Source organism: Ursus maritimus, unplaced genomic scaffold (assembly GCF_017311325.1).
Source record: "Ursus maritimus isolate PB19 unplaced genomic scaffold, ASM1731132v1 scaffold_7, whole genome shotgun sequence".
NCBI classification, from domain to species: domain Eukaryota; kingdom Metazoa; phylum Chordata; class Mammalia; order Carnivora; family Ursidae; genus Ursus; species Ursus maritimus.
In genome coordinates, this window is record NW_024426885.1 from 65,384,719 (window position 1) to 65,528,897 (window position 144,179).

Sequence of the window (144,179 nt, forward strand, 5' to 3'; positions counted from 1 at the left end):
AAGCCTGGTGTCGGGCTCTGCACTAGGTGTGGAGCCTGCTTAGAATTCTCTCTCCTTCTCCCCAGGCCCCTCCCCCTCCCTCTAGAAAAAAGGAAAAAAAGAATAAAGGTTCAAAGAAGAATGCCAGAAGAACCAATGAAAGATGCTGTTGTTACATTGCTAGAAGAAATAAAAAGTCACTGTTTGAGTTCCAACCACTGGACACCTATTTTAAAGCAATGGATCAAAAAATGTCAATATTTACTATTATTCATTTATTTTCTCAGATTTTTTTTTCTTTCAACAACACAAATTTATTTCTCACAGTATTCCTGGGTCAGAAGTTCAGGCATGGGTGGGCTTGGTCCTCTGCTCAGAGTTTCGTTAGGATAAAACTAAGGTGATAGGCAGGTCACAATTTCATCTGAAGTTTAGGTCTTCTTTGGAGGTCACTGACTGTTGGCAGACTTCACTTTCTTGATATTGTAGGACCAAGATACTCAGCTCCTAGAGTCTGCCTGCCATTTCTTGTCAGGTGGCCTTCTCTATAACATGGCAGGTGGTTTCTGGGCCAGCAGCAGACTCTCTCTCCCAGATTTTTTTTATAAAATGAAAAACTTTGGAAGTTTTTACTAAATTACAGAAAAAGTAATTTCTGGTAAAGATAATATTTTAATTTCATTGCAGAAACATTTGAAAGCCTCTAGAATCAATCTTGAAGATAAAGACATGAAGAATACTGCAATTTCTGGAATTTTTTGTTAAATCTGATTTTTAAGACTGCCAAATTTATCCTCACATTTAAGACTTTTCCTGACTCATGTCTGTTGCTTTGTGTGAAAGAAACTTTTCCAAGTTAAAATTATTAAAATATGTTGTTTGCTCTGGAGAGGGATCAACAAATCTGGCTATACAATCTATTGAATGTGAAGACACGAAGTCATTGACAAACTTTTCTAAGTTAACACTCAAAACTAGAAAATGTTATTCATTTCTGTCACAGACCAATAGACAGGTATTTCCCCCTCTTTCAAAAAACACACTAATGTAATTAAAAAGCATTGATGCTTTGCTTTTTAAAATTTTACTAAAATATTTAAATTTTTATTTTTACTAACATGCTTGTGTATATGAAGTTAAATATAAGAAAATTTTCTCCATTGGCATTTCTTTTCTGGCCATTAGTGTTATTCATTTCTTTTTATATTACTGAAACAAGTTTGGTCATATAGAACGGGTACATCTGGATGTCAGATATGCAAGACATTTGACTGCTACATTGATTGTCTTTGAAAATTATTTTTATGTTTGGTTCCTTTTTTTTAAACTATCATTAGTACAGATATACCAATGACTTCCTGAAAATTACTCTGTTAGGACCTGAGGAGAAACGTGACTCACATCCGGTACTCACATGTGTCAGATGCTAGGACAAGCAGTTCTCATGTACTGGTTGATTCAGTCATCACAACAACCCCATGTGGTAGGTTTTATTAGTTTCATTTTACAGATGTGGTTAAGAGAGGTTTAGCAAAGTAAACAAGGTTTGGCAACGTGGTTTCTAACTTGTGAATTTGAATCCAGACCTGCCTCCAATGAGTGGTATTTTTCTGCAGGTGTTTAGAGTACAGCTGGGAATTTAGAACACATAAATGAAGATAAAAAGATTAAATAATATAAATAATATATATCAACTACTCTTAAAGACATGACCAAGACCTTTATTGAATCAGGAAAGGGAATCATCACTAGGGACCCTTATAGTTGAAAAGGCCTTGTGGGAAAAGGACAGAGCAGGACCTATAAGGGTGTATTTTAATACAGAACTATAAAAGAAAAGTAATCTGTATGAGCAAATGTGCAAAGTGGGGTCTGCTCCTGGCATGTGAGGACTCTAAGTGCTGAACATAATTGATTTAGAGGGACCTGCTTAGAAAAGAAAGTTCACGTCCATTTGGTCTACCTACATAACTAAGATAAAATTGTACCAACCATTTCCAGTCATCTTCAAGTTTGGGCTTGGATTTCAGAAGCTAATGCCATTATATTCAATGTAACAAATATTTAGAACATAGTAGCTATGGATAAAGCTTTTGATTCTTCTTAAAACTTTATTATTTTTAATTACCATATATATGCATATACACACAAACATATATACACACAAATATATATTTTCATATAAAAGGTAGCAATGAATAGTGTATATACATACTCTTCACTACTTGCTTTTTTATGTAACATGTTGTGGACATACATTATAGAGAGTATTAATGGCTTCATTTTATTTCATTGTAGCCAAATGTTATAATTTATTCAATCTGAACACTATTTTTTAACCTTAAATTGTTTCTTTTGGTTTGCTATTACAAACAGTGCTTCATATAGTAACCTTAAAACTATATCCTTTGATTTTGTATGAATAAATCTATAGGATAAATTCCTAGAAATGGAAGTTCTGGGTCAAATGGTATATTAATTTTTAATTTTTAAAGACAGTGCCAAAATCTCCTTCATAAAGATTGACACTGATGGTTTTCAATGTAACTGGAATGAAATTATTTTCTTGTAGAAACAAAAGAATGATCCATTAATGCTTGTACTGTCTGCTGGTTCTAACAAAACAGCTCATCATAAAAGTATTCGATGCATTTCATCCCATATTGCTGGAGCCTGTGGTATGTACAAAGCATAACTTGAAATAGTGAGCAAGAAAATGGACAGTGAGAGGGAGAATTGGAGATATACTACAAACACTAGGGAAGAAAAAATCCTACTGCACCAAAACACCCACTTTCACACAGGTGGAAAGTGCAGGAAGTCTTGAACGGAGGCCTTTTGTGTCCTTCCCTCTCAAAGCCTTGAGAAGTCTGGGACAGGAAGGTCAGAGTCTTGGCCGTCCTGAGCTTCAGACAAGCAGGAGATTCCAGTAACAGAAGTCAAGCTTGGGTAAGTTCACTGGAAAAATGAACCCAACCAAGGTGATTAGCTAAGAAAAAGTTTGCGTGGCTGGAGAGGGAGAGGAGAGCAAAGCCCTTGGAGGAGAACCAGGAAGTAAGAGGGGTTGGGCTTCTTGGGGAATAGAGGGAAAATATCTGGGGGAAAAGGGCATTTTAGGGGCCAGGAAAAGAGAAGTAGTTTATATAGGAAAAGGTGGCATTTGGCAGGGGGGAACAGAGATGAAGTTTGTTAAAAAGTTTCAATAGTTTCTTTCCTGTCATTATCTCTAAAGTTTTGACTGTTGAAAGCCATTTTAATGGTTCCCTAACACCTAGACTCACATCATCCCTATTTTATTTCCATTGTGACACAGGCCAAAGCATGTGATGTCTGCTCTGTTCTTCTCACCTTTCTTTTTCTCCACAAATGGTTAGTACAAACCTGGGCAGATAGCTAACTCATTTGTGAACCATCATTCTTCTTCCTGCATCCCGTCTCCACCTCAACAGACAGAATGTATTATGTAGGGTGAATCCATCATCTAGATGCAGGCTAAGGTTTGCTGGAAAAAAACACTGAGCTCTTTCTAATTCCAATGCCTTTATCATGTCCCACAAGAAAAAATTCCCCCTATATGTCAAACTCAAGAAGAAAATGTAGATGGGATGCCAGACGGAAGCAAAAATCAGTAGCTTTATAAAGTTTAGAAAAGATATCAGGAATCACTTTGTCTCACACTTTGACAAATGCAGGAGTCCCCAAGCCAGTGACCTGCATAACAAAAAACTCCATTAGAATCTCTATTAGAGGTTGGAAAGAAACGCTATGGGACAGCAGAGGAGGGAGTAATGGAATGTGTGAATGGTTGACCACAAGGTAGCACCCACATTCGCAGTTAAATAAATATTTGGTCTGTGTTTTGAAGGATGATTATGCCAGGGCTGGCATCAGCAGTTCCTAGCTCTTAGTCTTACAAAGGTTATCTTGAGAAAATGGGCTTGGTGGAGATAAGTATGGAGAAAACGTAAGTGCTAGTTAAACATGGGTAGTAGAAAAGAGAAGGAAAAAAAGGGAATTTATCCAGTAGGACAGGGTGTAACAAGCTTTGTGAAAAGACGCAGAAGCTAAAGTAGAAATAGTAGACATTTTTATGGTCATTCCTTTGGACTGTAATATTGGAGCAGGATTGTGGAACTGGGGGGGAGAGCAGAGTTTGGGAGAAGACCCAGGAAAGCTGGGGAAGCACTTGAAGGGGTCATCTCTGGGCAGTGAGCACTCACCAACTGGTTCAGAGAAATTTCAACAATTTAACATCTGGATTGGCCACCCTGAGGTTTCCTGGGCTGAACATCAGCCCTACTAGTGTCCACCCAGGAGCCCCCTCAGATTCTTATTACTGGGATAAGGGGATTCATTGGTCAAATTTCCTTCTTCAGTCTTTTCTCTCTTGAGCTGCCTGGAAAGAGGCACTTAAATGTTATCACTACTTTTCCTTCAAACAACACACACACACACACACACACACACACACACACACACACAGGTTTGAAAGGAAATTGCTATGTGTTGAATTTTGATCAGTCTTTCAGTCTCCCCACCTCATATCAAAATCTCACAAGGACCATCCCAAATTTACAAACTTCAGAAGCGAAGATACACCATATATAACAAAGGAAAACAACCAGTACTCTTTTAGGAGCATAGACTCATCACAGATAAGAGCATGGAAGTCATCCAACTCCAGCTCACAGAATCCCAAGGGCTCCTCTGTAGTCCCCCATTTGAAACCCTCCATTAGTATGTGCACTGTGTGTGTCCCTGACTCCAGTGCTGTCAACGGACTTAGGGCCATGCTGCTGCTGCATTCAATGCCCACAGGAGAGTTACTTCCACAGAGCACTTGTTATGTGCAGTAAGCCCTGCTACTGCTTTCCCCAGACTTCCCAAAAGGAACAACCATTCCTATCCTGGATCTCTATAGCTCGTAAGTGGCACTGTGTTCTATGCAGCCCTGTGTCCTAATGTTACACTGTGCTTGGTGCAAGAGACTGTGGAGTCCCTATCTTTTCCAAACAGCTCAGACATCGTCTTACTTTCCAGATTTAGGGGCATTCTGCATGACCAATCGCTCCGTAATTGCCCCCAAACTTGGCTCACTCTTCTCTTCAGCTTTTCAGTCCTTTTAAATCCCTCATTCCCAAGGCTTAAATTGTTCTTATTGCTGGGGTTACCAAATGGCCAGGGATTTCCAGATTCTGAAGGCAGGACAAACAATGGGGAAGAAGCCCACCCTGTACTCTGGTCTTATGGTGGAGTACCTAAAAGAAAGTTAATATTTTGCACTGTTAAAATTAGCCTCCTGTCAAGTTATATGGTGACAAATAGTAGCTACGTTTGTGGTGAGCATAGCATAAACAGCATAGTATAGAGTTGTGGAATCACTATGTTGTAAACCTGAAAGTAACGTAACATTGTGTATCAACTATACTTCAAAAGAAATTAGCCTCCTGACTATCTCCTTCCTGGCTTTTAATTACGTTACCAGGGCTTCTCTCTGTTTTCCCAGCCCTAGTACATATCAGGATTCAAAAAGGCAACGGGTGAGAAAAGTTTGCCCTACCATCCCTTGCACCACTATGTCTTCTAGATTTTTAAGGAAAATATACTTTCAGTTTACATTTGAAGCATTTCCCTCCCTCTCCCTCTCCTCACCTCCAATTTTCTCAAGCAAACTTTGGGAGTGAGCACATGGGGAGAGTGGAGACTTGGCTCGATGAAGACTATGAGTAGAAAAATCATGTGTTACTTAAAATTATTCCTTCCCAGTGATGACTAAGTCTTTGGTACTAGATTAGACTTGTGTGCTTCTCTTTCTCTCTTTAAATTATGGCATATCTCACACATATACAAAACGTCAAAATTATGTAAAGACCCCCGACTCCTATGCCTACCACCCAGATATAATGAATATTTATATTTTGCAATATTTACTGTTAAAGATAACATTAGACATTTTGTTCCCCTACTTCTTTCTGCAGAGGTAGCTCCTATTTTGAAGTTTTGTGTGACTCTGTTGTATGTTTTTACAACATGGTCACACATTTATGAATACATAGCTATATATAATATTAGATATATAGCATATAGATATTAAAATATTAGTCATATATAATGTTGGTTTGTATATTATATTTGTGTCTTAAAATTGTACATGAATGGTATCACACTTTATCAATCTATAATTTCCTTTCTTTGCTCAAGAAAAATGTTTCTGAGTTTTATTAATTTTGATACATATACAGTTTAAATAATTTAATTACTATATATTATGTATAAATATATCACAATTTATCCATTAGCTCATGTCAGTGGACATTTAAATTGTTTCAATGTTTTGCTATTACTAATAATGTTTCCCTTAATAGCTATTGCTTTTTGGACCTTACAATTAAGCAGTTTCTCTAGGGTATATTCTAGAAGTGAAATTGTTGGATCATAGAGCATACACATCTTTAACTTCACTCAATACAGCCAAATTGCTCTTTAAACTCGCCAACTTTCACTCCCTTATTCTCTCCCAACATTTAGTATTGCCAGTCTTTTTCGATAATCAGATGAATGTCAAGTTATTATTATTTTAAAATCTGGATTTCTCTGACTAGGCCAGAGATTGAGCATCTTCTCCTTGATTACTGATCATTTGGGTGCCCTTGTCTATGAATTGCCTTTTTACATCTTTTGCCAACTTTTCTCTTTTCTTTCTTTATGAGTTTTTAGAAGTTCTTCGTATATTCTGGATACTAGATGGGTTGTTTTTTGTTGAATGGAAGTTTTAAATATCTGTGTACTCAAATATCTATGTGGTCTATATAATCAGATCTTCCCCTTCAGAGTTCATGCTTCGGGGTCTTGTCTAAGAAATCTCCCCATCTCAATGTCATTAAAATGATCTGCTGCATTTTTTTTCTAAACGTTTTGAAATTTACACTTTATATTTAGTTCTTTAATTTACCTGGAACAGAAGGATACAGGAATCTAATTTTATCTTTCTCTGATGGTTAGACAATTGCTTTGCTACTGTTCATATTTAAGTAGATCTGGTATGGGCTTTCTGTTCTTTTTCCCTGGTATTTTCGTTTCATATCAAACCACATTATTTCAGTTACTCTAGCTTTATAATGAATTTTGCTTTCCTGTAGGACAAGTGCCCTTTTCTTATTTGCCTTGAAAACTAAGTTGCCTATTCTTCACCTTTCCATATGAATCTTAGGATCAGCCCATCAAAGTCCATGGAAAACCCTGTAGGGATTTCAATTGTAATTTCATTAAATGTAAAGATTAATTTGGAGGAGAAATTGGTCTCATCGTGATGGCGATTCTTACCATTCTTGATCATGCTATCATCTTCATTTACTTAGGTCTTCTTAAATGTTTCTTTACTGAATTTGGTATACTTTTTTCCATAAATATCTTTGCATATTTTGTTAAATCAATTTCTTGGCATTTTTGTAATTATTTGTTGCTAGTTTATAAGAATATGATTGATTTTGCTATCATGATCTTGTATTCAACAACTCTGTATGATCTTATATGTTCTAATTGTTCCAAGATTTTCATGTTGACAATCTTTAGGGTATCAAAGTCAAAAGTGTACATCAAAGTGTATCCCAAAGTCAAGACTAATTACAAAGTCGTAGTTAAGACTGTGCAAATTACCAAGTAACAAACAGACCACTTAGAATTGTGCTTGTTCTTTTCAATCCCTTTGTCTCTTATTTAAGTATCTTATTCTTCCTCTTTTCCCCATCTTCTCTTAAACTGACTAGGACTTTCAGGGACTCATCTGAACATAGTTTTAATAGCCAAGTAGTACAACAAGGCCCTGAAGAGAAAACAGCTGTCCTTTCCTATCTATCCAGTTTTGATAAAATCAAAACTAATGGTTTAATTATCATAACCAGATAAATATTTTTCACAGCACAGTCACACAAGACTTTTTCCTTTCTTGTATCACATTTACTTGTTTTGGAGTTTATAATGCACTTATTAATTCCCAAATTCTCTGTTGTTTATTTGCTTCTGTTTCTCACAGGCCTGGTGATCATTGCCTATCAGTTCACTTTTAAGAGGAGACACTTAAAAAGCTGGCTTCAATATCTGCATGAATAAGTAGGGTTTGCTGACCAAAGGGTATTACTTTAGGGCTATCTATTTAAGTTACAAATGTCAATATTTTCCCTTGGCTATTCTATTGGGCTGGGGTAGTGCTGTGGACCAAATATTTGTGTCTCCACCTAAATTCCTGTGTTGAAGCCCTAATGTGATGGCCCTTGAAAGTGGGGCCTCTGGGAGGTAATTCATTCATGAAGATGGAAAATGGAGACCACATGATGGGATTAGTGTCCTTATAAGCAGAGGGAGAGAGTTAGCCCTCTGCCATGTAAGGATAGCATGAGAAGTGTCCATCTGCAAACCAGGAAGTGGGCTCTTACAAAACAGGATCTGTTGAGCAACTTGATCTTAGACTTCTCAGCCTCCAGAAGTATGAAAAATAAATGTTTGTTATTTAAGCCACCTAGCTAATGGTTATTTTTGTTACAGCAGCCTGAACTAAATAAGGTGGGGAGGAGATGTAGAGAGAAGTGATAAGCAACCCATTAGGAAAAGGGGCTGCAGGTGTTGCTATACAGATTTTTAACTTAGCTCTCCTGTTTTTAAGTCAGCCCCTTGCCAATTCTAGAGTCTTGAAGTCCAGTGCCACCCATGACAGCCTTTCCCCAGAATAAGGATCAAGTCATCTTTCAGAGAATGGGGCAAAAGGGAAGTTAACTACTATGTGGGTCTGACAGGGAATTTGGGGGGCGGGGTGTTTATAGCCCCTAGTTAGATATTTAATGTATCCTCTTGTTTTCAGTGCCGTACCCCTTTCCCCATGTTCACAGCCCAATTCCTGAACTCTGTAGAATTCCATTTTTCTTCTTAATATTTTTATTATGAGATTTTAAAAACAAAACTTTTTTATTAATACAGAAATTTGACAAATAACAGCATATATGTCTGTGATTCTTGCAAATATAGCTCCCTTCCGTCAGTTTCTTGTTTCTTTTGATTTTATTTATTGGGTGTTTGTCATGCACATTTGTTTTGTTTTGTTTTCAAAAATGAACTCAATGAACTTTTGTGGTTTGTGTTGTACTATAAAAGTTTTTTCTACTTCAAGAGTTAAAAAGTATTGTTCTCCTTTCTTTCAGAGCCTTATAGTCTCTCCAAGTCTTTACATTTGGGGGGGACGATTATCAATTATTGTAATGTATCAGTTAGTAGCAGGTATCTATCGTTATTCTTTCTTCCAGTTGGCTATTAGTTGTTTCAGCACAATCCTTTGAATTATTTATCCCTTTTTTTAATGATTAGAAATGTCATTTTTATTTTAAATCCTAATTTGAATTAAGGTCCTCCTGAACTTCTATTCTTTTTCATAGATTTTTTTTTAGTGTAAATTCATGCTTCATTATCACACCATTTCAGTTATTATCATAGTTTAATAATAGGTTGCACAGTCTAAGGTTGCTAACTTGGGGTTTAATAGTAGGTTTTGCTACCCCCTATAGCACTCTGGAGAACATCTGAGTAACACATAGGTCAAGTCCTCACCATGACCCTTCCTCTTTCGCTCACATTCTATACCCAATCTGTCAATTAATTTGATCCATTCTACCTTCAAAACATATCCTGAATCTGACCCCTTCTCTACCTCTCCATCCTACCCAAAGCTGCCTTCTTTTCTCTCATCCGGATTATTTCAGTAGCCTCCCAAATGCTTTCCTTGCCTCCGGGCCTGGTGTCCCTACAGTTCCTCTCCATACAAAAGTGTGGATTACATGTGAATGGATGTCAGCCTCCTGCTCAAAAACCCTCTAATAGCATTTGAGTTTACTTAGGTAAAAGACAAATATTCACACAGCCCCAGTGACTTCTCTGACTTCCTCACCTTCCACTCTCTCCAGTGCCTGGGGCCTCCCTGCTATTCTTCAAATACATAAACAAAACACTTAGCATAATTTACCCCAGGCCTTTACACTTGCTCATCTGCTACCTGGAACTTCCTTCAGATATCTTTTTCGGTTGGTGGCAAAGAGGGAAGAGAGAAAGAAGTTCAGATATTCTGTTATAATTTCTGAATAGGTAGCAGCTAGGCACTATCTAAACAAACAGAAGGTAAAGTATGTTTCATAATAAAGCTAATGGCAAAGGCAAAATACAAACTTCCCATATTGTCAGGTTACACATACCAACACAAAACAAACACAGAACATATGGTGAAAAATTATATTTAAAAGGCCAAAAATAAGAGAGAAGTCATAAAAAATGGTAGAACTAAAACCCATATATTATATCCATAGATATAAATATGCTAAAACATACCTATTAAAAAAAGACTGGTTGAATTATAAAACAATTCTATATTGCACATTCTGTACATAGAGAAAACACTAAATTAAAATTACTCAGAAAATTTGAAAATAAGAGGATGAACAAAGATATTCTATGAAAATACATATAAAAGAAAGAGAGGTTGCATTATTAATATCAGATGAGATGAAACTCTGGAAAATAATTACAAAGATGACACTTTATAAAGAGTGCAATATACAATGAAGGTTTTATGATGCCCAACTTATATGTACAATTTGATCCAAATTGTTGGACGTTGCAGGTGAGGTTGGGAGTGGGCAGTGGTAGAAAATCTGCGAGGCCCAGATTTCTGTGGCCTTGAACCACCGTTTAACTGCCAACTCAGCTTTTTAGGTGACATTCAAGTATTGCCTGCCTAGTTATTTACCATAATCTTTTCTTTAAAATGGCACATTTCCTTTTTTTTTTTTTTTCAAGTTTTTTATTTAAGTTCCAGTTAGTTAACATACAATGGAATATTAGTTTCAGGTGGAGAATTTAGTGATTTAACACTTCCATACATCACCTGGTGCTCATCACAAGTGCACTTCTTAATACTGATGTGGGAGACAAAGGCAGAAGAAAAATTATTAAATTTCCTTACTACCTACAGCCCATTGACAAGTCCTTGAAACAGGCAGAGTAACATTCCTCTAGGGACTCAACTGCCTTGATGTTAATACTTTGCTAAGGGCAAAAGGCAATCCTAGCCTGACCTCCTCCCCCTCCACCAGGATCCTGTAAGTCTACTTTAACATATAAAAATTCTTTTGGAAACTTCCTTTATCTCTAACCGCCCCTCCCCCCAAGATACATGTTGGCAATCATCCCCCAAGCATATGGCCCACCAATATACATCTGAAGGGTCTCATGACTAAGGTTTTATTAGATGGTAATAAATGACCTTGTCTCAACAATAGCTAGCCCCCTCAAGGTCCTGGAAACCTTGCTTCCAAAATTCCTTAGAGACTTACGCTCTCCCTAACCCCTTCCCAACTTGAGGGTATATAATGGGCCATTCCTCATGACCCTGGTGCAGCTCTTCCTGCCCACGGGTCCTGTCCTCGTGCTTTAATAAACCACCATTTTGCACCGAGGATGTCTTAAGAAATCTTTCTTGGTCGACGGCTCCAGCCTCCACCTCACCTCACCGATATCCCACAACCTCATCAATACCAATCACCTGGGGTGCCCAGGTGGCTCAGTCAGTTAAGCACCTGCCTTCGGCTTAGGTCATGATCCCAGGGTCCTGGGATTGAGCCCTGCATCAGGCTCCCTGCTCAGTGGGGAGCCTTCTTCTCCCTCTTCCTCTTCTTCCCCCTCTTCCTCTCCTTCTCCCTCTCCTTCTCCCTCTGCCTGCCATGCTTGAGCTCACTCTCTGTCAAATAAATAAAATCTTAAAAAAAAGATTTAAAAAAATTTTTTGAAAAATAACAATCACCTATTTCACCCACCCTGTCACCTACCTTCCCTCCACTAACCCTCAATTTGTTCTCTATCATTAAGAGTCTGTTTCCTGGTTTGCCTCTTTTTTCCCTCCTATGTTCATCTGTTTTGTTTCTTAAATTCCACATATGAGTGAAATCATATGGTATTTGTCTTTTTCTGACTGATTTATCTTGCTTAGCATAATACCCTCTACTTCCATCCATGTCATTGCAAATGGCAAGATTTTATTCATTTTATGTATATATCTCTTCTTTATACATTCATCAATGGACATTAGGGCTCCTTCCATAATCTGGCTATTGTTTGTTGATAATACTGCTATGAACACTGGGGTGCACGTATCCCTTCAAATCTGTATTTTTGTATCCTTTAGGTAAATACCAAAATAGTAGTGCAATTGCTGGTTTATAGGGTAGTTCTATTTTTAACTTTTTGAGGAACCTCCATACTGTTTTCCAGAGTGGCTGCACCAGTTTGCATTCCCACCAACAGTGTAAGAGGGTTCCCCTTCCTCCACATACTCACCAACATCTGCTGTTTTCTGTGTTGTTAATTTTAGCCATTCGACAGGTGTGAGGTGATATCTCATTGTGGTTTTGATTTACATTTCCCTGATGATGAGTGATGTTGAGCATCTTTTCATGTGTCTGTTGGCCATCTGGATATCTTCTTTGGAAAAATGTCTATTCATGGCTTCTGCCCATTTCTAAAATAGAATATTTGGTTTTTGGGTGTTGAGTTTGATAGGTTCTTTATAGATTTTGGATACTAGCCCTTTATCAGATATGTCATTTGCAAATATCTTCTCCCATTCTGAAGGTTGTTGCCTTTTAGTTTTGTTATTTCCTTCACTGTGCAGAAGCTGTTTATCTTGATGAAGTTCCAATAGTTTATTTTTGCTTTGTTTCCCTTGCCACAAGAAACAGATCTAGTAAGAAGTTGCTATGGCTGGTGTCAGAGAGGTTCCCGCCTGTATTCTTCTCCAGGATTTTGATGGTTTCCTGTCTCACATTTAGGTCTTTCATCCATTTTGGAGTTATTTTTGTGTATGGTGTAAGAAAGTAGACCAGTTTCATTCTTTTGCCTATTGCTGTCCAGTTTTCCCAGCACCATTTGTTGAAGAGACTTTTTTCCATTGGATCGTCTTTCCTTTTTTGTCAAAGATTATAGTTGTGGGTTCATTTCTGGATTTTCTATTCTGTTCTATTGATCTATGTGTCTGTTTTGTGCCAGTGGCTATTCTGGGTCTTTTGTGGTTTCATACAAATTTTAGGATTGTTTGTTCTAGCTCTGTGAAAAATGCTGTTGGTATTTTGATAGGGATTGCATTAAATGTGAAGATTGTTTTGGGTAGTATAGACATTTTAACTATATTTGTTCTTCCAATCCATGAGCATGGAATGTCTTTCCATTTCTTTGTGTCATTTTCAATTTCTTTCATCAGTGTTTTATAGTTTTCAGAGTACAGGTCTTCTACCTCTTTGGTTAAGTTTATACCTAGGTATCTTATGGTTTTTGACGCAATTGTAAATGGAACCGAGTTCTTGATTTCTCTTTCTGCTGTTTCATTATTGGTGTATAGAAATGCAACAGATTTCTGTGCATTGATTTTATATCCTGCCACTTTGCTGAATTCCTGTATCCGTTCTAGCAATATTTTGGTGGAGTCTTTTGGGTTTTCTATACAGAGTATCATGTCATCTGCAAATAGTGAAACTTTTACCTCTTCCTTACCAGTTTGGATGCCTTTTATTTCTTTTCGTTGTCTGATTGCTGAGGCTAGGACTTCCAGTACTATGTTAATAACAGTGGTAAGAGTAGACATCTCTGTCTTTTTCCTGACCATAGCAGAAGATCTCTTAGTTTTTCCCCATTGAGGCTGATATTAGCTGTGGGCTTCTTGTATATGGCCTCTATTATGTTGAGGTATGTTCCCTCTAAATCTTCTTTGTTAGGGTTTTTTTTTTTTAATCATGAATGAATGTTGTATTTTGTCAAATGCTTTCTCTGCATCTATTGAGAGGATCCTATAGTTCTTATCTTTCTTTTATTCACGTGGTGTATTGTGTTGATCGATTTGTGAATATTGAACCACACTTGCAGCAGTGGAATGAATCCCACTTGGTTGTGGCGAATGATTCTTTTAATGTACTATTGAACTCAATTTGCTAGTATTTTGTTTAGAACTTTTGTATCCGTGTTCCTCAAGAATATTGGCCTGTAGTTCTCTTCTTTAGTGGAGTCTTTGGTTTCAGAATCAGGGTAATGCTGGCCTCGTAGAATGAGTTTGGAAGTTTTCTTTCCATTTCTATTTTTTGAAATAGTTTGAGAAAATAGGTATTAATTCTTCTTTAAATGTTTGGTAGGGGGGTGCCTGGGTGGTACAATGGGCTAAGTGGCCAACTCTTGATTTTGGCTCAGGTGGTGATCTCAGTGTTCTAACATTGAGCCCCTCATTGGGCTCCATGCTCAGTGGAGATTCTGCTTGAAAGATTCTCTCTCCTCCCTCTGTCCCTCCCCCCTGCACTTGCAGGCACGCAAGTGTGCTCTCTCATTTTCTCTCTCTCAAACAAATAAATAAATCTTTAAGAAAAAAAAAATAAATGTTTGGTAGAATTCCCCTGTGAAGCTATCTGGCCCTGGACTTTCATTTGTTGGGAGATTTTTGATTACTGATTCAATGTCTTTGTTGGTTGTCAGTCTGTGCAAGTTTTCTATTTCTTCCTGTTTCAGTTTTGGTAGTTTATATGTTTCTAGGAATTTATCCATTTCTTCTAGATTGTCCAATTTGTAGGCATATAATTTTTCATAGTATTCTCTTATTATTTTTCTGTTTCTGTGGTGTTGTTGTTATTTCTCTTCTCTCATTTGTGTTTTTATTTATTTGGGTCCTTTCTCTTTTCTTTTTGATAAGTCTGGCTAGGCGGTTATCAATTTTATTAATTTTTTCGAAGAACCAGCTCCCGGTCTCATTGATCTGTTCTACTATTTTTTTAGTTTCTGTATCACTTATTTCTGCTCTCATCTTTATTATTTCACTTCTTCTTTTGGCTTTTGGCTTCATTTGTTGTTCTTTTTTGAGCTCCTACAGGTGTAACGTTAGGTTGTATATTTGAGATTTTTCTTGCTTCTTGAGGTAGGACTGTATTGCTATATACTTCCCTCTTATGACTGCTTTTGCTGCATCCCAAAGGTGTTTTCATTTGCATTGGTGTCTATGTATTTTTTAATTTGTTCTTTGAGTTCCTGGTTGACCCATTCATTCTTTAGTAGCATGTTGTTTAACCTCCATGTATTTGTGGACTTTCTAAATTTTTTTCTTGTGGTTGACTTCAAGTTTCATAGTGCTGTGGTCTGAAAATATGCATGGTATGATCTCAACTTTTTTGTACTTGCTGAGGCCTGATTTGTGACCTGGTATGTGATTTATTCTGGAGAATGTCCCATGTGCACATGAAAAGAATGTGTATTCTGTTGCTTTAAGATGAAATGTTCTTAATTTATCTGTTAAGTCCATCTGGTCCAGTGTGTCATTCAAAGCCATTGTTTCCTCATTGATATTCTGCTTAGATTAGCTGTCCATTGATGTATGTGGCATGTTAAAGTCTCCTGTTGTTATTGTACTATTAGCAATGAGTTCATTTATGTTTGTTATTAATTGTTTTATATATGTAGGTTGGGGGCATAAATATTTACAGTTGTTAGATCTTCTTGTTGGATACTCCCCTTTATTATAATACAGGGCTGTTCTTCATCTCTTATTAGAGACTTTGGTTTAAAATCTAGTTTGTCGGATATACGTATTGCTACTCTGGCTTTCTTTTGACGTCCGTTTGCTCGATAAATGATTCCCTATACCTCACTTTCAATCTGCAGGTGTCTTTGGGTCTAAAATGAGTCTCTTGTAGGCAGCATATAATTGGGTTTTGTTTTTAATCCAATCTGACATCTGTGTCCTTTGATTTGAGCATTCAGTCCATTTGCATTCACAGTAATTACTGATAGATATGTAGTTAGTGCCATTTTATTAATTGTTAAGTCATTGTTTCCAGAGATTTTCTCTGTTCCTCTCTAATCTTTGTCACTTTGTCACTTTGTTGCCATCTACATTCAGAGTAATTATTAATAGATATGTAATGAATGTCATTTTATTACTGTTAAATCATTTTTTTCTGGAGATTTCCTTGTTCCTTTCTAGTCTTTGTCTCTTTTGGTCTTTTTTTCCCATTCAAAGAGTCCCCTTTTATTTTCTTTCAAGGTGGTTTAGTGGTCATGAACACTTTTAGCTTTTGTTTGTCTGGGAAATTCTTCATCTCTCCTTGTGTTCTGAGTGATAGCCTCGCTGGATAGAATTTTCTTGGCTGCAGATTTCCCCCATTCAGCACATTGAATATATCATGCTACTTTTTTCCAGCTTGCCTAGTTTCTGTGGAGAGATCTGCAGCTTAGCTTATGGTCTTCCCTTGTAAGTAGGGACTTGTGTCTTGATGCTTTTAGGATTTTTTTTCTTTATCACTATATTTTGCTACAATATGTCCTGGTGTTGGTCTGCTTTATTGATTTTTATGGGAGTTCTCTGTGCCTCCTGGATTTATATGCTTGTTTCCTTCCCCAGATTATAGAAGTTTTCAGCTATTATTTCTCAAATAAGCCTTCTGCTCCCTTCTCTCTCTTCTTCTTCTGGGACTCCTATTACATGAATGTTATGTTATTATGTTTGATGGAGTCACTGAGTAAACTAAGTTTACTCTCATGATCCATAATTATTCTTTCTCTCCTTTGTTCAGCTTCATTATTTTCCATAATTCTATCTTTTGTATCACTTATTTATTCCTCTGCTTCATCCATGCTCGTAGTCATTGCATCCAGTCCGTTTCGAATCTCAGTTATTACATTTTTCATTTCTGCCTGATTGTTTTTTTAACTCTTTTGTCTCCACAGTAAGGGTTTCCCTCATGTCTTCCATGCTTTTCTCAAGCCTGATGAGTATCTTTATGATTGTTACTTTAAATTCTCCATCAGGCATATTACTTTTATCTGTTTTGCCTAATCTCTGGCAGTGAACTTTTCTTGTTCTTTTTGGATGAATTCCTCTGTGTTGGCATTTTGTCTAGGTCTCTGTTTCTTCTGTGTGTTGGAGAAGCTTGTTATGTTTTCTGCTCCAGAAAGTAATGGCTTTATGAAGAAGAGGTCGTATAATGTCCAGGGCCTGGCGCTTCAGGGAGTGTCTCTGGTGTGTGCTGCATGACACTGCTGCTGTGTTTTGGCTGCTATATCTCTCAGATCACCCATCTACAGAGGTTCTCCTTGCCTGCAGAAGGCAGTGTTTGGACCTTGGCTAGAGTGTGGTGAGTTTTAACTAGATGTGCTCTGTTTTGCTTGTTAAATGAGACCTGATGCTACTTCCACTAGAACTGAAGACTTGCAGAACTCTATGGTTGGTGAACATGATGTATATAGGAGTTTGTGGTGGACTCCTGGGGAACGAGCCTGCTCTGCTGGTCCTTAGGCACACTTGCCTGAGAAAAGCAGTATCAGGAGAGCACAGGAGTGGGTGGGACTTGGTGTAAGCAGGTTAGGCAGCCATTGTTGGCACTGTGCTGTTTATTGAAGTTGGTTTATGCTGAGGGGTGTGGGAGGGAAATGGTACGAGCCAGCTCCTTTGTCCCCAGAGAGGGGACCTTGTGCTTGCTTCTTTCAGGGAAGCACTCCCAGAGGAACAAATAATTTCCCCTTGTGTGTCCCAAGCATTTTTTTTTTTTTATCACTGTTTTCATGCTGTCTGTCTCTGTGTTGCTTGTCTGGCTGGAGCAGCACAGTGCACTTTGGGCTCTATCCCAACCAAGCCTGCAGACTTTCAAAACTCCAGGCTTTAGGAATACGGTGTAGTCAGGGTCCTGTGCTGGTCTTCTGGTGGACAGTCTTGTCACGCTGGGACTGATGCAGGTTTGACCAAGAAGGGGAATGGCACCAGGATGTAAGAGTGTGGGATATGGAGCAAAGCAGGCTAAACAGCCAGTGTCCAGGTTAGCCTCCCTTAGCAGGGGTTTTTGTGCCCATGCTGAGGGGCAGGGGAGGGAAATGGTGCCCTCTGGCTCTTTTGTTCCAGGAGTGGGTACTCTGTGACTGGCACATCGCACATATGTGCTCCAAGAAGAGCTAATAGTCTCTCCCCTCATGCCTTAGGCTATTTTCAGATAGTGCCATCTGCCCCAGGGTTGCTTGTATGCCTTCTCTCCAGGAACAGGACAGTACCCTCAGGGTTCTATCCCAGCCAAGCCCCTGACTTCTAAATCTCCAGTCTCTGAGCCTAGTGCATTGCAAAAACTCACAGAAATCAGCCCCTCTTGATTTCCCAGCTAGTGGTTTTGTGGGAGTGTTCTCTTTGTGCATATCCCTGTGCATTCTACTCTCTCACCTTTCTCTGTGACCAGGGCTCCATCCCCTCCACAGCACCTGAGATCTGTTTCTCCCCCAAACCATGTCTTCGCACTTCCTACCTTCTTTGATGTGGCCTTTTTTCTCCCTCTACTTGTGCGATTTGTTTTGTCAGTCCTCAGGTCAATTTTTTGGGTATTCAGAATGATTTGATAGTTAATCTAGTTGTGTTCAAGTGAGGAGGCAAGCCTAGGGTCCTCCTACCATGCCACCATCTTAGCTCCCCCCTGCCAAGCACACATTTCCTAACTGAAATAAGTTTATTTAATATAAAAATGTTAAATGAGTTAATGCCCTACTAAAAAAAAAAAAAAAGGCAGCTGTTCCTCACATTTGAAAATGTGGTTCCATGTTACCAAATTATTCAAATAAAGCAAAAATCCATCTTATTATATAAAATCTTCTGATTTTTTGATGTTAGCTTGAAGAAATAAGCTAAAACTGCCTTTTGTTCTTTTGGCCATGGGTCTACCAGCATTCAGTCTTTGTGTTAGTAGGTACTGGGGACAAACAAAAATATTTCCCTTTTTGTCTTCTTCCCCCAACATCAGCCAATGGTTCCTACAGTTCAGTTCCCCCTACTCTTCTCCCTTTATCCTCAGCCACTGATAATGCCACTTATGACTTACCTGGACTGTGAACTCCTTAAGAGCATCCCTTCTTATTGTATCCCCCCTCCACTTCTGCATCTACCATAATTTCTGGTACTTAATGTTGTCATGCATTTATTTGTTGATTCATGTACTCACTCAACGAATGTTAGATAGCAGAGAAACAGAAAAGACTTTATAGCCTAAATGAAAAGGTTTATAGTAAGTATAAACCTTGGACAAAAAATAAGCATAGTCCTGTGGGCTGCAAAGAAGGGGCACCTAATCCTAAATGAAGGGGTTGAGATGCCCCTCCCTGCCCCCAGAGGCAACATCTGAAATAATTCTTTGATTCTTGAAGAAACTGGGTTTATCCATAAAAAAGAAAAAAAAAATGTGGGGAGGCATTCCAAGAAGAGAAAGCAGTTTAGTATGGGAGCTGAATTAGACTGGAATAGCTGATTCCAGAGCACTGGTTGAGAATGATGAATGATGGTGCCAGAGGGTAGTCAGGGTTGGTCAAGAAGAACTACATTGAGTAAGTTCATATGAGACCAGCACACAATGCAAAGTAATGCCTCTTTTTTTCCAATTGGTTTTTCTCCCCCAGTCTGTAATTTCTTTCTTCTAATTCTCTAACTGGGAAAATCTTACTTATCCTTCATGTACCAGTTCAAATGCCAGCTTTTCTGGAAAGATGGTCTCGACCTCCCTCTAACCCTTATGAACAGAATTCGAATTGATTAAACCACTGTACTTTGTACATACTTATATTTTAGCTCTAATTATTTTGTTTTACATTTGTTACTTTTTCAGCTGGGCTGGAATCATTTTGTTTTTAAAGTTACTGTTTTTAAGTTCATCTTGGTATCCAAAGCGTCTGTAAGATATTTCATATTTGTTCCTTGAATGAATAGATTGTCATCAGCTTCTCAGAGGAAATAGCATTTTAGGTGGATGTTGAGAATAAGTAACATTAAACATACACACACACACACACACACACACACGAGTGAGGGAGGGCATATCGTGCAAATGGAATAGGAATGAAGATATTTCTTTCTTCTTTTTAAAGATTTTATTTGAGAGAGAGAGTGCACGAGTTGGGGGAGGAGCAGAGGGAGAGAGACAAGCAGACTCTGAGCTGAGAGGCGAGCCAAACCCAGGGCTTGATACCATGACCCTGAGATCATGACCTGAGCGGAAATCAAGAGTCAGATGCTCAACAAACCGAGCCACCCAGGTGCCCCAGGAACAAAAATATTTCTTATTAAATTATTTGGGTTGAAATGACTGCCCAAGTGATTAGTGAGGATAAAGAAATTTTGATGGCATTTGCATAAAAGGAAGGCTGTCATGAAATTCCATTTCACACTGAATTCTTCTACTGCTTTGGCCTATGTTCAAGTATTTCTGAAGAGGTGAAGGTATTTATTTATGTTAGTGCAGTTGAACGGACAACTATGACAGGTCTTTCTTTCCTTGCTGTATTTTAATCCCCAGGTCATACTTGACTTTCTCCATGCAGTCTTTTCCAATTATTGAAAGCCTAGGGGCCCCTTTCTCTTTTCCAAATCCCTCTGGACTTTCTGCTGGTACATTTTCCAATACATATTATAACCCTCAAAAGCATGTTTACTTCTTTTGTAACTGCATACTTTATACTTTGATTTATGTCTATAAAATGACTTGACATGTAGTTGATATTGTTAGACATCACATTTACCACATATATGAATATAGATAGATATACACAGGTTGTTGACTCTTCATTTTACCCTCTCACAGAATTATGAATATATGGAATCCTTACCAAGAAGGAAAAAAATCTCAAACTCTTTAGAAAAAAATAGATTAAGGTTAGAGAAATGTTCACTCAAGAAATGTATTATTTTAAGCATTTCCTATTGTTTAAAATATATTTGAAGGCAATGGGAGATTAGAAATTTTATTTGATATTATACATGAAGTTTCTCAGAGCTCTTTCTTCCTGTGCCTACTGTTAAAGAACAGTCTGAGATCGCTTGCTTTGATCTGCTTACTATCCGGTTTGATTCTGCCCTCAGGGTTTACATTCTCTTCTTTTTTCTTAGGACACTAATAAAAATTTAGCTGGTTGGAACGGCTTCTTTGAAATCAAGCGGTACACTCCCTCTAGTCAACAGTACTACAGTTTTCCTAATCTTGATTAAAGGTTAATGAGAAACTTATGAAAGAGACTTTTCTCCACCCTATTATCTTCCAATAGAAAGGCATGCCCAGGACTCCCCCTGGTGGTCATGGTAACCAGGGACGTACATGGAAATCTTAGAATTTTGCATTTCTCTCTAGGCTTTCATTCTATGGAGTGGACACTAATGGAAGAAGCCAAAGGAAGAAAGGGGAAGGATAACATTTAGGAATGTTTGGGTTACTTCTCTAAGTTTCAATTTCCAATCTCATCAACTTTGTGTGGTGTGTTTATTGCTTTTGTTCTTTAGTTTCTTGTTCTTGTTCTTTAGACCATATCCATCAAAGGGTATGTTAATCAAACCAACTTTATACTCAAATAAACTATAGTTTTTGATCAGGAAAAAGGTTTCTTTGAATTAAAATGGTCATGGGAATGTAGTAGTAATGACTCATACAGCATTCTGATATGCTGTTAAAGAGCTGAACAACAATTGACAGTAGTGAACAATTGAGCATATTTACTAGGTGTTGGGCACTATATAAAAGACTTCATATGCATTTTATATGCATTCATCTACTTGCATTTCATATGCATTCATCTTCATGACAGTGCTGTGAGATAGTCCTATTGTCCCTGTTTTACAGGGGCTCAAATAGGTTAATTGATCAAACTAAGGTCACACAGTGGAAAAGGTGGAGTCTTTAGCTCTTGGCTTTGTTAGGAACCTTCCAGGGTACTCATTGATGGTTAGCGAATACAAAGAATGGTTTTAGTATAAATACCCACCTAATTTTCCTCTTCAACATTACATTATGGTATAGCTTAATTTAAAACATCACTATTGGTACTGAGATTATGAACCTTTCTATTCAGATCAGTTATTTCTTCATTAGGCAATGAGAACAATATAGAACACCACTGATTTAACTTCTTGGCCTCTCTGGTGACATGATCAAGGTTGAAAACTTTTAACTTTTGGCTAAAGCAATAAGGGCCAGCCTCTTCTACCTGGGTTTGATGCTGACTTTGTCTGCTTTCATCTGGTTAGTCAGGGATGAAAACTGGATTTTATCTTGCACATTAAAAATTGGGAAAAAAATATCGTTAATATAATCATTCCACAGGAGGTTGCACTGCTGACCTAACAAGTGGTAGAACCAATCAGGGCCATGTTGAATGAGAGGGTAAGGTGGTCTCTGGTCTTCCAGACTTGAAACTTGCTTGCCCTCTTCCCCTTCAAACACTTACTCATTCTTCAGCTCTTCCTGCCCTAACCTGGTTCTGGATTTTTGCCCCTTGTACACTTACAGTGTTTGTACTTACCTCCCTCACCTCATCTCTCTAATCATATTAATAATGGCCTGTTAGTTGTAATATCACCCTTCACCCCTCCTAAGAGTTGGGGGCTGATAAACTCTGTAAGGGCAGGGATTGTTTGAGTCTTGTTACTTCCAGCCTGGAAAACAGTAGGTGCTGATTAATTACTTGTAGAAGTTGCAATAGGAAGACCTTATACTTAAAAACAACAACAACAACAACAACTGCTTTTTCCCTCTAATGCAGAAAAACCAGGGACCATTTTAGAAAAATGTCCTAGGAATGTTAACAGCAGTATGCCAATATTCAATCATTTCTCGGTATTATTTGTGTAGAACACAGCTCTGAATCTTTTTGTATTACCTTTAGCAGGGGACATGATTTTATGGTAAGGCAGCCAAGACAGTTTGTATTATGTGATTAGAAGGAATTGGCCCATCAGATTGTGAAGTCTGATGACAAATCCCAAGATCTGCAGTGTGAGTCAGCAAGCTGGAAATCTCGGAGATCCAATGGTATAGTTTCAGTCCAAAGACTGGCAGGCTTTGGAGACTCAGGAAGAGCAGATGTTTCAGTTCAAAGGCAGTCAGGCAGGAAGAATTCTTCCTCTGGGGAGGAGGGTCAGCTTTTTTGTTCTTCAGCTGCTTGGATGAGACCCACTTACATTAGGGAGAACAATCTGCTTTAGTCTATTGATTTAAATGTTAATCTCATCCAAAAACACCCTCATGGAAACAATTAGAATAACATTTGACCCAATATCTGGGCAGTCTGTAGTCTGGTCAAGTCGACATGTAAAACTAACCATCAGAGATACCCACAGAAAATTTTTTCTTCAAGTGGCAGAGCAGGGATTTAAATATGTCTGATTTAGAAGGCTATAATTGTTGTGCCAGTGCACACATTGCCTCCAAAGAGATAATAAATGCAATTAGAAAGCCTTCCAGGTTGACAAACTCCAAAACTTTTGATGGTCTTTTTCATAGCAGCTTTCTAAAAAAAGCACATTCCCAAAGCAATGTCCACAGATTTTAAATATTCCAAGTACCGTAATTTTCCCCCAATTACAATGTATCATGTGCATACTGGCCTAAAACAAGCTGATTCGGGTAGTAGCATTTGTTTGTTGGTTTTTATACTAGATGTTTAGGCACAGAAGTATTGATTAGACTAAATTATAGTCCATCTTGTCAGGGTAAGATAGCTACTTAGTAAATTTTCCTAATAAGCATGTTCGAAGGTTTATAATACCGGATGTAAAGGAGCAATTTGAAAAAAAGAAAGATAACCAGGACTTTGGAGTAGAAGAAGACAGAAATATTGACTTTTGGGGTATTACCATTGTATCCTTTTAAAATTACATTCAAATCTCTTACTAGTGAAAACAAGTCTTTATCAAGTACCTGTATGTGCTTGTAATTGTTTTGGGTACTGGGTATATTTTAATGATTAAAATTTGAAAATTTTTCTTTCTCAGGGGTTCAAGTAAAGTGAGTCACGTAGCATGACCAAGGACTTTGGTAAACAAGGCGCCAAAAGCATAAAGGAGTAATAAAGCCATCAACTACAAACTACTACAAGTGACCAGACTTTTGGGGGTACAAAGGTACTAGTGGAACAGGGACTTAACTCGAGTGCATACACTGGATGGCAGTGTTAAATTAAGAAATGTGATTTATGGTTTAATATTTTTATTATCAGAGAGTCTACACTAGGTGGCATCCGGGGTCAGAATGGAAGCAGTGACCAGCAATGGAAAGTCAATGTATTTTAGCTTCTGTGCTAGAAGCAGCTTCCCAGTGGATCCCAAGACAAATCGTATTAAAAGAGAATTGTTTACTTTAAGTGATGGTCAAAATGCTCCCCATTGAAGGGGACGCAGAGGTGAAGAGATCAGGAAAAGGTTCATGTGAGGGCTACAGGGCAGACTACAGGTTGGAAAGATGAAGGCTGAGGAATTTTTAAAGAATAAAATAATGGTATTAAAGTGAATACACAGGCTTCTTGTCTAGAATGAAGCCTGTATCAAGAAAGTTTAGGATAAAGAAAAAGGATTTCTGTGCAGATAGCGTACATAAATGGAACTCTACCTTTCATGGTTGGGAGATTTTGAAATAAAACAGATTTAGCTAAGTGTAACGGATGATAGGGCTGTTAAGAGACATAATCTCTCATATCTATCTTGAATATGGAGTTAGATCACTCACTCACTGCCTAACCCAATAATGAAAATATTAGTAGGCAGTATTACCAGCAGAAGAAATAATGTATCCCATAGTAATGAGCATGCAGGCAGGTGGGCAATATCCACAATTATTTTAAACATAAGGCTGGGAATCTATATGACTCTGTGCACTTAAAAGTGAAAACAACTTTTGAACTAGCACTCGGGAGAACCAGGTCTTAACAGAAATTGACTTCTGCTGATCTGTAAGAGAAAGGCCAAAAGAACTAGAAAGAAATAGACTATCCTCACAGATAACAGGTGTGACTGAAAGAGAACATCTAGTTACAAAATGCCTAGCTGACATTCTCAGCTTGGCATTCTACTGTCCACGTTTGAGGTTGTACTGCCTTTTTTGTTATTCAGATTTTAGGCGTAATACCGTATCAATACCCTTAATCTATAATCCTAACTATATTCACCAATTTATTGATTAAAATCTTATTCCCAGTCTTTCCCCTTTGTCATAATTCCTGGCAACTTTCGTTAAGCAATTCTTTTGTTTATGAAATACTTAAGTCCACAAAAATATAGACTTCTCAGGAAAGGCATATACCCAATTAACAATGATCCTTTCTAAATCATGTGTTGTGTATTTTATTTAATGCTTTAAATAAAGGATTAGGATAGATAGCCATTACTCTTAGTTTGGATCCATTCCATGATGGTACATTTGAATGGAAATAAAAATGATTGCTTATACATCAATAACTTTGCATGAAACCTCAACACATTGTAATCATATGTGAAAAATTCCAAATATACAAACTAAATACCAAAATGAAAAAAAATGAAAAAAAAATAATACCTTAATAAAATAGTAAGTCACAGAACTTTAGATAGGACCTTGGCTTAGTGGTTCCCAGGCTTTTAAATTTCATGTAGTTAAAAAAAAAAAAAAAAAGTGGGGACCAATACAGAGCTGTCAACTTTTTATTTTGCCAAGTAAGGATACTTAAAGCAACTAATAATACTATCAACATTTCATAAAAGGATACTTCAATACCACAAAAGTTGGGATAATCTTATAATAAAACTTAAATTCAAGCTGATTACCTATTAGTCCTTTACTTTTTTTCCTTTTTTGGATGCTGAAAATTTAGGGTTGGCCTAGAATTTGCAAATAAATTGCCTAAAATGCCATTTCCTCCAACCATTTTAAATAGAGGCTGAGAGGTGAGTGACTTTGCCTGAAATCAGCTTGTGTTAAACTCAGAGAGAAAGCATAGCTTCTGACAACTAGTAGATAATACACGTGCACAGAAACACAATCACTAAACATGTTGCTAATTAGGAACCCTTAATCAATGTTTATCTTAAAACCAAACCAAGCCCAAATCCTTCATAACTAATGAAAAATCAAATAAATCCACCTACTTTATAGTATAAAGACTTGTTACACACAACTATTATAATTTAAGGAAAACAACCCCAAATCATAAATTACCATAATTGTGTAAGCTACATCACAAATGATATAATCTCTGTGAGCTTTTATTTTATTTTTTTAAAGATTTTATTTATTTATTCGACAGAGATAGAGACAGCCAGCGAGAGAGGGAACACAAGCAGGGAGAGTGGGAGAGGAAGAAGCAGGCTCATAGCAGAGGAGCCTGATGTGGGGCTCAATCCCAGATAGCCGGGATCACACCCAGAGCCGAAGGCAGACGCTTAACCGCTGTGCTACCCAGGCGCCCCTCTCTGTGAGATTTAATTCTCCAAAATGTTTCATTCTGAATTACACGGTCTATGGAAGATGCTTAATAAATGTCTGTTGTACTAATAGAGGAGTATCACTTTCAATCACTGTAAAACAAGTTTCTTCCTAACATCAGAAACTCTCAACCTAGCGCAAAATCCTATTTTGGAACTTACTGGAATGTTAATGTAGAGAGAAAAAAAGATAGTGGTGGTGTGGGGGAACCCGATTTGCCTGACTTCTCAAATGAAAGAGCAATCAGATGCTTCGGGGTGCTTAAATGAGAACAGTATTTGCACACAATGATTTTTTGTGTAAAAACATTACATTAATTTAACTACACCCACTTAACGTTTTTAGGTTAAGTAACATGAAAGTTTTAATATCTTAAAGGAATTCTAGTTCAAGAGCATGTAACAGAATTTTAACATGACCCTGAGGATACATTTATCTAATTATTTTGGACTAACAAAATGCTACGGTAGATCTGCATTTCAATTAGGTGATCACTTCTAATTCCATCATAAACGTACAAGATCTTATTCCTTTGAAAAATAGTTTTGAGAATTGGCACTAATTTCTTCCCCCATCTCCACTAGCTATAAAAATGCATGACTGATAGTGTAATTTCAAATTCAAAATTAAGGATACAGTTTGGTCTGTTAAAAGGATGTCCCTTTATCAGAAACTGGGAGTTCATGGATTCATTAACCTTTAAGAGCATGATGCTTCTTTTGCAGACCCACTCACGCTTACTTAAAACAGGAGGCAAAGACACCGAAAGAAATTCACCTTAAGAAACTGAGAGGTAGAATCAAGGTTTGTAATATTTTAGATTTTGTATTGAACATGTGCCTTAGGCATGCCTGGGTGGCGCAGTCCTTAAGCATCTGCCTTCGGCTCAGGGCATGATCCCGGAGTTCTGGGATTGAGCCCCACATCAGGCTCCTCTGCTGGGAGCCTGCTTCTTCCTCTCCCACTCCCCCTGCTTGTGTTCCCTCTCTCGCTGGCTGTCTCTGGAAAATAAATAAATAAAATCTTTAAAAAAAAAAAAAAAAGAACATGTGCCTTAAAGACACATCCAAGTCACACAGGCTGCTTAAAACCAGTATACACATGGGGTGCTTGGGTGGCACAGTGGTTAAGCGTCTGCCTTCGGCTCAGGGCGTGATCCCGGCGAGCCCTGCATCAGGCTCCTCTGCTATGAGCCTGCTTCTTCCTCTCCCACTCCCCCTGCTTGTGTTCCCTCTCTCGCTGGCTGTCTCTATCTCTGTCAAATAAATAAATAAAATCTTAAAAAAAACCAGTATACACAATTTTGGTATAAATTATACCTACTGTGATACACAAACTTGTACATTTAAAAAATATCGGTGATTGTACATAATATAGGAATGCTGATATTTGGTTTGATTCCTGTGACTTCCATGGTAATTCTGGATTTTCGCACACACAAACTTATTATTGAGAATTCAAGTATACTAAAAGAAATGGTGAGAGTATTTGTTACCTTTGTCAAATTGTATTATGTATATATTCTGTCCCGACTTTTCCTTCTAACCCATAAAACACAAAAAAGTAATCTCTTTAAAAATTCACATATTAACTACTCCTGTCTAAATATTTTTATTGCTCCTAATTATTTTCAGTTTTCATATTTTCTTTTTTTCTGAGTCAGGAATGAATGCAATGTTTCTGGTCTGAGTCTTTGAAGAATATTATATAAACAAAAACTTGTGTTCAAATTTTTGCTTTAAGGTCATACAATTTAAGAGAATGTAATTATTTTCCTCCCCCAAGTAGTTTCTTTACTAGAAATAACCATGTGCCTGATTATCAAGAGTGGGAAATAAAATCTTCCTGCACCTTTGATCTAGCTTTGTGACTACTATTTCTGTCATGGATGTATGGCTTTCTGTTCAAGAGGCTTGACATCATGTGCTCCAAATCCTTCAGTGTTTCCGCTGCAAGTGCTTGTCACTTCTTGGAATAGAATTCTGTCTGGAACATAACATTTTCAGACTTTCTTCATGACTACTTTAAATCTAATATTACTTCGATCTAAATTTCCAGTATTGGTTCTTTTAATGGGTCAATTAAATACCCATGAAAATGAATAAAGAAGCTACTGTGCCCTTTTATTTTAGACCTGGCCCACTTATAATTAAGTAGAATAACATTCCAAGTTCATTTTGATTAAAAACTATAAAAACACAGAAGCTATATTTTCTCAGTGTCATCACCTCTGTCAAGAAGAGAATCAAGGTCATAACAGGTTTTTCCTATATTAAGAGATTAATATAGCTTAATCACACCCAATTTACTTTCTAGGTTAACTAAGTAATATTAAAAGGTGATAATTTTCTTTTGGGGCGCCTGGGTGGCTCAGTCGTTGGGTGTCTGCCTTTGGCTCAGGGCGTGATCCCGGTGTTCTGGGATCGAGCCCCACATCAGGCTCCTCCGCTATGAGCCTGCTTCTTCCTCTCCCACTCCCCCTGCTTGTGTTCCCTCTCTCACTGGCTGTCCCTCTCTCAAATAAATAAATAAAAGGTGATAATTTTCTTTGAAACTTAAAAGTACAACCTGCATATACAGGATTTTGAGAATAATTTAATGTTAACTTCTACATTAATACAACTATATTCCAATATAATTATTTTAAACGTAAAGAAACGGATCCTTACAAGACCAAAACAACCCATAGGCGATGAAGTTGGTTTTTACTTTTTCCATTTTTTGTTTAAACAAATGTGCACCACGATGGTTCAACAAGGAAGGCAAATGCCGTGAATATGAAAGCTGCAGTTTCCAATATACCACATCTAGAACCCAGAGGAGGTGAATTAGACAGAAGTCGTAGTCATTCTAATTAAACAATCAGATAACATCATGACAAGTTGGTTTGCAGTGTCAAAACTGTCTAAGTTTCCTTTCTCTTAATGATCAGAGGTCCCACGTTGTCTCCAGTCTCTTCATTGTGTTTTGTGTGAGATCCATCACAGAATGGGAACTAGGAAAAGAGAGAATGTCAATGTCTAATTGCAAAATCAGTATTAGCTTGGCAGAGTGCGGGTGATGCTTAATTTACATATATAACACACATAACTCTTAATAAAAAGATTTTCTCAGACCACCTTATATAAGTGTTCTTAAAGAACATATTTGAAGTATAAACACCAAGCAGAAGGAAGAAATCAACTTGTGGATAATACACAGATGATTAACTGCATTTCCATTTGGGATACTTGATTGTGGACGCTGAATATCTTTTCCATGTTTATATGCTCGTTAGTTACATTTCCCTTCTAGTGAACTATGTCCATTTAGAGCCTAAGTTCATTTGTTCAAAATCAATTTGCATATTATCCCTTTGTTGATTATCTTTGTAGCAATTTTTCCTAAACCTTTTTATTTGGCTAATTTTTTCATATTAGTTTCATACAAACATGCCAGTATTTCCCCTTTTTAACATTCTTCATGGAGACGTCTTTCTCCTAGAGATGTGGTAAATTTTTATTACTTTCCATGACTTCACATTTTAAATATAACCGACATTTTGGGGTTCAGCGGTAGAAAAAGTGACAGAAGTAAATTTCTAACACTGCTTGTAGGAGTGTGCTCCAAAGAAGTCCTAAAAAAATATTCTGATTTGGTTTCGTTTTGTTTTAAAAACATATCCTGTAATTCTCTTGATTTGTAGCATACATTATTTAAAAGAAGTCCTGCTATTAAAAAATACTATTTTAACTCAAAATTTCCCAGGCTGACTGACGCATGGACACTTATAACTTTGATATCTAATCATAGTGTTCTACAGAGCACTTTACAAAATGCTGTTTTAAGATCCTGTTGCTTCAATACTATTAGAGGCTGCACATTTCCAAATTGTTATACCTTTATTTCTAATTTTACAAAGTAAGTTCTACCTATAAAAACACCTATTTATAGGTTCTACATAATTATATTCATCAACCTACTCTGCTGGGATAAGAACCCTGTTTAAAATATGCTTCAATACTTGGTAGAGCTAGGTTTCCTTCACATTATTCTTGTTAGACTTTTCCTATTTATTCTCTACCTACCTTTATTAAACTTTACCTATTTATTCTTCCAGATAAACTTGAGAATTTTTTCTTTCGCCAAATATTATTTAATTTCTCTTGGAATTCTCATCTTCAGGTCTCATGCATACTCTGATAACATTATTTCTGCCTTATATGTTTTATAGTTATCACAGTTAGGTATATTTTCATACCTAACTACTTATGCTATATATTATCAATTACTAGTATGTTATTTTTTTTCTTTCCTTCTCTATTTATACCTTTTATTTCTATTTCACGTCAAACGATGATAGCTAGCATCTTCGTTTTATTCTTGATGTCTGAAATGTACCTAACACTCTAGAATCTAGAGCCACTGTTTGGTATAAGGTACACTATTGCATTGAAGAGGCCTATTTAGAAGAGTAAAGTGAGAGGAATTTTAGCCTTAAGATTAAAATTGCCTCATTACTCACAGTGAAGGCAGTATAATTTTAGACACTTGAAAATAGACAGTAAGGGTATATAATCTTAAACTTTGATATTAGAAGTGTCTATTCTAAGATTAAAATAATATTTGGTTGATGTTAAAGAAATTCAATTTTAGTTATACTATTTGTATATAATTCTAAGACACAGTAAATTAGATAAAAATTTCAGAGAGTCAAGGTACCAGCATATCTAATATTTCCAAGTAAAAGTTCTATCTTGGGGTAGATGGCAACATCAATGCAATATATATAAAGCTTTCTCTCTTTCTTTCTTTCTGGTCAATAAGATATGGTACACAGTATATATTCATGTTAAAAACAAGTCCTTACAACATGAACATCAACCTAAGCTTTCAGTTTTGTTCTTGGCATGGGTGAAGAAAGAGGCCATAACAATCCACAAAAATCAAACTAAAATGTACCCCACAGCAAAGAACAGCATTTCAAGGTGACATATGTTTAATAAACACAGATTTTACAGTGAGAATACAAATTTACACTGTAAAGACTCCATTTTTTATAAATGGCACACACAAAACATATTACTGTACAGTTTTACATACACAGGTTATAAAATGTATTTCTAAAATATGAAGCATTTATAAATTAAAAAGCCTCAAATAACTTACTATAATAGAATGTTTAACTTTTATTTCTTTTTAAATCTCATTTTGAAAATACTAGAAAAATAATACATTAAAAAAAATTGTTCCCTCTATATATAGAAATCAAGAACAGGAGAGAAATCTATAGAGAAATATACAATGAACATCTCATAAATGATTAAGAAAGTCATACATCTAAAATGAGAATATACTTTTATATGATAATCTAGGTCTGCCTAAAAACAGAAATTTGCCTGTTTCCTATTTTAAAAGAAAAAATATTTCTTTAAAAAGCAGCAAATAGTAGATCCCGGCTATTTGTTTAATAAACTTTCATGCTTTCATAATATATAAAGGTTTTATGACTTTAAAATATAAACTAAGCATTAAAAATCATTTTGCTCAGAGACACAGATACTTTTTAATGCTACTTTATTAATCACAGGAATTACTGACTTAAGACAGAATCCTCTCCCAAACTTCATGTGAAGATTAGGTATTCTCGTATTTATTCATTAGAGTTCTCACTTTAAGTTAATGAAAAAACAAAACTTTTTTTTTTTCAACCAGGACCAAGATGAGCTATTTCAAGATTGGATTAGCAATTTCTTAAGAATATACTGTCCATATTAATGGGATATATTTTTTGAAATTAATTCATGATTCTCAATATAAATGAATAAATGTTAATTACCTGGCATTAAAATTCAAACGGTATATTACATAACAATATTTACATTTTTTAGGCAGTGTCTTGTTCCATTTTTTAACTTTTCTATGCAAGAGAAAGAAAATATGTGTATACTTTCAAACATAATCTAGGAAGTATAGTAGTTTTTGTATTAATAATGCAATTATATGTCGAAACCCTCTTTAAGATTATGAAATTTGTTAAATTGTCAAGTAAAGAGCTGAAATTACGAAAAACCCACAAAGGGTATATTTAATTTAATTCACGTAGTTATCAATACGTAAAAGTAAAACCTAAAGGATCAAATAACGGATGGAAAAAAGTTTAGCTCATAAGTGATTCTAAAATCTGTTCTAACGTGCCAGTGTTTGTTATTAACAAATTCTGGAGGAAAGCTTGCAAATTGAATTGGCTGAATTTCTTATATGTCCAGAAAATAACATACGTTTGTTAACCCAATTAGTAAAACACAAATCCCACATATTTTTAAAATTAGAGAGAGGCTTAATAAACAAATAGGATAAAAAAAAAAAACCCCTAGAGATTCTTGCTTTTCATTTGGAAAGCTAGCAACTTCATTCGTCTTCAAAAAATACACAGGATTTGTTTCTTTTTAATGGCTCAAGTTATGATGTTTCTGTTTTCTCGGTATTTCAAGATAAATATAAATAAATGCTCCTCCTTACCTCTTGTATCTGCAACAATAAAAAAAAAACCACTATCTTCCTTCTCCAAACTTTGTATTTTTAAGGAGTTTGGATTCTATTTCCCAAGGAAGTTGCCTGGGACCATTTTGACTCACTATCATAAACTGCTCTGAGAAATAGTTTTGCTTTGGCTGGGAAAGAAAAGCAGTAAGATCTGACATTACCTGAGAGGATATGACATTTTATTCCATTTTTAGGTGCTTACTTTAGTAAAATGTAAGATAGAAGTAACAGAACTGTCTTTATGTGGATTAAACAAGCTATGTAACCAACATTCAGAATTTTGTTTCTATAAAGAAATGGACTCCATGCGCCCACATCCAAACCATTAATACGATGGAGACTTCTGTAACACACCCTAAAACAAAAACAAGCACACCACTAACAAAAAACCCAATTCAAATCCTGAAGTTGTAAATGAAATGAAGTGATTCTACATAGAATGTTCAGTTGCATTTCAACTTCAGTTGAGCTCCTGACAGTAACTGGCATGCCTTTCCTCTTTTCTTATTTCTTAGTGTGTGTGCATTCTTCTACTGCCCTTGTTCAAACTCTCCCCTGCCTCCTAGATGGCCAAAATACAGCTCAGGGGAGTGGGGGTAGGGTGGCAATCTAGCAAGACTATGTTGCATACTCTTCCCTCTGACATCTAACTTCTCTCACTTTCTTATTTCAAAAACAAGGCTCTCCCTTCCTGAGTTTCACATTTGTGCTCCCATTCTCATTTCCTTCCACCTCTTTCAAGTCGGCACTGTCTCAAATAGTATCTTTCCCTGCAGTCACTTCTCTATTGCCTCCTTGCTTTCTCCTGTCACATATGGATAGCCTTTTTGTGAAATACTATGAAACAGGCCTGTTTCTGAAACAGCAGAGGGCATACCAATCCTGGGGGCAGCGGGAGAGGACGAATGAGGTGTATTTAAAAATGTAATTTCTGCACACTGCTAAGAGATGATTCATTAAGTCTGGGAAAACCACTCAAAAATGTTAGACCCACACAATGGACTACTAGTGATTGTACCTTAAGAATGAACTAGAACAGAATTAAAGTTTCTATCACATGTAACTTTTTTTGAGATAGTAGAAAGGTGTTCTCATTTTGTTGTATTATAAACACAACTGGTTTATATGAGGAAAACAATTACTGATTATGAACTCAATAGATACTCAAAGGTATTAATATCAAGTCTTTTGTACACTGGCAGGTAAATGTGTGAGTTGGCCCCTCTGTAATAACCTTAGGTACCTCAGGAATATGGAGGTTTCCAAAGATATCTGAAGAATAAGAACATCCATTAACAAGAATAATATTCAAAGTGAACTCTTAATTGATTCATGTGGGAATAAAAAGTTCCCAAGATTCAGTGAAAATTCAGAACTGACAAATCCTAGATGCAAAGAGGATCGCTAACAGCATAAAAGACAAGCTTAAAAAAAAGAGAAATGGGAAATAAAACGATTGGTCTGGCATTCTTTTCCTTGAAGTCTACCTATGGGAAATGACCATCTCTAGTTTAATCATCTGGAAACTCTAAACTGTGTGATGAAAAAATAATCCTGGAATGTTTTGTTGAATTATAAAGTCTAATAAACATTTAAACCGTAGCTTGTGTCCATTTGTGATTCTTCCTGAAATACTTAAGATCTTAGTCCTTATGAGTTCCTATTTGCTTTAATGACCCTTTCTTTACCCTCTGGGAAAACCCAACCAAAGCAAACACCCTTTACTTGACCCCAAATCTATGCTTTAGAGTTCACTCAAGCAGTCATCTTTCTTTTCCCTTCCATTCATTGTCATTTACTGCAATTCTGACATATACTCAGACTTCTAGCATTTCTTTATTAGTAATTCACACTTTAACCCACTTTGACACAGCTTCTATTCTAATTATTCTGTTGAAATGACACCAAAAGGTCAATTGCCTAATTGCTTAATGCAACTCATACTATAATATTCACCTAGTTGTCTTTGCCCAAGCCGATGTTCATAGCCAAGTCTTTGAAACTTTCTCCTTTCCACTGTGAAGCCATGATATTCTTAGTTTTCTTCTAACTTTGGCTCATTTCATCTCCTTTTTTGGCTCTTATTCCTCTTTCCAAAGTGCAAAAAATTCCCTAAGTTTTCATACTTAGCCCCTGATTTTTATCTGCATCAAGGATCTGTTGCATTCTTATGTTTGACTCATCAGTTTTGCTGATTTCTATCTCCAGCCCTGATGTCTCAGCCTTAGACCCACATTTCAGATTATCTGCTGAACATTTCCATTCAAATGTCACCTCAAAATTCACTTTGGAATTGAATGCCTTATTACCGTTCTAGAAAATCAGCTTTTCTTCTTGGAAGTCCTATTTCTGTTAGCAGCACCATCTCCTCTAATACTACAGGTTTAGATACTTTAATTAGAGTTTCCGTTTTTTTCCACCAATCTCCCTTATAAATCAGTCAGCACATTTGGCTTATCCTTCCCTCAAAATGTTTCCTGTACCTGTCCATTTTTCTCTATTCCTAGAGCTGTCACTCTGGTATAAGTATCACAACTTTGTCTGGAAATTCCTGACAAGAAGCTCCCCATGTCTGGAGGCAAAAACTCCTCACACAGGTACTCAAGACTGTCCTCAATTTGGACTTATTCCTGGGGGGATGGGAGACCTATGACCAGACTAGACTCTTCATTGATCCCACCACCTTTGCTCACAGGAGCCCTTTCCTCCAGATTTTGAGAAAGAGTCCCCCAAAACTTCCAGTTTATTCAAGTACCACCAAACTTTCCAGGGGCAGTTTAACTCCCATATATATCACTATGCCTTCCCAGAAAATCCTAGTGCACAGTACAAGCTCTTTCTTTTATTTAAAGCACCTGTACTGAGTCTACTGTACACATACATCTATGATACCTGCTGTTTTACTACTTAACTTTTCTCATGCATACGTAGCAGACATTAAATGATCACTGATTAAAGAACCACTATACTGACTTAGAAATTCCTGAATTTCTAAAGATATTGTTTTGTATATTTTGGTGAGCAATGGCAAAATAAAACCTATCATGGGCATAATTCTTAAAAAAACAAACCAGGTCTGCTCTACAGAATACTATTGGGGATTAATTTTCTAGCAACCCCACTAGTGCTTACAAATAATCCCACATACCAAATGAACAGTGTTCTTAATTTAAGATACAACTTGTAATGGGACTATTAATTTCTGGTTCACATTCCATATGTTCATCAAGCAGTTTCAGATACAATGACATTATCTAAGCAATGTAGCATTGGATTATACAACATCATTGTATTGGGGAAGAGAGTTAGAACACACTTTCCAGTACCTAGTATGTGATTTCTTTCTTATTCATGATATATGATTTGTGATAATGGCTTTCCACTGTGGGAAGAGGTGGTCCCTAACATGTGCTTTCAGAAACAGATAAGTCATTTTTAATGTCTATTTTCTTATGTGTTATAATGTCATCTTTAGTGAAATCCATCTTTTTAAACACTCACAATGGCAGTACATTCACCATATTTCTCACAATACATCACATTCAATGTATGAAGCTTTTCCTAAGATGACCTTAGGAAAGGATTTACCATCTTTAGCTCACTAGCTATCATCACTGTCTAAAAGCTGCCTAAAAGTCACAGGTATCACAGATGAGAGTTCCAAATGGAACTTGATGAAATGTAATTATCACAAAAGAAGATTAAAAAAATCCTGTAGGATATTTAACTATAGGAGCTATAGCTTAAAGATTAGATACAGGGTCAATATATTTACCAGATAAGAAATCTTCAAGGGTAGTTTTCCAAGTTTCTCCTGAATTTTCTAAAACTTGTTCTAGAATCCAGGAACTTGAAAGCTCAAGAAAAGAATCTACCCCTTCTGCTTCTCTTTGTGTTTTAGGCTGCATACTCTCTTTCCTGGGATAGTGGAGGCAAAGATCCACTTGGGGAGGAAATCCTAAGAATAAATAAAGGGATTTTTTTTCTCTTCTTGGCCAAGAATACAGTTACATTCACCTGAACTCAATAAGGGAATAATGGAATTTTACTGCATAGTAGTTATACATTTTAGGAAATGTAATCCTGAAGAGTACATGGAAAACAGAGAAGAACAGGATGCATTAAAAAAGAAAAAAGAAAAGGGGAGCCTGGCTGGCTCAGTCAGTGGAGCATGTGGCTCTCGATCTCAGGGTTGTGAGTTCAAGCCCCACACTGGGCACAGAGATAAGAAGGAGAAGGAGAAGGAGAAGGAGAAGAAGAGATCCTAATAATATCTGGTGATGCATGTTTGATAGTTTAAAAAGAAATGTTACATTAAAGACAGCACTAACATAAAAGACTTGTTTTCCTCACCTTTTTGGACCTCCAACAACGGCAGTACACAGCTTTATCTCCCAAATCCTCCATGTCATAAGCATGTACTATCTTGGGGTTGTCTTTCTGGATGTGAAGGTTTACCATAGATTTGTTGCGATGATCTTTAACATAAAATCTTTTGTAAGCTAGATAACCAATTGCAGCTGTCCCAGCAGCAATAGTAACTGCTGCGATCCATTCAACTACAGAAGGGAAGGAAAACAGGAATAATCATCACAACCAAAATATACACTAATAATGCATATTTTTACTAACATGAATGTTCAAGAAATCCAGTTTTTGAATTAAGCATTCCAAGAGTCAAAAGTTTTTACTGTTAACAAAATAATCACAACACAATGATGTAACAATTCTTGTTAAGACTTTCCCATCCTTTACTGAGGCAATTACGTTATTTTCTATTGAATGATGATAGCTAAATTGAGATAGAGGAAAACTTAAAAATTATTTTATAGATGGAGAAGGAAAAACAATGTTTAATAATTTTTAAAGTGTTCATAAATAGATTTAAAATAACACGTAAGCCTGCAGCTACCTATAGCTTAAAAAAGAAAAACAAACCCTGATACATAAAAAAATTCAGACTGTAAAGACTACCCCCACCCAAAAAATCAGGAGGCGATTATGTTAACAAACTGACTCATCAGAGTTCATTTAAATAGTAGGTCCTTTAGTGATTTTAAAGTGCATAACCACAAACAGAATTGGTATCCAAAGGAAAAAACAAAGAAATGACAAATAAAACAAAGCCACCCTTAATACTAAACATTCAAAGAAATATATCCAGCAGGATTCTGGGCTTCAAAGTCATTCAAAAGTTTTTGTTTTTGTTTTTTAAATTTCAAAGTGCTTTCTCATTAGAATAAAAATCAGAATGTATTAAATCAGAATGTATTAATTTCTTATTTCCTAGAAAACATGAATATAATTACAGTTATGTTCTCACTTAATAAATTCTAAATTTCCATTATCCACCAGTGGATGATGATTTGAATTCCCTCCAAACTTCATTTTAAATTTAATGACATTTTTCTACTCATTATTTGCTTGACTAACAGACCATCTATTTATTCTTTTCATGTAGTTTTTCAAGGAGCCCTTGGAAACCCAAGCACTTAACTACCCCAGTTCCACAGAATGTTGGAGAGAAGAAAGTTCTGCATAGTCTGGTTAGCCTCAGCCTCAGAGGAGAGTTGTCTATTCCCAGCATGGAGTGAACTGCAGGAAGAAGTTGAACAGGGGTCAGGATAAACACACTGGACTGCTTCCCAGCACTTCCTTAGTCAGATCTTCACAGTGTTTGAAATAAGTTCCCAGACTATCAAATAAAGCCCTAGAGAGATAAGTACAAAAAACACATTCCAAGGACAAATAAAAACATATAATGAATAATTAACTGTATAGCTTATTTGCACTATTGAATCAAATTTCTTATTGCACTAATGTGATTAATCACCCTTCCTCATAGTGCCCTACATTAAACTGGAGCTCATTCTTACAAAACTGTAATGGGAAGGAACAGCCATTCTCACACTTAGTTCCTTTTATCTTGGGTCTTCTTTTTTAACTCATTCCTTGGATTCTATTTTCAACCACAGTATTTTTCTCTACAAAATATTTTCCTTCCCACAATGTTTCCATTCCTCCTTGCTAAAATCCTCTAAAATAAACATTAACATTATGTCCTTCCCAGGTGCTACATGACTGAGACAAGTTAATAAGTGATTTGACAGCTTCAAACCTTTGGACTCATTGAAGAATGTTTTTAACTACACATTTTGCATAGATTTGTCTTGAATTTTAGTGAAGCTTCATGATATTACCCTGTAGCAATTCCAAGCAGGGCTGAAGCTGCTCTGATTTCTAGCTTGGTTCATGATATTCCTTTTTGATGTATTATTTACTATGGAACTCCCTTGAGAAAGGACTCTCTCTGTCAGGAGCTATAGCAATCTGCTCCTGAGCTAATCGAAAACCACTCTGAATAGCTAATGTACCTATCACAAAATGGGCTAAAATATTGCTTTGCATAGTATATGTTCAATTATGTTTGCTAAACATTATTTTTGGTATAAACTTCAAAGGAGGAAATATCCCAAAAGAATAAATTAACACAATAAAAACTGTTAATCTTAGTTATACCCTACTTTTTAGGTGAATTATGAAGTAATCTCTAGCAGATTTGCTTTAATAGCCTACATATATCAAAAAGGCCTGAAACCCAAAGAACAACTAAAATTGGTTAAGATTAATTTGTCTCACGACATAAAAAGGGAATCCTATAGGAATTTCTACCTGAAACTCATGATAGGCCAAAAGAATCTTTCTTAGCCATCAAAACAGTCTTCTACTCTCTTTTCTCGTATTAGCCACTGAATCCACATGACTTTTTTTTTTTTTAAACCTTTACCTCCCTGGAATTTTTGACAGTGGGATAAGTGACAGAATAACTGACACACAAAAGAGCACTAGCAAATGAAAGAAATGGGAACTGACTCTAGATATTACTGAAAAGTAGCTGCTCCATGGGGAATCAAAACACGCACTGTTACCCTACCCCCTAACAGGGGTCACTTAATGACCCTATATAAGTATCATAGTACCATGTGTGTGCTAGGAAAATGGCTTTGCATTTGCTCCAATGGGTTTTTTTGAATCACAGAGTTAGACAAATTAAGAATTTCCATTATCCCCCCCTTCCCAAAACCTAATTCTCTAATGTCATTAGAGGCAAATGTAAAAGTTCCCAGAATAAGAAATATGTTGCTGTTTTATCACTTCATTATTGCAGCCTGAATCAGTTTTTTTCTGGCAAAAAGCTGTGGATGCCACGGCAACTCTAAGGAAAAGAAGGAAAAGGAAACTGTGTAGAGACAGGCAAAAACGATGATGGATTAAAAAGCCAACAATTAGAATAGAGAAAGAATTGAAAACCCAAGACAATAAACAAATAAAATAATAAAACCTAAGTAACATTTAGTTCTTGATAGTGGATATATTCTATTAAGAATAAACACAATCTCAGAGGCAAAAAGAAACTTTACCAAAACCCCATTTTTAAAGACATTTCACCTGGCACTTTCCAGACCCTCTTTCCTACTTGGGGTACAGAAAAATCCTGAGCACTACTTCTGCCTCTTCTGGTTTTATCCTCACTTCCCTTCTCTATAGACATCCCCAACATACAGTATTCCTACAGATAGATCAAAGCCCACCCTGCCCAATCTTGCTTCACTGTGCTATCCATACAAACACAATAAGCCAATACAAAGAACAAAATACAGAAAATACATTTCTAAACAATCCTTCCCATTCTTACTCTTCCCTTGGTCTACTATTGTATAAGATTGGTTTGTATAACATAATACTGGTTTTCTCTCAGAATTATTCAGAGATTGAAAACAATCTCTTGTTTATAATCCATTCCTCAGCTTTTCTGTACTGTGGAAATTATTTTGTTTTACCTTAGACAGAAATCTCACCCTGTTTCTGTTCCTTTAGTCCCTTTTCTGTCCAAAACGGTCCTCTCCTGCCCAGGGTCAACTGCCACAGAATCAGAATGTTCTTTTCTTCTCAGGAGAGGGGGAGGGGAGGTATGTTTAAATCTTTCCCTCCCTTAGGTCTCTACCCCAGATTGGCAGGCTGTGCCTGGTAATGTTTTTTTATTAAGGCCTGGCATACAGGTGGTGTTCAATGTTAGCTGAGTAAAAAGAACTAACAGATTACTAATTTGAATTTGCAACTCCATCTTTCCATTTTACCATCACATTGCTTTTATACTAAATGATGTATCTTTGGCCTCATCTTAACCTACTGTATCAAGTGTGGGACTTAAAACATTTCTTCAGATTAAAAATAAAACTTCAGAAACGCCTGGGTCATTCAGTCAGTTAAGTATCTGCCTTTGGCTCAGGTCATGATCCCAGGGTCCTGGGATTGAGTCCTGCATTGGGTTCCTTGCTCAGCGAGGAGCCTGCTTCTCCCTCTGCCTGCTGCTCCTCCTGCTTGTGAGCTTGTGCTTTCTCTCTGACAAATAAATAAATAAAATCTTTAAAAATAAATAAATAAAACTTTATTATGGGACACTTCAGATATATACAGGGATTACTATAATGAACTCCCATTTACCCTCACTCAGCTCCCACAAGGATCAACTCACTACCAATCCTGTTTCATCTATAGTCCCTAATGCCCACCAATATTTATTTATTGTTTATAATGTAAAGGAGCAGATTCAATGAGTTTTGGAGGTATCAAGGAGCAAGACATATAGTAAACTTTCTAAAAGTCATACACTGGGTATGAGGAGGAGTCACTAGAGATGGGGGACTCCATAGTAGTGAACAACGCTTAATGTTAGAAACTATAAACTAGTATCTGGTATCAAATAAAAAATTCGGCATAAGTATGCTGATTATACCTCAATAAGGGAAAAACAAAGGTTGGTATAACCATCCAAAGGGTATCAAGAACCATCTCACTGAAAACGATCTCTGGATTTCAATTCCAATCACTTATCCTCTTTGCCTCCCCCAGATTCATGTCCTGGACTGATCCCTATTAATTTTATTTATAACCCACAACCCATTATTTTTCTTCTGAATATAAACAAGAATTCTGCATGCATAGACACACCCTTTCATTTTTTATTTAACATATACTTACAAAGTGCATACTATTTTAAGCCCTTTATAATTATTAATCTACTCAGTTGAGAAGAGACATCTTCTCAATTCACCTTCCCCAAATTCAAAAATCAAAAATTTAGATTTTTCTGGGTGGTTTAAAAATTGAGAACAATTTGAGGGCTAAACATTACAAGGTGGATTCCCAATACATTATCTGTCCCTTCCTTGCCACACTACTATGTTTGAAGAACGTAAGAAGGTGTTGAATGAAGAGATTTACAAAGGTTTTGGACGTCTTCCCATAGTCCTCCTAACAACCTTTACACTTTTAGGTGAAATAAAAAGTAGTTACTTCTCATAACAAAGTTGGGTACTTCAAGTTTAAGCTGAAAACCCTCTTCACCAAGCAATTCCCTATCCCTTAGAAAACAGCAAGCTAATGGGAAAGTCACCTTTGGATTCCCCTATGGTTAGATTTTAAAAACAAAACAAAACAAAACAAAACACAACTTGTTTTGATTATAAGAAAGATTAGTCAGCAGGTAGTGTTAAGAAGTCCCAGGGTTCACCTACTTCACATTTCAATGGGCACTAAACCCTAGGTTTAAAACACACAAATGACTCCGCATTTTAAAAACACGTGTTGGAATCTTTCAGCCCATATCACAAAAGTGCAAGCTGTCTTCCTATAAAATTATCAGTGGCTCAAGTTGTATATTACACATCTTCCTGAGAAAATACAGGTTTGGGTTTTTTAAAAAGCAAAAACAAAAACCGCTCTCTATTTTAAGTGCACCAAGGTACCTCCATTTAAAGGAATCTCCAGATGAGCATCCTTTGAAATAAGTTTTATAAATAATCACCTCCTATATACTTCATTAGTAACTTAAAAATATCATGGGTTATCACCCTAACCCTGCCAGGTAACTTTTGGCAACAGATGTGGAATTCTCCAATTTAAAGAATGGATTACAAAATTAGGTCTCAGGTTAAGAGGGAGCCTTTACAGAACCTGGCACTCTAGTTGCTCAATATTTACTAAATGAATCAACAGGGCTCTTTTAAATTAACTTCTGGACAATCTCTCACTTTTACTTAAATACTGCTACAGGTAACCAAACAATGAAGTGTGGCGTTTTATAACCGGGTATAGAGATCACATGTATCACGTAGCTGGTGCACAGTATTAAGTTATACCACCACCAAAAATTGTTATAATGTGAAGCTCTACATTAATCGAATTCTACAAAAATCTCTTAATTTTAATTGGACCTGTTTCCAAACGCCAGACTAGCGCAAAGGAAGCAAGATTGAGAAAGCTGAGAGCTCAAAGAGCTCCGTTTTCAATCCTCTCTCCTGGACTACTGCCATGAGTGCCAGATGCCAGAGGGATTAAAACAAAACAAAACAAAAACCTGGGAAAACTGAAGACCTCGGACTGGGTTTCTTTCCTTTAAAAAAAACGTGCAAAACTGAGATGTGATTAGTCACGCATTGCTTCAGGGTTGCAGGAAATTGATGGTCTGACCCCACGGTGATTTAAACTTGGGAAGGGGGAGTAGTTTTTTGTTTGTTTGTTTGTTTTTTTAACCTTTTCTCTTTTCCAAGCTCTGTGACTTAAGAACACGGGAGAACAAGAAAAAAAGCTAGCGGCGGGACCATTAGGTTTTAGGGCATGACTACTTAAGAAAAACGTGGTCTAGACTTGGGTAGATGCCTCCATGGCCCCCATGCCACTTATGCCTGGAAAGATCACCAATCCATACCGACATCGCCCCCTTTGCGGGTTTGGCCCAGGGAGCCTGCAGGCCCGCCCTGCGCTTGCCCTTTTACATCTCAAGGTTACAGGACTGGCGGGCTCGCACGGCAGCGGTAACTAACAGCCCAGAGTTGCTGAGGAAGCTGCAACCGGTGCGCAGGCCTCCAGCCTCACCCGCTCCCAGGTCCCACTTCACCTCGTACGCTGGAAGTCAGACTCATGGCGCTGTTGCTTGCAAGGCGCGTGCACAGGACACTAAGCACAAAGAGCCTCTTGCGGAGGGCCGGAGTCAAGGTGCGAGAAACGTCCTACGCGTACCGACTCCAGGCCGCTACGGCGCAGGCGCTGCGGCTGGCCGTAAGCACGTGTGTATTGCCACCCTAGTAGATGCTGAGCATGCGCGGAGCTGCGTCCCAGTCTAAAGAAGTCTTGAGTCGGGATTTTGACAGCCGGAAAAGTGGGGAGGAGGAAGAGACCTAGAGAGGTAGCAACTGAGTGTGCGCAATCGTAAGGGGCGGAGTCCTGGAGCCTGGGGCAGGGCTTTGAGAAAAAGAGATTCTAGGCCAGATTTAAGTCTTTTCCAGGTGTGCGGGTTTCTCAGGGCAAAGGACAGGTGCTGGAATAACACTTGACATAATCAGGTATCTAAGATTTTATCTACAGTTTTCTTGCTCAGTTCGGCACCCGCAAGGCCACGTCCAGTTTTCGTATAAAATGCCAGTGGCAGACACACAGGTATTAATTGTGGAGTCCTATTTCAGAACCTCACCTCTCTTGGTATACGTCACTTTCTTCTGCTTTTGAGCCAGTTATCTACTGAGGACCCTGGAAGCTGCGCTGAGGGCTGGGTAGGAGAAACAAAGCGGCTCATTTCTTCAAAAATTGTACTCATAAAAGATACTAAGATTATTCTCTATCTTCTACAGTCTGAAATTAGTGTAGGTTACACAATATTTTATAAAAGCGGTTTAGGGGCCCGAATTTGGGGAGGGGGATAGAATTACAGGGTGTTTTAAAGGTGTATTTTCTAAGAAGCTGCTTGTTTTTACTCTTGTTTCTATGTGGGGTGGGAGTTGGAAGGAGTTGATTGCAGGGTAGCCCCCAAGCCAGGCTTGGCACTATGGCCTCCCAACTCTCAACACGTGAGTGCTCCTCACAACTGGAAGCCCCTGGAATCTTTGAGCCGGACCCCAGGAAGCGCTGAAATGCCCACCGAATGAATGAAGCTAGAACAGTCCTGCTAGCATTGTTAAGCCAGCTCAGGGGTGGGGGTGAGAAAGACGGCTAGTGCGCTTGCCCCATCCCGTAGCCTTCAGCTCGCGCAGGCTGCGCCAAGCTCCCGCCCCGCTGCAGGGGGTCCCGTCGGGCAGCCTCTGGGCATGCTCAGTAGTGGCGGCGGCCGCGGGTCGCGCAGTCGGAAGCTAGCGGCTGCGGCGGCGGTGCAGGCGGCGCTGACGCGCGCGGCAGCTGAGGGGACTGGAGGACGGCGGGAGGGGGCGGGGGCGCAGGAGGTGGGGCCGCCGTCGCCGTCAGGGCCCCAGGGAGCGCGGGGCGCCGCCGCCGCCGCTCCTCCGCTCGGTTCCGTCTCCAGGGCTGCGCCGGCAACCGTAGCCGCAGCGGCAGAGGGGCGGGAGTCGGGAGCCCCGCTCCGCCGAGAGTTGGGCAGGGGAGCGCCCGCGCCTCCGCGGCGTCATGGGCCCCCTTCCCGGGCCTCAACGGGCACCAGCCGCGGGAACCCCCGGGCCTCCTCGAGGCCGAGCCTGAGCGACCCTCGGGTTCTCCGGTTCCCCCTTCCTCCGTCTTATTTTTTGCCTACTCCCGCTGCGGCTACGGCTTCAGCTTCAGCTCTCCGTTATGGCAACGGAACCGCCATCCCCCCTCCGACTCGAGGCGCCCGGCCCCCCAGAAATGCGGAGCCCACCGGTGAGCGAAGCCCCCCCCGAGGGCACCCCGAAGCCGGCAGGCGGCAGGCTCTGCTTCCTCAACGGCTGCGTGCCCCTCTCGCATCAGGTGGCCGGGCACATGTACGGGAAGGACAAAGTAGGTAAGTGGGGGTGGCGTGGGGCTCGCCGCTCCCCTTCCGCCTCTGTGAGCCCCCGGCCGGCGGAGGCAGCTTGGCGCTCACGGGCTGGGCTGGATTCTCCTCCGGTGTGCGCACAGCACCCCAGGCCTCTTCCGCTGTCCCCCAGAGCCTCGCGATCCATGTAGCAGAGGCTCGAAAGGGAGGAGATTACTAGGGTGGGGGGCGTCAGGCCAGCAGCAGGAGGTGGCGAGGAGAGGAGTGCCTGGTCTCCCCAGGAGGGTGGTTGTTGATTGGAGACGGCGTTTTTAGTGAAAAATAGGAACTTACTGGACGGGGAAGTAAATTCTCCCCTGAGCACAAGGTCTATTTATTATAGGCGGGTAGCTATTGCACAAGAAAAGGAATGAAATGCAGATGATGCTAATCTAGTGCTTCTCTTCTGCGTGCGGCTTCATAGCTGGAGGGGAAGAAAAAACATAGGGCTTATTTCATTGATTGATTGATTGATTGATTGGCAACGCTTGTCTTGGCTTATAGGGATCTTTCTCCCTATTCCCTTGAGAGGTTTTTCTGGTATCTCCTGGATTTCTCAGGAGGCGTGGTTCCGGTAGTGCAGAAACTCCAACTGATGGTAGGAAATATACCCTGCTGTTACACTAGAAGGGTACACAGTTAAGACGTTCAGTTATTCTTGATTATCTTTTTAAGACTGTGTTGTGGCCTGTGTAACACATTTTGTGAGCCTACCACATTCAAAGCACAATACACAGTCTATCGCAGTTGATTCTCTTGGTGATGTGAAAGTTAGAGTTTAGTAACCGTAATTCACCTAGTTTACTCACACTGGTTCTCCGGGCCATGATTACTTGGGGCATCTGATGTATGCGTATGTGAGTAGTACAGATCTCAGACTTGGAAACCACTAGATACAGTTTGGTTTATGCTAGTAAAATGATTCAGGCTTAGGGTAGTAAGATAATACTGACATTTTTAGAAGAGCAATAGAGGCCAAGCCTGGTTAAGTGACAAGCCTGAAGTCACACCGCTACTATGTGTTAGAATAGAGAAGCCAAGGGTCCTGCCTCAGAGCACTGTATTTTTCCACCGCGTATTGTTCTTGGGGATAGCTCATCGAACAAGGATTTTTTCAAAATGGATAAGTGCTTGTATGTATGTTATTTCTCAAAGAGCAACATTTCTTACTGCTTTTATCTTTACCTTTTCTTCTTTTGGTGAAAGTTAGGTGTTAATGATGATGTCATGTAGACTATGTGCCTTTGTCCCCACTGAATTGTGAGTTCCTTTAAGTTAGAGACCAAATCTGTTTATCCTTATAGCCTTGTACAGGGATTGGGGCTTAGTTAAATTGGGAAATGTTGAAAGAGTGAAAATTGACAGTTCTTTTAGTACACACAGGCAAGGAAACATATATTTCTCGAGGTGCTTAGCCTAGATGTAAGGAAACAATGTTCTTAAGATGCTTAGCACAGACACGTTCTTGTGTGTGTCTCTTCTGGTAGTGAGAGTTTGAGCGTAATTATGGAATTATTGTTAGTAGATTTATATTGCATACCTATTGATTTATTTTCATGAATTGTAGTGATAATATTCCTAATAATATTTTAGAAGCCTAAAAAAATAATTGTTTCCCCAAGGTTCCCTAGAAATCGACTCATCTGCAAAGGAAAATAGATAAACAAAAAATCCCGGCATAAACACAGTCTCAGTGGTGATTGTCATTTGAGAATGTAACCACTGCTTATCACGCATATTCACAAATGTATTCCAAATGTGACTTTATACCACATTGCAAACAGTGGCTGAAAGAGTTGTCACCCATATTACCTAATTGAAGGAGTAGTTGAGATTCTAAACAAAGTCCTTAATTTTATTTATTATTGCATTCAATTTAAAATAAGCTTTTTAAAAAATTTTGTAAGATAGTCTTGACTGGGGATTGTCTTTGTATCACTAGTGCACAATGCCTCAAACCTGTGCTAGCAACCTAATATTTTGTTGAATTTAATTCATAATTATTTATGCAACCTAGCATCTGTTGTTAATGAAAGGACACCTGAATGATGATAATCTTACCTATTCATAAAATGGATAACAAGATGGCCAGTAATTCAAAGTTCAAGAATTTTTTATGTCTCTCTACTATCATAAATAACTTACAGTTGTAAAGTACATTGTGTAGATTATACTTTGGTTTGGCTATCAACTGAAATTCTCAGAATAAATTTTCTTAAAGACATTGTGTGGAAATTTTTTGTTACTATCATTAAGTAAGGGTTTTTCAATTTCGGATTGATATCTATCTTACCTATTTCCAAAAAGGAGTGATTGGCTTTGTTAAAAATTAAAAACGTGGAACCAATTGCACAAAGGTACTTGAACATAAAAATAGATCTTCTTGTAGCCGAGTAATAAGAATATGTTACAGTTCTTAGGAAGATCGGTAGGGGAAGAAAGGGATAAAGAAAGGGGGGTAATCAGAAGGGGGAATAAAGCATGAGAGACTATGGACTCTGAGAAACAAACTGGGGACCTCAGAGGGGAGGGGGCTGGGGGAATGGGATAGGCCGGTGATGGATAGTAAGGAGGTACGTATTGCGTGGTGCACTGGATGTTATATGCAACTAATGAATCATCGAACTTTACATCAGAAACCAGGGATGTGTACTGTATGGTGACTAACATAATATAATTAAAAAACATTAAAAAAAAAAAGAATATGTTACAGTTCTGCTATCAGAGTTATATTTTGTGGTCCTCACTGAAATATGATTTCAATCTTATTTCTAAGAATACGAAGTGTTCTTTTTTTTTTTATTATTATAAAAGCAGTACGTAATCATTTAGGAAAAAAATTCAAACAGTGTAATAGTACCCTTCCACCTGCTCTCCCTCTCCCAGAGGTAGTCACTGCTAACTATTCTCGGTGCATCCTCTCAGGTTTTTGTTTCTGCGCACATATGTAAACACACTAACAGAACTCTAATTTTTTGTACAAATATATCAGCAACTTTTTGTTTTCAGTGTATATTATGTGGTATATCCATATTTTTGTATTCATAATACACTTTATTCTTTAAAAAAAAAAAACTGTTGTATTCCATAGTGTGAATGTATCATAATTTATTCCTCTAGTGGTAGATTTTTATATATTCACTATTTTTTTGCTATTATAAATAATGTATTAAACATTTTGTACATTATAGTATACCTTACACATTGTGCAACATTTTCTATAGGGAGGTTTCACAAAAGTATAATTGCTGTCAATTTAAGTTCCCAAAGTTCACCCAAGTTAGCATGAAATCCTTTTTCTGTTTCATTATTTAACGTGTACCATTAATTTCTTTCAAAATTCCTTAAAGTTTCAAACAAATAGTTGAAATCTTGTGTTTGTTTCCTGATCTAACTAAGGATATAGAAATGAGGTAGTCTGGGTAAAAGAAGGATTTCAACTGGTGTTGTCTATTTTGGCTTATGGTCCATTTTATTAGATAGTTCTGAAACTAATTGACTTAAAATATTAGAGAAGTTGCAAGGACAATACAGAGGATTTAACATTTTGTGGAATTTCTTTATGCATGTTATTTATTTTGGGGGAACTATTTGAAGATAGGTTACATATATCTTGTCCCTTTACACATTAATACTTCAGTGTGTAATTCTGTAACCATGGCACATTTATCAAATATAGGAAATTTAACAGTGATACAATGCTTTAATCTATAATCCATATTACAGTTTTCTCAGCTGTTCCGATAATGTCTTTTATCATATTTGTTTTTCTCAGTCCAGGGTTCAGTTCAGGATCATTCATTGCATTTAGTTGTCATGTCTCTTAGAATCCTTGAATTTATAACAGCTCCTCAGCCTTTATCTTTTATGACATTGTCATTTTTTTAAGAGTACAGGCTATTTTATGAAATGTTCTTTAATTTGGATTTCTGATGGGTTGTTATGGTAAGATTCAGGTGATGCATTTCTGACTTGAATATTATACAAGTGCGTTCTCCTCAGGGTACCACATCTGGAGGCCTGGAATGTCCATCTGCCATTTATTAGTGATACTTATTTTGGTTATCTGGTCCAGTTGTGGTCTGGCTTCTCTGGTATGTAGTTAATATTTTTCACTTTGCAACTAATAAGCTGTTGGTGGAGAGACACTTTGAGATCATGGACATATCCTGCTCCTCATCACCCTTCACCCCTAGATTTGGCATCTATTGATGATTTTTGCCTGAAGCAGTGTTTACTCTGAAAGTTGAAAAATTGTGATTTTTCTCCCCAGTTCTATCACTACCTCTATTTAACAGTCAGCATTCTAAGAACTAGTCCTCCCTTTACTCCAATATGTATGTCCTTTATTAATAGTATGGACCCATGGATTCTTATTTTATGAAGTGTCATGACCCATTATAGAACATACTTATTTTCGTGTTCAAATTTTACCAGATTTGGTGAGTGGGAGCGCTTCCTTCCTTTCTGTCACAAGTTATTTTAGACTTATACTTTCCTTTTCCCAATTCTAGAACCAGCAATTTCTCCCAGGAGCCCTGGTTCATTTTCAGTGGGAAATGGTATTTTGAAACCAAGATCTGGGTGCTAGATGTGCTCATTGCCATTGGAGTGTTATTGCTTCCTGGCCTTTTCAAAGAAGATAATTGAGAAGAATGTATAAATATTTAGAAATCATAATTTCATACTGATGTTCCCGATTTCATTCCAGCACCAGAGTTCTGTCCTGTCCTCTTCCTTTCCTTTCTCCTTTCCTTTCCTGATTCTAAATTTGTATTTCTCATCTACCTCAGTGAGAACCTTGGCTCCCAACATTATTAATGTTTTTTTGTGTGTGTTGATTTTTTCGGTTTGTTTGTTTTGCTTGTTCTTGTAATTTTCAGAATTTCTGTACCCATACTATTGCAGAAAACAAACCTAGAATAAAGATTCAAAATGAGATTGATTCCCTTATACTAAGGGTGTGTGGTTGGAAACTCTTCAAAAGCTATTGGAGTAGGGTTTTCTGGCTTTTTTTTTTTTTTTTTTTTTTTTTTGGTTATTTTTACCCCCTCTTCTCTAAGGTAATATTATTTATTTGAAAAGCAGCTGGATTCATTTGTTTGTGTTTAAATTCAGTTCCCTCCCTTCATTTTTATTTAATTATATATTTTTGAATGCTTATAAAATTAACAGGCTTCCAAAAGTCAGAACTTTACAGAGAGATGTATCAAAAAAGTGTCACTCCATTTCTGTCACTCCACCCATTTCTCAACATACCTTGTAGGTAACCAGTTTCATTGTTTTCTGATTTATCCTTGCTAAGTTATTGTTGCAAAATTAAGCAGATCTATATAAACTTTCATATTTTTCTTTCTGACACAAAAAGTACTATGCTATATATACTGTTTTGCACTTCACATTTTAAACTTAATATATTATTTTAAAAATCAGTAGTATCAATTCATAGAGTGCTTCCTCATCCTTTTTAACAACTCAGTTGTACTCCATTGTGCATGTATACCCCAGTTTTTTAAGTTTCCTGGATTTGCTTTTGGACTTGTATTTATTTCCATTGATTTATTTGTTTATTATAGCAGTAATATCTCATTGTCTTAATTCAGTGAGGAATTGAGTCTTGATGTATGGTAGAGTAAGCATCCTGTTTTCTTTTTCAAGATTGTCTTGATGATTTCTGGTCCTTTGCATTTACATATAGATTTTAAATCAACCCGTAGTTAATTACCAAGAAAAGGTAAGATTTTTGTCTGCTTTGAGTCTATAGGGTGCTTTGGTGAAAATTGATTTCTTTATAATACTTGTATTTTCTAATATATGAACATAGTAGATCTTTCCATTTATTTTGGCCTTCTTAAATTTCTCTTAGTCATAGTTCTCAGTGTAGAGGTCTTACACAACATTCACTAGATTTTCCCCAAGTATTTGATGCTACCATAAATTGTACTGCCTTTTTAAAGAATTTTTATTTTATTTTTGAAAAATTTCAAACTTAAAAGTTGTAAGAATAGTATAATCAATTAATGTATACCATTCATCTAGTTTTACCTTTTATTAAAATTTGCCACATTTTCTTTATTACTCTCTCTACTTGGTAATGATTTTGCAGAACCCTTTAAGATTAAATTGCAGGCATCATGACCCCTTTTCCTCTAAATAATTAAATAACTCCAAAAAATGAGAACGTTTTCTTACCTAACCATGGTAAAATGATCAAATTGAGAATATTTAACATTAGGCTTTTGTCATTTTTTCTATAATATCCTTAGTAGCAATTTCCCCCATCTAAGACTGCACGTTGCATTTAGTTGTTAGGACTCTTTAGTTACCTGTCATTTGGAGCAGTTTTTCATTTTTTTCTTTATATTTCATAACTATGAAATATTTGAAGAGTATAAGCATGGCTTTTTTGGAATATCCTTTATATTTGTTGCTTTCCTATCATTAGATTCAGATTAATGCATTTTTGGTCAGAATACTATATGAATTACGTGTTCTTGAAGCATCATATCATAAAGCACAGGATGTCAGTTGCATTACTGGTGACATGACTTTGATCACCTGGTTAGGTGATACCTGCCAAGTTTTCCACTGTCAAGTTTTCATTTTTCCTATTGTAATTAAGTAATTTGAGAGGAATAAAGAGACTGTTTGAGACTGTTAATATCCTGTTCCTCATCACAGTTTTCACCCAGCATTACAAGCATCCATTGACAGTATTTGACCAACTTACTACTATGGTAGTTGCAAAATGGTAGTATTCTAACTCTGTCATTCCTGTTGAATTTGTTAGTTGGCGTTCTGCTTTAGGGAATTGTAGATTTCCCTTCTCTCTCTCTCGCTTTCTTTCATTATAAGGATTTTGCAGACTTCAGTCAATGGGTCTTATCCGTTATTGTTACTGCTTATCTTGATGCTCAGATTGTCCCAAATTTGGGCGGTGGGAGCTTCTTCAGGCTAGCTCCTTGGTCTTTTCAATGTTTCCCATTTTTCATTTAAAGCATTTTCTCACTTTCTAGCATAAAAAATGTTCTGTGTTTATCTTGTACTTTCTGTGTTCCAGCCCTGGAACAGGCTTACTTTTCTTCAAGAACCTGATTCCTTTAGGGATAAATGGTATTTAAAAGCCAAAGTATGGGCACCAGGTATACTCATTGCTCCTTGGGTGTGGTTGCTGTTTGTCCTTTCAGCAGATTGGACTAAGAAATACATAATTTCATATTTTTTAAAAATTTGTGTTCATACTTATACCTATAATTTAAACCTAATACCACAGGGTTGTTCTTTACCCTTCCCTGTTCTATATTTACATATCCCTTCTTTCTCATTGAGAATTCTGTCTTACCCAAAACATCAATATATTTACTCATATTGAAATATTTAAACTAACTTTGCTTTCCTGGAATAAGTCCACATGGTCATGATAAGTTATCCTGTATATATTGCTGGATTAGGTTTACTGATGTTTCATTAAATATTTTTATGACTGTGTTCATTTGAGATGATTGGCTATAATTTTCTTATAAGTCTTTGTTGGGGTTTTTAAAAAGAATGTGCTGGTTTCATAAAATTAGTGGGGAAATGTTCGCCACTTTTCTGTTTTCTGAAAAAATTTGGTAGGAATGCTGTTATCGTTTTCTGTAAATGTTTGATAGAATTTACTTTTGAACCCATTTTGGCCTATAATTATCTCAAGATATTTAAAATTATGAATTCAGTGTTCTTCGTAGACATAGGGCAACTCAGAGTTTTTACTTCATGTGTTTTAATAATTCATGTGTAAAGGAATTTATTCATGTTATTTAAGTTGGATTTATTGGTATGAAGTTGTCTTATGCCTTTAATGCTTATAGCATTTATAGTGATATCCCATCTTTCATTTATTCCTAATAATGGTAATTTATGTTTTTTTCTTGATCCATTGAGCTAGAGTTTTATCAGTTTTATTGATCTCAGAGAATCTTTTTCATTTATTTTTTTTCTGTTGTCATTCTTATTTCATTGTTTTTGTTTTTATTTGCTCCTGTCTTTCCACTTATTTTGGGCTAATATATTACTTTTTTCTAGCATCTTAAGTTGGAACCTTTTTTTCTTTTCTTTTTTCTAATACGAGCCTTTAAAACTACTCATTTTCCTCTAAGTACAGATCAGTACTTCAGGTGCATTTCACAAATTTTGTTATGTTAGTTTTCATTATCATTTAGTTAAAAATATATTTTTTTAAGATTTTATTTATTTATTTGACAGAGAGACAGCCAGCGAGAGAGGGAACGCAAGCAGAGGGAGTGGGAGAGGAAGAAGCAGGCTCCCAGCGGAGCGGGGAGCCCGATGCGGGGCTCGATCCCAGCACCCTGGGATCACGCCCTGAGCCGAAGGCAGACGCTTAACGACTGAGCCACCCAGGCGCCCCTAGTTAAAAATATTTCTTAGGGGCGCCTGGGTGGCACAGCGGTTAAGCGGCTGCCTTCGGCTCAGGGCGTGGTCCCGGCGTTATGGGATCGAGCCCCACATCAGGCTCCTCCGCTGTGAGCCTGCTTCTTCCTCTCCCACTCCCTCTGCTTGTGTTCCCTCTCTTGCTGGCTGTCTCTATCTCTGTCAGATGAATAAACAAAATCTTTAAAAAATATATTTTTTAATTTCCCTTGTGAATTTTGATCCGTGGATTAATTACAAGTGTGTTTACTTCTCATTTCTTTGGTATTTTCCCAAATATCTTGTTATTTCCATTATGGGCAGAGAATATTCAGTCCTTTTAAATTTAAACTTGGTGTTTTTTTTTTTTATCATTCAGCACATGGTCAGTCTTGGTAAATGTTTCATCTGTACATGAAAAAAATGTGTATTCTGTTGGATATAGCATACTGTACGTGTCAGTGTGGGTAAGTTGTTGATACTATTTGGCTTTATGTGTCACTTCTGATGTTCTGTATGCTTGTTTTATCAATTATTGAGAGAGTAATTGCAGGTTTGTCTATCTTCTCACTTCTGTCAGTTTTTATTTCATGTATTTTGAAGCTCTTATTAGGTACACACATTTAGGATTGCTGTGTCTAAATGAATTGACTTATCATTATGAAATGTCCCTTTTACATATAACATTCTTTTTTCTTGAATTCTGTGTCTAATATTAACATAGTCTGATATATAGTAATATTAATATGTTAACATTCTTATGAATGGTACTTGCTAGTATATTCTTTTTTCTCATCCTTTTACTTTTAACTTATCTGTGTCTGTGTCTTTATATTTAAAATGTCTAGGAGTTTGTATTTTCTATCCTATTTAGAATTCCCTGGCTCTGTATTTTTAGGTTTTTCATTAGTTTTAGAACACTTTAGACATTGTCTTGTCAAGTATTTCCTCATACCCTGTCATTTAAGATTTTTTCCTTTCATCTTTTTCAATAACTTGTTTACATAATTGATATTATATACAATATGTAATCATTTTAGCATATTTGAATTTCTCATGTCATACATTTTTTCTAATAAAAGCAGTGAGTTTATTATAGAAACTTTTGGAAAACCTTACCAAAAAAGAAGTAAAAATTACCTAGAATGTTCTAGCCACAGACAGAAATTTTAACATGCATTTATTTTACATAGTTGTAATCCCACTAACTACATAATTTTTCATTGTGGTAAAAAACACATTAAATTTACCATATTAACCGTTTTAAGGATACAGTGCAGTAGTACTAACTATACAAACATTTTTGTGCAACATCTCTCTTAGAACTTTTTCATCTTGCAGAAGTGAAACTCTGTATTCCTTGAAAAACAAATCCCCCTCTCCCTCCTTCCAGTACCTGGAAACCAGCATTGTAATTACTGTTTCTAAGAGTTTGACTACTTTAGATAGCTTATATAAGTGGAATCATGCAGTATTTGTACTTCTGTGACTGTCTCATTTGACTTAACATACGCCTTCAAGGTTCATCCATGTTGTAGCTTGGAGTAAAGAATTGCCTTCTATAAGACTGAAAAATATTCCATTGTATGTATATACTACATTTTTTTTAAATCTTTCATCTGTTGATGGACATTTAGGTTACTTCGACTTCTTGGCTATTGTGGATAATAGCTGCAATGAACATGAGTGTGCCTTTTATTTTTTCTAGGATTCTAATAGTTATCTTAGACTGTTTGATGTTATTCCACAGATCTTAGGTGCTTTCTTCTAATTTTTTCCACTCTTTCTTTCTTCTGTTTGTGTTTCAGTGTGGGTAATTTCTGTTGACCTGTCATCAAATTCCCTGATTCTTTTCTCTTCTATATTATGTCCACTGATGAGGCCACAGAAAGCATATTTTTGTCTCTTTACTCTTTTTCATTTCTTTTTTTTAAATTTAATTTATTTTTTTATTTATTAGAGAGAGTGAGCAAGAGAGGAGAGAGCACAAGGGGGGTAGGCGGAGTACAGACTCCCTGCTGAGCAGGGAGCCTGATGTGGAACTGGATCCCAGGACCCTGGGATCATGAGCTAAGCTGAAGGCAGGCGCTTAACCGACTAAGCTACCCAGGTGCCACTCCGTTTTTCACTTCTAACATTCCATTTGACTCTTACAATTTCTGGGCTGAAATTCCCCATCTTTGCATGCATGTTATTTACCTTTTCTATTACAATCTTTAACATGTTAATTGTGCTTATTTTAAATTCTTTGATAATTCTGACATCAGTGTTTTTTCCCTTGCTTTTTCATATGTTTTGTAATTTTTTATTAAATTCTGGACATCACATGTGAGACCGAAGGCAAACAGTATTTATGACTGAAATGAATATGCCTCTTCTGCTAGGCAGTTAGTGTTGGTGATTGAGCCAGTCTAGTCAGGAATAGAGCCAAGTTTGAATTTTGTTGTTATACTTACTTTCTGTTATGAACTGAATGTTGTGTTGCCCCAGATTCATACACTAAAAGAACAACCTTCAATATGTTTGTATTTGGAGAGGGTCTTTATGGAGGTAATTAAGATTAATGAGGGCATAAGGGTGAGCCTGATCCAAAAGGATAAGTGTCCTTATAAAAGGAGACATGAGAGAATACGTTTTCTCTCTCACTGCCTCCACCTTGTGAGGACAAAATGAGAAGGCAGCTGTCTACAAGCCAAGAAGAAAACCCGCATCAGGAGCTGATAGGCTGTAATCTTGATGTGTGACTTCTAGCCTCTAGAATTGTGAGAAAATAAATTTTTGTTGTTTAAGCCACGTGGTCTACGGTATTTTATTATGGAAGCTGAAGCAGACTAATAATACCTTCAGTGCACCACAAGCTTGCAATTTTTCTGTTGTAATCTTTTGTTTAGAGTGGGGTTGCTTTGCCAGAGGATTTTTCTCAACATTCCTGTTTAGCCCCTTTATGTCTTCCTTGTGCACTCATGCTTCAGAGATAGTTTTTCTCCATCTTCATGCCTTTTCCCCAAGTGTAGATTACTGTTGCTTATTACTTGGTGATTACTAGCCTGATGCAAGGCTCTGGGGGGTGTTTCTTGCTGTCTTGGTCCAGCTTGTGAATATTAGGTAGGCCCTATGACCCTGAGTCTTGGGATGGGGTTTTTAGGTTTCTGTATCTTAGGTGAAAGTAGAAGTCCAGAAATTTTTTTCTGACCTATTCTCTTTTCTCCTTATGATACTTACTTGAGCCCTATTGTGTTCTAACACATGAATTTGTGAAATCTCAGTATTTGAAAATTTTAAGATTTTAGCATATAAATTTGGCAGTGAGTCTTCATGGTATAGGGACAGGACCAGTGCTGGTACATATGTGATGGCTTTAGGAAAAAGCTCCTCCATTGAGCGGACTGATTGCCCCTTCCAGCTCCAGGCTTGGTGTCTGATTTCAGTCCCCACTTTTCCCAGTGGCTATTTGCCCTCATATTATCTGTACATAGTGCATCTGAATCAGGAAAAATTTTTACTTGCTTTCTTATAATAAATGAGAGAAACTTATAAAAAAGTTACAAAATAGGAAATTCATATAGTCCCACCTTAACATGTATGTTTTTTTCTGTTTACAAGAGTGGAATCAGTTTACAGTACTTCTTTTAACTTCTTGTTTAGCTATAAATTACTTTCTCCCAGGAAGATGGTTACTGAAGAATTTCTATAAAATTTAGAAATACAGTCTAAATTTATTAGAAAGTCTGAGAGGGCTCTAGGGGGTATAGTAGTTCAAGACAATGAAACCACACTTCAGAATTTGTGTTCTGGTGCTTTGCATATAACAAGCACTGAAATGTATTGGGAATGTTAAAATTTCTGAAATAAGGAAAAAAAAACCCTTAATTTTTATGAAAGTGGTTTATCGGTAACTTTAGGAACACATCTATCCTGTGATGAAAGGTGTACTATTACCAAAGCATTAAAAAATAGCTGATTTTTATTCTGTAGGTATCCTGCAGCATCCAGATGGCACAGTTTTGAAACAGTTACAACCACCTCCAAGGGGTCCAAGAGAGCTGGAATTCTATAATATGGTAAGTGAGGTAAGATTTGTTTCATTGTATTTAGCTTTTCATAGTTTTCTGATGACTAGGTAAGAAATACATTTGACAGCATGTCCTGGTATATTGTGTATGTGACTGAAACAAAAGCTTTATGAAATACAATGCTTACCTTTACTGATACAGTCTAGTATTTTCCACTGCACTTCATTTTTAAGATTTATGAGCTGGGGAGGGAGAAGGGCAGAGGGAGAGGCTCTCTAACAGACTCTGTGCTGAGTGAGGAGCCCAACTCGGGGCTTGATCTTATGACCCTGAGATCATGACCTGAGCTGAAATCAAGAGTCAGCTGCCCAACTGACTGAGCCATCGAGGTGCCCCTACTCTACTTCATTTTTTTAAAGATCCTTATTCTGATCTGCTAAATTGATTTCAGTTAATGGATTTTGACCTACATTTAAAAAACCCCTTAACTGAGAGCCCATTTGTATTTCTCGGAAGTGCTGAGTCTAAATAAGTGTTTTTATTTTTACTACAGAATTTTTTTAGAACCTTAAATGTGCCAGTGTGTACCGTGAATCTCCAAGTGTGGAGAGGGGGAAAGGGCTTACTTAACATTTAATTAACTCTATGACTAGGAATACTTTTTAGTACATTCACAGTGTTTTCAACCATCCACTCTGTCTAGTTACAAAACATTTTCATCACACAAAAGAAAATCCTATACCTGTTAAGCCATCCCTGGCAGCCATTAATCTGCTTTCTATGGACTTAACCTATTCGGGATATTTCATATGAATGGAGTTATACAATATGTATGTAGCTTGTTTTGTTTAGCATAGTGTTCTTTTTTTCTTTTTTTTTTTAAGATTTATTTACTTAGAGAGAGAGAGAGCATGAGCAGAAGGGGGTGAGGGTGAGGGAGAAGAGAATCTCAAGCAGACTCCATGCTGAGTGCAGAGCCTGACTTGTGGCTCGGTCTCATGACCTGATGCAACGGTTGCTTAACCAGTTGTATCACTCAGGTACCCCAGCATAATGGTTTTAAAGCTCGTCTACATTATAGTACGCATCAGTACTTTGTTCGTTTTTATGGCTGAGTAACATTCCATTTTACTTCCATACCCCATTTTGTTTATCCATTCACCCATTGATAGACATTTGGGTTGTTTTCACCTTTTGGCTTTTGTAAATAGTGTTGCTATGTACATGCATGTATAAGTATTTGTTTGAGTACCTGTTTCCAATTTTGGAATTGGTGGGTCATATGATAATTCTACATTAAACTTTTTGAGGAACTGTCAGTGTATCCCAGAGGGCTTTACCATTTTATATTTTCACCAGCAATATATGAGGTTTCCAATTTTCCCTCATCCTCCCCAATACTTTTTAGGGTTTTAGTTTGTTTGTTTCTTTGTTTGTTTTTAATGGCCATCCAAGTGAGTGTTGAAGTGGTTTTTATTTTTTGTGTTTGGTTTTGGTTTTGTGTTTTTGAGTGTGCAGTGTTAATTTCATTGCAGTTTGTTTGGTTTGCGTTTCCCTAATGGCTAATGATGTTTAGCATCTTTTCATGTACTTTCTATGTGTATTTCTTCTCTAGAGTAATGTCTCTCAAATCCTTTGCTTATTTTTTCATTGGGTTGTCTTTTTTATTTAGTTGTAGGAGTTCTTTATGTATTCTAGATAAAAGTCCCTTATCAGATAAATGATTTGCAAATATTTTCTTCCATTCTTTGGGTTGTCTTTTCACTTTCTTGGTAGTGCTTTGAAGCACACATGTTTTAAAATTTGGAGTCCAATTTATCTGTTTTTCCTTTTGTTGCTTGTGCTTTTGGTGTCATATCTAAGGTCATGAAGATTTATGCTTGTGTTTTCTTCTAAGATTTTGTAGTTTTAACTCATTTAGATGAAAGTAGAAAAAAAACAGTACAAGCCAAAACAAAAAACAAGTATTACTGTAGGGGCGCCTGGGTGGCGCAGTCGTTAGGGTGTCTGCCTTCGGCTCAGGGTGTGATCCTGGCGATCCGGGATCGAGTCCCACATCAGGCTCTTCCGCTGTGAGCCTGCTTCTTCCTCTCCCACTCCCCCTGCTGTGTTCCCTCTCTCGCTGGCTGTCTCTCTGTCACATAAATAAATAAAATCTTTAAAAAAAAAAAAAACAAGTATTACTGTAAATGCTTTTCCAGTATTAACTTGTTTAATCCCAACAAAAACCTGTGAGTTAGGTACTGTATTATCCTCATTTTATATATGTGCATACGAAGGCATGATTAGTTGAAATAATTTGACCAAGATCATTCAAATAAGTTAATGATGGCCCCAGAATTTGAATGGATGCAGTCTAGCTCTAGAATATGTGCCTTTAACTGCTACACACGGCCTCTTTTTTGAAGAATGTATTTTATATTCACTCTGTAAAAGTCTTGTACATAATTTGTTCACTTTATTCTTGGTACCTCATTTTTTGTTTCTATTGTAAATAATATTTTTTTCAATTAAGTTTCCCAATGATTGCTAATATACAGGAATGAAATAGATGTTTGTATTTCTTTTATCTAGTAATCTTATTGAACTCTAACAGTTCTAATTGTTTCCTATGTAGACTGTTAAAGCTACTGTGATTGGAAGGGTTTTTTGTTGTTGTTCCTTTTGAATCCATATATTTCTTTCAAGTACTTCCAGTTCAGTGATGAATAGAAGCAATGATGGGGGGCAGGGAGGACATCTTCCTCTCATTTAACAGATGTGCTTCTAATATTTCTCCTTTTAAATATAGCTTTCTCTCTTAAGTTTCTGATAGATACTTCTTCCCAGATCAAGGAAATTGCTTTCTCTGTGAGTCAAGACTCAAGAAACAAGTGGTGTACTCAGTCAGTTTAATAAAAGGACTGTTTACAAAGGTGTGGTCACAGTTGAAGGCCACCTGCAAGAGATAATGCTATACCACCCTTGGGCCTGAAAGGGCAAAGAAAGGGAGTGGTTACTAGAACTCATGGAAGGTAACTATACAAGAAGACATGAACTGAGAAGGAGGGAATTAGAGAAGTAAATAATCTGACCTCAACACTTTTCCTACCCTCCACTGTCTTGTACCATTAAGAGACAATGGCAGGAGGACAAGGGATGCTCACTGACGCAGTTGATTGAAGTTAGCTTCTTGGAAAAAGGGGAAGATAAACAACATCCTCTCTATTTTTATTTCAAGAAACTTTTTAAGATATGAATGGGTATTGGATATTTTTCAGCTACCTTTTCTGTATCAATTGAAATGATTTTATGAGTTTCCTCTTTTAATCTGTTAATGTAAATGCCATAACTAATCTATTATCACCTTTCATTTTTTGGAGTAAAACCTGCTTGTACATGTCCTTTTAATTTTTTTTTAATAATATGCATTACTGGATTTTGTTTGCTAGTATTTTATTTAATATTTCTTTCCATGTATTCTCAAAAATGAGATTGAATTATTATTTTCTTCACATATTTTCATTGTCTGGTTTTGACATCAGGTTTCTTATATCTTCATAAAATGAATCGAGGGGCATTTCTTCTTCTATTTCATGGAAGAATTTGTATCAGATAAGGATTTTGTTCCTTAAGGGCTTGATAGAACTTAACTGTAAAACATCAGTGTAGCCAGTTGTTTGCCTCTCTTTTTTCCTTTCTTTTTTTCTATCCTTTTTTTCATTTCATTCCTTCTTTCCTGGAAAAGGATTTTCTTTTTAAGATTTATTTATTTATTAGAGAGAGAGAAAGTGTGAGCAGGAGAAGGGGCAGAGGGAGAGAGTATCGAAGCAGACTCCCGATGAGCATGGAGGCGGACACAGGGCTTGATCTCACGAGCCATGAGATCAGGACCTGAGCTGAATCTAAGAGTCGGATGCTTAACCTATTGAGCTACCCATGCACTCCTCAGAAGGGATATATGTTTAACTACTGATTCAGTTTTTTTAATATCTTGACTTTTTGTCAATGTGATAGTAAAATATAGTTGGATTATATGACTCCTTTTATATTCCTAATATTAATTGTTTATTTGCTGCTTCTATCTTTTTCTTGATCAGTTTGGCCCCCAGCATTTTTAGAGTATAATGGTAGGGGAAGGGAGAGGATGCCAGGGTTTTTACTGTTCAGTAGTTAGATTTTCATTTATTCTCCCTATTTCAGTACGGTAACTCTGTCTTCATCTATGCTGAGTCCCTAAATTCAGAGATCCTTTGGTTCAGGTCTTCAGATTGGACCTTTATGAATACAAAACATCACTGCTCAGTTTAATGCTTTTGGTTCCCTCTTTATTTTAGACCCCTATGAGTTTCCTTTTCTCTTCCTTGGGAGCTCAGCTATGCATTTAAGAAAATGTTTATTATATTTTATCCTACATTTCTCTAGGTAGAAAGTTTTATTTTATCACCCCCCCAAAATATTTAAAGTAAGAAGAGAAAGTTTACCTTTATGTATACTCTTCCAGTTCTTTTATCGTTTTTACTTACAAATATATCATGGACTTCAAGTACATAGAGATATACTTGGTTCCTCCATCCTGTTATTATGTCATCGTGAACACTCTGCCCTCACTGATGTTATGCCAGGAACAAAGGGTTGATAAGATATGCCCTTCTCTTAATTACCTTGGCCTAGAAGTGACTAATACCACTTCTACTCACGTTCCAATAGGGAAAGCTGGGAAATACAGTATATCACATGGATATTTGGTCTCTGTCACACTTGAGTTTATTCTGTAGAATTCTGTTTTATGTGTAACTACTTGACATGAATATGGCTTGACAAATATAATTAGAATTGTAATACTAAGATTTCATAAGCATTTTACACCAGTGAACTTTAATGGTTTTGGATAATTAGGTATCCCATATTGTGAGAATTCATTGGATAACATGCCTTACAAGCTGTTTTTATTTTTTATTTATTTATTTATTTATTTTTTAAAGATTTTATTTATTTGTTTGACAGAGATAGACAGCCAGCGAGAGAGGGAACACAAGCAGGGGGAGTGGGAGAGGAAGAAGCAGGCTCATAGCGGAGGAGCCTGATGTGGGGCTCAATCCCGTAATGCCGGGATCACGCCCTGAGCCGAAGGCAGATGCTTAACCGCTGTGCCACCCAGGCGCCCCTTACAAGCTGTTTTTAAACCAAAAATATTTTCTTTCCCTCTTCTTCTAGGAAAAAACTAAGACTCTAGTTCTAGGATGTGTGAACATTTCTAGTATTCTGTAGAATTGTTACTGTTATAAATTAAGGAATTAAATGAGCAATAATTAGACTTACATTGAGTTAAAGGATAATTTTTTAAAGATAAAATCATAACTCCCCAGCGCCCAGGTGGCTCAGCTGGTTCTGTCTTCAGCTCAGATCCTGATCCTAGGGTCCTGGGATCAAGCCCCGCATTGCATCAGGCTCCCTGCTCAGCGGGGAGCCTGCTTCTCCCTCTCCCTCTGCTGCTCCCCCTGCTTGTGCTCTTTCTCTGTCTCTCTCTGTCAAATAAATAAATACAATCTTTAAAAAAAATCATAAGTCCCTTACAGATATAAAATAAATATGTGTTAAAGATTTTGTTAAATTCATTATATAATGAGGGAACCAAGCAGATACTGAAACTGGTTCAAAAAAGAAGCCAAAGAAGCACAAGTTTATAAAGAATAAAGGGAAGTTGAAATAATTATATATGTTCTGTCCTCCCATGAGGGGTGGAGAGTGGAAGGAAGTGAGCTGAACCTCTTCTGGCCTGAATTTATTTACATTTCTATGGACAAGAATTATTTAGCATTTGCTGAAAGTTTTATCTACAACTTACTTAGTTGTAAAATAGTTCAAGGATGGTGAAAGGCTAGAATTAGATAACCAAGAAAAATATGCTCTAAACAATACATACTTTTTTGTTGGAGACACACAGTAATCTTTTTTTGCTTCCAAATGTATTTTTTAATTGAAACTCATACCAGATAAATTATGATTATTCAACAGTATCGTTTTATTTGAGAAATGTGTAGGGCAGTTGTAAAGCATTATAAGAAACTACCATGCAAATGTTGTATTTTCTTTCTTTCAGGTTTATGCTGCTGACTGTACTGATGGTATTCTTTTAGAGCTACGAAAATATTTGCCAAAATATTACGGCATCTGGTCACCTCCCACTGCACCGAATGGTAATCTTTTCTTGAAAATCTGTCCTTTGATGTTAATTCATGAGAGTGGCTTTTTATTTTTATTTTTTATTTTTTTTAAAGATTTTATTTATTTTTTTTGGAGAGAGAGAGTACACAAGCAAGAGGTGCAGCAGGCGGAGGGAGAAGCAGACTCCCCACTAAGCAGGGGAGCCCGACGCTGGACTTGATTCCAGGACCCTGAGATCATGACCTGAGAGTGGCTTTTTAGAAGGCTTTATATAAAATTAAGTCTAGTTTCATACAGACAAAATATGTGTTTTTCTTTCTAGTCTTTTCTTTACTTCATTAAGGAAATCTTACTAATACTTTTTTTTTTTTAAGATTTTATTTATTTATTTGAGAGAGAGTGAGAGAACAAGCATGAACGGTTGGGTGGGGGCAGTGGGAGAGCGAGAAGTAGACCCCGTTGAGCAGGGAGCCTGATGCAGGGCTTCATCCCAGGAACGTGGGATCATGACCTGAGCTGAAGGCAGACATTTAACTGACTGAGCCACCCAGGCACCCCTACTTTTGCTTTTCATACCCAGTTTCTTAAGTGGTGTAAAACATTAATGATCAACAGGGCCCAGGTTGGTTGAGTGTCCCAACTCTTGCTATGGGCTTAGGTCATGATCTCAGGGTCATGAGATCTGGCCCCCTGTTGGCTCTGTGGTCAGCAGGGGGTATGCTTCTCTCCCTCTCTCCCTTTGCCCTTTCCCCCCACCCTCCACTCATGTGTACACACTCTTTTTCTCTCTAAAATAAGTAAGTCTTTAAAAAAAGTAATTAATGGCCAATTTGTTATATTTGAATAAAAAACTCTCTGTATTTAATACTGTGTTAATTTATAGATGTTCTTTTTTCCTCATTTATTGGGCAATTTCTTTTTCCATTTTGAGTAAGAGAATCAAGAAAAATATTTTCTTTATGTAACTTCCTTTGTATCTCATTCTAGGCTTTAAATTGCAATCTTTTAGGGGCATCTGGGTGGCTCAGTTGGTTAAGCATCTGACTCTTCATTTTGGGTCATGATCTCAGAGTTGTGAGATTGAGTTCCATGCTGGAGCCTGCTTAAAATTCTCTCTCTTCAAAAAAAAAAAAGAAAAGAAAAAATTCTCTTCTCCCTCTGCTCTCCCCCCTTCCTCTCTTAAAAAAAATTGCAATCTTTTAAAAAAATACTGCTAAGTTTCATGGTTAGAGGACAAAATGATCTATGTAAAGGCACAGCATCTCTTTCTTAATGAATACTTGAAGGAGTATTTGCCTTTTCAAAGCCTTTGATAGAGCAGACAGAATTAATTAAACAAGTAGCATGACCGCTTAATGATTGAAGAAGGTTCGTGAATGGGTGAAGAGTTTCAAACTTGACTGAGTTTGAGAATAACACAGAGGCTCGTTAAAATGCAAATTAATAGGCTCAACTCCCAGTTTTTTGATTATGCAGATCAATGTTGGAGTTTAGTGACATGCTTGTTAAAAAAAAAAAAGCTATACTTTTTTTTAATGTAGATAGTACTTGAACTGCATTTTGAGAACAGGGAGAGAAGGGGCTCCAGCTTGGGCTTGTTCATCCGTTGTTTCTCTTCTACTCATTTACTAGGTGGGCCAAGTGTCATTTGTAGGGAATCATGGTATCTCCCTGAGTATCCTCAGTTAGGTAATAGTAAATCTATGATTCCCCAGGTATTTAGGATTCTTCTGTATTTCAGTAATATGAAGAAAAAAAAGAAAAGAATGAGCTTAGCTTTTCTCTTTTCTTCCTCCCTCTTCCTTTCTTTTTTTTTCTTTTCTTTCCTTTCTCTTTCCCTTCCTTCTTTCTTTGTCTTTTTGTCCGAAATATACAGTATATCCCTGATTCAGATCAGCACATTACTTAAATTATTTCACACATCTTTATGATCACCTTTACTTTGTAGAGGTTTCCATTGTAATGTAAGAGATCTGGGTTCCATTAAACTTTGCTACTGGTTGTTGTTTAACTTTGAGCAAATCATTACTTGTCAGTAAAGTGATGGTGAAAGATTAACAGAAGTTGCTGAGGATGGTTCTAGATTCGACATCTAGACAAGTAAATACTCAGGTTAAAAGCATCATTAGGAAGCGGTAGAATAACTGAGCAAACAGCATCATTTTGAAAAGTAAAGTATATAGAATCTGGGTGAGAGCAGAAATATTTTAATTAAAAATAACATTTTATAGTTTGGAATTATTAGCATATGATTTAAAAATCAAGGACTTGCTAGCAATCAACAACCTTTTTGGTCTTCAGTACTAAATAGAGGGACATCTATGCTAAAATAGAAAAAGCAGTAAGTTTAAAGTCAAAAGACTTGGTTTTTACCTTGATTTTTTTTTTCCTAATTTTGTGAAGTTGGTTAACTCATTAGCCTTTTTGAGCTCAACTTTTTCTTCTATAAATTGAAAGTAATACCACATAGATTTGAGAAGATGCATGTTATGTAAGAATGCTTTGAAAATTCTAATATTCTTATTTGACTATAAATGGAGAAATTGGTGCTACAGGGATGAGAAGATGAAGAGAGGAAAATGAGAGAAGAGAGGAGAAAATGTAAATAAAAGGGGAAAAGGACAGGAATAAAAAAAAGTATATGTGTAGAGAGTGGTTCAGTAATACCAACAGTTGCCTCGGGGATTTCCTATTCCATTTCAATTTTTTAGCTCTGGAGGAAATTGGACAAAAATTGTTGCACTCTGCAGGTGTTTAGCTTTGATTTTACTAGAGAGTTCATGGGATCATTTTTCGGTTTTTATCCTTTTAATAACGAAATAAATACAAATATTTATATCATGAAACCAAATATTTTCTTAAATTTTAGAACACTGTGGTTTGCATTACTGTATTTTACATAGGAATAACTGGCCTTCCCCGTCCCCCCGCTTTGGGCATCTTTTTTTAGGTGCTCACAGTAGTTTTATAAAGCCTGACATAGTTCTTACAACCCAGAGTAGTACAATGTAGAAAGTACTGCCAATTTGCTTAGCAAATTATTGTAACTTGAGTGAAGCATAAGAATGTGCTGACCAATAAGGGTTTTTTTCTTTTTATTTTTTTATGATAGCTTTATTAAGATATAATTTATGTATCATAAGACCCACTCATTTAAAGTATACAATTCAGTAGTTCTTAGTATATTCACAGAGTTGTACAATCATCAACATTAGCTAATTTTAGAACGTGGCCAGTGGGTTTTTTTTTTTAAGTTGAAACATTTGTAAATTATCTTTGAAGATTTTGAGCTATAGATATTAAATCTGATCTGTATCTGTATAAACATATGATGCCTAGTACACGTACCATCATCAAAAGCCTTTTCCTGATAGTTATTTAGGGAGATAGAAAAGTATATCTTCAAGTGGGTTTGAGCAAATTGAGAGTTTTTAAATTTAATCTCCAGCCTGATTGTTAGGTTTCTGGATCTAGCTACTAGTCAAATTTTAGGAAGCATGCACTGAAATAAGCTGTCATACATGTCTGTTCTCTCCTTCATACTTAGGTCAAATTTGGAGGTTCAGTGTCTCTGCCTGTAATTCTTTCTACTTTCAGTTTATCTTGCTCTTAGAAATGACCAATGATTGCAGTGGAAAGCAGAAGCAGGGCCTTCTCTATTTTCCGTATGGCTTCATAGTTGGGCAGGGGTTCCTCATCTGGCCTTTTCTCCTTTTTGAGAGGTTCAGAAATGAAGATGGTAATCAGTATCTAGTAGGCTTTCTAATGATGGTAGGGAAGAATTTGATGAAACTTGGAACACATATTCTCACAATTTATACAATCAGTAATATTCAGTAAGAGCATCTAAATAAGTCTTCCTTCAACTCCCTAAATGCCCTCTCCCTTGTCCTTCCTTTAAAGGAACTAATTATATTATCTTTACTGTTTAGTTATATGTAGGTCTTTCAGTTTTTCAACAGTATTTCAAATGTTTCAATTTTTTTCTCTTTTGATACTGGGAATCTTCTGTCTGTTTCTTAGAGTGTCAGGAATATGTTCCAGCAGTAAAAAATTTGCTATAGGAATTTTTTATGCTTAATGTATTACAGAACAATGTAAGTATTATATTTAATTTATATTTAAGGTAATTATATTTAATTATACATTTTTAATTAGAAAATATATTTAAAATAGGAAAGTTTCCTTCAGCCATAGTAACCTTGGGTAATCTTATACTGTCATGAACAGCATGAAGTATATAAATATTTTGAGCATTCTGATCATATCATTGGTAAAGACACTGAGAAATCTTACTTAGTAATCTGCTCATAACAGCATGAAGTGGTGTGTTTCTGAATACCTGGTAGTTATTTTCATGATCTGTATCTCAAAAAATTAATGAATTATAGAAATTCTGTGTATACTTCTCATAAATTAATAGATAAGTAATAGATTTATCTCTTATAGCCATAGCCTCTTAAACTTAACTATATTTCTAGTCAGTGTAACCTCTTGTAAGTAGATGTCCTTTTATTTACAATACAAAAACCAAGAGTAGGCTTTACAGAATGTCTCCTTAGATGTGATCACAAATGCCAGTCCTTTGACCTCTGGCAGACTGGCTTATCAGAATCTGCTGTCCTAAATAGAGCTTTTCAGAATTTAAAAAAGTAAATCTAATTATTATTCTATAAATCTTTAGGATGGATACACATACAAATATACACATGTATATTCATATATATGTAAAAATCACCTCTCTTCATTCAAAATCATACCTTGCAAGTTATATCATATTAAATAATCATATCATACTTATTTTCCAAACATCATATTAAAGTAGTTTAATTTATTTCCTTGACTTTGGTCAGAATGAACTTAAAACTATTCCAGATAGAACATTTATCTTATTTTCAGTCCATCCAATTTTTGGATAAGTTTTAGAACATATTTTCTGTTTACCTAAAAATTTAAAAAAACTGGTCCATTCTATACCCAGAAGGTGCCTGGCTGAAAAAGTGTCCTTTGTTATCCAGTCTGCAGCATTGCCTTACAGATGAAACTCCCCTGTAGTAAAATGCCTTTGAGCATTTAAGTTACTGAATCTCAGGATTGACCTACTTTGAATTAAGCTCTGTGCTCGCAAAATAATTTGCTAATAGCATTTTTCATAGAGAATTAGTATTCAGACTTATCTCTAGTGATAACAACCTATAAAAAAAATCAGTAAAGGTCTCAGTGCTGAGATCATGCACCATTTTCCTATTTACCTATTTCATTCAAAAGCACTTGTGGCAAGCTGCTAGATATATGACATTATATCCTTAAAAAACTGCGTCTCTAAAAGCAGGTTTTGATGTTTATTTTTACAACTTAGAGGGAAGGATAGAAATTACAGTCTCAAATTCTTAGTTTCACTTAAAAAAAAAATTCAAAACTAGGGAACTAAAAGAAAACAATAAGCCAACTCAGTAGGCCTTAATTTAAGGGTTATTAATTTAAGGCTAATAATAATCTAGCAGTTATTTGGTAATTCGAGTCCTATATCACATATCAAGAACCTGAAAGTAAAGAAAAACACATTTGGGTAGTTGAAATAAATGTCAAATAAAACCCAGGATGCTCAGGCCTGTTTACTGAAGGAATGACTCAGTTATTATAGTGTTAGTAAGGCCAAACCTAAAGTCTCAGTCTGCAATAGGAATGAGAAAGGCAAACATTCATTCATTCAGCAAACATTTATTGTATTCCTACTATATATGGGATTTGCATTTGTATTTTCCTTCTTCCCAAGAGGGGAGGAGGAAATAGAGATTTGATATTAAGATTTGTAATCTACTCACGCTTCTGTCATCTCTATCTTATTACAAAAAACGGTTTGTTGTTTGTTTTTAATCACTACCAAATTGGCAAGTAGAAAATAATAACCCTACACTCAGATAAAGATGCTATGATAGTTAGCTAAGTTCACTCACTATCTTTATACCCATCGCCTCACTTCAAGAAGACTTTTGGGGTCTCTTGATTTATGGAAATTAATGATACACTTGTGAATGTCAGTGGTTTACTGTATTAGGTTCTAATTAGTCTTTTCTGATATTTGAAATCTAAACCTTGTTACTGAAATTTTTAGACGGCTGTAGGAAAAGGATAGATCTGTTTATTTTCGCTCAAGATAGCTGGAGATGAGAGGAGAGAATCTGAAGGGGACTGCTTTGTGCTGCTTTCTTCCCCATCTTCTCACCCCATCCTGTAGTTATCTTTTAAAAGCACAGAAGCTTGGGTGGAATCCAATTTCTTGATAAGGATATTCCCACTATGCCATTACCTTTCACTGTCAACAGTCCTGTGTCTGTGTCCAGACCTTTCGTTTTCTCTTGTTGAACATGTCTGTTTGTGAGCGTCCTTCTTTAAAATGTGTCATACTTCTTCCTATGTGCCAGTGCTGGTTTCTTAGGCTATAGTTTTTTGTCATATTTGGGCTTGACTTCACCTAGTTCTACAAAATCATGACCTTGCCCCTATCTTCCTTTGACTAAGGGATAAAACTTACCTCTTTCTTATCCTTTCAAGGAAGAGATTTATGCCCCTTAAATCTGAGGGGCTTTAAACTTTCACAAGGTCTCCCAGGGTTGTTCTCACTTTTGGTTCAACACAGACTTCTTTGTTGTAATTTAATAACTATGCTAGTCTTGGTGGGTCGAGGTAAAGGAGAAGAGGGTAAATCTTCTTTTTTCTCTGGTGACCTTTTATTTAATTCATAGAAAATACATACGTTCTCTAACTGCTACTTTGTTAAAAAAACATAAAATCTTTTCTGTTTTTGAGAAAAGTTTTTGGGAGAAATGCTTCACAAATTCATAACTGAAAGTTATGAATGATCTCAGTCAGAACTTTGGGAGGATTCTTTCATCCAATAAAGAGAGACTTTCTTTCCTTCCTTCCCTCAGTGTACCTAGACTTTACTTTCAAGCTAAGCTGTACTTAGTCAGCTACAGTATGTAATAACTGGAACTTTTGTAATCTTTTACTTGACCATTTATAATAGTTTTCTGTGGGAAGATGTATGCAGGATGCCAAAATAGTTTGCAGATGAACTTTTGATGAATGCTTATATCCTAAAAAGCAAGATATTTATTTTTCTTTTGAGACTAGGAAGACTAGAATGTATATTTGGCAGTGACCCTAATTTAGATTGATTCACCTTTCTTTAGCTATACTACTGTTGTGTACTCTGCGGGAAGGATTGATTCCTATTACTAATTTTAAATGAAGATTGTTAAGAATTATTAAAATACTAAGAGATCTGCAGAGGCACAGATGACATAAAATGTATTCAAAAGGGGAATGTATTCTGAAAAAGCTTTTGAAATAATCTCATTTTAATGTCCTTAGAAACCTTATATCTATTTCATTCTTTTGCTTATGATTGAATATTATTTAATCACTTCCTGTACGTTTCTCTGTGCTTTTTATACTTGTTATAAATTTGTTGGTCAGTTTTTGTTTGTTTTTTTTTTAGATGGAGTAATAATAATTGTTGATCTGGATTTATTTTAACTTTTTTCTCAGTTTTAAGATTTCCTCATTTTGTTTTCCCCTGGCGGTCATTTGGGTAGTAATATGTTTGCCTATTACTAATTAAGGTTTTTCTTTAATAACAGATTTATACTTAAAACTGGAAGATGTGACCCATAAATTTAATAAGCCCTGTATAATGGATGTAAAGATAGGGCGAAAGAGTTATGATCCTTTTGCCTCATCTGAGAAGATTAAGCAACAGGTCAGCAAGTACCCATTAATGGAAGAGATTGGGTTCTTGGTGCTTGGCATGAGGGTAAGAGCGATTATTGGTAACATTTCTCCTTACATGTTCTTTCCTTGAAAAATATAGATGTTACTATAATACTTACATATTAGAAAATAAAAAATTTTGGTTTTGGGTTATCCATATCTCCCCAATGCAGGCAGAGATTTTAATCTCCTTTGTTCAGTAATATATGGTCAGTGTCTGGAGTTATTCTGACACATGGTATGTAATTAATAAATGAATGAATCGCTGAACCACAAGACTCTGACTCTGGTAATTTTGTTTTAAAGAAGCTTAAGTTTAAGTGCAAAATAATGTGATAAGTAAATGTGATATTATTTATGTTTTTTCCATGAGAAAAGTGATAAATTTATATATTCAGTTTTTTCTATATTTTTAAAATAGAAAAGGGAAATGAAAAGTTAGGTTATTTCTTCAGACTGTCTTTAAAACAGTTTTATTTGCTCATGATTCTTTAGGTTGACAGTTTAAGTTGGGCTCAGGTAGAAAATTTGCTGATCTCACGTAGGGTCCCTCATATGACTATGCTCATTTGATGGCTCAGCTAGGGCTAGATGGTCTAAAATGACCTCACTCTCATGTCTGGGAGATTGTACTGTTGGCTGAGCCTTTTTTGCTGTGATCTCTCATGTTCCAGAAAGCTAGCTGGAGCTTCTTCATATCCCAAGAAGTCAAGAGTGAGAGCTATAAGGTCTCTTGAAATCTACATTAGGAAGTCATTTGATGTCACATCTATGGATGCATATGGGACAAAGTATATCGTAGGGCCAGCCCATATTGATAGGGAAAAGAAATAGACTCCGCTTCTGATGGTGGGAATTGAGAAGTCACAATATAAATGTCAATGCACACAAGGATGGGAAGGATTGCTGAGGCCATCTTTGCAAACAGTATGCCACAGTTAAGAAGTAATGTGGAATAAAATCCTTTAAATAAATGGTATGCCTTCTAGATGTGTGGAGATAAAATTTGTATATATGATAAACGATTGTTTACCTGTATAAGCATAATGGGTAGTTTTGAAATTCATAATGTAAGATGTAATGTAAGGTGTTCGTTTGACCTTTAAACAGGAGAGTTACAGGAAGTTTTATAGATGAAATGTTAATGTGATGGTAATAACAGCACAGTTGAATTTGGTATTCTGATTATAAATAAAACCAAAGAAATGTTGTACAGTTACTTCATTTTAGAAAACTATAACTAAATGTGGGTATATGGTAAAGAAAAAAAAGGGTAATGGAATAATGTTAAAACAAACAAGGAATAAACATCCCACAGGAATCTAACAGGGCAACTATTTAAACCTTAACTGTTGTCAAATCTCTCACCCTCCCACTTTCCTTCTCACTTTTAGCAGATGAATTTGCCTTCTGCTTCAGAAAAAATAAAAGATATCAGACAGGATTTCCTTTAATTTTTTGCTAACAGGTGTACATACCTACCCTGCAAGTACTTTCAGTCCCTCTTATTTCTTTCTGTCACACTGAAGAATTTTTTGTCATCTTGTCTAAGTATACCCCTTCCTTAGGGTCCTCTGGACCTCAGTCCTCCCACCTCTTCAGGAACCTAATAGTATTGATTCTCTCTTGTTTTTCTTATATCTTCAACTTCTGTCGATATACTGACTCTTTAACTTTGCTTTGAATATGTTCAGATTACTCAATTTTTTCAGTAATGAAACATCAAAACTCTGCCTTTACTGTGCTCTGCTCTCTAGCGGTAGATTTGACTTGCCTCCCCTTCACAACCGAACTAGTTATTTCTATTGCCTTTCCACTCAGTATTCTTTTATTTTTTTTTTAAGATTTTATTCATTTATTTGAGAGAAAGCACACACGTGCAGCATGCAAGTGGAGGAGGGGCAGAGAGCAAGGGGGAGAGAGACTCTCAAGCTGACTCTGTACTGAGCATGGAGCCTGACGTAGGGCTCGATCTCACGACCCTGAGATTATGATCTGAGCTAAAATGAAGAGTCGGATGTTTAAGGGACTGAGCCACCCAGGCGCCACTCCATTCAGTATTCTTAAACTTATTCCAGTCTGGCTTCTGTTTGATCATCCCTTCAGTTTTGTTCCTCACTAAAGTCTCTAAAGACCTTAACAATCTTCATTGTTAATAGGTCCAAATGACATTTTTCATTACTCACTTTACTTTACTTTGAAAAGCAGCTTTCAATGCTAACTAAGCCCTCCTTGAAACTTTTCCTCTTAGTGTTCATGACACCCTCTCCTGGCTGTTTCCTAAGACCACTTTGCAGTCGTCTTTACTAGCTCATTTCTTTCTGTTTATTCTTTAAATGTTGAGGTATTCTCAATTCCATTTTACTCCCTCTTTTTTCTTTCTGTTTCTTCTAAGCAGTGTCTTTTGTTCTTAATTGGTTTATTTTCACTTACAGTAGTAACACCCAAATGCATATCTTCTGCCTCTGGTTTTTCTTTGCTGTCCGTCTGTATAGCTAGACCTTTGCTTGGATAATGTAAAGACATCTAGAATGAGTACATTAAAAACTGACACACATCCTTCTTGCAAACTAACAACCACAACAATAGGAACATCTCTATTATTCCCTATCCCAGTAAATGACATCACCATACATAAAATTTTACAAAGAAGAAAACTTATAGTACTATCACATCTCAGAACCATCCATCAATCCTATTGATCATTATTCCCAAACATCTCTTGAGTCCCATTATCCCTTTCCAGACTCTAGTCTTAACTGATCTCTTCAAGTTCAGTTTTGCCTTCTTCCAGTCTGTTCATCAAACATTGCAAAAGGTATATCTAATTAGGACATTACCCTATTTAAAAATTCTTCAGTGAGTTTCTATTATTACCTTTAGGGTACAAATACAGGATAAATAAGACATTGTGTGATTTGGCATTCTTGGGATATGCAGTTTCCCCAGACAAATAGAAGTTCTTCTGTTTGCATTTTTTTAATAACAACTTTATTGAGATATAATTTACATATCCTTCAATTCACTCATTAAATATATGGTTCATTGGTTTTAGTATATTTGTGGAGTTGGGCAACCATCACCACATTCAACTTCAGAATATTTTCATCACCCTCAAAAGAAATGCCATACCTATTAGAAGTCACCTCTCTTTTTCTTTCAGTCTTTCAACTCCCCCTAACCTTAGGCAACTATGTTCTACTTTCTGTCCCTATAGATTTGCCTCTTTTGGACATTTCATATAAGTGGAATCATACAATATAATAGGTAGTCTTTTGTGACTGGATTCTTTCATTTAATGTTTTTAAAAGTTCAGCCATGTTGTGGCATATATCAGTATTGTATTCCTTTTTATTGTTAATAGTATTTCATTGTCCATATATGCCACATTTTCTTTATCCATTCATTTATTTAATTTTTTAAAAGATTTTATTTATTTGTCAGAGAGAATGAGAGAGCACAAGCAGGGAGCAGCAGGCAGAGGGAGAGGCAGGCTCCCTACTGAGCAAGGAACCCAATGTGGGACTTGATCCTGGGACCCTTGGGATCATGGCCTGAGCCGAAGGCAGATGCTTAACCAACTGAGCCACCCAGGCTTCCCATATCCATTCATTTATTGATAGACATTAGGTTATTTCTACTTTATGGCTATGAACATCCCTGTACAAGTTTTTTACGTGTGCATGTTTTTATTTCTTTTGGATAGATTTCTAAGTTTGAAATTGGTGGGTCCTGTGGTTAAGTTTAACTTTTTAAGAAATGCCAAAGTGTTTTTCCAAAGTTCCTGCATCATTATACTTTCCTACCACTGATGTTGTGAGTGTTTCAGTTTCTTCACATCCTTGCCCAACCATGTTACTTTCTTTTTTTTTTTTAAACCATAGCCATCCTAACGGGTGTGAAGTGGTATCTCATTATGGTTTTGATTTACATTCCCCTAATGGCTAATTATGTTAAGCATCTTTTCACGTGCTTATTGACCATTTGTATATCTTCTTTGGAGAAATGTCTATTCCGATCCTTTGGCTATTTTTACATTGGCTTATTTGTCTTTTTATTAATGAGTTTTATACAAATCCCTGATCAGATATGATTTGCAAATATTTTCTCACATTATTTCACTTTCTTGATAGTTCCTTTGAAGCACAAAAGTTTTCATTTTGAAATCTATTTTTTTTTCTTTCATTGCTTACGCCTTTGGTGTTACAACCAAGAAATCATTGCCTGACCCAAAGTCATGAAGATTTACTATTTTTCTTCTAAAAATTGTATAGTTTTAGTTCTTACATTGGGATATGTGATGCATTTTAAGTTAATTTTGGGGGTGTGGTTTGAGGAAGGAGACAAACTTAATTCTTTTGCATGTGGATATCTAGTTGTTCCAGCACCATTTGTTGAAAAGACCATTCTTTCCCTCATCAAATGGTCTTGACACCCTTTTTGAAAATAAGTTGACTATAAATGTGAGAATTTATTTCTGGACTTTCAGTTCTGTTTCCTTGATCCACGTTATCTATCTTTATGCCAGTATCACACTTTTTTTAAATTTAGTCTTTATTGAGGTATAGTTGACCTATAGAATTGTAAGATATTTAAAGTATACATCATGGTGATTTGATGTACATATACATGTGAAAGGATTTCCCCTTAGCTAATTAACACATCCATCTTTTACTTGTGAGAGAACATTTCAGTTCTACTCTCAGCAAATTTTAATTTTACAGTACAGTGTTATCAGCTATAGTCACCATATTTTACATTAGATCCTCAGATTTTATTCATCTTGTAGCTGAAAATTTGTACCTTTTTACCCACTTTGCCCTATTTCCCCCACCTCCCAGCCCTTGGCAACCACTTTTCTGCTCTGTTTCTATGAGTTTGGTTTTTTTTTTTTTGAGACTCCACATATGAGTGATGCCACGAAGTTCTTGTCTTTCTCTGTCTGACTTATTTTATATAGCATAATGCCCTTAAGGTGCATCCTAGTTGCTTCAAATGGCAGGATTTGCTTCTTTTTCATGAATGAATAATTTCATTGTATATATGTACAGCATATCTTTATCCATCCATCTATTGATGGACGTTTAGGTTGTTTCCATATTTTGGCTATTGTGAATAATGCTTCAGTGAACATGGAAATGCACATATTTCTATGATAATTCTGTTTTCATTTCCTTGAATATATACCCAGAAGTAGAATTGCTGAATCATATGGTAGTTCTGTTTTTTAATTTTTTGAGGAACCTCCATACTGTTTTCGGTTGTAGCTGTATCCAATTTACATTCCTAGCATTTGAACTATATAGTTGAAAGCTCTGGTGGCTTGATGCTGAGATATTGAGTATAATTCCCAGGAAAGGAGTGTAATTCCCTTTTTTCCATATTCTTGCCAATCCTTGTTCTCTCTTGTCTTTTTGATGGTAGCCATTCTAACAAGTGTGAGGTAACATGTCATTGTGGTCTTGATTTGTGTTTCCCTGAGATTAGCGATGTTGAGAATCTTTTGATGTTCCTGTTGGCTATTTGGATGTTTTCCTTGGAAAAATGTCTATTTGGTTCCTCTGCCCATTTTTTTTAATTAGATTTTTTTCTTTTAAATTGTATGAGTACTTTATGTATTTTGGATATTAACCCCTTATCAAATATATGATTTGCAAATATTTTTTTGGAGCCACACCGTCTGTTAATGTAGCCTTGGAGTAGGCTTTGAAATCAGAAATTGTGATAGCTCTAATTTTATTCTTCCTTTTTTCAAGACTGTTTTGACTAATTCTGGGTCCTCCTTAAATTTACACTTGAATTTTAGGATTAAGTTGTAATTGTCAGTTCCTGCAAAAAAAATGCGAGTTTGGATGTGGGTCAATTTGTATTCCTGTTATTTTTGTTCTCATAACTTCCTTTATACATATTGTTTAATTATCTGAGAAAGGATATGATTGAAGTGTGAGATAATTAATGAAAATGATGTGAATATAGATTTACTTACACAATTCTAGGACATTAAAATTGGAAGATAAACCTTGAATTTTAATAGGAATATCGTGTTAGGGTTAAATTTTTCAAATAGTTTATTTCTCTGGAAGGTGGTAAATTCATTGAACTTTTTAGTCACAGTGGGTTTATAGACTAATAATAGAGTTGGATAATTTTAGAATTAATACTCATTAAGTTTAAAAATTTCCCTCCAGGAAAGTCATGCCTCTAAACAACAACAACAACAAAAATCCCTTGATATCACTTACTAGACTGAAGTTTACCAAATATATCAGATATTTAAAATATATTTAAATATTTTTTTGCTGTGTTCAGCCAGTAGAAGAGGTTTTGTGGGTAGAATAACTTGCCAATTTTTTGTGCTGATTTAGGATCTTTTTATTTATTTATTTATTTAGAGAGGGTGTGAGAGCAGGGGGAGGGGGAGAGAGAGAGAGAATCTTAAGCAGGCTCCACAGCCAGCGCAGAGCTTGACACAGGGCTCAGTCTCACAACCCTGAGATCATGACCTGAACCGAAATCAAGAATTGGACGCTTAACTGACTGAGCTACCCAGGCTCCCCTAGGAATTCTTTTATTTTTAATGATTTTCATTAATTATACTATATTTCATTGATCCCAAGATGGTGTAGATGATAAGACTCAAGAAAAATGAAGTCTTGCCATTTGCAACAACGTGGATGGAGCTAGAATGTAGTATGCTAAGTGAAATAAGTCAGAGACAAATACCATTTGATCTCATTCATGTGAAATTTAAGAAAGAAAACAGATGAACATATGGGAAGAGGGAAAAGAAGTAAAGGAGAGAGGGAAACAAGCCATAAGACACTCTTAATGGTAGAGAACAAACAGGGTTGATGGAGGGAGGTGGGTGGGGTATGGGCTAGGTGGGTGATGGGTATTAAAGAGGGCACTTGATGTGATGAGCACAGGGTATTGTATGTAAGTGATGAATCACTGAATTCTACTCCAGAAACCAATATTGCATTGTAAGTTAACTAACTAAAATTTAAATTAAAAAAGAAAAGAAAGTCTAAAAAAAAAAAAAAAAGAAAAAGAAAAAAAGATTAATTTTCAGGCACCTGGCTGGCTCAGTTAGTGAATATACAACTCTTGGTTTCAGGATCGTGAGTTCGATCCCCAGGCTGGATGTACAGATGACTTAAAAAATGAAAAAAAAATCTTTAAAAAGACTCATCATTGATTTAATAAGATTTATTGAGATATGTATTACAAAAGAAGTAGAAGCAGAGTAGGGCCTATAAGAGCAAGGGAGTCAAGAGAGAAGGGTTACAGAGTGACTTTAGAAAAGATAGTAGTTTTTCCCTGCTCTATGAAAGTAGAGTGTTCCTGTGAAACATTTTATAATCTGAAATGGCATCAAGTGAAAACTTAGTTACAATTAATTTATATGGAAAAGTTTTGAGTATTCCCACACCCAAAAAATAACCCCTCAGGCTTTTCTGATACCTTAGGCTACCTCTTGCTAATGGATGCACAAAATTCATCAAGATAAAACACACTCAGAGTTCAAAGGTATGGCAGCTTGATGCTGGAATGCTGAGTGCAGTTCCCTGGGAAGGAGTTTAGTTGTGCTGCTCTTGCTGCTGGGGTTCGTGTTGCCTCTGTAAAGGTTACTACAAAACAAAGGCTGAACACTATTTTCACTTTTTGCCTTTCTTTATAGAAGTGAAAATCCTCTTCAGACATCTTTTGGTTAGCAAATACGGATACTAATGTAGTTCTTTTGTAAAAGTAAAGTGGCGTTACACAAACTTTTGAACAGCAGGGGATACCTGTCTTTTGAACTGGCAACAAAGGAAAGTAACTGGTAGAAAATTGAGAAGTAGAGCATATTGTGAAACAGGAATTTATGTAAGGTGACTGGAACATATCGTATATAGGTAGGAGGGTGTGTGTTAAAGTATCAAGACTTGAGTTGTGGTTGGAAATGCCTTCCCTAGTATCAGTTATTCAAGGATTCTTCAATCTTTATGGGGACACTTTTATCATTTCATTTTGTGCATTTTGGTATTTGATGTATTTGGAATTTATCCTTGTATAAGGTATAAATACAACTTATTTTTTTCCAGATCACTACCTAAAGACACCATCACTATTTAATAAATTATCCATCTTTTTCTACTGATTTAAAATACTGTTATCACATATAAACTTCTCATGTATTTGATTCTAAAGATATATTGTAATGGAATCAGTATCTTGGAGATACCTGCACTCCCATGTTTATTGCAACATTAACGATAGCCAAGATATGGAAACAATCTAAGTGTCACCTACAGATGAATGGATAAGAAGATGTAGTTTGTGTGTGTGTACACACACACACACAATGGATTATTATTCGGCCACAAGAAAGAAGGAAATCTTGCTGTGCAACAGTATGGGTGAATCTGGAGGGCATTCACTAAGTGCAATAAACCAGACAAAGAAAGACAAGTGATGTGTAGTACCACTTATATGTGAACCAAAGAAAAAAGAAAAAAATCTAATTTCATGGAAACAAAATAGAATGGTGGCTCCTAGGGGCTTGGGGAAAGGGGAAATGGGGAGATGTAGGTCAAAGGGTACAAACTTTTGGTTACAGGATGAATAAGTTCTAAGGACCTGATGTACAGCATGGTGATTATAATTAATAATATAGTACTATGTACTTGAAATTGGCTGAGAGTAGCTCTTAAGCCTTCTCACCACACATGCACAAAAAATGAGTTAACTGTGAGGTGATGCATGTGTTAATTATCTCAATCTTAGTAATCATTATACAGTGTGTATGTATAGCAACTAATCATGTTGTACACTATATATAATTATATTTCTCATGTTAATAAAGTCAGAAAATAAAAAATATGTTTTAATATCTAGTAGGATGGCAAGGCTGTTCCCTCATTATTCTTATTTGGATTTTTCCTGCCTATTTTTGTTTTTTTAATATGAACTTCAGAATTAACTTATATGATTAAGAAAAGTTGTTTTATTATAATCTCATTTTAGTTGTTGATTAAGTAGCATTAATACCTTTTATGATGTTGAATTTTCTCAGAACAATGGGTGAGTGTTCATATGTCTTAGGAATGTTTTAAAGATATCTTTATATAGACTTAAACTTATTTAATTTCTGTGTTTTATTAATTTGTTGCACATGTAATGGAGTCTTCCATTACATTTTCTAACTGGTTATTTGTAAATATGAAAGCTTATTTCTGTGTACCAATTTGTACTCAGTCACCATTTCAAGTTCTTATTGTTTGTATTAGTTTTTCAGTTGATTTTCTGATACACAACCATTATCTACAAAGAGTAATATTTTTATCTCCTTCTTTCCAAATTATTATACCCTTTCTCTTGTCTATTTATATTTGCTAGAAATTCCAGGACAATATTAGATGATTAAAAAAAAAACATTGTGGTAGAATACTTTTTCTGAAAGCTTCTTGTATTTATTCTAGGACAGATGTTTCCTTATTTCCTTCTTAATCTTTAGGCTAACTTTTGGTGGATTGATGTCGATAATTCTTTCATATTGGAAATATTCATCAGTTTCATCAATAGAGGATATAAATTTTTTAAATGCCTTTTCAGCATTCATTGATATGATGCAATTTTTTTCTTCTTAAATCCATTAGAACGAAATATGAGTAGATGTTCCCATCTTTAACTATCCTTGCATTGCGGGTAAACCCCACATGGTTAAGGACGATCAGTTTTTAACACTCAGTGCTTTTTCTCACAGGTTTACCATGTTCATTCTGACAGCTATGAGACACAAAACCAGCACTATGGAAGAAGCTTAACAAAAGAAACTCTAAAGGATGGTAAGAATTGAAAAACCTGTTTCAATACTTTTATTACTGCACAGTTATCAAGATAATCCTAAAGTAATTTCAATCTTTATTCTTTGGTATAATGATCGAATCCATAATAAATAAACATAAACCCTTAAATTTACATAATTGGATTAATCATAATCCCTGGTTTGTAATACACCAAAATCATGGGTCTATGAATGCCTTCTTTTACATTTTAGTTTATTTCTTACTTATTATTATGCATAGAAAAATAGTGAACATCTGTGAACCAGCCATTATAGTTCAAGTCCTGAAACTAGAGGTTGTCTTTCAAATCCTAGTATGTAAATCATAGTGTATTAAAACTTTTTTTTACATAAGAGACTTTAAAATGTGTATTGTTGTATGTAATGTATTTTTATGGAAATCTCCCATGTCTAGTTTAGCTGTATAGTATAAGCTTCTAGAACTACATAATAAATAAATGGCATTAGAAGTAGTTTAAAGTCTGTTAACATACATTCCTCCAAGATGATTATAGCCAAGCTATTACAAAAACAATGATACCTTAATAGATTTCTGGAAATAACATTCTATTAAGAAGTTTATTCTTAGCTTTGCCTAAGATGGGAAAGAGCTTACGTGTAGTGTAAATAGTTTGAAGAAAAATTTTAATTTTAGGTATAGAAAACAAACATACACAATGTGATCTTAACAGTATTTGCCTTGGTTTATTAACCAATAGCAGGATAATATTCAGATTGGCTCTTCATTAAAATATTTTGCAGGCTAATGTGAATATGTGTTTTTAGCAATTTCTGTCCCAGAGTGGGGGAACAAACTATTTAAGAGCAGAAATCAAATTATATTTACCCATAAATTCTCAAATATGATAAAATAGGCATAAATAACTTTAAAAGAGGCTTAATAATCTGATAGGTTAAAACATGTGAAGTCTCAATTTTGAATAACATATTCAACCTGGAGTAGTGTTGATCCCCAAAGTGAGCTTAACTTTTGTGAAGCCTGATTTAATCAATATTATTAAGAATGGAAAGAATTTATTGTAACGATTTGGTATTTTGGTAATGGACTGTTGATGCCATAAGTAGTTGTGATTTGACTCTAGATTTTAGATTAGCTCTTGAATATGATTCTAACAAACAGTTAATCTTAAAAGCAAATCCCTTACACTAGCAAATGAAGCAAATCTTGGAGTCACATTCCTTAAGAGAATATAGAGAGAGAACTAACTACCAGTCTTTGTGTAATGATTTTTTTTAATCTAAATAGTATATTTCACTTTACATAAGTGTCATCTTCTAGTAAGAGAATCTTCACTAGAAATTAAGTTGAGGTCCAAGTTTCTATGTCTCACTCGAATTTTGCCTGTTCAGCTAATTGCAAGGAGTGATGGGAAGAAATTGAAGAATTGTATCTAAGATGAGTTTATTTCCCACATGATAGCTAGTTCATAATTTCATTATAATCCTAATATTTTCCTGTTTATAGGAGTCTCCAGGTTTTTTCATAATGGATTCTGCTTAAGAAAAGATGCTGTTGCTGCCAGTATTCAGAAGATTGAGAATATTCTGCAGTGGTTTGAAAATCAGAAGCAGCTTAACTTTTATGCAAGTTCATTACTGTTTGTTTATGAAGGTTCATCTCGGCCAACAACTACAAAATCGAATGACAGAACTTTGGTAGAAAAGTTTTTGTCCAAAGGGCAACTGTCAGACACAGATGTACTGGAGTACAATAATAACTTTCATGTGTTAAATTCCACAGAGAATGGAAAAATAGATGCTTCAGTAGGCAAAAGCTTGTCCAAGATGTATGCTCGTCACAGAAAAATGTCTTCAAAAAAGCATCACAGTCAGACTTCATTGAAAGTTGAAAATATAGAGCAAGACAATGGGTGGAAAAGCATGTCACAGGAACATTTAAATGGAAATGTACTTTCCCAACTGGAAAAAGTTTTCTATCATATTCCCACTGGTTGCCAAGAGATTTCAGAAGCAGAAGTGCGAATGATAGATTTTGCTCATGTGTTCCCTAGCAACACAATAGATGAGGGATATGTTTATGGGCTGAAGCATTTAATTACTGTACTGCAAAGTATTTTAGACAATTGAGTCTTCTGCAGTCTTTTTAAGGAATGGGGCAATCATAATAAAAGCAGCGGTCAATATCTCTGTACTTGTAAAGCTATGTAAAAAATTTATATTGTGAGTCTACATTTTGTCTTTATACTTTTGGTAGAAGGGTTATCTTTTTTATAATCTTACTCAGGAAAACTAATTATTTGTTCATTAGAAAACTATGAAGAATAAAGAAACTTAGGAATCTTAAGCAGGGAATGTGGTGGTACATGGCTTAAACATCTGTTTGGCTGAAGCAAAATGCAAACCATTATTCACTCATTAAGAGTTTATTTAGCTTTCTGTAGCCAATTTGTCATGAAATCTCTGTCCACCCAGCCTTGACAATGAGCCATATCTAAACTCATTAAAATATTAGAACAGTTTTAAAAAATCTAGAAAGCACAGGTTGATGTCCTTAGTATTACTATGTATGAAGTTATTAAAACTGGAGAAAATTCTACTTTAGAACAGTTAAGTACTGTTTAGGTTTTATATTAAAAGTTCAGACCAGCATATCAAAAGGTGCTTCTTAGTAAAGCAATTTAGAATTATTGCATTCAAAAAGCAGATTTTTTCTTTAATTTCCATTAATATGCATATTTCAATATACTTCATGAGAAAGATAATTGAACAACAACAAAAATCTTGAAATTAAGTTCACTAATAATTATTCTTGCCAGGGTTAGGAGAAGAGAGAAGTATCTTTCCAAGGAACAAAATGGTTCTTTTAAAATCTTTCATTGATGTGAAAAGTGGGGTATATATTTACTACATTGTGAAAAGTGCTATAAACCATATAATACCTTTTCCTCTAATTGCAGCTTCAAAAGGTGGATGATTGAAGCTTTGTCTTATTTCTCCTTTAAATAGCTTTTGAGAATTTTCTCTTTTAAAATTCATGTGTTTATATGTCCCCATTTAGTTCAGCAGTAGTATAAATATATGTTGCTAAAAAGTGTTTCTCAGAATTCTGATAAGTAGTGAAGGACACCATCCAGTATTGTGTTATCAGAAGTACTATGTGTAAATTGGTGCATCTCTATGAGTTTGGTGCATATCTAAATACATGCTTCTATTTCACTCTTACTCAAAACAGTTTTATATCCTATTCCACAGGGAAAATATCATTTAATTTTGTGATAGGTGGCGGGGAATAATAGCTATTTTTCCTGGAAAAATTAGATTTTTATGTATTATCTTTGTTTCACATTTCACATTTACCACCTTTAAAAAAAAATAACTAGTTGTTATTGAAAACATTTAAAACTTTGAAATTAAATTTAGAAATATGTTAGATATGTATGAAAGCATTACTTGCACTTTCATTTGCTAACAACACATCTGAGTAGTTAACAGTTTTGCCATATTCCTGGAAAATGTTTTAGATTTGTGGGCTGTTGGACTTTTCCCCTCTCTTTTTCCCCTAGAATTACAGATTAAAGTTTTAAATCTAAGCGGCTTTTTTGGTGTGGAGGAAGGCATCACAGTTTTATGTTTATCTCACATTCCCAACCTCTCTAAGTGTACTTTGCAAATATCTGAGCACAGACAGAAGTACCAAATGCTTTATGAATTCTATGCTTAAAAATCTGTTAAAGCTGAATTACTTTAAAATTCTTATACATTTTGTTATGCAAAATTTGTTTTTTTTTATTTAGAGTCAGTAGAAGTATTTTTCATAGAGACTTCATATTTTTCTCTACTGCCTAAATGGGTTTTGGCTGTAGCTTTATTTGTGGGGATGAATTTCAAGTCCAAATAGTCAAAAAATTTTTAATTTTACTTTTTTTCTTCTACAATATAGACTTTTGTTGTTATTTGGACAGTAGTTCAATAACTCTTAAGCTCAGATAATTAACAATTTTGAGTCTTTTAATAAGAGGCTTTTTTGTATGGGATGGTATCAGCCTATGTACAATGAATTTAACAAATTTAAGTATTACCAGACGTTTTGCACATTTTAGCTCAAAAGTGTGAATCAGCTTTCCAGATTGTCTTTACCATGTTCGGAAATACAGTTTTGTAAAAACCGGTGTCTTACCTTTTTGATACAGTACATCATTTTTGGTTTTGTTTTAATAAAACAAGAAGCGCTTTTATCTTTTGTTTTTCAGGGAAGGGATTAACATTTAATTCTGTTTGTTTACATTTTTATTACCGTTATCCAATGCCCATTTATGTTACTTTATAAGTAAGCTTACATGTCACAGAATAAGTATCTGTTTATGTAATCTACATGTGAATATTTTACTGTCTAGCCCAGTAATTTAACATTATGCTGAAATTTACCACTGCGGGGGAAGAATGATCACTATTCACCAAGCATATTTAAACATGTACATGTTTAAGAAATAAGCATAGTAAGAATATAGTTTGGTTAATAGGATTATGATAGGTTTTTTTTTCCCCCTAGGAAACATAAATAATGAATTTAGTGTATTTCTTATGGAATGCACTCATGAAAAGGACTTCAAGAAATTGTGGATAGTGAATAAAACATTTCTCTAATAAAAATTTAAATTGTATAATAGTTTTATAATAAAGTATTTACACTAATTGATATTTTAATATGGGTGGAAGTTGCATAGATTTAAATAAATTAAAAATTGGTAAGTGCTAAATATTTTATCTATATAGTTTTTCAGGAAACAGTTGTGAAAATATGTATATTAAGTGGCTCTAACATGGAGCTTGTGGTATTTTCAACTCAGTATTCATTATTCTTTATTTTATGTGTCTAGAAAGATCATACTTAATATGCCTCTTTACACTACAGTTTGCTATTGTGGGGCTTTAGATTGTGTTCAACTGAATAAGAACTTTTTTTTCTGACTTTGAGTGTAATTTACTATTTTATGATTTCTAAGGTGATGTTCTTTATATTATCTCTATAATGTCTATATATTAAATTGATAATGTAACTTAAGAAAAAGGGATTAATTTTCTGAGAGATTTCAGTTGTAATTTTCATAATTCATGCAACTGAAAACATTTGTTTCTAGGATTTGGAATATTGTAGAAAATACAGGATGAAAGAAAATGGTATGAAACAATTTTATTTGTGAAATTACAGAAATTTTGTCCATTGTTTTTAAAACTGTCATCATTTTAGTACTCTTAGCAGTTAGACATTTGATACTTTAAAACTTGATTTGCTCTTAAAATTGTTTACAATGCTTTGTAATAATCTTCCTTATCCAGTGCCTTTAACCTTGATTTGATATGTTTGTAGCCTCAGTTATCCTTCCACTACATCCTGTAATATTTTTGTAGCCTAGACAGCAGTTTCTTTAAAAAAAAAAAAAATGTCAATTTGATCATGTAAAGAGGTAGCAATTGTCTATCAGTGCTTTGGGAAGACATGTAGAGTTGCCTGTAGGCCAGACTTCTTAATTCATTCAAAAATATTTAGTGGATGTCTACCATGTGCCCAACATTTTTTGGCCCCTGAATATACAGTTGTGAACCAGTCAGACAAAGCCCTAACCATTTTCTGCATTCTGTCTAGATGGGGTGGGTTTGGGGACCTAATTAAAATAGAGATACAGAAAAATATGCATTTAACAATAATAAAGTTAACTAGCATTTGAGTTTGTGTAAAGATAAGGTAATGATTATTGAGCTGAGATGAAGCAACTGACAATGTGTTAGGTTAAAAATAATACTTTGCAGCATTATAACCTCTATTTGACTCTTGAGTTCAGGTAATTATAGTTAGAATAAAAAGGCCTTAATTTTTCACTTTTCTTGCCGGTAAAGGTACGTTTATTTTTAGACTGTCCATTTAGAGTAGTGTTTTAAGAGAACATTACTGTGAAAAACATTCCATTACATATTCACAAGCAAATTACTGCACATTTTTAAAATTGTGTTTTACAATTTAGTAGAAATACTTTAGGCCTCGTCTCATCTTCAAATCACTGGTATTTTAAATTTGGCAATGAATATGGAATTTTTGACTTACAGAGTGATTATATGGTTACTTAAAATCCTTGTTCATATTTTAGGAAGGTTGGAGTCTCTGTTTTTTTGATGTTTAAATTCTCGTTACTTATGTTGATAGTGTCTAATAAGAGGAAATAGCATCAGTGTGATTAAATAAATTAGAATATACTTTGAAAAATTTTATTTTATTTGTTAAACTTTGCCATCATGTTAAATTTGGCCTGGTGTTCACTTACAATATATGTTAACAAGTTTATGAAGTGAAATAGTTTCAAGTATGATATGTATAATGCTCCTGCATTTAAATGAAATTGGCGTGCACAAAGACACTTTACTATAGGGAGTTGTACTGGAAGATTTATGAAAGCATGTGAAATTGCACCTAAAATTGTATTAGTGACTATGCTAAATTTATTGTACTTGATGAATGAATGTATTTAGTGTAGTCAAAGTTACTTTGGTTTAAATGTCTACACAATGTCTTTTTTTAAATGTGTTTGTAATTTGTAGTATTGATGGGGGGTATTCTTGGACTGCAGGGGTTATTGTCATCGTGTGATTTGTGTTTTTATTTTATAGAATCATCTAATGTGATATACCGATTTTTATAAGTGATATTTAGATAATTCTAATAACTGTATATTTGACAACCTATTAAAATGTTTTGCATTGGAGCTTTTCTTCATTAATTGTAATCTGCTAACAAACTCATGGTAATTTAAAAATAACTTATTCAACGAATATTTGAGTGCATGTTATGTACCAGAAAACTACAGGAATCATTAGGGATTCAAGGATGATTAAGGCAAGCTGTTAATAGAAAAAAAATATGCATTGCAAATGAAAAAGTATGTAAACGTTTTGCCTGAATATTTTTCTGTGAGATATACCAAAATCTTTGGAATCAACCTTATAGGGAAAGTGAACTGTAGGAGAAACAAATTGACTTGGTTCTGAAAATATATAATTGTAAAACTTCAGAAGTGGGTAAAATAGTTTTGCCTGTATTTGAAGTTTTGCGAATTAGCTACTTAGTGACCTAATTATTTTCATTCATTAAAAAGAGAGGGTACTATCAAACACCTACCCTCTATTAGGCACTGTATTTGGCTTTGGAGATTTTGAAAAGATGCATAAGAGATTCAGTACATGTTCTCAAGATATGTACTGTCTGGCAGAAAAAACCGTGTAAATATGGGATAAAATACTATTGGGGCTATGACTGATACTTAACCAATATCCAGCAGGGCTGTGAAAGAGAGGAGTTTGTTCTGATAAAATGCAAGAGGAAGAAGAGGGATTCATAGCGTCATTGCAATTGTGAGTCAAGGCTCCAGAAAGCTATACAGCATTCCTCTTTTATGCCTGGTACTGTGAACTGTGGGAAAGAGCAATACTATGTGTAGTTTCTTAAGATTGGCTGCCTAACTGCTGAGAATAACAGGGAATCCCATTCCCATAGTCCCCTAGTTATAGCTAACTGTAAGAACTAAAAAAAAGCTGAAATGAAGTAAGTGAAAATAATCACTCGAGGATTTCATTAAAAATGCAGATTCTGATCCAGCAGGCCTGGATGGGGTCTGTGATGCTCCTGGCCCAGGGACCACTCTTTAGTAGCAAGATTTTCAAAAAGTTCTTTGGGTGTAAAGTGTGCAGTAAGACTTGGATCACTTTGATCCGAGCAACCAGAGCTATTTGAAAGCCAGAGTGATGAGAAAGAATGTGAGAAAATACAGCCAGCAATGGCTCAGGTTAATTCTGTCCATTCTTGAATGGAAGAAAAGTTCATCAGCTGTGTCAGTCCATTAAACTTTCCTCCTGCAGGTCTTAAAAGTCCTGTAATAATAGACTAATCTTTTTCTATTTGCACTGTTAGCTTTTCACGTGTATGAATGATGCCTACTTTGCCAACTGAAGAAAACAGTCTGCATATGCTTGTTAATTACATTGTACTTGCTCTAGGCAGAAATGATGTGATACACTTGGGCTGGATACTCTGAAATGTTTTGAGTCTATATGTTTCTAAGAGAAGTTAGGAAGGTCTTTTTTAAAAGATTTATTTAGGGGCGCCTGGGTGGCACAGCGGTTAAGCCCCTGCCTTCGGCTCAGGGCGTGATCCCAGCATTCTGGGATCGAGCACCACATCAGGCTCCTCTCCTGGGAGCCTGCTCTTCCTCTCCCACTCCCCCTGCTTGTGTTCCCTCTCTCGCTGGCTGTCTCTATCTCTGTCAAATAAAAATTAAAAAAAAAACTTAAAAAAAAGGTAAAATAAATAAAAGATTTATTTATTTTTAGAGAGTGTGGGGTGCAGGGGCAGAGGGAAAGGGAGAGAGAGTCTTGAGCAGACACTGTGGAGCCCAATGTGGGGCCCGTCTCACAATCCTGAGACCATGACCTCCCGGATCAAGAGTCGGACGCTCAACGAACTGCACCACCCAGGCGTCCAGGAAGGTCTTTAAAATTGTTATTTATTAAACTAATATAATTTGACTAAGTGCTTTGGGATGGGCACAAAAAAGATGATGAATGTGGAAGCATCATGTGGACACTTGTTAATCTATGGAAGAAGTATCACCTCAAACATTTTAAAGATGGTAAGTTTAAGGTAAATAGGCTTAATTTATAGCTTATAGGGCTTTGATCAAGTTCAAAGAATATCTTTGTGAATTTGTAAAGAAACCATAACTTTTAGTTCTCATCAGTCTTAACTTCCATTTGCCACTCCCTATTATGGTCTACTCTGACCCATCCAGGTTATGCCAGAGGCAGAGAGACCAATCTCAGTAATGCGCTAGCCCGACCACTCTGTCAGCAATTATTGCTGCATAACACCCTGAAATGTAAGTGGCTTAACAATTGTCCTTCATTATTTGTATGGATTTGCAAGTCAGATGGGTGATTCTGCTGATCTTGGCTACAGTCAGCCAAGTTTCTACAGTCAGCTGGCAGGTCAGTTGAGTTGGGGGTGGGAGGGGGGTGGGTTGTGAGCTAGTCTAGGATGGCTGGGATGACATGTCTTACATCCTTTCAGCAGACCATCCCCAGCATTTTCTTTTGGTGGTGGTGGGGGTCCGAAAGAAGATGCCGAAACATGCAAACAGGATTCAGGCTTGTTTGAGTCAAGTTTGCTATTATTGCCAAATCCAGTTAGTGTGGACAGATACGGAAGATGGGCACAATGCAATCAACCACATGCTCCAATCTCAGACCAGCTCATACAGGGCACCAAAATATTGAGTCTTGGCTTGTCACGGTCTGTGTTTTCATCAGGCAGCACTCTCAGATCAAGTGGACAATGTGGGCATTAATTCTGTTGATCAGAACAGCGGCAGCAGAATAAGCAGCATGGGCAAATTTTAAAATCTCATTTTCCTTTCTAAAAAAATTTCACCCAGGTTTCCACCCATTACCTCCCCTAGGTAGAACCCTCTGGGTAGTCTCACTCTGTTGCCATCCTCAATTTTTAGTAATATGTTACTTGGGGAATGGTTTGGTATTTTAAGTGATTTTTTTTCTTTTTTTCCCAAGTTTTTACTTAAATTCCAGTTAATTAACATACAGTGTAATTAGTTTCAGGTGGAGAATTTAGTGATTCATCACTTACATACAGCACCCAGTGCTCATCACAAGTGCTCTCCTTGTAATCCCCATTACCTATTTAACCCATCCTCCCATCCATCTCACCTCCAGTAACTATTGGTTTGTTCTCTATAGTTAGCAGAGTGTTTCTTAGTTTGCCTCTTTTTTTTTCCTCCTATGTTCATTTGTTTCTTAAATTCTGCATATGGAGGCACCTGGGTGGCTCAGTCGGTTAAGTGTCTGCCTACAGCTCAGGTCATGATCCTGGAGTCCTGGGGTCAAGACCTGCATCAGGCTCCCTGCTCAGCAGGGCATCTGCTTCTCCCTCTCCCTCTGCCCCGCCCCCCCCCCCAGCTTGTGCTCTCTTTCTGCTCTCAAATAAATAAAATCTTAAAAAAAATAAATCCTACTTATGAGTGGAATCATATGGCATTTGCTTTTCTCTGGCTTATTTCGCTTATCATAATACTCTCTAGCCTGTCTATGTCATTGCAGATGGCAAGATTTTATTCTTTTTGATGACTGAGTAATATTCAATTGTATTGTATGGTATCCTAAGCAATCTTGTCCTAATGAGCTTCCTTGGCGGTGACTTGAATGTCAATTGATTTTCTTTCAAGTGTATATAAACTGCTATGTTTCTGTGACAAAAAATATGCAAAAGACATGTACTTTCCGTTACATATTGTAGATACTGTTCTCCAGTTGACGAAACTATTTTTTTTAATTGAACTAGTACTTTTGGTTCAGTTTTTAGGTGCAAGAGCTACTTAATTCTAAAATACTATTTGAACTTGAATGTGCTGTTTTATTGTCAATTTAACTAGATTTTAGTTTTCATTTTCTCCCCACTATTTTCTATTATTAGTATATACCAGTAAGGGTGAAAATTCTTAGGAAGAATGTCTGTTTACTTCTTAATTTCTCTTTTCTATGCATTTCCCATTCATTTTTCAATGAGGAGATACTATTATGGTTTTTGCCCTTTTAATAAGTTCTGAATATATTTCTTGGGGAAAATAAAATTAATAAGTCTTCTTTTAAGAATAACAACATCTCTCTACTTAACTTATCCAAAGCAGTCAGGGATTTTATCCCTAATCTCCAGTTTCTAGGTTTATGGTAATTCTGTCTAACCTCATGTACGGTGATTGAATCAGACATTTTGCTGATTTGTGTAACTACACAAATACATGCTATGTAGCTTTTCCTGGCTATTTGATCTTTATTTTTTTCTTTATAGCTTTTGTAGAGAACTTGCTTTTACAAAAGGGCTCGAGTATTTGATTCTTAGAAATATGATATTCAGGATTGCCTAGGTGGCTCAGTCAGTTAAATGTCTGCCTGCTCAGGTCATGATCTCGGAGTCCTGGGATCGAGCCCCACATCAGACTTCCTACTCAGCAGGGAGTCTGCTTCTCCCTCTGCCCCTCCCTAAGCTTGTGCTCTCTCTCTCACTCTCTCTCAAATACATAAATAAAATCTTTTAAAAAATATATGATAGGGGCGCCTGGGTAGTGCAGTGGTTAAGCATCTGCCTTCGGCTCAGGGCGTGATCCCAGTGTTCTGGGTTCAAGCCCCACATCAGGCTCCTCCACTAAGAGCCTGCTTCTTCCTCTCCCACTCCCCCTGCTTGTGTTCCTTCTCTCGCTGGCTGTCACTCTCTGTCAAATAAATAAATAAAATCTTTAAAAAAATATATACGATATTCATATACTTTTGAGGTAAGCCATAAATAGCAAATGACATATTAGAAGCTTCCACATAACAAAGCTATAAATAACTTCAGGTGTCACAATGTTATTAAACTGTTTATAGTAATCCATCCAAAAGACATTGCACAATTTCTTATATTTTCAGAAGAAGATATTAAAGGTAAGTGGTGACTATTTTTCCCTCTACATAAACAACTTTAGGCCAGAGGGTGATAGGTATTCCCTAGCCACTTCAGAATCATTGTTTTTCCAGCTTCCTTCCTTAAACATAACAAAGTAAAAGCAAACTCCTGTGAAGTACCCCCTCTCTGGAGGAGGATGCGGGGATGGGTTGGCCTGGTGATGTGTATTAAGGAGGGCATGTGTTGTAATGAGCATTGGGTGTTAAATGCAAATAATGAATCACAGAACACTACATCAAAAACTAATGATGTACTCTATGGTGACTAATAGAACCATAAAAAGAAATGTGGGTTCATGAACTCTTACTCTCCATGGATATACTCTGCATGTTAAAGATGTTAAAAGGGCAGGGGCAACTGGCTGGCTCAGTAAGAGGAGCATGTGACTCTTGATCTCAGGGTTGTGAGTTTGAGCCCCAGCTTGGGTATAGAGATTACTAAGAAAAATAATAATAAATACAACTTGAAAAGAAATAGAGAGGGGCATCTAGGGGCATAGTAGTTTAAGAGACCGACTCTTGGTTTTAGTCAGGTTGTGAGATCAAGCCCCATGTCAGCTCTGTGTTCAGTATGGAGTCTGCTTAAGACTTTCTCTCCCTCTCCCTCTGCCCCTCCCCACCCAGAGCTCACACGCACACTCTCTCTCTAAAATGAATAAAATAAAATCTATAAATAAATAAATAAATAAATAAATAAATAAATAGAAATAAAGAAGTTAAAAGGTCAGAACTAAAAATTGAATAGTTTCTATTTATTGTACAATATAACACAGGAACAGAGATTTTAAATATGTATTTAATTTTACTGGTTGGTTATTTGCAGCATTATAATGGTTTTCTGATGTTGTTAGGCAATTTTGAAAGGATGCAGATTAAAGGAGCTAAAAGTACCATGGTGGTTACTCAGCTATTAAAAAGAACGATTTCTCAACATTTGCTGCAACATGGACGGCACTGGAGGCGATAATGCTAAGTGAAATAAGTCAAGCAGAGAAAGACAATTATCATATGGTTTCTCTTATCTATGGAACATAAGAACTAGGAAGATTGGTAGGAGAAGAAAGGGATAAAGAAAGGGGGGGTAATCAGAAGGGGGAATGAAGCATGAGAGACTATGGACTCTGAGAAACAAACTGAGGGCTTCAGAGGGGAGGGGGGTGGGGGAATGGGATAGGCTGGTGATGGGTAGTAAGGAGGGCACGTGCTGCTTGGTGCACTGGGTGTTATACGCAACTGATGAATCATCGAACTTTACATAAAAAACCAGGGATGTACTGTATGGTGAATAACATAACAAAAATATTATTATGAATTAAAAAAAAGTACCATGGTGGGAGTGTGTTCACATTATATAAATGAATTTAAAATTTTAACTTGCTGCTAATCAGAGAGCTTCTTACATGAATATATAGACAAAGTATATGAATGCTATCAAGATATACCATGTATGGAAAATTTTCTTCTCTTTTATCCTTTTACATTCTGTGAATGTATAATTCAAGACTTAGTAAATTTGAGATTTAAATTTGTGAGCCATCACTTCAATACAGTTTTAGTCTTCCATCACCCCCAAACTGTTCCTTATGCTGATTTGCACTTTTTTCATTGTTTTTAACAGGCCTGAGGTAGGAAAACACACACACACACACACACACACACACACACACACACACACTCTACTACTTGAATTAAAAAGGAAAATCACCTAGTACCACCTAGTGGTGTTTACGTAGATAGCAAGTTGATGCTGGAATTCTGAAAATGCTTAGATTTTATTTTTTTTTATAATAACTAGAAAATATCCACAGTCTTATCTAAAATCGTTACTAGATAAATATTTTGAAGTTTAATTTTAAAAACTAATGATACCTTTTCTTCAAATGAGAGTTTAGTTGGGGCCCCAGTATGTTTACTTGATAAATGCTTAACAGCTTTGTTTGAGGCAGGGATGTGGGGGACCAGGATCCTAACCCATTTACTCCCTAACTTGATAAAATTAACTTTATAAAGAAAGGCTGCAGAGTAATACACAAAAATAGAAAGAGTGATTGTATTTAGGCATTTGAAAATGAGTTAATTTTTCCTTTTGATTTTTTCTCTCGAGTATTTATAATTGAAAAAACTAATCAGCTCTGTTTTCAAAAGTGAACATCAAATTTCAACATATTGCAAACTAACAAAGTCCCTAAAAGACAGTAATTTTCCATGACTATTCCCTTTTTTGATTCCTCCCTACTGGTGGCAGGAACTGCATCACTCACAGGTTAAGACTGAAGGCAGTGGTTAACTAAGGGGCACCTGCCTCAGCCTCTCAGTATGACTCCTTGCTGGGGACTCCACCTGTTACCTGGTTTCATGGGAGCTCCCAAGATTAATTAAATAATGATCAACAGTGTTATTATAGTGAAATGTACATATTTCTGACAGTGTTACTAGAAAACAGTCCTTTATTATAAAAAGTTATTCAGGATAACAATAGTTTTGGCAAAGAGTATGTAATTAGAGATGTTAAATTGAATAATAATAAATACCTAATTTAGATTCCAGTTCTGGCTCTATTTTTACTATCCATGTGACCTTCGTAAAGCCACTTGACATCCTTATCCTGAATTTCTCAACTGTAAACTGGGATAATAAAAATACCTTAAAAGGTTGTTAATGGGAATTAAACAATACATGTATACCATATATTAAGCTCTAACTGTAAGGTAATGCTACTATTATTGTACTGGTAGTATTATTTTCTTAGAGTGGTGTAGCTTAATATGTGGTTGGGAAATCTGATTACACTATTCCTACAGATGTAGATAGAAAATAAAATAGAGTATGAGAGAGGTGGAGTGCAGGTGCTGTCCTTGGTTCTGAAACCACCATCATTCATCCTGAGAGGCTGTTTTGAAACCTCAGGACACAGTCATTCTTTTATTTATTTAAAAATTCTTTATTTAAATTCTTTATTTAAATTTAATTTAATTAACATATACTGTATTATTGGCTTCCAGGGTAGAATTTAGTGTATCATCAGATGCATATAAAACCCAGTGCTCATTACATCAAGTGCCCTCTTTAATGCCCATCACACAATTACCCCACCCCCCACCCACCTTCCCTCCAGCGACCCTCAGTTTGTTTCCTAGAATTCAGTGTCTCTTACTATTTGCCTCCATCTTTCTTTTCATCTTATTTTATTTTTCCTTCCCTTCTTCTATGTTCATCTGTTTTGTTTCTTAAATTCCACATATGAGTGAAATCATATGGTATTTGTCTTTCTCTGATTGACTTATTTCGCTTAGCATAATACTCTCTAGTTCCATCCACATCATTGCAAATGGCAAGATGTCATTCTTCTTGATTATTATAATAATCCATTGTATATAAATACCATTTTTTTCTTTATCCATTCATCTGTCGGTGGACATTTCAGCTCTTTCCATATTTTGGCTGTTGTGGACGTTACTGCTATAAACATTGGGGTACATATGCCACTTTGAATCACTATATTTATATCCTTTGGATAAATACCCAGTAGTGCAATTGCTGGGTCCTAAGGTTGCTCTATTTTTAACTTTTTGGGGAACATCCACAGTGTTCTCCAGAGTGGCTGCATCAGTTTGTTTTCCCACCAACAGTGTAAGAGGGTTCCCCTTTCTCCGAATCCTCGCCAACATTGTTGTTTCCTGTCTTGTTAATTTTAGCCATTTTGACTGGCGTGAGGTGGTATCTCATTGTGGTTTTGATTTGTATTTCCCTGATGCTGAATGATGTTGAGCATTTTTTCATGTGTCTGTTGGCCATTTGTATGTCTGTATGTCTTATTTAAAGAAATATCTTCATGTCTTCTGTGCATTTCTTGACTGGATTTTTTGTTTTTTGGGTGTTGACTTTGGTAAGTTCTTTATAGATTTTTGATATTAGCCTTTTATCTGATAAGACATTTGCAAATATCTTCTCCCATTCTGTAGGTTGTCATTTAATTTTGTTGACTATTTACTTTTCTGTGCAAAAGCTTTTTATCCTATTGAAGTTTCAATAGTTCATTTTTGCTTTTGTTTCCTTTGCTATTGGAAACGTGTCTTGAAGTTGCCATGGCCAAGGTTGAAGAGGTTGTGCCTGTGTTCTCCTCTAGGATTTTGATGGATTCCTTTCTCACATTTAGGTCTTTCATTCATTTTTTAGTTTATTTTTGTGTATGGTGTAAGAGAGTCATCTGATTCATTCTTCTGCATCTGGCTGTCCAATTTTCCCAGTACCACTTATGGAAGAGACTGTCTTTTTTCTATTAGATATTTTTCCTGCTTTGTTGAAGGTTACCTGACTATAGACTTGAGGGTCTATTTCTGCATTCTCTATTCTTTTCCATTGATCCGTTTTTGTGCCAGTACCATACTGTCTTGATGATTACAGCTTTGTAATATAGCTTGAAGTCTGGAATTGTGATGTCTCCACCTTTGGTTTTGTTTTTCAACATTCCTTTGGCTATTCACAGTCTTTTCTGGTTCCATACAAATTTTAGGATTATTTGTTTCAGCTCTGTGAAAAATGTTGATGATATTTGGATAGGGATTGTATTGAATGTGTAGATTACTCTGGGTAGCATAGATATTTTAACAATATTTCTTCTTCTAATCCATGACCATGAATGTTTTTCCAGTTCTTTGTGTCTTCCTCAATTTCTTTCATAAGTGTTCTATAGTTTTCAGAGTATAGATCCTTTACCTCTTTAGTTAGGTTTATTCCTTGGTGTCTTATGGCTTTTGGTGCAGTTGTAAATGGGATTGATTCCTTGATTTCTCCTTCTTCTGTCTCATCATTAGTGTACAGAAATGCAACTGATTTTTGTGCATTGATTGTATATTCTGTGACTTTGATAAATTCCTGTATCAGTTCTACCAATTTTTGTGTGAAGTCCTTGGGTTTTCTACATAGAGTATCATGTTGTCCACAAAGAGTGAAAGTAGGATTTCTTCTTTGCCAATTTGGTTACCTTTTATTTCTTTTGTTGTCTGATTGCTGAGGCTAGGACTTCTGGTACTATCTTGAACAACAGTAGTGAGAGTGGACATCATTCTCATGTTCCTGACCTTAGGGGAAAAGCTCTCAGTTTTTCCCTGTTGAGAATGATATTCACTGTGGGCTTTCCATATATGGTTTTTATGATATTGAGGTATATTCCCTCCATCCCTACATGGTGGAGAGTTTTTATTGAGAAAGAATGCTGTGTTTTGTCAAATCCTTTTTCTGCATCTATTGAGAGGATCATATGGTTCTTGTCCTTTCTTTTATTAATATGGTGTATCACATTGATCGATTTGCAGATGTTGAACCACCTTATAGCCCAGGAATAAATCCCACTTAGTTGTGCTGAATAATCCTTTTAATGTACTGTTGGATCCTATTAGCTAGTATCTTCATGAGAATTTTTGCATTTATATTCTTCAGGAATATTGGTCTGTAATTCTCCTTTTGAGTGGAGTCTTTGTCTGGTTTTAGGATCAAGGTAATGCTGGCCTCATAGAATGAGTTTAGAAGTTTTCCTATAATGTCTATTTTTTTAAACAGTTTCAGAAGAATAGATATTAATTCTTCTTTAAATGTTTGGTAGATTTCTCCTGGGAGGCCATCTGACCCTGGACTATTGTTTGTTTGGAGATTTTAGATTACTGCTTCAATTTCTTTGCTGGCTGTGAGTCTGCCAAGGTTTTCTATTTCTTCCTGTTTCAGTTTTGGTGGCTTGTAAGTTTCCAGGAATGCATCCATTTCTTCCAGATTGCCTAATTTGTTGTCATACAGTCACCCATAATATGCTCTTGTAATTGTTTGTATTTCTTTGGTGTTGGTTGTGATTTCTCCTCTTTCATTCATGATTTTACTTATTTGGGTCCTTTCTCTTTTCTTTTGGGTAAGTCTGGCTAAGGGTTTTTCCAAATTTAATTCTGTCAAAGAAACAGCTCCTAGTTTTGTTGATCTGTTCTACTGTTGTTGTTTTTTAAAATTTCTGTATCATTGAATTTTGCTCTGACCTTTATTATTCTCTTCTCCTGCTAATTTTAGGTTTCATTTGCTGTTCTTTCTCCAGCTCCTTTAGGTGTACATTTAGCTTGTGTATTTGAGACTTTTCTTGTTTCTTGTGAAAGGCCTGAATTTGTGTATACTTCCCTCTTAGGACCACCTTTGCTGCATCCCAAAGACAGTTTAGGGAAAACCGTCATGTTTCATTTTCATTTGTTTCCATGTATTTTTTTTTATTCTTCTTTAATTTCCTGGTTGACCCATCTATTCTGTAGTAGGGTATTCTTTAATGTCCATGTATTTGTGGTCCTTCCAATTTTTTTCTTTTGGTTGACTTCAAGTCTTAAAGCATTGTGGTCTGAAAATATGCATGGTATAATCTCCATCTTTTTGTACTGCTTGAGACCTGATTTGTGACCCAGTATGTGACCTATTCTGGAGAAAATTCCATGTACACTCAAGAAGAATGTGTATTCTGTTGCTTTAGGATGAAAGGCTCTGAATATATCCGTGAAGTCATCTAGTCCAGCGTGTCATTCAAAGCCCTTGTTTCCTTGTTGATCTTCTGCTTTGATGATCTGTCTATCGCTATTACTGGGGTGTCACAGTCCCCTACCATTACTGTATTGTTATCAATGTGTTTCTTTAATTTTGTTATTGATTGGTGTATGTAATTGGCTTCTCCCAAGTTAGGGTCATAAATATTTATAATTGTTAGATCTTCTTGTTGGATAGACACTTTTATTTTGATATAGTATCTTTTCATCCTTCTTCATCTCTTATCACAGTCTTTGGTTTAAAATCTAGTTTGTCGGAGGTCAGAAAAAGATGGAGGAGGAGTAGGGGACCTTTTTTCAGCTGGTCCCCTGAATCAAGCTGGATATCTACCAGATCATCCTGAATACCCACAAAATCAGCCCGAGATGTAGGAAGATACATCTGTATCTCTACAAACGAGCATCTCCAGAGCTGAGTATTAAGGCATGAAGCAGGGAGCCATGAATCTGCACACAGATATCAGAAGATAAATGGAAGGGGGAGGGAGCCGCTGCACTCGGGCACCAGGAAGCAGTAGCCACCTGCACTGGGGAGTGGACCGGGACCCCCGAGAAAGCAGACTGAGACCGTGAGCCTGGGAATGTGTGTGGGACCACACTGAAAACTGGAGCTCCAAAGCGCTCACTGGAACTGGACTGAAACCGGGAACTCGGGAGTGCACACACAACCAGACTGAAAACCGGTGCTCCAGAGTGCGCACGAACCACACTGAAACAGGGACCTCAGGAGCGCGTGCAGGAACCAGGGGCAGCTGGCAGTGTTAGAAGCACAAAGAACAGAGATGTGCTGGCCCTGGAAGTGAGGGCTGGGAGAATGGCTGTGTGGAGCACAACCTGGGACACTGTGGGGTTTTTAGCAGCACTGACAGAAACAGAGTTAAAGTGGCCTGGAGAGCTCAGTGGAGAGTGGACTGCGATCTCTCTGTTCTGAAACAGAGGCTAGGATATGACCATTGCTGCTCTGACTCTCAGAAGAGTCACAGAAAACTGCCAGGGAAAGCTGCCAGAGAACAAAAGCCTGGAAATACCTGTTCACATTGTGCCCATCCCTACACCCCCACCTCCGCAGGGGACCAGGCAACTCTTCCCAAACAGGGTTGCCTGAGTGTCAGTGCGGCAGGCCCCTCTCCCAGAAGACAGGCTGAAAAATCAAGAAGCCCTCATCCCTATGGTCCCTATAAAACAAGTCCACATTGCTTGGGTCCTGGTCAATAATTAGGGCTCTGTACATCTCCGCAACCTCTCCTCATCAGAATGACAAGGAGGCGGAATCTTCAGCAAGGAGAGGAGACAGAGACTGTGGTCTCTGCAACAGAACTAATGGATATGGATATAACCAAATTGTCAGAAATGGAGTTCAGAGTAATAATGGTCAAGATGATGTGTAGGCTTGGGGCGCCTGGGTGGCACAGCGGTTAGCGTCTGCCTTCGGCTCAGGGCGTGATCTCGGCGTTCTGGGATCGAGCCCCACATCAGGCTCTTCCGCTATGAGCCTGCTTCTTCCTCTCCCACTCCCCCTGCTTGTGTTCCCTCTCTCGCTGGCTGTCTCTATCTCTGTCAAATAAATAAATAAAATCTTTAAAAAAAAAAAAAAGATGATGTGTAGGCTTGAAAAAATATTGACAAAAATATTAACAAGAATATAGAATCTCTGAGGGATGAAATGAGAGTGAATCTGGCAGAAATTAAAATGCTATGAATCAAATGCAGTCTAACCTGGATGCTCTGACAGCCAGGGTAAATGAGGCAGAAGAGTGAATTAGTGAATTGGAAAATGGGGATGGTAGAAAAGAAGGAAAAGATGGAAACTTGGCTCAAAAAAATCCAATCTCAAGAATGTAGATTACAGGAGATTACTGACTCAATGAAATGTTCCAATGTCAGAATCATTGCCATTCCTGAGGGGGTGGAGAAAGAGAGAGGTCTAGAAGAGATACTTGAACAAATTGTAGCTGAGAACTTCCCTAATGTGGCAAATGAAACAAGCATTCGTGTCCAAGAGGCAGAGAGGACCCCTCCCAAGATTAATGAAAACAGACCTACACCACGTCACATCATAGTGCAATTCGCAAATATTAGATCCAAGGATACAATCTTGAAAGCAGCCAGGGGGAAGAGAGTCCTAAACTACAGAGGGAGGAACATCAGAATAACATCAGACCTGTATACAGAAACTTGGCAAGCCAGGAAAGTTTGCCAAGGCATATTCAGATCTCTCACTGAGAAGAATATGCAGCCAAGGATCCTTTATCCAGCAAAGCTATCATTCAGAATTGATGGAAAGACAAGGACCTTCTAAGACAGGCAGAAACTGAAAGAATATGTGACCACCAAGCCAGCCCTACAAGAAATATTAAGGGGGGTTCTATAAAAGTAAAAAGGCCTCGAGAGTGATACAGAACAGAAATTTAAAATATATAGGTACAAAGACTTCACAGGCAACATGACATAATTAAAATCCTATCTCTCAATAATCACTCTCAATGTGAATGGCCTAAATGCTCCCATAAAACGCCACAGGGTTGCAGATGGATAAAAAGACATGACCCATCCATATGCTGTCTATAAGAGACACATTTTGAACCTAAAATACATCCAGACTGAAAGTGAAGGGATGGAGAACCATTTTTCATGCCAATGGACCTTAAAAGAAAGCTGGGGTAGCAATTCTCATATCAACAGATTAGATTTTAAAGTAAAGACTGTAGTTAGAAATACAGAAGGACAATATATCATTCTTAAAGGGTCTATCCAACAAGATGATCTAACAATTATAAATATCTATGACCCCAACAGGGGAGCAGCCAACTACATAAGCCAATGGTTAAGCAAATTAAGAGACATATTGATAATAATATGCTAATAGTAGGAGACAACAACATTCCACTCTCAGCAATAGACAGATCACCTAAGCAGAAAATCAACAAAGAAACAAGAGCTTTGAATGACATACGGACCAGATGGACCTCATAGATATATACAGAACACTACACCCCAGAACAACAGAATACTCATTCTTTTCGAATGCACATGGAACTTTCTCCAGAATAGACCATATACTGGGTCACAAAACAGGTCTCAACCGATACCAAAAGACTGAGATTACTCCCTGCATATTCTCAGACCACAATGCTTTGAAACTGAAACTCAACCACAAGGAAAAATTTGGAAGAAACTCAAACACTTGGAAACTAAGAACCATCCTGCTGAAGAATGATTGGGTAAACCAGGAAATTAAAAATCAATTTAGACAATTTATGGAGACCAACAAGAATGAAAACACAACTGTCTAAAACCTATCGGACACTGCAAAGGCAGTCCTAAGGAGAAAATACATAGCCATCCAAGCCTCACTCAAAAGAATAGAAAAATCTAAAATGCAGTTTTTATATTCTCACCTCAAGAAGCTGGAGCTGGAACAGAAGAACAGAAGAACAGGTCTAACCCACACACAAGAAGGCAGGTGATCAAGATTAGAGCAGAGATCAATGAATTAGAAACCAGGAGCACAGTAGAGCAGATCAACAGAACTAGATGCTGGTTCTTTGAAAGAATAAATAAGATCGATAAGCCACTGGCCAGACTTATTCAAAAGAATAGAGAAAAGACCCAAATTAATAAAATTATGGATGAAAGGGGAGAGGTCACAACCAACACCAATGAAATAGGAAGGATCATTAGAAATTTTATCAACAGCTTTATGACAATAAATTAAACAACCTGGAAGAAATGGATGCCTTCCTGGAAATCTATAAACTACCAAATCTGAAACAGGAAGAAATTGATTATTTAAACAGACTGATTATGAAGAGATTGAAGCAGTGATTAAAAACCTCCCCAAAGATCCCTCCTACATTGTTGGTGGGAATGCAAGTTGGTACAGCCACTCTGGAAAACAGTGTGGAGGTCCCTTAAAAAGTTAAAAATTGAGCTACCCTATGATCCAGCCATGGCACTACTGGGTATTTACCCCAAAGATACAGACGTAGTGAAGAGAAGGGCCATATGCACCCCAATGTTCATAGCAGCAATGTCCACAATAGCTAAATTGTGGGAGGAGCCGAGATGCCCTTCAACAGATGACTGGATTAAGAAGTTGTGGTCCATATATACAATGGAATATTACTCAGCTATCAGAAAGAACGAGTTCTCAACATTTGCTACAACATGGATGGCACTGGAGGAGATAATGCTAAGTGAAATAAGTCAAGCAGAGAAAGACAACTATCATATGATTTCTCTCATCTATGGAACATAAGAACTAGGATGATCGGTAGGGGAAGAAAGGGATAAAGAAAGGGGGGGTAATCAGAAGGGGGAATGAAACATGAGAGACTATGGACTATGAGAAACAAACTGAGGACTTCAGAGGGGAGGGGGTTGGGGGAATGGGACAGACCGGTGATGGGTAGTAAGGAGGGCACGTATTGCATGGTGCACTGGGTGTTATACACAACTAATGAATCATCGAGCCTTACATCGGAAACCGGGGATGTACTGTATGGTGACTAACATAATATAATAAAAAATCATTTAAAAAAAAAAAAAAACCTCCCCAAAAACAAGAGTCCAGGGACTGATGGTTTTCCCGGGGAATTCTACAAAACATTCAGAGAAGAAATAATGCCTATTCTCCTAAAGCTGTTTCAAAAAATAGAAACAGAAGGAAAACTCCCAAACTCATTCTATGAGGCCAGTATTACCTTGATCCCCAAACCAGGCAAAGACCCCATCAAAAAGGAGAATTACAGACCGATATCCCTGATGAATATGGATGCCAAAATTTTCAACAAGATCCTAGCTAATAGGATCCAACAGTACATTAAAAGGATTATCCATCATGACCAAGTGGGATCCATCCCTGAGATGCAAGTCTATCAGTGTGATAGATCACATCAACAAGAAAAGTGTCAAAACCATATGATCCTCTCAATAGATGCAGAAAAATCATTTGACAAAATACAGCATCCTTTCCTGATTAAACCCTTCAGACTGCAGGGATAGAGGGTACATTCCTCAATTTCATAAAAACCATCTATGAAAAGCCTACAGCACCATGCTCATGGATCAGAAGAATAAACATAGTGAAAATGTCTATGCTATCCAGAGCAATCTACACTTTCAATGCCATCCTGATCAAAATACCAATGACATTTTCAAAGACTGGAACAAACAGCCCTTAAATTTGTGTGGAACCAGAAAAGGCCCCGAATTGCCAAGGAATTGTCGAAGAGGGAAAACAAAGCTGGGGGCATCACGTTGCCAGATTTCAAGTGGTACTACAAAGCTGTGATCACAAAGACAGCATGGTACTGGCACAAAAACAGACACATAGACCAATGGAACAGAATAGAGAACCCAGAAATGGACCCTTGGCTCTTTGGGCAAATAATCTTTGACAAAGCAGGAAAAAACATCCAGTGGAAAAAAGACAGTCTGTTCAGAAAATGGTGCTGGGAAATTGGACAACTATAGACAAAAGAATGAAACTTGACCACTCTCTCACACCATACACAAAGATAAACTCCAAATGGATGAAAGACCTCAATGTGAGACAGGAATCCATCAAAATCCTAGAGGAGAACATAGGCAGCAACCTCTTTGACATCAGCCATAGCAACTTTTTTCATGACACATCTCCAGAGGCAAGGGAAACAAAAGCAAAAATGAACTTGTGGGACTTCATCAAGATAAAAAGCTTCTGCACATCCAAGGAAACAGTCAAAAAAACTAAGAGGCAGCCCACGGAATGGAGATATTTGCAAATGACACTACAGATAAAAGACTGGTATCCAAGATCTACAACGAACTTCTTGAACTCAATACACGAAAAACAAATAATCAAATCAAAAAATGGGCAGAAGATATAAACAGACACTTTTCCAATGAAGACATACAAATGGCTAACAGACACATGAAAAAATGTTCAAAATCATTAGCCATCAGGGAAATTCAAATCAAAACCACATTGAGATACCACCTTACGCCAGTTAGAATGGCAAAAATTGACAAGGCAGGAAACAACAAATGTTGGAAAGGATGTGGAGAAAGGGGATCCCTCTTACACTGTTGGTGGGAATGTAAGTTGGTACAGCTACTTTGGAAAACAGTGTGGAGGTCCCTTAAAAAGTTAAAAATAGAGTTATCCTATGATTCAGTAATTGCACTACTGGGTATTTACCCCAAAGATACAGACGTAGTGAAGAGAAGGGCCATAGGCACCCCAATGTTCATAGCAACATTGTCCACAATAGCTAAATTTTGGAAGGAGCCGAGATGCCCTTCAATAGACGAATGGATCAAGAAAGTGTGGTCCATTTATACAATGGAATATTATTCAGCCATCAGAAGGAACGATTACCCAACATCTGCAGCAACATGGACGGGCCTGGAGGAGATTATGCTAAGTGAAATAAGTCAAGTAGAGAAAGACAATTATCATATGGTTTCACTCATTTATGGAACATAAGAAATAGCAGGAAGATCGGTAGGAGAAGGAAGGAAAGAATGAAGGGGGGGCAAACAGAAGGGGTAATAAACCATGAGAGACTATGGACTCTGGGAAACAAAGTGAGGGCTTCAGAGGGGAGGGGGCTGGGGGACTGGGATAGGCTGGTGATGGGTATTAAGGAGGGCACGTATTGCATGGTGCACTGGGTATTATATGCAAATAATGAATCATGGAACACTACATCAAAAACTGAAGATGTACTGTGTGGTGACTAACATAACATAATAAAAAATTATTATTAAAAAGTAAAAATTTTTTTTAAATTTTTAAAAAAAGACACAAGGTGATAAAATGGAAGAATGTTATGCCGTCGGTTACCAAGAGAGGTATTCTTCCCATCTCTCCCTTTCACTATTTCTTAAATCACAGGCTCTCAAGTGTTTGCCTCTTTCTTTATGTTGGTCCATTCTCTTTTTCTGCAGCTAGTGTCCACTATTTATATATCTGTCTGTGCCGAAACAGTGAGCTCAAAGTCACATGGCTCTTTAGTTGAATTATGTTCTACCCACTGAGTACAGTTGGGATATCTCTTAACCAAAATTCTTGAGGAAGTATTTTGATTGGCTGCTGGCTAGACAATAGATTGCCAGGTCTTAGTCCTTTTGTCTCCTACTGATCCAGTCAATCACAGCAATTCTATAATGGATAACATGTACTTTACACTGTTTCAGGGTTGAGGACAGGGCATGTATATTTACAGACTAGAATAAGTCAGAGTAATGTGATCAGCTAAGGAGGTAAGTGGTGTTGAGAAGACCAACTTTTTTATAGACCAAATCACCCTTCTTGTTTAGTATATAAATAAAGTCAGCTGTGTGCATTAAGAAAAACACTTCATCATATCTTTAGTCCACTTTGACACACTGACATTTAGGACTTTTCAGTTTTATTAAATTGCCTAGGACCTCCTTGTTTTCTGTTTTATTCTTGGCGTTCTTTGTGCTTGATTCTTAGCCTTCATTTTTTCCTCTCATATAGATTCCCAGTCTTCACATTTTATCACTTTGAACCTTACTGGAAAGTCACAAGGACCCTCAAAAGGGAATAAAGAGAGACTTTGTAGCTCTAAAATTATCACCATGTCATCTTCTTCCTGGTGATTTTGATAACTACACTGGCCACAATTTTAGCAGTCGAAAAACACAAATCTTCCACTGAACGTATGTTGTGCTTGAATGGCTGGATTGGCTACCTGGGAAAGTGCTTCTATTTTTCTGAAAATACAAGAACCTGGACAGCAAGCCAGAACTTCTGTGCCTCTCATGCAGCCACTCTTGCTGTCTTCAACACCACAAAGAACTGGATTTCCTGAAATGATATTCTCACCATTCTCAATATTGGATTGGATTGAGTCGAGAACCAGGACAGACCTGGAAGTGGATAAATGGAACCATATACAGTGGTTGGTTTAAAATAATTGGAATTGGAGAATGCGCCTATCTACACAAAATTGGAATTAGTAGTGCCAGTACGCACTTAGTTAGAAAATGGATTTGCAGCAAACCAGACACGTGTATAACCAGAAGTTAAGACATCATAGATCTAAGATATTTTACACAAAATGTAGTTTTTATTCCTTCTAAAAGAAATATATTAATATAAAAGTACATTAAAAAAAGATACCACTGCAACCCATTTGACTAGAAGGCAGATCTGTTGGCTTTTCTGCACCCTTTACATCTCTCAGCATTGCCCCCAGATTCTTTCCCCATGTAGAGCCTCAGGGGTGTTATCACACTTTAACTCAGGTATTTAGACCCAAACTCCAGTACCAGATTATTTGATGAGTTTTTGGACTCGCCTTTGGGGTGTTATTTGAATGTTTAATTTACCTATGTGATTCTTTAATTTCTTCTAAGAAAAGAGTAGATGGGAACTTTTTACTGGCAGAACAGTTAGTTTCTTATAACTGTTATGTCTCAAAAGTAGGAGATACATTATTTTGTGAAACATGAATGAGAACTAAATTAGCACTTATATATAAGCAGGAAGCAAATAGGACTATTACAGTGAGAAATCTAGGTCAGCAAAGTCATCTTGTTGGACAGGCACCCTAACAGAAAGGACATCTTTCAAGGCTAAAAATATTAGTTAATTGCACTTATAAGTCCCTTTTTTGATTTTTGACATTTTGTCTTGGCTACCTTTTGAAGCCTGTACTAGATTCTTATTTGAGGTGCAAAGAAATTCTCACTTCAAAATTATATAGCAGGCTTATTGATAAACTCACCCTTGGTCTTTTTATTCAAGGAGGGTATAATAATAATTGAGTCTTTCAGTAGCAATATAAAAGTGGTGATGCTCTTCCTCTCTTGCCCAATGTCTATGCCTTGACATGGGATATTGTATCACATCCTAATCTCCAACACACTGAGCAGGCATCCAGTGTGTCTCCAACACACTGAGCAGCCTGAATGAATCACTTTATTAGACTTCAGAGTCACAGTTGAGAGCACAATTGCCTATGGAAGTCTCAGTATTCACCCATCTTGCACAAAATATTTTAAACTGGAGTCAGAGGGTGAAATTTAGGGACTGATGTGAGCAATGCTAAGGTGTCTTCTACATTCCTTAGGTTGTCTTTTTCTACCGGTACTCAAGGAACTTGGCTAGAAGATGGTGGGCCAGGCATGGTAAGGAATACAGTTAAATTGCAATGTCACCTTTGGTTAGCCATTTGGCCTCTTTGTAGCTCATTTCCTCAGTAAAATGAAAGTGTTGGGTTAACAGTTCCTGGCTCAGGCAGTAAATTGTTCTGAGGTATTGTAATTGGTTGCAAAGAGTGTCACAGTAATTTGTTACGGATTACACTTAAAATAGTGATGTTTGGGGAATAATGTTGGTTTCAAGGAGTGAATTCAAAGCTTGTCCTACTATTGTCCCACTCAATTGCTTGGATTGAGGTATGCTTTCATGAGTGAAAGACTAGAAGGTGTATGAGTTCCCTAGGGCTGTCGTAACAAAGTATCACACACAAACTGGATGGCTTAAAACAACAGAAATTTATTCTCTCACAGTTCTGGAGGCTAGAAGTCCAAAATCAAGGTGTTGGCAGGGTCATGTTCCCTCAGAAGCCTCTAGGCTGCAGTGTGGTGAATCATGAATCCTAAATAACATCAGTAACATCAGCAGCCAGTGGTGAACCATCCAGGCACTTGAGAACAATGAGCTAATGTAGATATTTGCTTTTATGGAGACACAGATATCTCTTAAAAAGTAGTAAAACATTCTATATAGCTGAGGACATTTTCTCTGACTTCTGGGTTGCTTTTTGGGAGTCTTTCATTTGGCTTTTGGGGCCCAACTCTCATAGAGCTGTTTAGGTGGACCTTACTGAAATCCCATCTTAAAGTTCCAGAGAGAGTTTTTTCTTTAAGATCCATTACAAAGTCAAACACTCCTACTTGCAACAGTTTTTGTTTCGAATTTAATGTCTAATACCATAGACTAAATTAGTTTTCCTCTGTTTGTCCTTAAAGGAAATAGCAAGCTGCATTTCAACGCCTTAAGAAAGTTGGAGGAATTACTTAATTTTATTTAAAATGCCTTACAAAATTCAGTGTCAATTTCCGTCAGGGCTTCAGTGGGGCTGCGGGATCGTGGGCAGGTAACCCGGTGAGCCAGCGTGGGTGGTGCCGGCCAGGGAGCAGAAGCCAGGGTTTCAACCTAGACCAGGCACAGCCTATCTGTGCCTACCATGGAAACCAGAGCACTGCCGGTAGGAACTGTGGCTGCAAGGTCGTGACCTGTCTTCTCTCTCCCGGACCCTTTCCTGAGACTTCATGGCATGGCTATGCCTTTAATCAGCGCCCCACCCCACCCCCCCGCTGACCGTTGAGTTTTCAGAGGCCTCAGTCCTACAGAAAGATGCAGCCTTCGCTCCTTGCTGGTTGCTGACCGCAGCCTGGGTGCCCTCCCAGTTTGGTTCTGGCAGCCTGCGCCAACGGCCTCTCACAGGTCACCAGCAGCCTGTACATCAGCAATGGTGTGGCTGTCAGCAACAAGCTCAAGCTGTCCAGCAGCCAGATCACCACGGTCATCAACGTCTCGGTGGAGGCGGAGAACACCTTATACGAGGACATCCAGTACGTGCAGGTGCCTTGACCGACGCACTCATCTCAAGCCCCTGCGACTTTGAGGGCTCCATTGCCGAGTGCTCCCATCATGTGGAGGTGAAGCGGGGTCACCATCTCTGCTCTGCTCCTTTGCCGCCCTCCACCCGGCACCTCTGAAAGCCTACCAGCCACAGTCCTGCCGACTCCCGCGCCTGGACCGGGTGGTGCTTCTGTCCCGCTCCCTGCCCAACAACGGCTTTCAGGAACGGCTGAGCCACTAACAGCCACAAACAGTTCCAGCTGTTTGGCAAGAACACTGCGCACATGGTCAGTTCCTCTATGGGCATGAGCACTGGCGCCTATGAGAAGGAGGTCGCTTTGATGGCAGCCAAACGGTGAGCCATCCTGGCTAGCCCTGCCCCCGGGGTCAGAGGTGCGGATCTGCCGTTGATCCTACACCAAGATCTGAACTTGAACATTCTACTTTTGTTGATACAGAAAATCAGATGATGGCTTTTATAAGGGCAAGAAAAAAAGGAGGGAAACTGTAGTTTTTAACCTTATAATCCATTTCTTTGAAGAATAAAACTCACTAAACCTGAGATGGTGAAAATATTTCCAACCAGTGAGTGCCAGGGCATGACTGCTGGGGCCTATTCACAGAGCAGGCGTTGTCCTCTCAAAGTCCAATGCATGTGGCAGGCCTGGAATTCCACAGCTTTCCCTAGGCTGACTATGCAGGAGCAAGTCAGCCAGAATCCCACCTTATTCTTTGGAACCTAAAGCCAGAGCCTTAGGTGTCATGGCACCTTCTGTATCTCTCACAATATGTGCTAATCTACTTCATAAGTGGCCTTTATTTTTTTTAAAGATTTTATTTATTTATTCATTCAACAGAGAGAGAGACAGCCAGTGAGAGAGGGAACACAAGCAGGGGGAGTGGGAGAGGAAGAAGCAGGCTCATAGCAGAGGAGCCTGATGTGGGGCTCGATCCCATAACGCCGGGACCACGCCCTGAGCCGAAGGCAGCCGCTTAACCTCTGTGCCACCCAGGCGCCCCCATAAGTGGCCTTTAAATAGTATTCTAGGAGCCCTCAGAGCTGCAGGCTGCCCTTGCCCTCAACTTCAACCATAGTGACTTAACTCTGGGTTTATGGATTGGAGTTAAGCAAAAAAAAAAAAAAACAGTTTTTAAAGAAAATATTTCCTTATATGAAATTTTTTTTTTAATTTTGAGTGGTGTTCCAGATGGCAAAATCTCAGGGTGACTTGGGTGACCTGCCACCAGCCTTTGATGAAAGGTGTGTTAGTCCCTTTCTCTGGGGCATGTGCTGAGAGGTCAGGCTTGATGTCAGGCCTCAAGTTTCCTTCCACAGGCCTTGGCTCAGAAGGTTAGAGCTGTGGGCCCAGCTCTGTCATCTTTGTCATCTCTTCTTCATGTGATCTGGGGCTTTTTGGAGCTTTAGTTTCCTTACCAATCAAAGCAATGACAGCCCTTCTTTCACAGGGTTCTTGTGAGGATAGCGATCATTGGTTGTTGTTAAGACTAGCAATCATTGGCAAGGATTAGCAATCTAGAGTAAAGGATGACTCTTATAATTAATGATGCTCTCAGGCACTTCTGGTCTGTGGTCAGCGTACTCATCCTCATAACAGTGTTTTCCCCATCTGTGTATGGTCCTTTATTGTTTACAAAGTACTCTTCTAGAAAATCATCCTATGGGAGGTAAAAAATTTAAGGTCATTTCAGACCCTAAAGGAGTGGAAGCCTAGACTCAGCAGCCTTTTCAGAGTTCCCATTGTGTTTAATCCATGTGTATCCAAGGGTTGTGGGTAAGAAGCATGATTCCAGCTCCCCTCAAATGTCTTGTTTAGAATCACTGACCACTAAATTAGCACACCAGTCTGGCTAACTACTAAGATCCATGGAGGCATGTGCCTAAGGGACAGACCAGTTGGTCCTACCAACTAGGCCCTGGAATCTGGGATTGTTCATGCTCCTAGGTGCCTGAAGATGTGGCTTGGGATCAGCTGTTCTAATCAAGAGGTCTGCAGACAAACAATATATGAGAGAAAGAAAAGCACAATTGATGCAGTGCTGTGCCCAGAGCCCAGTGGAGGATGAATATTCTTTCCCTCCAAACATACCTCTGCCCCACTTCTACAAAGGGACTGCCTAGGGATGCAACTGGGGAGAAAAATGAATGAAAAAATCACTGCTCTGGACTGATATTCTCATTTTACAGATGGGAAAACAGACCCACAGAATATCAGGACTGATAGGGCAGAGCCCCCCAACACTTCCTTTCTGGCAGAAACCCAAAGGGAAAATGTCTTTTAAAGTACTTTTTAAGGGTGCCTGGGTGGCACAGTTGGTTAAGTGCCCAACTTTTGGTTTCACCTGAGGTTGTGATCTCAGGGTTGTGAGATTGAGCCCCATGTTGGGGTCTGCACTCAGTGCAGAGTCTACTTAAAATTCTCTCTCGCTCTCCCTCTGCCCCTCCTCCACCTCTAAAATAAATAAATCTTTTAAAAAAATAATTTTTAAGAGTAATTTATTTGGAAATATATATTTTTTCACCAAAAAAATTCTTAAATTCACATACTATGAAATTAGCATGCTATAAAATTAATAGTTCTAAGGGTTTTTGTGTTTTTTTGACAGAGAGAGACAGCAAGAGAGGGAACACAAGCAAGGGCAGTGTGAGAGGGAGAAGCAGGCTTCCCGCTGAGCAGGGGGCCCCATGCGGGGCTCGATCCCAGGACCCTGGGATCATGACCTGAGCTGAAGGCAGATGCTTAACAGCTGAGCCACCCAGGCACCCCAGTTCTAAGGGTTTTGATACATGTATGGTTTTATGTAACCAGCTCCACAATCAGAACACAAAGCAGTTCCATACTCTGAAATATTCTCTCATGTTTGCCCTTTGTAGTCAAGCCCTTGGCTCACCCAAGCCTCTGCCAACAGGAATCTGTTCTTCCCTGTGTATTTGCCTTTTCTAAGGTGTCACATAAATGTAATCATGCATGATGTGACTGCTGGAGGCTCGTTTCTTTGAGATTATTTGGGCATAATGTCATTCTCTGAGATTCATCCATGTTGTTTCTTTTTGGTGTCCCACTATATGGATACACCATTTTGTTTTACATTCACCCAATGAAAGATCCTTCGGTTGTTTCCATTTTTTGGTGATTATGAATAAAGCTTCTATAAACATTTATGTAAAAAATATCAATGCATGCTGTATTTATTTGCAACAAATATATGGTAAGTCATTTCTAAATGGAAATAAACTAAACATTTTTTTGAGAATAGTGTATTAGGTACAAGAATCAAACTTTTTAATCTATAGTAAGTAGGCTTGATGTTCCATTAACGGGGCTGAATTCTTGGCATGTGACCTCTGCACCTGCCCAAGATCCTCTACTTAAAAGGGCCTGAATACCCTGACAAAGAACAATCCAACTAAAACATGGGCTGAAGACATGAATAGACATGTCTCTCTCTAAAGAAGACATCCAGATGGCCACCAGACACACCCTCCTGCCTTCCTGTTTCTATCACCTATGGTTCAGTGAATAAGACACCACAGGGCCCATTCATCCTGAATTCAATGCTCCCTTCTTACCTGCTCTTCACCCAGGATGCTGAAACACCAGGAATTTAGGTGTAAGACACTTTGTGTCTTCCTGCAGGTTGTGTATGGGAGCAATTCTGAAACCTGAAATATTGGAAGTTGTGCCCAATCCTAGCATGTGCCATCCCTTCCTATATATGGAGCATAAAGCAGGCTCTGGTAGGGTGTGCCAGTTCCTCCCAAGGGTACGGGAGATTTGACTAGAGATCTCAGGAGTTTTGACCCTACATCTTGCTGGCTGGGCCTGAGATCTCATGAGATTTAGATGAAATCTCCCAAGATTTGGACTGAAATCATGTGAGATTTGCCCCAAGAGCCCATGAGATCTGTAAGTGTAAGAGAAACGGTATTTTTTCCTTTTTTCCTGTGGTGTTGTACAAACATAGACATCATTACATATTGAAAACCTGGGAAAACACCCAGGGAGCTTGCCTGTGTGTTCACATGTCCTGCTCTGAGGCACATTGCTTCTTCCTTTTCCTCCTGGCCTCCTCTTTCTATCACTTAAGGTCCCATTCATTCTGAATTCAGTGCTCCCTTATTACTCCCACTCCTCCCAGGATGCTGAGATACCATTACATTCAAGGGGGCAAGGGTTTTTACTCATATAGCCAACACCCAAGGATTGGTTGTGAATTCCTCCTTCAGTCCTGTGGTAAGTGAGAGCACCCATGTCTGATATCCCAAAAGAAAGGTGGCCATCCTCTCCTTCAACTTGAGTCAAGTTCAACTTTCTGAAGAACAGAAAATTCACCTATATGCTGCATGCTGGAGGATCTGGTGAGCTCAGGAGGTGCCCTTTCAAGGAATATTGTACCAAGGCCTGCATCCAAAACCTTGAGCATCAGCTGGGAGTCCCAAGCTACTATACCTGAATCACTGCAGCCTCTAACCATTCATGGGAAGGGCAAATCAAAAAAACTAATACCAGATTTCCCTCTCTTTCTGAAGGAAGAATGCAGAGTTTTTGCTGACAGTGCTCCCAGGTGTAGGCAATGGAGGTTTCCCTTTACCCAAGCCCACAGTTGTTTCCCATTCCTGGGAATGAGAATTGTGTTGCTAGGAGATTATCCTAGTCACTTCAATTAAAACATCATGTCTCATCTCATCTCTAATAAACTGGCCCACCATATATCCTTTTCCATACTCTTTTGGCCCGCCACATATCAATTTCCATCCTCTCGCTCTTTTCCTGTCTAGGTTCACCTTGTGCGCCATTTGGATCTAGAGTAGAGCAATATCCTCTTCTTTAAACTGAGAAGTCTGGAAGATTCCTTGTGACTGCGCAGAATTGTGGGTCACAGAACCCCCTTTAAATGTACTCTCCAAAACTATGTTCACATGAGGAGACCTAAGGCATTTAAAGGTTCCAAGCAGTGAATGTGTGTGTGTAGGCTTGGCCAGAGGATTTTATTTATTTATTTATTTATTTATTTATTTATTTATTTATTTATTTTTATTATTATGATATATTAGTCACCATACAGTACATCATTAGCTTTTGATGTAGTGTTCAATGATTCGTTGTTTTCATATAACACCCGGCGCTCCATGCAATACATGCCCTCCTTAATACCCATCACCAGGCTAGCCCATCCCCCCACTCTCCTCCCCTCTGAAACCCTTCATTTGTTTCCCAGAGTCCATAGTGTCCATGGTTCATCTCCCCCTTTCTTCCCCCCCTTCATTTTTCCCTTCCTTCTCCTAATGATCTCCCTGCTATTCCTTATGTTCTACAAATAAGTGAAACCATATGATAATTGTCTTTCTCTGCTTGACTTATTTCACTTAGCATAATTTCCAACATGCAAATGTTGGGTAATCGTCCTTTTTAATAGCTGAGTAATATTCCATTGTATATATGGACCACATCTTCTTTATCCATTTGTCTTTTGAAGGGCATCTTGGTTCACTCCACAGTTTGGCTATTGTGGACATTGCTGCTATGAGCATTGGGGTGCATATGGTCCTTCTTTTCACTGCATCTGTATCTTTGGGGTAAATGCCTACTAGTGCAATTGCTGGTCATAGGGTAGCTCAATTTTTAACTTTCTGAGGAACCTCCACACTGTTTTCCAAAGTGGCTGTACTAACTTCAATTCACACCAACAGTGAAGAGGGTTCCCCTTTCTCCACATCCTCCCCAACATTTGTTGTTTCCTGCCTTGTCAATTTTTGCCATTCTAACTGGTGTAAGGTGGTATCTCAATGTGGTTTTGATTTGAATTTCTCTGATGGCTAATTATTTTGAACATTTTTTCATGTATCTATTAGCCATTCCTATGTCTTCATTGGAAAAGTGTCTGTTCATAACTTCTGCCCATTTTTTGATTTATTTGTTTCTTGGGTATTGAGTTTGAGAAGTTCTTTATAGATCTTGGATACCAGTGCTTTATCTATAGTGTCATTTGCAAATATCTTCTCCCATTCCATGGATTGCCTCTTTGTTTTGTTGACTGTTTCCTTTGCTGTGCAGAAGCTTTAAATCTTGATGAAGTCCCAGATGTTCAGTTTTGCTTTTGTTTCCCTTGCCTCTGGAGACGTGTCATGAAAGAAGTTGCTGTGGCCAATAATGAAGAGGTTACTGCCTATGTTCTCCTCTAGGATTTTGATGGATTCCTGTCTCACATTGAGGTATTTCATCAACTTTGAATTTATCTTTGTGTATGGTGTGAGAGAATGCTTGCGTTTCATTCTTCTCTATATAGCTGTCCAATTTTCCCAGCACCTTTTATTGAAGAGACTGTCTTTTTTCCATTGGATATTTTTTTCTGCTTACACTGTAGAAAATTAGATGACCATAGAGTTGAGGGTCCATATCTTGGCTTTCTATTCTGTTCCATTGATCTATGTGTCTGTTTTTGTGCCAGTACCATGCTGTCTTGGTGATCACAGCTTTGTAATATAGCTTGAAATCAGGCAATGTGATGCCACCAGTTTTGCTTTTCTTTTTCAACATTTCCTTGGCAATTTGGAGTCTATTCTGATTTCACATGAATTTTAGAATTGTTTGTACCAGCACTTTGAAAAATGTCATTGGTATTTTGATTGGGATTGTATTGAAAGTATAGAAGATTGCTGTGGGTAGCATGGACAATTTAAATTGTTTATTATTAAATGTTTATTCCTCTGATCCATGAGCATGGGAGGCTTTTCCATCTTTTTGTGTCTTCTTCAATGTATTTCATAAGTGTTCTGTAGTTTCTAGAGTATAGATCCTTTACCTCTTTGGGTAGGTTTATTCCAAGCGATCTTATGGTTTTTGGTGCTATTGTAAATGGAATCTATTCCCTAATTTTTCTTTCTTCAGTCTCACTGTTAGTTTATAGAAATGCAACCGATTTCTGTGCATCGATTATGTATCCTGACACATTACTGAATTGCTGTATGAGTTCTAGTAACGTGGGGGTGGAATCTTTTGGGTTTTCCACATAAAGTATCATGTCATCTATGAAGAGAGACAGAGTTTTACTTCTTCTTTACCAAATTGAATACCTTTTATTTCTTTTTGCTGTCTGATTGCTGTTGCTAGGATGTCTAGTACTATGTTGAGCAATAATAGCGAGAGTGGGCATCCTTGTCATGTTCCTGATCTTAAGGGAAAGGCTCTCAGCTTTTCCCCATTGAGAATGATATTTCTGTGGGCTTTTCATGGATGGGTTTTATGAAATTGATGAAGGTACCCTCTATCCCTACACTCTGGAGAGTTTTAATCAGGAGAGGATGCTGTATTTTGTCAAATGCTTTTTCTGCATCAATTGAGAGGACCATATGATTCTTGTCTCTTCTCTTATTAATGTGTTCTATCACCCTGATTGATTTGTTAATGTTGAACCACGCTTGCATTCCGTGGATGAATCCCACCTGGTTGTGATGGATAATCCTTTAATGTACTGTTGGACCCTATTAGCTAGGATCTTGTTGAGAATTTTGGCATCCATATTCATCAGGGATATCGGTCTGTAATTCTCCTTTTTGATGTGGTCTTTTCCTGGTTTGGGGATCAAGGTAATACTGGCCTCATGGAATGAGTTTGGTAGTTTTCCTTCTGTTTCTTTCTTTCTTTTCTTTTCTTTTTTTTTTTTTTTGAAATAGCTTCAGAAGAGTAGGTATTATTTCTTCTTTAAATGTTTGGTAGAATTCCCCAGGGAATCAATCAGGCCCTGGACTCTTGTATTTTGGGAGATTTTTGATCACTCCTCCAATCTTGTTACTGGATATTGGCCTATTTAGGTTGTCAGTCTCTTCCTTTTTCTTAGAATTAATCTGTTTTTATTATTTATTATTTTTTAGAAAATTTATTTAGTTATTTATTTATTTAGTAGAGAGAGAAAGAGAGAGCAAGAAATCAAGTGCAAGCAGGAGAAGTGGCAGAGGGAGAGGGAGAAGACTCCCTGCTAAGCAGGGAGCCTGACATCAGTCTCTTCCTGTTTCAGTCTTGGTAGTTTATAGGTTTCCAGGAAGGCATCCATTTCTTCCAGGTTGCTTAATTTATTGACATATAGTGGCTGATAATAATTTCTAACGCTCAAAATGGATCATATATATACACGTGATAGCTAAAATTATGAATTTCTTAGAAGAAAACACAAGCATAAATCTTTGTGACCTTGGATTAAACAATAATTTCTTTTTTTTTTTTAGATTTTATTTATTTATTTGACGAGATAGAGACAGCCAGTGAGAGAGGGAACACAAGCAGGGGGAGTGGGAGAGGAAGAAGCAGGCTCCCAGCGGAGGAGCCCGATGTGGGACTCGATCCCAGAACGCCAGGATCACGCCCTGAGCCAAAGGCAGATGCTTTAACGACTGAGCCACCCAGGCGCCCCCCTTTCTCTTTTCTTTTGGATAAGTCTGGAGAGTGGTTTATCAATCTTATTGTTTCAAAGAACTAGCTACTAGTTTCGTTGATCTGCTCTACTGTATTTCTAGTTTCTAATTCATTGATCTCTGCTCTAATCTTAATTATTTCTCCTCTCGTGCATGGCTTAGGCCTGTTCTTTTGTCCCATCTCCAGTTGTTTAGGGTGTGAGTATAGGGTCTGTATTTTAGATTTTTCTATTCTTTTGAGTGAGGCTTGGAAGGCTATGTATTTCCCCTTTAGGACCGCCTTTGCAGGTTTTGGATGGATGTGTTTTGGTTCTCATTTGGTCCATAAATTGCTTTAGTTCTTCTTTAATTTCCTGGCTTACCCAAACATTCTTAAGCAGGATGGTCCTTAGCTTCCAAGTGTTTGAGTTTCTTCCAAATTTTTTCTTATGATTGAGTTCCAGTTTCAAAGCATTGTGGTCTGAGAATATGCAGGGAATAATCTCAATCTTTTGGTATCAGTTGAGACCTGTTTGTGACCCAGTATATGGTCTATTCTGGAGAAAGTTCCATGTGTGTTCAAAAAGAATAAGTATTTTGTTGTTTTAGGGTGGAATGTTCTGTATATATCTATGAGGTCCATCTCGTCCAGTCTGTCATTCAAAGGTCTTGTGTCTTTGCTGATCTTCTCCTTAGATGATCTGTCTATTGCTGAGAGTGGAGTGTTGAGGTCCCCTACTATTAGCATATTATTATCAATATGTCTCTTTATTTTGGTTAACCATTGGCTTATGTAGTTGGCTGCTCCCATGTTGGGGGAATAGATATTTATAATTGTTAGATTGTCTTGTTGGATAGACCCTTTAATAATGATATAGTGTCCTTCTATATCTCTAACTACAGTCTTTAGCTTAAAATCGAACTTGTCTGATATGAGAATTGCTATCCCAGCTTTCTTTTGAAGTCCATTGGCATGAAAAATTGTTCTCCATCCCTTTACTTTCAGTCTGGATATACCTTTAGGTTCAAAGTGAGTCTCTTGTAGACAGCATGTGGATGGGTCATATCTTTTTATCCAATTTGCAATCTGTTGCATTTTATGTGAGCATTTAGGCCATTCACATTGAGAGTGATTATTGAGAAATATGATTTTAATATCATCATGTTGTCTGTGAAGTCATTGTTTCTGTAGATTGTCTCTGTAAATTTATGTTCTGTATCACTCTTGAGGTCTTTCTCCTTTTATAGAACACCCCTTAATATTTCTTGTAGGGCTGGCTTGGTGGTCACATATTCTTTCAGTTTCTGCCGGTCTTGGAAGTGCCTTGTCTTTCCATCCATTCTGGATAAAGTATCCTTGACTGCATGTTCTTCTCATTTAATACCCTGAAGATGTCTTGCCAGCTCTTTCTGGCTTGCCAGGTCTCTGTGGGCAGGTCTGACATTATTCTGATGTTCCTCCCTCTGTACACAAGAAACCTCTTCCCCCTTGCTGCTTTCAAGATAGTTTCATTGGATCTAAGATTTGCAAATTGTACTATTATATGTCGTGGTGTTGGTCTGTTCTCATTGATCTTGGAGGGGTCCTCTCTGCCTCTTGGAAATGAATGCTGTTTCCTTCCCCAGATTAGGGAAGTTCTCAGCTATGATTTGCTCAAATATATCTTCTAGACCTCTCTCTTTCTCCACCCCCTCAAGGATCCCAATAATTCTGATATTGGAATGTTTCATTGAGTAAGTAATCTCTCTCAGCTTAGTTTCTTGAAATTGGATTCATTTTTCCCATGCCACCTCTTTTTCCTTCTTTTCTATCATCTTATTCTCTAACTCACTAATTCGTTCTTCTGCCTCATTTACCCTGGCAGTTAGAGCATCCAGTTTAGACTGCATTTCATTCATAGCATTTTTAATTTCTGCCAGATTAGATCTCATTTCAGCCCTTAGAGATTCTATATTCTCATTAATATTTTTCTCAAGCTTAGGTATCATCTTGATAATTGTACTCTGAAATCCATTTGTGGCATCTTGCTTATATCCATGTCAGTTAGTTCTGTGGCAGAAGCCACAGTCTCTGACTCTTTCCTTTGCTGGGGGTTCCTCTTCTTTGTCATTTTGATGATGTGTAGTTGCTGGAATGTATAGAGTCCAAATTACTGACCAGGACCCAAGCAAGATGCACCTGTTTTATAGGGACCTTAGGGAAGTGGGCTTCTTGTCCTTCCAGTCTGCCTTCTGGGGGAGAGGTCTGCCATGCTGATACTCAGACAACCCTGTTTGGGCTGAGTTGCCCTGTCCCCTGGGGGGAGAGGGATGGGCTCAGTGAAAACCCATTTTGGGGGGGGGGGCTTTTGTTCTCTGGTGGCTTTCCCTGGTGGCTTTCATTGTCTCTTCTGAGAGTCAGAGCAGAAGTAACTATATCCAAACCTCTGTCTCAGTCTGCTCTTCACTGAGCTCTCCAGGCCACACTGACTCTGTTTCTGTCTGTGCTGCTAAAAACCCTCAGAGTCCTGGTTTGTGCACCCCACAGCCACTCCCCCAGTCCTCGTTCCCAAGGCCGGGCACATCTCTGCCCTTTGTGCATCTAAAACCACCAGCTGGTTTGCACGCGTGCTCTCGAGCTCCAGGTTTCAGTCTGGTGCAGTGTTCTCAAGACCTTTCCCCACCGCTACCTCTCTGTGAGTTTGTGCCCTGTTCCCAGTGTGGGGGGCTTTTGCCTTCCCAGTGCAAGAGCATAGAGGCTCCCTCCCCCTTCCGTTTATCTTCTGATATCTGCCCACAGACTCTGGGCTCCCTGTTTCATACCTCAAGACCAACCACCGGAGAAGTTCTATTTATAGAGATCCAGATTATCTTCTTACATCTCAGGCTGATTTCATGTGTGTTCAGAATGGTCTGGGTAGATATCCAGCCCAACTCAATGGACCAGTTGAAATAGGGTCCCGTACTCCTCCACAATCTTTCCCCCCCTTTCTCCTTGGCCAGAAGATTTTAGAAGGTGCTGACCTCATTTCTTGTGTAAGGGAAAAAATTAGACATCTTGTTACTGATTTATCCCATTGCCAATTTAAATATAGATTATTGGCCCTGCTTATGTACATTCCTATACTTTTGTTGATTTTCTGTCTAGGTCTTGGTTCACATTCAGGCTGGAAAGTGCTTTTACTCACAGCCAGAACGTAGTGATTCTGGTGAGTTCTGCCTCTGGTCCTGTGTGATGTGACAGAATTAGTGTCTGTTATCCTGTAAAAGAGTTGGCCCTCTTGTCCCTGAGCTTGCTGTATGACTGCGTTGGATAAAGGTGTGGATGGGTAGCCAGGGCGCCTCCCTCCCCTGGCTGAGTGAGAAGCCTTCACTCTGGAGAACCTAGTTTAAAAAAAAGATCAAAGGAATGGGAATAGACACAGAGGAAGTTAGGACTTTCTTAGTGTTGAGAATAAAATCATGTTGAGAATAAAGTGTCTACAAAAATCTCTTAACAAGCTAGCAGTCTCAGGAATAAGAAAGACCTGTTGTCTTGGGTAATGGGAAATCTCCATTGGCTACACCTGGGAGCCAAGGATGTAAGAGACCTTCATTCTTCCTTCATAAAGAGAGGGAAAACTTCTGGATTGAATGATTCTCCAGTCTCTCCAGACCTATGGAAAATAAAACAAGTGGTTTAGGGTTAGCAGATTAATTCTCCCGGCTGAAGATGTACTTAGAAATGGTCATTGGAGCAGTATTCCCTCAAAGAGCTCTTTCTACACTGAATAGGTTCTGGAGCATACTGCTCATGTGTGAACTGTCTGCTATTCAGAATCAAGACATCTCTGTTAGCAGGGAAGGGAAATAAGCTGGCTACCAATCACAGCATGTCAAACAGCAGGACAAGAACCAGGTCTCAGAGACAGAAGGGGAAACTTTCCTTTTGGCTATCATAAACTTATTGCTCTCACATAGCACAGGATCCAAGTGGGAACTTGCCAACAACACTGGGTACTGGTTGTGTGATGTCAACCGTATTACCCCTAAATGTGAACCTAGTTACAAAAACAGTAAGAGGATGGGAATGGCTTCAAGGAAGACCAAAGTTCTACATTTCAAATAGAAATTAAAGTTTTCTGGGGGTGAGATGTCTAACTTCAGCTCCCCTAGCCCCAGAAACGAGGCAAACTCCTTCCCAAAACCTCTGGCCTTGCCTACACAAAGACAAACTTCTGAGCTCCTTCAAATGACGTAGCTTCCTAATGTTAATATTGTTTTGAAGACAAATTACAAGGGTGCCTGTGGCATAACCTATCTCAGAGTCACAGGGACTTAGTCAGATTTCCCAGTTTAAATCAGAAAATATTGTTCTGGGAACACTAGCTCTCAGGGACCTCCAGGAGAACCTAGTTTGAAAAAAGAGCACAGGGATGTATATGTATGCATGAAGGCAAGGTTCTTTATTGACTCCAAGGGGAAAATTTCTACATTTCAAATGGGAATGGAATAAATTTGGGGTAGATATGTCCAACTTAATTTCTCCATGCCCCAGAAATGACACCAGCTCCCTTCCAAATCCTCTAGCCAAACCTACACACATTCTCTGGTGGGCTGATTCAAATTACCTCGGTTTCATGATATCCACAGAGTTCTGAAACTCAACGTTAAGGGGCTCTGTGGTCCAAGGTATTCCACAGTTCCAAGAACTCTTCCAGACTCCCTATATTACATAAAATATGGTTCTGAGACACTTCTGAATGACCCCTTAGATTGAATTGATTTTGAAAAAAGAGCAAATAAATGGAAATGGACACATGGAGGCCCAAAGTGCTTCATGGAGACAAGAATGGTATAATATTGAGAATGAAGTGGCTAGCACAATGTCTAAACAATCTGGCCATATTAGCAATAAGAAACTCCAGTGGTCTTGGGCAAAGGGAAACCTCCATTGGCTACATCTGGGAACTGAGTAAACAAGAGACCTTCATTCTTGTGTTTTTTTTTTAATTTTCAAATGAGAGAAGAGATAGAGACAGAGAGAGCAAGAGCACACAGGGTGATGGAGGGACAGAGGGAGAAAGAGAATCTCAAGCAGGCTCCATGACCCACGTGGAGTGCTATGTGGAGCTCAGTCTCACAACTATGAGATCATGACCTGAGCCAAAATTAAGAGTGAGATGCTTAACCAACTGAGCCACCCACGTGCCCCAAGAGGACTTCATTCTTTTTTCACAAAGAGAGGGAAAGCTTCTGAAGCTGGAGGTTTTTCTGCCTTTCCCTCAGTGCATAGAGGCAGCGTGATTCAGAGGTACCAGGCTGCAACTTCCAGCTGATGATCAAATGTTTGGAACTGGTATTTGGAACACTATTCCTCAAAAAAGCTATTTCTGACTGAAAAGGTCCTGGAGCATAGTAGGCCATGCACAATCCATCTGTTCTTCAGAATGAAGGCATCTCAATCAGCCAAGAGTGTGGCAAGTTAGATACTCACCTCTGTGCTGCCTCAGCTGGCCAAGAACCAAGTGCTCAGGGCCAGAAGGGCAAACTTTTCTTTCAAATATTAGACTCTGATTTTTCTATCTCAGCACAGGTCCAGAGTGGGAACTCACCACCAATCCCTGGGTGCTCTGTGAGTTAAAACACCATGGCCCATGAAGATGACCCAAGCCCTTGTTAGAGAAACAGTAAGTACTGTTTGGGAATAACTACAAAGAGTGCCAAAGTCCAATGTCAAGTGGTAATGGGATACATCTTGCAATATGATATCTACCACTTGTGCCCAAAATGAGGCCAGCTTCCTCCCCAAACCTCTGCCAGAGCCTACACACAACCATTCTCTGCTAGGCCCTTCAAATTCTCTAGGCCTCCTGATGTCAATGTACTTCTTTTTTCATATTTAACACCCTAATTACTTTGTTTTTATTTTTTTAATGTTATGTTAGTTTTTATTTTTTTAATGTTATGTTAGTCACCATACAGTACATCATTAGTTTTTGATGTAGTGTTCCATGATGCGTTGTTTGTGTATAATAATTTACTTCTGAAGCCAAGTTACCAGAGGCATTTTGACCTAACCTATCCCATAGTGACAAGCATTCAGCCACACACTTCCATTGAAACCATAAGATAAAGCTCTGAGGCACTAGCTCTGAATGGCCCCCAGGGAGAACCTAGTTTGAAAAAAGAGCAAAGGAATGGAAATAGATCCACAGAGGGCAAAAATTCTTCATTAGGGATGAAAATTGGATAATGTTGAGCATGAAGTGACTAGCACACTCTCCTAACAGGTTGGCAGTTTTGGGAATAAGAATCACCCACGGTTGTGGGTTAAGGGGAACTGCCATGTGCTACCCCAGGAAAGCTTTAGCCAGAGCCTTGCATTCTTCCTCCATAAAGGGAAGGAATGCTTCTGGTGGTGGCTGTTATTTCTGCTTTTCCATCAGTGGTTAAAGGTAGCAGTGATTCAGGGATAGCAGGTTGGTTCTCCCACCTGATGACCGAGTATTTGAAACTGTTTCTCAGTGAAGTATTCCTTGAAAAAGTCTTTTTGCACTGACCAGCTCCAGGAGCATGCTGCCCATGCGGGAATGGTCTGTTATTCAAAATGAAGGCGTCTCGATCGGCTAGGGGATGGAGGCAAGCTGGCTACCCATCATTGCACTTAACTAACTGGCCAAGAATCAAGCGCTCAGGAACAGGAGTGCCATATTTCCTTTGGGATATCAGATTCTGACTGCTCTTGCTTGGCACAGGACAAGACTTGAACTCACCACCCCTCCCTGGGTGCTAGCTGTGTGAGTGACAGCACCATGGCCCCTGATGGTGACCAAAACCTTGTTAGAAAAATAGCAAGAAAATGGGACTATCTGCAATTAGAGTCAGAGTTCTACACTTCAAATGGGAATGAAATAAATCTGGGAATGAGATGTCTAACTTCGTTTTCCCTTACCCTACAAATGAAGGCAGCTCCCCACCCCAAATCCTTTGGCCATGCCTACACACAAATATTCACTATTGGGCACCTTCAAATGCTTAATCCTGCCAAAGTCAAAATAGTTCAGAAGCCAAAATAAGAGGGGCCCTGTGGCCCAAACTGTCCCACAGTCTCAAGGACGTGGCCAGACTCCCAGTTGAATACAGAGGGTATCACTCTAGGACATTCGATCTGGATGGCCATCAGGGAGAACCTAGTTTGAGAAAACATCAAAGGGATGGAAATGAAGTACTTGAAAGCCAAAGTCCCTCATTAGAAAAGAGAATGGGATAATGTTGAAAATGAAGTGACTAGCACAATTTCCTAGCAAGCTTGTTGTGTCAAGACTAAGAAAGAGTTGTAGGCTTGAGCAAAGGGAAAACCCTACTGACCACGCCCAGGAGCCCTGTTAGAAAAATCCTGTGTTCTTCTTTGGGAAAGAGAAAGAAAGCTTCTGGCCCTTGCTGTTTTTCCTGCCCTTCCAATCAGGGTATCCAGGCAGGATCAGTTCAGTTAAATCAGGTGGTTGCTCAGGCCAAGGCTCAAGTGTTTGGAACTATGCCTTGGGGAAGTATCTGAAAGGGCTCTTTCTGTACTGACCAGGTCCTGGAGCAAACCGGGCATGTGCAAAACATCTGCTCCCCAGAATGAAAATATCTTGGGCAGCCAGGGGTGGGAGGCAAGCTCCCTACCCATACCTGGGCTTACTCCAGCTGGCCAAAAAGCAAGTGCTCTAGGGCAGGAAGGCCATCTTTTCTGAAATTATCAGACACTGATTGCTCTTGCTTAGCATAGGAACAGAGTAGAAAAGGTCTATCAATCTCTGCATGCTGTCTGTGTGAGGTACAGCCCCATCACCCCTGAATGTAAGTGAAGAACAAGTTAGACATACAGCAAGAGAATGGGAATGGCAACCAGAAGGTCCAAGTCCTACATTTCAAATCATGATAGATGTTAGTTGGAAGATGCTTTTCTACACAGTTCTGTTTCAATGAGTTAAATAATGGCACATTTACTATGGTTTCACAAATATATTGGAAAATGTTTCTATCTTTATGAAGGAAGATGTCAGTTGAAAGTTGCTGTTATACAATGTTCTTTCAATGAGTCAAATATACGCTGTTTCCTTCTGCCTCAACACATATATTTGAAAACACCACTATCTTAATTTCAAAAGATGTCATTTGAAAGATGCTTTCAACACAGTGTCATTTAATTGAGTTTAGTGTTTTGCACTTGCCTTAGGCTTCCACACATACATTTGAAAACACTTCTATCTTCATGAAACAAGATTTTAGTTGAAACTTACATTCCCCACAGACATTTTCTCAGAGGTAAATATGTGGCACTGTCCTTACGCTTTCACAGATATATTTGTAAACATTTCTGTCCTCATGAAACAAGATGTTAGTTAAAAGTTGCATTCTCCACAGTCTTATTTTTCAGAGACAAGTACATGGCACTACCTTATGCTTCCACACTTACACTTGAAACACTTCTATCTTTTTTTATAATATTTTTTATTATATTATGTTAGTCACCATACAGTACATCCCTGGTTTTTGATGTAAAGTTCCATGATTCATTAGTTGCATATAACCCCCAGTGCACCATGCAATACATGCCCTCCTTACTACCCATCACCAGCCTATCCCATTCCCCCACCCTCTCCCCTCTGAAGCCCTCAGTTTGTTTCTCAGAGTCCATAATCTCTCATGCTTCATTCCCCTTTCTGATTACTCCCCTTTTTTTATCCCTTTCTCCTCCTACTGATCTGAAACACTTCTATCTTGATGAAACAAGACATTGGTGAAAGTTGCATTCTACATAGACTTGTGTCTCAGACTTAGATACCTGGCACTTTCTTTATGTTCCACACATACAATTGAAAACACTTCTATCTTCATGAAACAATGTTAGTTTAACGTTGCATTCTCAGGATGCCCAGGTGGCTCAGTTGGTTAAGCGTCTCCTTTCATCTAGGTCATAATCCCAAAGGCTTGGGATCAAGTCTGGCACTGGGCTCCTTCCTCACGTAGAAGCCTTCTTCTCCCTCTACCTCCCACTCTCCTGTTTCTGTTCTCTATTTCTCTCTGGCAAAAGAAAATAATATATTTGTTAAAGAGTTTCATACTCCATTGATCTATGTGTCTGTTTTTGGGCCGGTACCATGCTGTCTTGGTGATCACAGCTTTCTAATATAGCTTGAAATCAGGCAACATGATGCCACAAGCTTTGTTTTTCTTTTTCAACATTTCCTTGGTGATTCAGGGTCTTTTCTGGTTCCACACAAATTTTAGGGTTGTTTGTTCCAGCTCTTTGAAAAATGGCATTGGTATTTTGATCAGGATGCCATTGAAAGTATAGATTGCTCTGGGTAACAGAGACACTTTAACAATGTTTATTCTTCTGATACATGAGCATGGAATGTTTTTTTTCCATCTTTTTGTGTCTTCTTCAATGTCTTTCATAAGTGTTCTGTAGTTTCTAGAGTATAGATCCTTTACCTATTTGGGTAGGTTTATTCCAAGCGATCTTATGGTTTTTGGTGCTATTGTAAACGGAATCTATTCCCTAATTTCTCTTTCTACAGTTACATTGCTAGTTTTTAGGAAAGCAACTGATTTCTGTGCACTGATTTTGTATTCTACCACATTACTGAATTGCTGTATGAGTTCTAGTAATGTGGGGGTGGAATCTTTTGGGTTTTCCACATAAAGTATCATGTCATCTGCGAAGAGAGACAGAATTTTACTTCTTCTTTACCAAATTGAATACCTTTTATTTCTTTTTGCTGTCTGATTGCTGTTGCTAGGATGTCTAGTACTATGTTGAGCAATAATGGTGAGAGTGGGCATCCTTGTCATGTTCCTGATCTTAAGGGAAAGGCTCTCAGCTTTTCCCCATTGAGAATGATGTTTCTGTGGGCTTTTCATGGATGGGTTTTATGAAATTGATGAAGGTACCCTCTATCCCTACACTCTGGAGAGTTTTAATCAGGAGAGGATGCTGTATTTTGTCAAATGCTTTTTCTGCATCAATTGAGAGGACCATATGATTCTTGTCTCTTCTCTTATTAATGTGTTCTATCACCCTGATTGATTTGCAAATGTTGAACCACACTTGCATCCCAGGGATGAATCCCACCTGGTTGTGATGGATAATCCTTTAATGTACTGTTGGATCCTATTAGCTAGGATCTTGTTGAGAATTTTGGCATCCATATTCATCAGGGATATCGGTCTGTAATTCTCCTTTTTGATGTGGTCTTTTCCTGGTTTGGGGATCAAGGTAATGCTGGCCTCATAGAATGAGTTTGGTAGTTTTCCTTCTGTTTCTATTTTTTGAAACAACTTCAGGAGAATAGGTATTGTTTCTTCTTTGAATGTTTGGTAGAATTCCCCCAGGGAATCCATCTGGCCCTGGAGTCCTGATTTTTGGGAGATTTTTTATTACTACTTCAATCTCGTTACTGGTTTGGTCTATTTAGGTTGTCATTTTCTTCCTGTTTCCGTCTTGGTAGTTTATATGTTTCCAGGAAGGCATCCATTTCTTCCAGGTTGCTTAATTTATTGGCATACAGTTGCTGATAAGAATTTCTAATGATTGTTTCTATTTCCTTGGTGTTAGTCTTGATCTCTCCCCTTTCATTCACAATTTTATTAATTTGGGTCCTTTCTCTTTCTTCTGGATAAGTCTGGAGAGTGGTTTATTGATCTTATTAATTGTTTCAAAGAACCATGTACTAGTTTCATTGATCTGCTCTACTGTATTTCTGGTTTCTAATTCATTGATCTCTGCTCTAAGCTTAATTAATTCTCTTCTTGTGTGTGGCTTAGGCCTCCTTTGTTGTTCCATCACCAGTTGCTTAAGGTGTAACTACAGAGTCTGTAGTCTAGATTTTTCTCTTCTTTTGAGTGAGGCTTGGATGGCTGTGTATTTCCCCCTTAGTACCACCTTTGCAGTAGCCCATTGGTTTTAGACTGATGTGTTTTCATTCTCATTGGGTTCCATAAATTGTTTAAGCCATCAGAAAGTGTGATTACCCAACATTTGCATCAACATGGGTGGAACTGGAGGAGATGATGCTAAGTGAAATAACTCAAACAGAGAAAGACAATTATCATATGGTTTCACTTATTTGTGGAACATAAGGAATAGCAGGGAAGACATTAGGAGAAGGATGGGGAGAATGAAGGGGGAAGAAAGAGGGGAAGTCAAACCATGAGAGACTATGGACTCTGGGAAACAAACTGATGGTTTTAGAGGGGAGGGGGATGGGAGGATGGGTTGGCCTGGTGATGGGTATGAAGGAGGGCACATCTTGCATGGAGCACTGGGTGTCATATGCGAACAATGAATCATGGAGCACTACATCAAAAACTAATGATGTACTGTATGGTGACAAACATAACATAATAAAAAAAATAAAAAGTGTCATACTCCAAATGCTTCTATATTAGAGTTAAGTGTATGACACTTTCATTATATTTCCACATATACATTTCAAACTATTTTTATCCACTTGAAACAAGAGGTTAGTTGAAAGTTGCATTCTCCACAGACTTGTTTCTCAGAGTTAAGTATATGGCAGTGCCTTATGTTTCCATAAATACATTGAAAACACTTCTATCTTCATGAAACGAGGTATTGGTTGAAAATTTCATTCTCCACAACTTGGTTTCTCAGTGTTAAGTATATGGCATTCTCCTGATGCTTTCCACACTTATGTTTTGAAACGCTTCTATGTTGATGAAACAAGACATTAGTAAAGTTGCATTCTACATAGACTTGTGTCTCAGACTTAGGTACATGGCACTTTCTTTATGTTCCACCTGTACATTTGATAACACTTCTATCTTCATGAAAAAATATGTTAGTTGAACATTGCATTCTTGGGATGCTTGGGTGGCTCAGCTGGTTAAGCATCTGCTTTCATCTAGGTCATAGTCCCAAGGTCTTGGGACCGAGTCCGACACCAGGCTCCTTGCTCAGGTGGGAGCTTGCTTCTCTCTCTGTCTCCCACTCCCCCTGTTTCTCTTCTCTATATCTCTCTGGCAAAAATAAAATAAAAAATATTTTTTAAAAAAAGTTTCATTCTCTAAATGCTTCTCACTTAGAGTTAAGTGTATGACGCTTTCATTATATTTCCAATACATATGTTTCAAAATATTTTTATCCTCAGGAAACAAGAGGTTAGTTGAAAGTTGCATTCTCCACAGATATTTTTCTCAAAGTTAAATATATGGAATTTTCCTTTGGGGAACTAGAAATCCAAACAACGAGATACCACCTTACACCAGTTAGAATGGCTAAAATCAAACAAGACAGGGAAAAACCAATGCTGATGAGGACATAGAGAACAGGGAACCCTACTACACTGATGGGGGAAATGTATGCTTCTACAGCCAATCTGGAAAACTGTATGGCAGTTCCTCAAGAAGTGAAAAATAGAGCTACCCTGTAGTGAAAAGAAGGAGCACACAGACCGCAACATTCATCGCACCCATGTCCATAATAGCCCACCTGTGGAAGGAGCCAAGGTGTCCTTCTACAGGTGAATGGATAAAGTAGATGTAGCTTAAGTATACAATGGAATATGACTCAGCCAGCAGAAAGGATGAATCCCTACCATTTGCATCAACATAGATGGACTGGAGGGGATCATGCTAAGTGAAACAAGTGAAGAAAGACAAATACCATATGGCTTCACTCCCATGTGGAATGGAAGGAATAGCACAAAGGGGCATTGGGGAAGGGAGGGAGAACTGGATGGGAAGAAATCAGAGAGCAAGAATTACTGTGAGAGAGTCTTGAATCCAGGCAGCAAACAGGGTAACATAAGGGAGTGGCATGGGTGAATGGGGTAACTGGGTGATGGGCAATAAAGAGGGTGTAGGATCTTATAAGGACCAGGTGTCATATGCAAATAATGAATCACTGAACACTAGATCAAAAACTAATGAGGTGCCATATATTGGCTGTTAGAAATTAGATTAAAAAATACATGTGGCCCTTGCCTCATGCATCTACTCATACATTTGAAAATGCTTCAATCTTCACAAAACAAGATGTGAGTTGAAAGATGCATTCTACGTAGACTTGTTTCGCAGAGTTAAGTATATGGCACTTGCCTTATGTTTCCACCAATACATTTGAAAACACTTCTATCTTCATGAAACAAGGCATTGGTTGAAAGTTTCATTCTCCACAACTTGGTTTCTCAGTGTTAACTACATGGCACTCTCCTGATGCTTCCACGCTTCCACCATACAAAACACAACTCCATCACACACAAACCACACATACATCCCACAAAACACACATCACATACACACCACTCAAGAGCTGCACACACACCACACCTCTACCACACAGCTACACCCACATATTCAACACACCTACATATACCACACATACACCACACATGCCTGAACACCGATCAGGCTCACATCACACTCAAACAACACTGTCTACACACACACACACACACACACACACGCACCACACCACATACTACTCATAAAATGAACACAGACACAAACATACACACACACATGCACGCAGGCACACACACACACACACACACACACACACACACACCTGCTTAGCTCTTGATTGTCTAGTGTCAGCCTGCTGATACGTACCCACCTTGTCTCCCTCTCCTGGGTGTTTGACATGCCTTCATTATGAAGAGAAGATAGTTCACCCATGAACAGAACACTTCACGGCATGGCCTGCCCAGAAAGAGCCCTTGCATGGAGTAGTGCAAGGACTCCCAGTTAAAAACACTGAAGATTTGTCCCTAAAGCACTCCTGCTATCCCTGAGCCACTGGTAGCTGTATTCACTGAAGGGAAGGGAAGGGCAGGAAAAAGAGCCAAGGCCAGATGCCTTCTCTCTCTTTTGGCAGAAAGAATTCAGGCCTCTTGCTGACAGGGCTCCCAGGTGTAGCCAATGGAGGTTCCCTTTGCCCAAGCCCACAGGTGTTCCTTATTCCCGATAAGGTTAGCTCACTAGGAAATTGTGCTAGTCACTTCATTTTCAACATTATCACATTCTCATCCCTATTGAAGAACTCTGGACCTCTGTATCCATTTCCGTCCTTTGGGTTTTTTTTTTCCATACTACATTCAGTCTTGAGGCCATTCAGATCCTGTGTCTCAGAGCAATATGTTCTCCTTTCAACTGGGAGTCTGGCTGGGCCCCTGGGCCTGTGCATTAGGTTGGGCCACGGGATCACTTGCAGTTTGGTCTCAGAAATATATGGACATGGGGAGGGATAGGGGATTTTTATATGCCAGCATAGGATGTTTGTGTGTAGGCTGGGTCAGAGGTTTTGAGAGGCAACTGGTCACATTTCTGTAGCAAAGGGAAACAAAGGTAAACATCTTGCCAGATTTAGTTCTTTCCCACTGGAATGGAGAACTTTGGCCCTCCTAGTAGCCATTCTCATAAGCTGGCTGTCTTTCCAACTAGACTTTGGTTCCCATTCATGGAATATGTAGCTGTCACTCACACAGCCACCACTCAGTGGTTCGTGGCAAGCATCCATTCTGGTCCTGTCCTAAATGAGAGAAATCAGTATCTGACATCCCCAAGGAAACTCATGCTCTTTCTTCTAATTGCTTGATGCTTCACTGGATGGAGCAAGTACTGTAATGGGTAGTCAGCTTGCTCTATTGTTTTGACTCACTGAGATACCTCTGTTCTAAAGACGAGATGGTGTGGGCAAGTAGAGTATTCTCCAGGTCCTGGGGAGTGCAGAAAAAGCGTATTCAATGAATATTGACTCAAGGCCCAGTTCCAAACACCTGAGCATCAGTCTCAAGCACCCACCTGCTACCACTGAGCCACTGCTGTCTCAATCTACTCATATGTTTGAAAACACTTCTAACTTCATGAAAGAAGATGTGAGTTGAAGGATGCTTTCCCCACAGTGTTGTTTCAAGGAGATCATTATTTGAGACTGTCTTTATGTATCCACACAGACATTGGAAAACGTTTATATCTCAATGAAAGAAGATGTGAATGAAGGGTGCCTTATACCCCCATTGGTTTCAATGTGTTCAATATGTGGAAGTTTCTTTATGTTCCACACAGACGTTTGAAAATGCTTCTATAATCAGATAGAACCTGTTAGCTGAAAGATGCTTTCTACACAGTGTTTTTCATCAGTTTGTATTAAGACTTCCTTATGCTTCCACAGATACATTTGAAAACACTTGTATCATAATGAAAGGAGATGTTAGTTGAAAGGTGCTTTCTACACAGTGTTTGAATGAGTCCAGTATATGGCACTTTCTTTATACATCTGCACATACTCAGTAAACACATCAAACTTCATGAAATCACAATATTTAACACAAGATTACTTGAGATCTGGTAAAGGCAAGAAGTGCCTTATCCTGCTGACACACATACAGATAACCTTAACATGGAGAATGCCTTAAGAAGCCCCCCTGGAAGCATGCCTGTGTTTTCACACATCAAGCTCTTAGGCCAGTTTTCCTGAACTTCATGATATTAGTCTGTCGATCGCATGAGATTAGCCCTGAGAACTCATGAGATTTGGGTCGAGTTGTCATGAGCTGTGGCCTGAGATCCAGTGCGAATTTCCCCGATTTCCTGAGCTCAACCAAAAGAGAGAGGTGGCTTCTGTCTGCAGGTGGCGACTATGTGAACAAACTGTCCTGAAAAGTTGAAAGCCTGGGAAACCACCCAGGGAGGCTTCCTATGTGTACAGATGAACCAGTTCCCAGGCTCCTTACCTATTTCCATACCTAATGCCTTCCTGTGTCTATCACCTCTCACGTAATATCAGTAAGGAACCTGGAGGCCCATTATCACCACTTCCATGCTCCGTTTTGTCCCCAACATCACAATTGTGTCTGTGGGCTTTGTAGAATGCCAGGTGTTCCCGGGGTTCCCCACAAAGAAAGTTTCTTTTTTTATAAAAATTTTTTACTATGTTATGTTAGTCACCATATAGTACATTCTAAGTTTTTGTTGTAAAGTTCCATGACTCATTACTTGCGCATAACACCCAGTGCACCATGCAATACATGCCCTCCTTAATACCCATCACCAGCCTATCCTGATCCCCCACCCTCCTCCCCTCTAAAGCCCTCAGTTTGTTTCCCTGAGCCCATAGTCTTTCATGGTTCATCCCCCCTTCTTTTTACCCCCCCTTTCTTCTTCCCTTTCTTCTCCTACTGATCTTCCTACTTCTTATGTTCCATAAATGAGTGAAACCATATGATAATTGTCTTTCTCTGCTTGACTTATTTCGCTTAGCATTATCTCCTCCAGTCCTGTCCATGTTGCTGCAAATGCTGTGAAATCGTTCTTTTTTATGGCTGAGTAATATTCCATTGTATATATGGACCACATCTTCTTAATCCAGTCATCTGTTGAAGGGCATCTCGGCTCCTTCCACAATTTGGCTATTGTGGACAATGCTACTATGAACATTGGGTTGTGTATGGTCCTTCTCTTCACTACGTCTGTATCTTTGGGGTAAATACCCAGTAGGGCAATTGCTGGATCATAGAGTAGCTCAATTTTTAACTTTTTAGGGGACCCCCATGCACGAGAAAGCATTTGATCAAGATTAGAGCAGAGATCAATGAATTAGAAACCAGGAGCACAGTAGAGGAGATCAACAGAACTAGAAGATGGTTCTTTGAAAGAATAAATAAGATCGATAAGCCACTGGCCAGACTTATTCAAAAGAATAGAGAAAGGACCCAAATTAATAAAATTATGAATGAAAGGGGAGAGGTCACAACTAACACCAATGAAATAGGAAGGATCATTAGAAACTTTTATCAACAGCCTTATGTCAATAAATTAAACAACCTGGAAGAAATGGATGCCTTTCTGGAAACCTATAAACTACCAAGACTGAAACAGGAAGAAATTGATTTTTTTTAAACAGACCAATTAATTTTGAGGAGATTGAAGCAGTGATTAAAAACCTTCTGAAAAACAAAACTCCATTGCCTGATGGATTCCCCAGGGAATTCTACCAAACATTCAAAGAAGAAATAATACCTATTCTCCTAAAGCTTTTTCAAAAAATAGAAACAGAAGGAAAACTACCAAACTCATTCTATGAGGCCAGTATTACCTTGAGCCCCAAACCAGGCAAAGACCCCATCAAAAAGGAGAATTACAGACCGATATCCCCGATGAATATGGATGCCAAAATTCTCAACAAGATCCTAGCTAATAGGATCCAACAGTACATTAAAAGGATTATCCATCACGACCAAGTGGGATTCATCCCTGGGATGCAAGCGTGGTTCAACCTTCGCAAATCGATCAGTGTGATAGATCATATCACAAGAAAAGAGACAAGAATCATATGGTCCTCTCAATTGATGCAGAAAAAGCATTTGACAAAATATAGCATCCTTTCCTGATTAAAACCCTTCAGAGTGTAGGGATAGAGGGTACATTCCTCAATTTCATAAAAACCATCTATGAAAAGCCTACAGGGAATATCATTCTCAATGGGGAAAAGCTGAGAGCCTTTCCATAAGATCAGGAACACAACAAGGATGCCCACTCTCGCCATTATTATTCAATATAGTACTAGAAGTCCTTGCAACAGCATCAGACAACAAAAAGGGATAAAATGTATTCAAATCATCAAAGAAGAAGTCAAGCTGTCTCTCTTTGCAGATGACATGATACTCTATATGGAAAACCCAAAAGACTCCACCCCCAAACTACTAGAAATTATAGAGCAATTCAGTAATGTGGCGGGAGGGGTGCCTGGGTGGCGCAGTCGTTAAGCGTCTGCCTTTGGCTCAGGGCATGATCCCAGTGCTCTGGGATCGAGCCCCACATCAGACTCCTCCACTAGGAGCCTGCTCCTTCCTCTCCCACTCCCCCAACTGTGTTCCCTCTCTCGCTGACTGTCTCTCTCTCTGTCAAATAAATAAATAAAATCTTAAAAAAAAGTAATGTGGTGGGATACAAAATCAATGCTTAGAAATCAGTTGCATTTCTATACATAAGCAATGAGACTGAAGAAAGAGAAATCAGGGAATTGATTCCATTTACAATAGCACCAAAAATCACACGTTAGCTCGGAATTAACTTAACCAGAGACGTAAAGGATCTATATTCTAGAAACTACAAATCACTCAAAAAAGAAGTTTCAAGTGCTACCTATGATGCTGCACAGGCAGCAAGGCTAGGAAGTTCCCACACCTCCCAAGTTCCCCTGAGATTTCTCCCCAGGTCTCATGACATTTAGTTACAGATCTCAAGAGAGTTGGCCTGACCTCTCGGGATTTTGGAACAGTTCCATGGAGTGGACTTTGACCTCATGAGATTTGTCATGGTTATCCTAATAGTCTGGGCATTCCTGAGAAGTAGCCAGAGAATTTGCCAGATTTACCCCCATGAATACATGAGATCCAGCTCAGGAAATATGTTTCTCTCTTTCTTTCTTTTTCCTTCTTTCTTTCTTTCTCTTTCTTTCTTTCTTTCTTTCTTTCTTTTCTTTTCTTTCTTTCTCTTTTTATTTCTGGGGGGTTGTGGGGCAAACACAGACAGCCTTAACCTGTAGAAAGCTTGGGAAAGTCCCCAGGGAGACTTCCTGTGTGCTCACACTTCCTGCTCCAGGGCTCAGTGTTTCTTCCTTCTCCTCCTGCCATCCTGTTTCTATCACTTCTGGTTGAGTGTGAAGAAGAGTCAACAGGGCCCATTCATCCTGAATTCAGTGCGCCCTTAATACCCCCACTTCACCCAATATACTGAAGCACTGGGAATTTAGGAGTGAGTCACCTTGTATCCTTCCGCAGGTCGAGTCTGGGAGCACTTCTGAAACCAGGAATATTGGAAAATGTGCCCAATCCTGGCATGTGCTATCCCTAATGACATAAGGAGCACAAAGCAGGCTCTGCTAGGGACTCCCAGTTCCTCCCAAGGGCCCAGGAGCTTTGCCCAGAGATCTCATGAGTTTTGACCCTAGATCTTGCTGGCTGGGCCCAACATCTCATGATATTTGGATGAGATCTCATGAGATCTGTAACTGACATCACCCAAGATCGGCCCCAAGATCATGTGATATCTGGCAAAGTCAGGAGTTGGCTTGCTCCTGTATGTGGTGATTCCCATACACAGTACTTAAAAGTCAAAAGCCTGGGAGAGCAGCTAGGGAGCCTTCCTATCTATCCAGATGAGCCAGCTCTCAAGCTCCTCGCCTCTTTCTGTAACTGACATATTGGAAGTTCTGCATGATCCTGGCCTGTGCATTCAGTACTGACATAAGAAGTGGCAGGAGGGCTCTGCTACAGAGTGCCAGTTACCTCCAATGGCCTGGGTGTTTCGCCACAGATCCATCAGGTTTTGGCCCTAGGTGTCAATGACTGAACCAAGATATGATGACATTTGGTTGAGATCTCATGAGGTTTGTCTAGAAACCACATAAGATGTGCGAAAGATCTGAGGAGATTTGGACCGAGATCTGGAGAGATTTGGATAAGATCACATGAGATTTGGACTAAGCTCTGCCAAGATTTGGACTCAGATTTCATGAGATTTGGCTAAAAAACTCACAAGGCATGGGTAAAATCTCACAAGATTTGGACAGCGTTCTGGCAAGATTTGGAAGATCAAACAGGATTTGGACTGAGGTCTCATGAGCTTTGGTCTAAGAACTCACGAGATTTGGGTAGAAACCTCATGGGATTTGTATGAGAACTCCCAAGATTTGGATAAGTTTTCTGAAGATTTGGACAGAGGTTCATGAGATTTGAAAGAGATCATAGGAGATATGGCCTGAGTTCTCAAGAGATTTGTATCTGGTGAGATTTGATTGTGATCTCATGAGGTTTGGATTAACTTCTCATGAGATTTGGGTAGAAATCTTGTGTGATGTGCATGAGATCTCATGAGATCTGGACTGAGATCTGGAGAGATTTAGAAAATATCTCACAAGATTTAGACTAAGTTCTCACGAGATGGGGACTGAGATCTCACGAGGTTTGGGTAGAAATTTCAGGAGGTGTGCCTGAGATCTTGAGAGATTTGTACTAAGATCTACCGAGATTTGGATGAGATCTCATGAGGTTTGGCCTGATTTTTCACGAGATTTGGCCAGAGATCTGGCGAGATTTGGAAGAGATCTCAATGGGATTTGGACTGAAATCTCAAAAGGTTTGGCTAGAAATTTCACGAGATATGCTGAGGTCTCACAAGATTTGGACTGAGATCTGGTGAGATTTGGATGAGAACTCATGAGATTTGGATGCATTCTCTTGAGGCTTGGACTGAGTTCTCACTAGATTTGGACAGCGATTTCACGAGGTTTGGCTAGAGATCATGCGAGATGTGCATGAGATCTGAGGAGATTTGGGCTGAGATCTGATGATATTTGGAGGAGAGCTCACAAGATTTGGTCTGAGTTCACATGAAATTTGAAGAGATCTGGTGAGATTTGGATGAGATCTCATGAGATGTGGACTGAGATCGCACAAGATTTGGAAGTTCTTACAAGATTTGGATTGAGTTCTCATGAGATTTGGACGAGATCTCACAAGATTTGGCCTGAGTTCTCACGAGATTTGGCTGGAAATCTCACGAGACATGCTGCAATCTCATGAGATTTGGACTGAGATCTGGCGAGATTTGGATGAGTTCTTATGTGGTTTTGGATTATGATCTCATGAGATTTGTGTCAAAATCCCATGAGATGTGCATGATGTCTCACAAGATTTGGATGGAGATCCCACAAGATTTGGAAGATCTCACAAGAATTGGACTGATGTCTCATGAGACATGGACTGAGATCTCTACCAAGATTTGGCTATAAGTCTCACAAGATATGCATGAGATCTCATGAGATTTGGACTGAGATCTCATGAGAATTGTATGAGTTCTCTGGAAATATAGACAGAGATTGGTGATGTTTGAAAGAGATCATATAAGATATGGACTTAGTTCTCACCACATTGGGACTGAGTTCCAATGAGATTTGGACTAAGATCTGGCAAGATTTGGATAAGCTCTCATGAGATTTGGACTGATATCTCATGAGATTTGGCTAGAATTCTCTTAAGATATGCTGAGATCTCACGAGATTTGGCTAGAAATATCATGAGAGATGATGAGATCTCATGGCATGTTGACTGAGATCTCATGAGATGTGGCTAGAAATCTGAGGAGATATGCTGATATCTCATGAGGTTTGGACTGAGATCTGGTGAGATTTGGAATAGCTCTCACAAAACTTGGACTGAGTTCTCATGGGATTTTGTCTGAGATCTCAGGAGGTTTGGGTAGAAATCTCAATCTCAACCAAGATCTCAAGAGATTTGGACTGAGATCTACCAAGTTTTGGATGAGCTTTCATGAGGTTCAGCCTGTGTTCTCATAAGATTTGGACTGAGTTCTCAGGAGTTTTGGATGGAGATTGGCAAAATTTGGAAGAGTTCTCATGAGATTTGGACTGAGATCTCATAAGATTTGGCTATAAAGCTTGTGAGATGTACATGACATCCCACGAGATTTGGGCTGCGATCTCATGTGATTAGGATGAGAACGCATGAGATTTGGATGAGTTCTCTCGAGATCTGGACAGAGATTGCCAAGATTTGAAAGACATCATATGAGATTTGGACTGAGTTCTCACAAAATTTCTGCTGAGATCTCATGAGGTTTGGCTAGAAACCACATGAGATGTGGTGAGATCTGACAAGATGTGAACTGAGATCTGGCTATATTTGGATGAAATCCCACAAGATTTGGACTGAGTTCTCACAAGATTTGTACTGAGATCTGGCGAGATTTTCGATGAGTTATCAGAAGATTTTGATTGAGATCTCACAAGATTTGGTTACAAATCTCACAAGTTATGCAAAGATCTCATGAGATTTGGATAGAAATCTCACAAGATGTGCTGAGCTCTCTTAAGATTTGGACTGAGATCTGGAGAGATTCAGATGGGATATCATGATATTTGGACTGATATTTCATGAGCTTTCACTAGAAATTTCACAAGATATGCTGAGATCTCTCGAGATTTGACCTGCATTTTCTCGAGATTTGAATTGAGTTCCCTTGAGATTTGGACTGAGATTTGGCAAGATTTGAATGAGATCTCATGAGTTTTGGATAAGATGTCACAAGTCTTGGGTAGAAATCTTGGGAGATGTTCGTGAGCACTCACTAGACTTGGACTGAAATCTGGAGAGATTTGGATGAGATCACGTGAGATTTGGACTGAGTTCACATGAGATTTGGACTCAGATCTCATGAGATTTGGCTAGAAATTTCAAGAAGTGTGCGTGAGATCTCACTTGATTTGGACTGAGTTCAGGGGGGGAGATGGCAGAGGAGTAGGGGACCCCTTTTTCAGCTGGTCCCCTGAATTGAGCTGGATATCTACCAGACCATCCTGAACACCCACAAAATCATCCTGAGACACAGGAAGATACATCTGGATCTCTACAAATGAACATCTCTGGTGCTGAGTATTGAGGTACAAAGCAGGGAGCCAAGAATCCAAGCCCAGATATCAGAAAATAAACAGAAGGGGGAGGGAGCTGCCATGCTCAGGCGCCAGAAAGTTGTAGCCACCTGCACTGGGGAGTGGGCCAGACTCGCAGACCAGCACTCACAAGAAAGCAGACTGAGACCATGAGTCTGGGAATGCACATGTGACCAGACTGAAAACCAGAGCTCTGGAGCACTCACTGGAACTGGACTGAAACCGGGAGCTTGGGAGCGCACGCGTGACCAGACTGAAACTGGCACTCTGGAGCGCATGGGAACCACACTGAAACAGGGAGCACGGGAGCATGAGCGGGAACTGGGGGTGGCTGGCAGTGTTAGAAGCACAAAGGACAGAGACGTGCCAACCCTGGAAGCAAGGGCTGGGAGAGGGGCTGTGGGGCGCACATCCCGGGAAGCTGCGGGGTTCTTAGCAGCTCTGACAGAAACAGAGTTAAGGTGGGCAGGAGAGCTCAGTGGAGAGAGGACTGTGGTCTCTCTGTTCTGAGACAGAGGCTGGGATACGGCCACTGCTGCTCTCTCAGAAGAGTCACAGAAAACCACCAGGGAAAGCCGCCAGAGAATAAAAGCCAGGAAATAAAGGTTCACATTGTGCCCATCCCTATCCCCCATCACAGGGGACAGGGCAACTCTACCCAAACAGGGTTGCCTGAGGATCAGCGTGGCAGGCCCTTCCCCCAGAAGGCAGCCTGAAAAATCAAGAAGCCCACATCCCTAAAGTCCCTATAAAACAAGTGCACACTGCCTGGGTCCTGGTCAATAATTTGGGCTCTGGGCATCCCCGCAAACTCTCCTCATCAGAATGATGAGGAGGAGAAATTCCCCCCAGCAAAGAAAAGATACAGAGGCTGTGGTCTCTGACACAGAACTGATGAATATGGATATAAGCAAATTGTCAGAAATGGAGTTCAGAGTAACAATGGTCAAGATGATGTGTAGGCTTGAAAAAAATATTAACGAAAATATTAATGAGAATATAGAATCTCTAAGGGTGGAAATGAGAGCGAATCTGGCAGAAATTAAAAATGCTATGAAGCAAATGCAGTCTAAACTAGATGCTCTGATGGCCAGGGTAAATGAGGCAGAAGAACGAATTAGTGAATTGGAGGATGGGATGGTAGAAGAGAAAGTTAAAATGTAAACTTGGCTCAAAAAAAATCCAATCTCGAGAATGTAGATTACGGGAGATTACTGACTCAATGAAACATTCCAATGTCAGAGTCATCAGCATCCCCGAGGGGTGGAGGAAGACAGAGGTCTAGAAGAGATATTTGAACAAATTGTAGCTGAAAACTTCCCTAATCTAGCAAAGAAAACAAGCATTCGTGTCCAAGAGGCAGAAAGGACCCCTCCCAAGCTGACAAATCTATGCCAAGTCACACTATAGTGCAATTCTTAAATATTAGATCCAAGGATACAGTATTGAAAGTGGCCAGGGCAAAGAAATTTCTCATGTACCAAGGCAAAGGTATCAGAATTATGTCAGACCTGTCTACACAGACCTGGAATGACAGATAGGGCTGGGGGGCATTTTTAAAGCTCTTTCAGAGAAAAACATGCAGCCAAGGATCCTTTATCCAGCAAGGCTGTCATTCAGAATTGATGGAGAGATAAAGACCTTCCAGAATCGCCAGTCATTGACCAATTTCGTAACCACGAAACCAGCCCTATAGGAGATACCAAGGGGGGTTCTATAAAAGTAAAAAGACCCCAAGAGTGATACAGAACAGAAAGTCATAATCTATAGAAACAAAGACTTTACAGGCAACATGGCATCATTAAAATCCTACCTCTCAACAATAACTCTCAATGTGAACGGCCTAAATGCTCCCATAAATGCCACAGGGTTGCAGATTGGATAAAAAGACATGACCCATCCATTTGCTGTCTACAAGAGACTCATTTTGAACCTAGAGATACATTCAGACTGAAAGTAAAGGGATGGAATACCATCGTTCATGCCAATGGACCTCAAAAGAAAGCTGGGGTAACAATTCTCATATCAGACAGATTGGATTTTAAAATAAAGGCTATAATTAGAGACACAGAAGGGCACTATATTATTCTTAAAGGATGTGTCAACAAGTGGATATGACAATTATATATATCTATGCCCCCAACAGGGGAGCAGCAAGATACACAAGACAACTCTTAACCAGAATAAAGAGACATATAGATAAAAATACGTTAATAGTAGGGGACCTCAACACTCCACTATCAGCAATAGATAGATCACCTAAGCAGAAAATCAACAAAGAAACAAGAGCTTTGAATGCCATACTTGATGAGTTGGACCTCATAGATATATATAGAACACTACACCCCAGAACCAAAGAATACTCATTCTATTCTAATGCCCATGGAACATTCTCGAGTATAGTCCATATTCTGGGACACAAAACAGGTCTCAACCAATACCAAAAGACTGAAATTATCCCCTGCATATTCTCAGACCACAACGCTCTGAAATTGGAACTCAACCACAAGGAAAAATTTGGAAGAAACTCAAACACTTGGAGACTATAAACCATTCTGCTCAAGAATGAGTCGATAAACCAGGAAATGAAAAATCAATTTAAACAATTTATGGAGACCAACGAGAATGAAAACACAATGGTCCAAAACCTATGGGATACTGCAAAGGCAGTCCTAAGGGGGAAATATATAGCCATCCAAGCCTCATTCAAAAGAATAGAAAAATCTAAAATGCAGTTTTTATATTCTCACCTCAAGAAGCTGGAACAGCAACAGAGGGACAGGCCTAATCCACGCACGAGGAAGCAGTTGACCAAGATTA

At 37.9% G+C, this 144,179-nt stretch overlaps 2 protein-coding genes across 3 annotated transcripts; one reads left to right on the forward strand and one right to left on the reverse strand.

Moving 5' to 3' along the window:
* Nucleotides 1-28,967: 28,967 nt before the first annotated feature.
* Nucleotides 28,968-43,950, reverse strand: CISD1 (CDGSH iron sulfur domain 1). Its single transcript, XM_008695902.2, has 3 exons — nt 43,765-43,950; nt 37,158-37,363; nt 28,968-29,274 (listed from the first exon to the last, which is right to left on the reverse strand). The coding sequence occupies exons 1-3, from the start codon at nt 43,787-43,789 to the stop codon at nt 29,185-29,187; spliced, it is 321 nt and encodes a 106-aa protein (XP_008694124.1). The 5' UTR covers nt 43,790-43,950; the 3' UTR covers nt 28,968-29,184.
* Nucleotides 43,951-45,073: 1,123 nt separating this feature from the next.
* On the forward strand, nt 45,074-88,535 carry IPMK (inositol polyphosphate multikinase). 2 transcript variants are annotated; one of them, XM_008695899.2, is made up of 6 exons: nt 45,074-45,612; nt 58,009-58,103; nt 64,129-64,225; nt 71,840-72,012; nt 81,718-81,799; nt 83,285-88,535. In XM_008695899.2, exons 1-6 carry the CDS (start codon nt 45,423-45,425, stop codon nt 83,905-83,907), a joined length of 1,260 nt encoding a protein of 419 aa, XP_008694121.2. In that variant the 5' UTR covers nt 45,074-45,422; the 3' UTR covers nt 83,908-88,535. The 2 variants fall into 2 exon arrangements, with proteins under 2 accessions (XP_008694121.2, XP_008694122.2); XM_008695900.2 differs by having other exon boundaries at nt 58,009-58,094.
* The last annotated feature ends 55,644 nt before the right edge of the window (nt 88,536-144,179 follow it).

Bases quoted from the DNA above. Each gene is read 5' to 3' on its own strand.
- IPMK (XM_008695899.2), top strand. From the start codon at position 45,423: ATGGCAACGGAACCGCCATCCCCCCTCCGACTCGAGGCGCCCGGCCCC. The intron at 72,013-81,717 runs GTAAGAGCGATT...TTTTTCTCACAG, and splicing joins TCTTGGTGCTTGGCATGAGG to GTTTACCATGTTCATTCTGA. The intron at 81,800-83,284 runs GTAAGAATTGAA...TCCTGTTTATAG, and splicing joins AAAAGAAACTCTAAAGGATG to GAGTCTCCAGGTTTTTTCAT.
- CISD1 (XM_008695902.2), bottom strand. From the start codon at position 43,789: ATGAGTCTGACTTCCAGCGTACGAG. The intron at 37,364-43,764 runs GTGAAGTGGGAC...TCCCTTCTGTAG, and splicing joins TCTGACTTCCAGCGTACGAG to TTGAATGGATCGCAGCAGTT. The intron at 29,275-37,157 runs GTGAGGAAAACA...CTCTTTTCCTAG, and splicing joins GTTGTTGGAGGTCCAAAAAG to TTCCCATTCTGTGATGGATC.